At 48.7% G+C, this 132,387-nt stretch overlaps 2 protein-coding genes across 3 annotated transcripts; both read left to right on the top strand.

Annotated features, from left to right (window-relative positions):
• Positions 1 to 10,723: 10,723 nt before the first annotated feature.
• On the top strand, positions 10,724 to 61,652 carry SMARCAL1 (SWI/SNF related, matrix associated, actin dependent regulator of chromatin, subfamily a like 1). Of its 2 annotated transcripts, none has more exons than XM_028510505.2 (18): positions 10,724 to 11,046; positions 12,138 to 12,174; positions 12,802 to 13,685; positions 14,435 to 14,485; positions 17,745 to 17,951; positions 20,267 to 20,317; positions 24,838 to 25,024; positions 28,516 to 28,666; positions 30,284 to 30,442; positions 33,797 to 33,862; positions 41,624 to 41,764; positions 46,054 to 46,272; positions 51,652 to 51,722; positions 55,185 to 55,287; positions 56,602 to 56,784; positions 57,942 to 58,042; positions 58,994 to 59,090; positions 61,347 to 61,652. In XM_028510505.2, the coding sequence occupies exons 3-18, from the start codon at positions 12,860 to 12,862 to the stop codon at positions 61,584 to 61,586; spliced, it is 2,853 nt and encodes a 950-aa protein (XP_028366306.1). In that variant the 5' UTR covers positions 10,724 to 11,046; positions 12,138 to 12,174; positions 12,802 to 12,859; the 3' UTR covers positions 61,587 to 61,652. The 2 variants fall into 2 exon arrangements, with proteins under 2 accessions (XP_028366306.1, XP_028366307.1); XM_028510506.2 differs by having other exon boundaries at positions 10,725 to 11,046; positions 12,879 to 13,685.
• A 6,763-nt stretch (positions 61,653 to 68,415) lies between these two features.
• RPL37A (ribosomal protein L37a) lies at positions 68,416 to 71,046 on the top strand. Its single transcript, XM_028509808.2, has 4 exons — positions 68,416 to 68,524; positions 68,916 to 69,044; positions 69,591 to 69,673; positions 70,930 to 71,046. Exons 1-4 carry the CDS (start codon positions 68,522 to 68,524, stop codon positions 70,991 to 70,993), a joined length of 279 nt encoding a protein of 92 aa, XP_028365609.1. The 5' UTR covers positions 68,416 to 68,521; the 3' UTR covers positions 70,994 to 71,046.
• Positions 71,047 to 132,387: the final 61,341 nt, after the last annotated feature.

Genomic DNA, 132,387 nt, shown 5'->3' with positions numbered 1-132,387 from the left:
TGTCTTTCAAATTTTGTACATTTAATTTCATTTGATCCCCATTTTAATTTTTCGTCTAGCACAGGACCAGCCCCTTCAGGAGCACTTCGGAAAGTGTGGAGTGTTATGGGTGGTCCCAGTGGCAGATAGAGGTCCCATTCCTGACAAGTAGAGGCTGGGACCCGGGCACCTTGACCTTTTGCAACCTGTGTGACAATCCTGTGAATGCCTTCCCCTGTGCACCACACGACTTTAACATGCCCCACTAGACACTCATGGGGCCAGAAACTTGTGTATAATCTGAGCTTTAGAATGTAATTTGGTTTTGCATATAAACAGAAGTAACTTGTAAATGCTTTTTAATATACACAAAGAATGACAGTACCGTGCAATCTACAGGAAGATTATACTCCAGTTTGCTCAGTGTCCAACCTGTGTTCCACGGGCCTGGTGTGGTTCAGGGTGGCTATGAATGCAGCCCAATACAAAATCGTAAATTTACTTAAAACCTTATGACATTTGTTTGTGATCACGTGTCACGATGTATTTAATGCGTGGCCCAAGACAAGTCTTCTTCTTCCAGTGTGGCCCAGGGACACCCAAAGGTTGGACACCCCTGTTTTCCAGGAGTTGCTCACTATGGTGGAAACTCACATCACTGGCAGCAAAGCTGCTCGTGGTAGCCGAGTCTCCAATGTCCCTGGGTTCGTCTTCATTGACAGCTGTCACAGGGGTGGTGACTGTACTTCTAGGAACTATCATCCGTTTCATTGTCTCCCAGTGCAGCCCTCCCTGAGGGCAACAGCAATACACCCTCCATTCATTTCTTCGTGTCCTTCAACTCCAGGTGTCTCTCAGCCCCTCTTCTTACCATGCCCAAAGCCGACTCAGACATCTCCAGTGGCATTTCCCTTAGAACGGCACAGGACAGCCAGGCTGGGGGTGGGGATGGGCAGCACTGGAACTGGATTTCCTGTGCTCCCTGCACATCTGTGGGGAGAGAATGAGGGAGGGCCCTACGGGTCACAGCAGAAAGAGAACCGGGGGGGAGGGGAGGACTTGCAGGGAGGAAACTTGATCGTCTAACTCCTGCCCCCACTGCCACCCGTTGCTGCCACCATCATCACCACCCACCTTAGAACAAAGCTGCTAATTTACAGGCTTCGGGTTTAACTTGCACCTCCCCAGCGTCTCCCCTGTGCCAGCCATTGCACCCCACGTCTCACGAGCATCGAGGCAGGCAGTGTGGTCCCGTTTCACAGGCAAGAAAACTGAGACTCTGTTTGTGTTTCATGGAAAAGCTCCCAAGAAGTCCTCCTAGAACCAAGGGTGTCAAACTCATTTTCACGGGGTGGGGTGGGGGGGCACATCAGCCTCACAGGTGCCTTCAAAGGGCCGAATGTAATTTTAGGACTGTATAAATGTAAATACTCCTTAACAGTTAAGCAAGAGCTGGGCACTGCTGCTGGGTAGAAACAAGGTGCCAGGTGCATAAAACAAGGCGGAGGGCCTTGTGTTTGCCAACCGAGTCCTAGACCCTCACTCTGCTTCCAGGAAGGGGCGGAGCCTCCATCCCAAGGTCAAGCAAATTCAGGTCTCCTCTCTTTCCATTCTCTTTGTCCTTTTTTTGTGCCTGTGCAGCCTCAGAGGAGAAGGGGGGCTGGGAGGAGTTCCGGCCAGATGGCAGGGTAATAAATACATCTGATTTAATAATGTGTTGCTCTCCTCTTAATTAAAAGGCTTTTCCCTAAATGACTTGCTGATCACACAAGCAACACACACTGGCAGGGCATGGATGGGGGCACCGAGGGGAATCTAGACTGAGAGGAGGAGTTAGATACAGAGGTGCCAGAGAGACCGAAGCAGCCCACCGTATACTTGCCGGGTGGGCCATGTTCAGGGGTTCGGTCTTCAGGTCTGAAATGTGTTCAGTCTAATGCGCCTTAAGGTACTGGTTCTTTCCTAGGCCCTGTGTTTGTCTGGAAGCGAACACAAAACTTTTGAATTTCTGGGATCAAGATATAAGCTCCACTTAATTTAATATGTGGCTTGAAACTCAGTTATCCCAAAGCCCCATTTAGCCTTGGGAGCAGATGGATGGCCTGTGGGTCACCTTGCCCAGGTACTGTTACTAATATACTTGTTGTACAGGGGCGGTGGCAGAAGGGGAGTTGGGGTGCCTGTTGTTTGAAGCATTGCCAAGATCTGCAGTTGCAATCAAACGATACTCTTCAATAAGCTGTTTCTTCTGTGCAATTCAGTCCCTGGGACTGAAATCTGCTTTACAGAAATTACCATACAGAGGCATCTTTTCAAAGCCTCCCATGTAATTAGGACGTGTTATTGATGAAGTCTTAGCTGAAGATTTAGACTTTGAGTTTGTTCTCGAGGGATTGGTTTTGTTAGTATTGATATCCCCACCTTTCATTGCAACTGAGGGTTGGGCTGACACGTCAAATTCAACCCAGGTCCACATGACAACCCCACCTAGGGACCCCTGACTCCCTCTCCTGCATCAGACTTCTCAAGAGGACCCCGAAGAGCATGTTATTCAGAAAAACAGCCTGTCCATCTCTAACTCTCTCTCTCCCGAAGAGCATGTTATTCAGAAAAACAGCCTGTCCATCTCTAACTCTCTCTCTCTCTTAAACTTTATTTCTTTTAAGTAACTAAAGTTTCCTTAGCATTTGTGATTCCGTCAGATCATCCTTGTAACCACCATATCCCTTGTTATTTTTGGATGCCAAATTCCCACTTATCCTCAAGGCCAGTTCAGGAGCCCCCGCCTTCGGGTAACTCAGCCTTCCTCGTGCGGGGCTCCCTGTGTGCCACTGCCGCACCGGCCGGCCAGGAGCTCCGGCCCTCACAGCAATGCCTTCCTTCTGCACCCCGTTCCTGTCACACGTCTGCTTTCTTCCCCTGGACTTGGAGATCCCTGGGACAACCTTTTAGTTGTTAGTGTTTGTATTCCACCCATGGACGACGGCATCTTGTGCACGGATAATAAAGACTGAGCTGCAGAGGCTTCTTATTTTGTTTTGTTCCTCTCCTATTCCTTATTGGGACCACGTTGCTTTCATTGCTGCAGCTTTGTAGCTTATTTTAAATATTGACAATGGAATCACAACTTACAGCTATTGACAACTGAGACTATATTCCATGCAGTGGGCTCAGTGCTTTATGTGATTTTGTTTAAGTCTTCTTTTAAAAAAAATTTTACTTATTTATTTTTAGAGAGAGGGGAAGGGAGGGAGGGAAATATCAGTCGGTTGCCTCTCACTCACCCCCAGCTGCAGACCTGCCCCGGAATTTAGGCATGTGCCCTAAGGGGAATTGAACCTGTGACTTTCTGGTTCACAGGCCGGCACCCAGTCCACCGAGCCACACAAGCCAGGGCAAATTTAATTCTAACAGGAAGTCTCTGGGATAGGTACAATTATTTCCGTTTTATAGATGAGGAAACCAAACTGTGAAGAAATCAACTTACTTCCAGGCAAACGCAAACAACAAAGTGCAGGACAGTGTGTACAGCATGCCCCCACTTTTATAAAAGGATGGAGAGATAACTGTACTTTCACTTAAATGAGCATGAAATGTATCCAGAAAAATATGCCACAAAAACCCCAACCCCGATGGTATTGGTTGTCTGTTGGGAAGGGAGTGCGGTGGCTAAGTGACAGGGATGGGGCCTGGGGCAGATTCAGGTTTGGGAGACACCAAAGCTCATTCAGTTTGGGGATGGGGTGCTTTTAAGGAAAAAATAATACAGAATTAGACACAGGACCTTAAAACAGGCCTACACAAGCAAGGATTCCTAAAGTCAAAACTTACAAACTTCATATTAAATCTGCTTCCGTCTGGCATAAAACGTTTCAAGTGTTGTGCTCTTACGTGTATGGAGTTTGAATCCTGTGAATGCATTGCCTGTTCAAAAATACATAGTTTCTAAAATTAATATATTTATATGCCATCTCTCCAACTGACACGACCTAAAAGAGAATTCTAAACTTTTCCAAAAGGCAAATGACTTTTTGTTCCAGCAGAGACAGATGTCCCTGCAGCAAGCTGGAGGGGGTGCTGGGAAGGAGTGCTGGAGTTACCTGTTTCATGGACGCTGAGCGGTGGAAGGGGGTTTCCTTCCAGCATATGGAATTAGAGCCTCGGGCTGGAAGTCTGAAAGCCTTGAGTAGGTACCGCTTACTGGACTGCACATCACTTGCTGTACAAGCAGGGTTAAGGAGGAGTCCCTGCTCTTTCAGAAGCTTACAAGAGAAAAAGAAAACAAAAACTCAAGGAATATTGAACTGATTGCTAAGAAGGAGCTGATTTCCAGGAAACAAGTGCTGGAGGACCAAGGAGGTGAGCGGACCGGAGGCTAATGCTCTTTCCCAAATGGAGCTGACAGCCGTGGTTTTCCATTATTGCATGCAGGAGTAGGGGGCCCCTTACTGTAAACTACCTAGAAAGCATTCATTCCCCTAACCGCTCAATTAGGATAATTTACCCTCGTGATGAATGGGACTGGTTCTTCTGTCTGATTTAGTCAGAGCGTGCCTCCACCTAATTCAGATACAAATAGCTCTGTTGGAAGCAGATGGCCAGCCCTGTGTCCTCAGCGCACTGATGCCTGAACCTTCAGCTTGCAGCATGGCTCCGTGGAAGGAATTGATCACAAGACCCTCAGCTCAACAGCAACATAAAACACCTAGCAGCTCCCTCCATATATCTGTCTCCCCTGGACAGAACAAATCTGAGCTTGCAGACAATCTGGAGTGGACACTAAGGAGAACCTTCTGACAGCAAGAAATGTGAGATACTGGAGTCAGGGAAGGAAGGAGTGGCCTCTCCCCTGGACCCACAGGAACCCCACACTTTGGATGGTTATTTAGACAGGATGCAGCCATCAAGGCCTCTTAAATCTTCCCCTACTCTTTTTTTTTTAAGATTCTATTTGTTTATTTTTAGAGGGGAAGGGAGGGAGATAGAGATGGAAAGAGAGAGAAACATCAATGTGTGGTTGCTGGGGATTATGGCCTGCAACCCAGGCATGTACCCTGGCTGGGAATCGAACCTGGGACACTTTGGTTCCCAGTCCGAGCTCAATCCACTGAGCTATGCCAGCCAGGCCCCCAATCTTCCCCTACTCTTGAAATCCCTTAGCAACTGAATGGCCTTTTGTTTGTGCAATGTTTTTGGGGGCCAGGGGCAGGAGTAGATCCCCTTTCTTTTTCTGTTGAAGCAGGGAAGGCCACATAAGTAAAAACCAAACAAATGAGAGTGGGGAAAGGCTAGGGGAGAGAAATAGAAAGTGTTTCCCTTGTGCTTTTTCACAATGGAAAACCAGGAGCTGTTCAACACAGCCAAAAAGCTACTAAAAACAGCTTCAGTTCCATGATGTGCACAGGCTGGATATGGGGTTACAGGAGCAGAGAGGAAAAAAAAGAATAATAAAAAAGTAATAAATGTAACTTAAGTTAAAAAGAACGGCAAAAGAAGTGACAAAGCATACCTATAGGAAACCAAGAGGTAAAGAGGGGCCCAGACACAAGGATGGGAACGGAACTGTGACGCTGGCTGGCTTCCGTGGACTATTATTTGCCCCCTGGTGGCCTTCAGGGATATTGCACCAAGTCAATGACAATCCAACCTTCGGTTATCACATCTGTAGACACAAATGGGGTGTCACCACTTGGGCAATTTCCCGTGGGATGGATAAAACTATATGAAGAGTAGAATATTGAGCAAAGTCTGGTGGCTGTCCGCTTGCAACAGGACCTATGGAGCAGCACAGGACGGAGGAGCAGGAAGTAGGACATCTGGGATGGAGTGTGGGCTCCAGGGTTATCTGTGTTTTGCTGTACATAATGCACACCACATTGCACACGGGATTAGCCCATTATTAAACCCATGGTATGTAATCATTATATGAGTGTACAATGCGCATCCTTGCTTTTCCTTAAAAAATTTGGGCAAAAATTGAGCATTATACATGACAAAATACCTTATATCCTTTAATACTCTACTGAGCAACTCTTTCTCCCTATTTTCCATGAACAATTGTGAAAGAACATAATTGTTCCAACTCATACTCCTGTAAAGAAGCTGCCTAGTGTGCAGAAAAATGATTGGTAGTTCAAAAGAAAGATCAGTCTACTACCTCAACTTTCCAAGCGAACTTCAGGTCCATCGCAGTGGGGCTCTGAGTGTGAGTGTGCGCGTGCGCAGGCGCGCTGGGCTCAGACGTCGCGGCTCTCAGAGTAGGAGGCCTGGTGCTGGCGTCTCCCCTCCAGGCAGCTTTCCAAAGCAACCATCTAGACAGGCCACCATCCAATTCTTCAGACTCCTGCCACGGCTTCCCCCAAGGCTTTCCTGTTGATCCGCTTGCCTTCGTCCAGAGCAGGCTCCACTCAGCAGCAAGAGCAATCTTCTTAAGACACACGTGAGAGCACACTGTTCCAGCGTGAGCCTATTCATGGGTTTCTCGCCGCCCTCGGAACAAAACCCAAACTTCTGCTCATGGCCTGCAGGACCCTGAAATTATCTGTCCTCCTTGCTTCTCCAGTCTCACCTCATGTCCCCCTCCTCCTCTCAACCATCCTGCAGCCACGCTGGCTTGCTTTCAGTTCCTCAAACACACCCAGGTCTTTCTTGCCTGGGTGCAGTGTGCTGTCTTTACCTCTGGATGAGAACCCTCCTCCATCTGACGTTTCTGTGGCTGCCTCCTCTCCCAGTTCAGGTCTCAGCTTCAATGCTTCCCCTTCGGGAGGCCATTCCTGACCACTCCAAAATAGTCCCCTCTTTAGGCTCTATTGGGCCCTCTGTTTACGTTATTTAGTTTATCTGGCTCCAACCAGACTGTAAGCTTTATGAAGAAAGGGTAACATCTCTGGGTTCTTAGTTACTGTTGCAACCCCAGTGCCTTTGCACAGTACGTGGCCCCTAGTAGATCCTTGGATTGTTGTTAAATGAATATATGCATGAATGGATGGATCAAGTGGAATTGACATATTGGAGGAATAGAAAAAATGAAAATGTACAGGTCTAAGAAAACAGGAGCAAGGCATCAAAGGGAATGCTTTTGGCAAAGGACATACAAGCCACCTTAGCAGAAAATGTGCCAGATTTGAGAGAGGATTGTGAAGTAACCACAGCCAACAAGACCACACAGTTTGAGAAATTAAGACACTTGGAGAAAACTTACACCAAATTATGCAATGCACCATGTAGAAATGATACTGGAGTTTCTGCCTTGTAGGGGAGGAAGGCTAGGCCAGGCAGATGAGAGGAGGGAGAAAAACGGAACTGTCGGACTCAAAGCTATTAAGTCCATCAGAATGGAACAAGCGCTCAGGAAGGTGAATTTCTTGGCTTATAAACCTTCTCATTGCTCCTCTGTGCTTTGGATATGCAAATGCATTTGCCGACTGACAGTGCCAAGCAGGGAACAGCCTCCTTTTCCACCCAAAGTCTTGCAGCTGCTCCCCAATCAGCTCTAGGTGTAATTAACCTGAGTGATGGCATGCCCTTGAAGTGGCTGTCAAATCTCCCTCCTGAAAGGCCTGCCAAGCCCTCTCTAGGGGATCGAAAATGGAAGGAGGGAAACTTAGCATCTACATCACTGGAATGTGAGCTCCAAGGAGAAGGACATGAAATCCCAGATATACCATCGGGCAAAGCAAGCCTGCAATAACTATTTGTCTGTTTAATTAGTGTCCAGAAGAAGCTGCCATTGGGACTGAGGTTCCTTCTTTCAGCCTGGCCTCTGCCCGGTCTGTGACATCAGGCACTGCTAACTTCTCGGGGTTTTTATAACACAGAGTAGCGGCACACAGACTGGCAGCTGATTTGGCCTCTGTTGCCTCACCTGTGAAACCAGATAGGCCCTAAAGTCTCTTCTTAGCTTTAAAAGTCGATGTATCCGTATACCTGTGAATCATTTACCTAGCAACGTATATTTGTTTGCTGCTCAACTAAGTCCCGAGCCACTCATAGTAGGAGCAAACTATTTTTATAGTTGTCAGAAAAAATATAGAGGACACCTGGTTAAATTTGAATTTCAGGGAAAATAACAAATATTTTTTTAGGATAAACATGTGCCATGCAATATTTGGGACATTTGCTAAACCTGACAATGTTAGCTATTAGTCTTCTGTCCTCCAAATACTGTAACCTTTTGAAGGGATGGGAACTGGATCTTAGTCATCTCTGGAATCCCTTACAATGGTGTCTGCCAGATTTTTGGATTCATAGACTAAACATTATTGGATTTTTTGGAGGGAAAAACAACTTTTCATTTTGGTAAATGAAGGCATTTATAGCCCTCGTCACTTTACTAAAGAAAAGCCAGCTAAACATTAGCAACTATGAGATGAATTCTCAAGTCATTTTATATAATTGTATATAATGATATAATTTTAATTTGTATGAACTTTATAAATCATTTAAAAATTTACAAAATACTCATCACATTGTCCCTTTGTTTATGTGCCTCAGAGGCCAGCAGGCGAAGCTTTGAACTAGTTTGGCACCGCCCAGCTGACCTGTGTTTGAGAGCTTCAGCTGTGTGGTACTTGTTTGAAGGCCTTGCCCGAGGTTTTTCCTTTTTTGCTTTAGGTACCAGGAAGCTCGGAGTTAAACTGGAGCTCATTTGCACGAACTACCTTTTCCTCTCCCTGCACTTCTTGGCTTCTGTGCTTTCCTCCAGGCCTTTAAATATTTAAAAAATGTTTTATTTATTGACTTTGAGAGAGAGAGAGAGCATGGGGGAGAGAGAAAGACATCAATTTGTTGCTCCACTTATTTATGCATTCATTGGTTGTTTCCTGTAGGTGTCCTGACTAGTGATTGAACCCACAACCTTGGCATATCAGGAAGACGTTCTAACCAACTGATCTACCCAGCCAGGGCATAAACCTTTTAATAAATGAACTTTCACTGTAAGTTACCTCAAGAACTTCGGAAGTACAGGAATTATTAAAAAATGTTTATATGTGGTAATACGTCAATAAAGGATGCTATTGACAAAGCAGTGACGAATAGTGGTACCTAACTAGTTTACTCTCTGAAGATGATGTTAACTGAATTCTTACTTTAATTTCCCAGTCTTAGAATTTTAGAATGTTATTCCTGGAAGGATAATCACATCTCTGAGAAGTCCAATTTCAGACCTACCCAACTGGGATTTGAGGGATAAGATCCACAGGTCTATAGGAATTCTAAGATTCAAGGTCCACTCGCCCATATGCCCTCTTAGCATGTACCGAAGGATGGTGTATCATTTAATAGGTGAGACGACTGAGCAAAAGCGAGCGAAGTGACTGTCTTGAATTGGTGGCAGGCATGTGTGAAGTACACAGCACCCAGCTCTCTTTGCAAATTAACTGACTCTGTGGGAGACAGGAAGGGCAGGGGAAGGTGTTCATCCGTTTCTGTTCACATTATACAGCAGGAAGTGGGTGACGGATGGAGACAAATGAAAAGCCCTGCGATTCGCCTAAATAATAGCAACAGCCCTCTCCCATCTGTTCTGAGATTTCACAGTTCACTAAACACTTCTCCCATATTATTGGATCTTGCTTTGATCCTCACCACAACAAAGAGATTTAGCAAGATGGCATTGTTTTCCATTTTACTTTACAGATGAGAAAATGCAATAACAGTGACTGTGTTTATGTGGCCAATAAAACCACAGAGCTGGGATTTGAACGCTTTCTAATAGTAAACATCACTCAAGACTGGTAGAACTGGCTAACGTCTTTGTCATTTAAAAAAAAATGACCTACTGTTTCAAGATTCACACAAGATCTATATGATTATTTTAAGAAAATCCAAAGAACTCAGAAAAATATATTAAAAAGTAGACAAGTGTATCTCATCCTACTCCTGGTCCTGAAGAGTTTGGTGGGTTTTTGAATTTCCTTTTCCTATGATTTTACATGCATTTACAGGTACGAGAAAATTTTAATGGATCAAACTATTTACATCGCTGTGCTTTTGTTTTGGACATTTCCCAAAATTCTTAAGATCTTCCTCTTCAAGATGAGCGATGTTTGAAAACAGAACAGCAACATTCATGTGTATACTGATGAGAGGAGAATATTATATTCACCCCCAGGGTGTAAGGTGGAGTTGACTGTGTAAGGGAAAGGGTGCTGGTGCTCAGAAATGGAGTTAACTGACTCTGATAGCATCAGCTTATTAATTTTCTCTCAAGAGCAGAGGGCGGGGCTTCAGAATGCGAATCACAAATCCGAACAACTCTCAGTCTTCTCATCTGTAAAATGGAGACACGAGTATATGTTCCATAAGATTATGGTGAGGATTAAATGAGTTAATTCACATTAAAATCTCAGCACGATGCCCCACGACGACCGTGCTGCTGCTGCTGCTGCTGCTAATTCTCCTCCGGTCCGAGATGGGATAGTGGGTGGGGCTTAAGTTGCAAGGTTATCAATACCAGGAAGATTGCCCCAAGGGATTACTTTTTATTAAGAACTACCACACAATTCCATCTGGGATGCCCTCTGGAGACCGTTCTGACAGCGAGACTCCTGCTTTGAAAACCTCAACATTCCACGTTTTTACGATCCGGTGCTTGGCTTCACCTTTGGAGAAGCCGAGGACTACAACTCCCAGGGTGCACCACTCCAGCCCCGCCTCGCCCAGGACTTCACGTCTCCCCTAATCCTCACCAGGCTCTTGGCCCAAACTACAAATCCCGGAAAACCTTGCAGCAAAGCTCGGGTCACGAGACTCATCATTTGACTTTTTAAAGCGTAGCTGTACCCTTGTTGCCCGCTGGGAAATGTATTAAGCATCCTTCCCCTTTGGGGCCCAGGCGCTGCAAGACGGGCGAACTGGCAGCCCTCGAATGCTAGGTCTTAACCGCCTATTCGGAAGCGTTATCTGGCGCGGAAGGACTTTGGAGACCGTCTGGGCTCGGGGTCCGTGGTGAATGTAACTCGCGTACTAGGCCTTACTCGCTGAGCAGGTAGACTGGGGAAAAAAGCGGTGTCGGTGGACGAGACCAAGTGCCAGCTTCGAGCAGGGAGTGGTCCAAGGGGAAGGGTGAGTCCAAGTGGAGTTAATAGGGGTGGAAGTGGTGTGACTCTTCTTTACCAACGGACCGAAGTGAGGCACGCCCCCAAAATTAGAATTTTAGAAAGTCTCTGCATGGAGAAGAAGAGGGGCGTTCATACGATGTGATGGTTTTATGGTTTGGGGCTGATAGTAGGACTTAACGCCGTGGCCTTGCCAACCCTTGCTCACGGAGAAAGTTGGCGCCTGGGACCTTGGACGAGGAAAATGCGGTAGTGCAAGAGAGCCCTAGCTGGAAAGTTAGCCAGAAGTGTTAGCAAGTTACTCCGGGGTGCTGTGGGCTTCAGCTGTGTCCGCGAACGTAGCCTTGCCCAGCCCTTTCCTATTGGTGGCGGGGAGGGGGGGGGTCGGAGGGGTGATGTGGAAGGTCTCTGGGGATAGATGGGAAAGATGTTGTTTGGGGTTCTGGCCCAAGGGAACCCCAGCAAGAAGGAAACCTTTGAACCCTCACGGGCCTAAACAGGGCCACCAGGGTGCCCCCGTGTCATTATAAGCATTACATACCATTACACTAGGTGGGGGCTAGTTAGACGAAACCAAACCAGAGAAATTGGTGTCCAGCTGCCTGGTCCCAGAATATTGTGGAAGTGGCTCAGCTCATAGAAAAACGACCTGAGTAAATTCATTTAAAAAAATAATCAGGGCACAAAACGGACTGTATATAACGACCCTATTTTGTAATAAACACCTATCTCCCACATATGTGGCATGTGTCTATGGCTGTGGATAGAAAAATATCAGAATGACGCTGTACTCTTAACTGTGAACAGTAGTTATTGATGGATGGTGAAATTACAGATTAATTTTACTCTTTACATCCTCATGGACATCTGAATTTGTACCGTGAGCATGCGTTACTTTTTTTCCCTTTTTTTCCCCCGAAGAGTCGCTGGGTTGCTCTGAGGTGGTGCATTTTGGAAGGCAGGCACTGAGGCCATCTACTCTGTGGCTTGCATCTGGCCACCTGCAGATTGATTTGCCAAGAGTCCTAAAGGATTGGGTTGGAGTTGTGGATTTAGTGTGCAGCCTATGTGAGGCTAATGCTTTTTTCTTTCTTCCAGGTTGGAAAGCGTCTGTGTTAGCAAGTATCACACCATGGTATGTGGTCATTTTGGTCTATGTCAGTCTAATCCATTACCCTTTCTAGTCTGAATTGTTCATCTCATTCTCTGGTAGATTTATTTATTTATTTTAAGGATTTTATTTATTTATTTTTAGAGAGAGGGGAAGGGAGGAAGAAAGAGAGGGAGAGAAATATCAATGTGTGGTTGCCTCTCCTGCGCCCCCCACTGGGGACCCCACCCACAACCCAGGCATGTGTCTTGACTGCTGATCAAACCGGCAACCCTCTGGTCCTGCAGGCCGGCACTCAATCCACTGAGTCATACCAGCCAGTGCTATCTGGTAGATTTAGGTTGCCCTGCATAACTTCCTTGGGATCTGACAACTCACGCTGGCTGGGAGATGAGAGGGAGAAAAATATTGCAGCTGAAATACCTCTTCAGCTTTGGACTTGATCTTGCTTTTTGCTCATTTGTCAGAATCATTGTTCTAGCCTCTGCTATTCCTCTGTGTGTGTTTCTTTTTAATTATAAAAGGAACCTTCACATATCCTTTGTTGTGCTCCTTGTGCATTTCCTGGGATAAAAGCTTGTTAAAATCAAGGTGGACACATGACAAATAAATGTATTTCATGTTTATTTCCATTTTTTTTTAATTTCTCAGCTTTTGCCACGTTTCTAATTAAAGATTGACGTTCCTGCATAAGCATTTTCCTGTTAAAATGTCCTTGCCTCTTACAGAGGAGCAGAAGAAAAAGATTGAGGAGAATCGACAAAAGGCTCTGGCCCGTAGAGCTGAGAAATTAGCAGAACAGCACCAGAGTGTAGGCTTGGGCTCCTCCGTTGCTGCCCGTCCTTCTGAGTGCAAGCAGGGGCCTTCGTGCCATCTCCCCAGAGACTCCTCTAAGCCGGCAAGCCATGGTGTCATTTTCAAGCAACAGAAAACCAGTGATTTGTCTCATGGTGACCAAAGACCTCACAATACCCACAGTTTTCAGCTCAGCACTTTGGAGCAGGCAAAGGGGACATGGAAGAGGCAGGAAGAGATGCCTGTAGCCTGCCTGCATCACAGTCCACCAAGTCAAATGACTGTCACTGGGCTCTCCCCTCCTTTGGCACAAAGTCCTCCAGAGGTTTCCAACCAGCAGCTCTTGGGCTATGAGTCAGGTCAAGGTCATCCTCAGGTTTCACAAGGGACCAAATCAACACCCTTTGCTAACACAACTCATGAGCCTTTGGCCAAAGCAAAGAGTTCCCAGGATACTCCAGCTTCTTCCTCCAGACAGCTTCCCAGGGATCCTGAATTAGAGGCCAAGACAGCCAGACCATCCACCTCAGGGCAGAATGTTTCTGACGTCCTTTGTGGCCCAGGGAATGTGATGCCCAGGACAGAAGGAAGACTGCAGCAGAACTCGGGGGCCTCACCCCACAAAGCAGGGCACTCCCAGGAGGGAACGTGCGTAAGGGATGGAGACCGTTTCCAGGTGAAGATTGGGTACAATGCGGAGCTCGTTGCTGTGTTCAAGCGTCTGCCCAGCAGAAGATTCGGTAATGAGTCTTCATTTAGTCTAGCTCTTCAAATGTTTTTTTTCTCCCCCTATTTTAGGGTCTCTTTTCATCTGGCAGTTTCTCATAAATATAAAGAGGGTGCATTGGCACATTCTGTCCATCCAGTTGTTAAAATTGTTCTATTTTAGCTCATGTTTCTTTTTGTCATAGACATTCCTCCAAACAGCTGCCAAAGTTGGGGGCTGCCGAGTGGCCATATGGAGAACAGATGAATGTTTACTGAGAGGCCAGCTCCTCTGCCAGGTGCTTTGTATGCACTGTAGCACTGAAGCCTAACGACAGTTTTCTGAGATAACTAGATGTTATTTTATAGGCGATGGGACTGGCTCGGCAACCTGAGCATGCTCAGGTTGGTCTGTCTGCAGGGCAGAGCCAGAGTATGGCTAGCTCTGCCATGTCTCAGGGCACACACCTCAGTGCCTGAGCTTTGCAGGACCACACGGGGTCCCACCTCTGCCCTCAGCTCTCTGAGGTGAGGCCCGTAACATCCCAGAGGCTGGCTTGCATTTCTCACTATAGAATAAAAAGCATTATCCTGATTTATGTTTCCTCTTTGACTTCTACAAGAATTTTGTAAGTCAGCGGGGGCTTGTTCAGCCAACTGTTTTGAATTTAGCACGCATTCATTCATTCAACAAGCTTTTCATTGAATGTCCAAGAACAAATTATAACAACAGCCGTCAGCCTCACTGTGTATGGACAGACCAAGTATCTATGTTTCATTTCAGATCCTAACACCAAGATGTGGAACTTCAGCATGACCGACTACAGTGCCCTGAGTAAGTAGGAGTGTCGTCGCCCCTCAGGCTGTACACACTGGTGTTGGAAAGTTTCTCTGGAGCTATAGTTCTGGTCTGGCTCGTAGTTCAGATGGCTTTCAGGGCACCATCCCAATGCTCTTCTTTCTGCTCACCAGGGCCGACCTAGTGAGGCAGCTCCCTGGGTGATAGTCACTGGTATTTTAACAAAAGCTAGCATTAAATGGAGCCTGCTGTGTTCCAGGCTGTACTAAGCCCCTTACACATCCTAACTCTTACTCCTTATAACATCCATCTTACAGATGGGGCCACTGAGGCCCAGCCCAGCGAGGGTACGTAACTAACATAGAGTCACACACCCAAGACCTTGAGCGACTGGGATTCAAACCCAGACCGTCTGACTTCAGGCCGCAGGTTCCCACTGGACTGCTGGCTGCAGCCATGGCAGGCAGCTGTGCCGGCCCCTGCTCCCGGGAAGGTTACAGTTCAGCAAACAACCCAAATCCTCATAGTAACTCAAGAGTGCAGCGAGGGGCATTGCCCAAGTAGGCTCCTCCAGCCACGGCCCTGTCTGGGGAGGCCAGGCCAGGTTGTTGTTGGGGCCCTGGGGTGCATGCCCCACTTCTGAGATTCTGTTGACTGTCCCTACCCCAAGGTTTTTGTCACCTTCTCCCGGTGCCTGAAGTCTGCTCCTCTGCCCTGGGTGTCCTCGCATCTCCCAGCAGCCATTTCTATCCCCTCTGCCCTCTCCCTTCCCCCAGTTCAAAAAGGGAAGAGAGGAAGAGGCACGGTGAGGTCACTCCTCCACGGATGTGGGGCACGGGGCAGAATTCTCTGGTGCCTCCAGTGCAGGTTCTGGTGGGTGATGGGACTGCTGCCTGCAGAAGTTCCTATTTCTCTCCTTGGCCTCCCCGCTTTTCTTTGGTAGCTGCGGTGACCTTTTGGGGGGCTCGTTTTTTACTGTTACTTTAATCTGTTTGTTAGGTGTTAGGAGGGGGAGAACCAGTGCCCTAAGTTAAGATCGCAGGTCTTGACACTGGTGCGGTTCTCATGGTTGCTCAGATTAAACCAGTGGCTCCCACAGTCCTGATTTTGTTTGTTTTATTGTCTTTTTAACCCCGTTCTCCAACCACAGTGCATGAATGACTTCTGTGTTTGCAAATTCGCTTAGGTTTTCTGTGTGGTATGCTTGGTTTTGGTAATGCACCGCAGATTTTTAAAAACCATTTAATGGGTACAGAAGTTTGTACATAGCTTTTATTTTTGTTGTATTTAATTTTTTTTAAGATTTTATTTATTTATTTTTAGGGAGAGGGGAAGGGGGGGAGAAAGAGAGGGAGAGAAACATTGATTAGGTGCCTCTCGTATGTGCCCTGACCGAACCTGCAGCCCAGGCATGTGCCCTGACTGGGAACTGAACTGGCGACCCTTCGCTTTCCAGGATGACACCCAACCACCTGGGCCACACTGGTCAGGGCTGCACGTAGCTTTTAGATGAATTTTACTGATTATGAATTGTGTAGCTCCTCTGTGTCCTTACCAGTGTTTTGCACATTTGATCTGCTATCTGCCAAGATATACGTGCCTTGGACACTCTTGCAACGATTGTGGATTTGTGCAATCTTATTTTTACATTTTGAGATTGGTTCATGATTGTTGTATCTTCGTAGCAGGTTACACTTTTTGTTGATATAACATACAAAGGCTGTCTCTGTCAGTCCTTCCGTCACTTTGCTTTGGGTCTGCCTCTGGATTTTGCTTTTAAACTCGACCATACACTCATCATAGGGCGTATGGAAAGCACACCCGCGTGCACAGAAGAAACACTGTCCCCGGAAAGTTCGCACTCAGTGAACCACTGTGAACATTTTGAGTTTTTCCCTTCCAGCATTTTTACAGCATTAAAGCACACAAATGTTTATAGATGTAACGTAGTTTTTTTTGTTTTTTTTTTAAGATTTTATTTATTTATTTTTAGAGAGGGGAGGGAGGGAGAGAGAGAGAGAGAGAGAGAGAGGGAGAGAGAGGGAGAGAGAAAGAAACATCAATGTGTGGTTGCTGGGGGCCATGGCCTGCAACCCAGGCATGTACCCTGGCTGGGAATCGAACCTGGGACACTTTGGTTCCCAGCCCGCACTCAATCCACTGAGCTACGCTAGCCAGGGCTGTAATGTAGTTTTTATCTGGCTGTTTTCACTTAGTGGTCATGCACGTTAACCGTTAATTCTGAGTGATGGAAGCGTGGGTGTCCCTCGTTGGACCCCTTTGACTTCCCAAAAACGATACTATGCTGTTGAACTTAGTATTCCTTTGGTTTGTTTGTCTTTTCCACAATTTCTTCCAAAACACAATTGTTGGCTATATGATATTCCACTTTAGGAATGTGTCATAAATTGCTTAAATGATTTACTTTTTGTCTGTTTTAATTTGCTCCCCGTTTTTTTTCAGTATTAAAGCTGTAAGAAACACCTTTTCCATAAATTTTTGTAGTTGGGAGAGATTCCTAGAAGTTGAGTTATTTGTTTTTCAAAGGGTTTTATTTCCAACTGGCAATGCAGATACCTTTTTTTTAAATTTTGCAAGTTTTATAAGTAAAGAAATGGCTTTTTATTTCTCTGATTATTTGTGAAATTGAACATTTTTTCATACATTTTATTAGTCATCTGCCTCCACCAGACTCAATTGATTATGTCTCTGTCATTTGTGGTCTTGGTATTTTTTGAGTGTGAGCTCTGTTTATGTTTCTTGCAAGTATCTTTACTCAATAGTTTTGCCTTTCAACTTAGTTTGTGTTTTTTGACAGTTTAGTGTTACATAGTCAAATCTATTCATCTATAAAGTACATCAATAAGAAATAAATGAGGCTCAGAACTGCTGCTGGGCCTGGCAGGGCTTCCTCTCACTCCCTTGCTCTCCGAGCAGGGCAGGGTCCAGTGGGAGACTCCCGGTGTGTTGACTTCAGCAACAGAAACCATGGAACACACTTGCTACTCTGGCGAGACCCCTCATCCTCCTGTTAATGTCCGTCTTCCGAGTGTTTTAATTTGAAAATTTAAGGAGCAGAAGAGTTATGTTCAGTGAGCACTGAAATTTCCAGAGCCTCAGGGAAAGCGCCGTGCAGAGCCTCCCCGGCCAACAGCGCCTCCTCTCGCCTGCCCACCGCGCGTGCTGTTCCCGCAACCCTTCCCCCCGCCCCCCGCACCTCTGCCCACCCTACCATCCCAGGACCACGTGAGGTCATCCACCTCGTGACTTCTGTTCTCCTCTTCCTCTTCGGCAGTGAAAGCAGTCCAGCACCTCCCCAAGGTCACCCTGCAGCCTCTGGAGGGGGCCAGCAGCGTCGCTCCGGCTGGCCTGCCTCCGGCTCCCTCGCTCGCGTTTGTCACCGGGCGGTGCCTGCTCATCTCCCGGGCCCGCTTCGAGGTGGACATCGGCTATTCACAGGAGCTGATCGCAGTGTTTAAACAGATGGATTCCAGAAATTATGGCAAGTAATCAGCCTCTTTCTGAGTCCCAGGATGCATGTGGTTTGTGATCTCTGCGTAGGGCGTTTTTCTCTGTGTTTGAACCCTCAGAAGTGACTTTCTTATAGAGCCTTTCCGATCTGCTCTTATTACAGAAAGGTGACGCCTGAGCTGTTCAGATAGTAAACACATTGTGGGCCTACTTTGTCCTCAAAGGCCTCCCAGAGAGAAGACCCCACAATTTTCCCCAGTCATCTGGTCAGTGCTTTCTTGGTAGAAGCAGAAAAATTCCTGCTTCAGCCATTTAGACCTGCTTGTTTATATTTTGTCCATAGCAGAGCTTGGAAAACAAATGGTTGCCCTAGAAATAAATGCCTTTCTGCAGGCTGAGACAGTAGTTCTCAAACCTTAGCGAGCGTCAGCACCACCTGGAGGGCGTGGAGAAACAGGGTTCCGGGCCCTGCCCCCCGAGTTCAGGCCGGGCCCCACTTCCCACCCAGAGACCCTGAGTCCATTGGCTTGAGGTGGGTTGGGCATTGGTGCTTTTAAAAATCTACAGAAGAGTCTAAAAATCAGCCAGGATTGACAACCACTGGCCCAAACTGAGCAGCTTTGCTTTATTTTTGTGTGAGGTTTTTCTAAAGCTGCCCTGTGAGACGAAGAGGCAGAAGTTATCTTGAGAATTCTGAACTGCTGTCTTATCCTTAGCTTGGGCCATGTTGCTTTCCAAAGGGTGTGGTTTTCATGGATTAATATTCCCATTGAAATGGTTTTAGCCTTTCCCTAGGCAAGTAGGAAGCAAGCTCTTAAAACCTTTTGCCTTTGAGATGTCACGGTCAGGCAGCGTCAGGGAAGAAGCCCCTGTGGAATCACTTGCCCCGAGAGCTGTCATCGGACCCGGGACTCCTTGGGGAGGAGAGGGACACTGGCTGTCTTCACTGGTGAGAGCCAGTGGTGAGCAGAGTGCGGATGAGACAGTTGGGCGCAGCCGGAGGCATGGGACTCGCTGCTCACAAGAGGGCCAGGGCCCTTTGCCTCTCCTGCCCCCTTGAGATGTTCAGCTTCAGCTGGGGTCACCCTGAATAGTCAGATACAATTGACCTGTGTCTTCTTCTGAAAAGTGCAACCTTTGAAATTACACTGCTCACATAGCCTGCTGTTTTGGAGAAGTGAACAGCTAAAATACTGGCACCCAGTGCTACCTACCCCCAGCGCTCCCTGCACCCAGCCATCCAAAAACCACGGCTGGAGTGTTTGCCACCGCTCTTGTTTACATACTCTCCCCTTTGCTGTTTGGGATGGGTTCCTGGTTCCCGGCTGTCGGCTGGGTCAGATCGCCCCGAGGCTGCCTCAGCTTTCCCCTGCCTCTGACCCGCTTGTTCCCACAGCGCTTTTCCCCAGACCACCCTGCTTTCTCCCTGGCCACACGGAGGAGAAGTCAGTCACCTTTGCTGTGCTGACAGCATTTATCAAGTCGAAGCTTTCTTGGTTTTCTCAGAAGGCAGATCGGTAGGGAAACCTCTCTTAAGTAATCAGACAGTGTGGGGTAGTGAGATGCTCCCCCTTCTTAGTTCATGCTGTGTATATTTTATGCTACACGTTGCTAATCGGATGGCACGATAATAATAATAACAATAATCATAATTTATAATTGCTTTTTTTCTTTGAGTGCTCATGGTTTGCCAGGCATCCCTTCATAAGCATTTTACATTTAAATGGAAGGCAATCTTTACAAGAACCCAGTGAGGCAGGGGCTGCAGTGTCCTCATCTTTCCGATGGGAGAACTGAGGCATAGGGAAGCCGTGTGACTTGCCCGCCCAGCCAGGTCACAGCGCTGGGAAGTGGCAGGACTGGGCGTTGAACGCAGGCTAGGTGACCACTCTGACCACACACAGCTTGTCCCCTGTGTGTAAAGTGGAGCCACAACTAGTGCCCAACTCAGAGCTTAGCGAGGAGCAGAGGAGGCAGTGTGTGTGAGCCTCACGGCACCGTGCCAGCTCAGAATGAGCGCTGCACACGTGTAAGCTGCACTTACTCTCCCCTGTCTTGGAAATTCAGGGCATTTCAGACCTGCTGGGCCACCGCAGGCACACATCTCCAGAGCACGGTCTGTCAGCAGCCTTGCAACCCAGTGTTGGCACCGTGCCTGCTCGTCCTAACTTGCAAAAGCCCCACAGGCAGGTACCCTCGGTTTACTCTGTATCCCCCGTACCACGCACCTCGCCAGCCACCGCATCCGAGCTCACTGGAGGTTTATGAAACCAGGGAATGAGTAAGTGTGAGGATGTAGCAGAAGGCAGGGTGTCACATTTGCTTATATGTTTCTTCTCATTGCAGATGCCAAGACCAGGAAGTGGAACTTTCTCCTGGAAGAGCACAATAAACTCAGTGAGATGCCCACCTTGCTTGTTTCATATCATGCTACTGTTAGGCTTTAATTATCCGCTTTAAATTTAATGCATTTTAAAACATTCGCCTCCTCCCCCTCCCACCATGGTGACTTCACATGCTGCGCCCAGGACGAGTGAGGCTGGGGATGTTCTCGGCAGCCCCGCTCCCATCTGCTGAGACGGTGGCTTCACAGCAGCCCGGGCGAACATGGAGCCTCTCTTTCTGTCAGGGTGAGGCGCTGCTAGTCAGATTCCTGAGGCTGGGAAACCCTCCACCCATCAGAGAAGTATGGGGGTCAGAGGTGAGCTAGGATCGCTTAGCTTAGACAGAAGCTACTTTAGCTCCCTCTGAGAGCAGGCTCTCAGAGTACTTCTGGAAGCAGATGATCAGGGAAGGTTGGAGAGGCTCAGCAGGACTGGGCTTCAGAATGGGCGGAGTTCTGCCAGAGGTGGAGGCCTACGCCAGGGCACGTAAGTGTTTAACGAGCACTGTGGGGACAGACCAAGGGAAGGGAACTGTGTACAGATGTAACTGTAAGAAGGAGGAGCCAGTTTGGACTCGTCGTTTTTCTTGTGTCCAAGAAAGGGGGACATGGTCTTATCTCAGCCTACCCCGAATGTCAGTCTGTCATCCATCCCCCAAGCTGTCACAGTTCTGCAGTGGGCATGCAGCTGGCATAACTATTCTCCTGCTTGACTCCCTGATGGCTCGTTGGGCCTCCCAGCCAGTGTCTGTACTGGTCCGGCCAGGAGAGACATGACCCAGGTCAGGGAGCTCTGAGACATGAGCCATCTTGCCCACCAGGCTAGGGCTTTGCGGAGGCGGAAAAAGCTGGGTTTCTTCCCTTTGTCTCCTCCTTATGTGACTTACTATGGGACATCAGGTAGATAATTCAGCATTCTGGGTCCCATTTATTCTTTTAGTAAAAAACGGTGGGGGGGTCTTTAATCTGTATGTGTCCTACTGCCAGAAATTAAATATAAGGGAAGGGCTTTGGACTCCTTGAGGAAAGAAAGACTTGGTGCAAACTCAAGGTTAAGTTTGGATATGATGAGACATTTAATATCAGGGAACACTAGCTGAAGCAGAAAGGATCCAGGACCCATGGCTGCTGCTCTTTGGGACTTGTGATTCAGAGCAGACTCTGCACAAAGCTGAATTTTCGATAAGTAACCAGAGTGAGTTTTTTCCTCTCACCCCTTTGTCTTTCATCCACAGAAACATATACGAGTATGTGAGCTATAAAGGCTTGACTTCCATGCAATGACAAAAAGCAGGATATGTACCGCACTAGCACATGAATGTACCACTGAAAAGTGTGACTGGAAACTCACACAGCATAGTGGCTCCAGATCTTTAGTGGGCCGTAGACCCTTTGGAATATCTGATAAAAACTATTCTTCGTCCAGAGAAACGCACACTTAATGGCCACATGTAAAATTTGAACTTATTAGTAATCGCATGGATCTGGAGTTAAGAATTCTAGATTCAGAGCTCAGGTTGTTGTTGTTGTTTGTTTGTTTGTTTTTATTCTATCCTGTCATTACAGCGGCTTGTGGAAACTAAGACCAACTCTGCCAATTTCATAGACTGGGAAACGCTTAGACCCAGAGAAAGGAAACCATTGTTTTCCTTTTTGGGAGTAACACGAGTCATGACAAACTCCGACTCAGACTAAAGTTGCCATCTTGAGTTTGAAGCGTGACCCATTTGGAACTTAGAAGCCAGGCCCCTGAGCTAGGAGGCCGAGGAGATGGGGCACGGCAGAAGGTCGCAGGTCCCGGCTGAGCTCTGATTCCACCGTTAGCAGACAGTACGCTGGGGAATGTGCACCTCTTCTCATCCCTGGGGCTGGTTGCTTGTGCGTGAAATTAGATTATTGACCCTGAGCTGGAGAACACGTGCATGTAACACTAACTGAAAATGATAGTAAGACCTTCTGAGTGTAAACGTGCTTGTCGAGGACATGGTGGTATTTATCTTCTCCAGATTAGGTGAATGTAAGAGTTTTCCTTTCTCCTCTCTAAGTGACGTGAGGCCTTTTGCTGACAGCGAAATTGGCGAAATGCCTTTTGTTTCTCCTGATTGTCGCAGTCCAGAAGGATTCCTCTTCCCCCGCAATGGTCTCATCTTGTCAGCTGCTATTTGAAAACATTCCTGTCTCTACTGGGTGGCTCCATACTGGCCTGCCAAAGAGCTGTTTCTCAGCAATGACTTCTAGATGACTCACGAAGCCAGACAGCACATTTCTGTCATCTCCCAGCACAGGAAAAGGACGAGAGCCACAGCGGTTGACAGTGGGTGTGGGCTTACAACTCAACACACCCAGTTGGCTGCACTAGCAGCATAGGGCTTTGGAGACAGTAGTTAGTAGGAAACAGAGTGGAGGCTGATGTTTTCCTCTTGAGTGGCTGAAGGAACAGAATGCTTACAAAGCAGCACATTTCACACCAGCTGGATTATCAGCCGTGTCTTAGTTTCCATCAGGTATTTGAGTTCTGAAGATCCCGAGGATTAAAATGAGAACGGTTTCTGAGAGCACACAGAGTGCTCAGTCCCCTGAAGTGTGCGGAAATCAGCATGCTCGGATTTAATTTGGAGGCATAAAATGTATTACTGCATCAGTGTGGACAGTTTCTTTTATATTAAAGCAGTCGGCCTTACCTAATTTCTTATCCCGGTGATTCTGCTCTTGCAGACTCTCCAGAAATAACTGGCAACACGTATTTAATGAAGGACAGGAATGGATTTAAATGTGTTGAGAATACAAAGTAATTTAAGGTAGCAGTAGATGGCTCAATCTTCCAAGTTCCCATCAGCATTTGCAGGGTAGCTAATTGGTGGTTGTGGCAAAAAGCTTTTGTCATACCTTCTGAAGATATTAAGAAAAAACATGACCATGTGGGATAGAGGACTTACAACCTTGGAGTTTCAAATCACATTGGGCAGAAATGAAATGTACCCCGTTTCCCTTTACTGGATCCCTGAGGACAGTGAGCGCCTCTCCCAGGGCGCCCCTGAACCAGTGAAGGACAAAATGCCGCCGAGGGTCTGTGCCCCACGGCCACTCTTCTCGCGGGACTTTCCAAGGGCAGTTCTTCAAGGGAAGAGCATGTGGGTAGTTACAGCCGTGGGACAGCAGGCTGCGCTTGGTAGTTTCATGGTAGTTTTGCCACCAGCGAGTTCTAAATGTGTCCTCTTGAACTTTGTGATTTCTTAACCTGTCTTCCCCTGCCCCCCAAACTGCGTGTTTTATTTATATCTCTGGTTCATTCTTTTTCTGTTTCTCTGTTGAAGGAGTTCTGTTCCCTCTTCATTTTAAAATCAGATGAGGCCTAGATTCTTCCAAAGAGCAAGAGCAATGAAATTAATTTGCCTTCATTTCCATGTAGGTCTCAGGTAGTTTATTTTTCTCACTTGTGTTAATGGCTTTTCACTAGAAGAAGAGATTTCTCCATCCATTGTCTGGCGGTGTGGAAGCTCACACTTGGAAGAAAGGTAGAAACCCCTAAAGATAAGCTTCATTGGAAAGAGTCAGAGTCATGGTCACTTTTGGTAATAGTTGAGACTCTGAACTTGTCAGGGGCTGGTAAACTTCTTCTGTAAAGGGCCAGATGGTGAATATTTTAGGCTTCGTGGGCCACGTGGTATTTGTTCTCACTATGCAGCTCTACTGGCTGTAGCCTGAAAGCAGCCAGGACAATCCGTAGGCAAACTGGCATGACTGAGTCCAGTAAAACTTTGCACAAACAGGCTGATTTGGCCCACAGACCTTCACTTGCCAACATCTGCTCTAGAGGCTGGGTAGGGAGCTAGCCGGTCACCTACAGGCTAATGGGTTTTCTAGCTGCTTCACCACTAAGGTCACTGCTGTAAAAGTCACCTCTCTCAAAGGGATATCATCTTTCTCCTGTGGAAAGGGTCAAAAGTGTGCAGGGCCCCATGCATTGTTATCAGTAGGTAGCCTTTGCGTGGACTCTGCCCATTGTTGTCCTTTGTAAGTACTGCTACCACCCTGCTAGTCTTTCTCGGAAACACCTCCCAGCTCCTTGCACGGAGCACGGGGCTTCCTTGCCTGTTGACAGCAGGTGACTTGGGGTTCTCCGACTTCTCTCACACTGAAACTAAAATAAAACATACGAAGAATGGAAACAAGACAGGATGTTTTCATTCTAAGCCTTGCTTTTTCTCGGCTGATTTTTTTTTTTAAGAATATGAGTCCTTATTTATTTGAGTGGGAATACTAAGATAATTTTTTTAATTCAGGTTAAAACAAGATCTGTCACTGGTCACTTTATAGTTCTTTCCGGTATTTGTGTAGTGTGGAAAATCAATTTTGCATCATCAATTGCCCTCTCATTGGCAGAAATGCAGGAATAGAGAGGGAGAATTTGTTCTCTGGCATGCATCTGTCAGCCTCTGATTTTTTACCCAGTTACTGTTTTGAAGCCCCTTCTCTTTTCCTGGATCTCTTGGACAAAACACTCCAGTTCACATGCCTCTGTTCTTCTTTCTAGTTGAAAGGGTGCGCTGCCTTCCACAAGTTCAACTGAGTCCTCTGCCCAAGACGCTGACCCTGGCTTTCGCTTCTCAGATGGAGAAGACGTCTCTTGGCCTCACGGCAGACATCCCTGAGGCAGACCTCTCCGGAGTGGACCCCAAGCTCGTGTCTAATCTGCTGCCCTTTCAGAGAGCTGGAGTCAAGTAGGTCCTTGATCTTCCTGCTCTCCCTTGCGCACATGTCTTCACTCACCACCAGCCGGGCTCAGATGCTCCTTTTGGAATGCTCATCTTCCACAGAAATCCACAAGCATTTAGGCACTAAACAGCCAGGTGCGCTGTTACCAAAGCCTGATTGTAACCATTGATTTGAAATTCTGTGAGCCATCCGGACTCTGCATTGCAGGTGTGCAGAAACCCCATTCAAAGTAGTTGAAGGGAAGATGTCTAAGTGCATGTGATAGAAAACCCAGGGCCTCAAAAGATCTCATGAGGACTCTGTCCCTCTCTCAGCACTGTGTTCCTCTTAGTTTGCTTTATTTTTGCCTTGATGCTCACATGTGGCTGCTGGGGCTGCCTGGGGCTTCCGGCTCACATCCGTCAGCTCTGCAACCCAGCGGAAGCACCTCTTCCCTAGGGGTCCTGCCCTGAAATGCCTGGAATCTGGTGCTGATGCTGGAACCAGTCAGTCCTTGTGGCCAATGAGCTTGGAAATCTTGTTGGCGAGGCTGGGTGACAGGCCCACCCCTGGAATGACAGGGTAGGGCCTGCCCCACACGAATTACTTAGACTGAGACTGGGAGGTTGTAATTGCCCAAAAGAAAGCCAGGGTGCATTTATTATAGAAAGAATAAAGATAATCCTGTGGCCTGACCTGTCCTTTTTCCCAGAGTTTCTCAGGAGAAGCAAAGTGACAGTTAACAAAGTTGAACTTGACTTCTACAGAAAATATGGGAGGTCAAGGAGAGGGAGGAGGAGGCCTTGGTCGTCCATCCAGAAATGTGGGAGTCAGATCTGTTGGCTGGGGGAGGAGTCCTGTGCCAGGGGAGGAACTGGGGGGTCGGTGGGACTGACAAATGAAGGCAGCCTGTCTGCACACCGCCACTGGGGTGTTTCGGTGAAAGCTGGGCTACTGTCTCAGACAGGGCTTTGCTCTGGGTGTGGTTTTGGCACAGTCACGCCTTACTGCGGTCCCGAGGCCCCAGCTCTGCCCACCCCCTTGTTTTCCTTTCCCTCACCTCTGTGCCTCAGAGGTAGCACACTTGGCCATTTCATTCCCTCATATGCTGTTACGTCCTTTGGGCCTCATTTTACCTGGGCCAGGGGTGATTTTTTTCCTTTGCTCTTTTCTTTCTCTGGTTCCTTCATTAATGTTGCCCACTCTGTGCTCAGCACCACATTCTGCATGGCTCCAGCAGAGGCCCTTGAGCCCAGGTGGTGCATGCGGGCCTTGCCAGTTAACCTCCTCACCACTGGGGGCGCTGTGTGCATCAGGACAGAGCGTGGTTCATGGCTCTGTCTTGTTCTGTAGGGCTCTGAGAGTGCTAATGGTACTTACAGACTCTCTTCAACACTTTCTAATTAAGTCCAGATTTTAACTTTCATTCTTTGAAGAGGAGGGGTTTGGCGTTGAGGGAAGAAGACTGTGAATTTCATGTTTTTTTTTGTTGTTGTTATTTTGCTTTTGTATGTAAGAATTCAGTCGAAAACTCCCTTGAACTTTGGGAGTGAAATTTCTTAGATGCCTGTCAGCTTCCTCCAATGACTACGTGGTCTCCCGAGGTTGCCGCTTGAGTCGAGGCTCAGAAGGACGGCTAGCTGTCTGCCGAGTCCCTCGGCTCGCGCAAGCGGACCCGGGGCTTATGTGCGAGTTCCCTGATGATGAGTGCAGCGTTTTTTCTGCTATGCCAAACTGCTCTGCAGAGGATGGTGCCGGCCGTGTGGTTGTTTCTCTTTTAGCCCAGCTGTTCGCTTCGTTCTCAGTTTTGGCTGCTTGGTTCCATAGCTCAGCTACCTCAGTGCAGGGAGAAAGGAAAAACTGAAGTTCAGGGGTCCCATCTGCTTTGAGAATGACCATGTAGACATTGTAAATGGTTGCACCAAGGAGGCTACAACACAAGGCTCTGTGGGTTGGCTGCTTTGGTGCCCCCCCGTGTGCCCTGGCTGCCACTTTTGTAAATCAGAGAGTGGGGTAAAAATAAATCCCACATGTGCCCTCCCTCTGTCTGTCTGTGTGGTGGGTTGACCCTGGAAATGGTCCAGAAGATCGAACCGAGGCAGATGTGCCAGGAGGATGCGGGGCCTGGTCAGAGAGGTGACGCGGCAGGCCGCTGGGCCCCCTGCCTTTCCGCTGAAGGAACCTGGTGGCCACCATGTGGGGCGTGCAGGAAGGGAGACTCCCTGTCACTGGGTGGGCTTTGAGACTGCTGGGAGGGCAAGGAAGTGCCACAAGGGGATGCCCCTTGTCTCCCTACGCTGCTGAGCCCAGGACGTTGGCCTCCTGCCACCCGCAGATCTGCTGCTCTGTTCTCCACCCTCGCCCGCACCAAACGCTGGCCTTTGAAGGACAGAAACGCTATTTCCAGGCAATTCAGAAAGGCCACGTACAGCCTAGAATTCTTGTCAGCCATTCCAGCTGCTAATTACAAGAGGTTTCATTCTGTCTTTACTGTGTGAGAAGAAAGAAAAAGAGCTAGTTGTCTGGCATATTATCAGGTGTCCGAGCAAATGATCGGTGTTTCAGGAATCAGATGCAGGACGACTGGTGTTCAGAGCAGGAGACCAGACACGTGGCACTGGGGATCCTGTTAGCTTTTCACTGAGTCGTCGTCGTCGGGTGACTCGATGAAGTCATTCTTACCGCTGATGTCTTGATTCCTTTTCTCCTCTTTGCACATTCCCCTGGTCCTTACAGTGCTGTCAAGGACTGTTTTAAGTGCTTTACTTTCTAGCTTTATTAATCCTCAGAACAGTCTCGGAGTAGATCCTGTTGCTATTTCCATGTATGGCTGAGGCACACGGAGGTTAGATAACTTGCCTCCATGTGATAGAAGGGGGACTCCAACTGAGGCCGATTGGGCTCCGAAAGAGTGCGGTGCAGCCTTGCTCACAAATGTTAGTGAGTGCTGCTGCACTGGGGGCCGCTGCTCCCTCAGGGACAGACACCCGCCCCATCCTTTCCTCTGGCTGCCCCCTCCTCCTCTGCCGCACGTCCTGCGTTTGCTGGCTCCTTCCCTCTGCCCGCGCGCACATGGCGTCCCCTCTGATCTTCATCTCTAACTTCTCTCCTCTCTGCAAGGCAGACCTCTCGTGTGAATAAGTGCCCGCCTCCCAGCCCCTCATTGGAGACTGTTTCCCACTGTCCTTTCGCTTACATTGGGCCGAGGGTGACTCTTATTACAAACTCCCTCCCTGGGTTTCTAAGGTAGGCGGAGCCTCTCCCTACCTTTTGACCACCATTTCCCATTTTCCCAGTTTTGACTCCCTTTTAAATTATTATTCTGCACCCTAACTGACTCCTGCTCTTTTCCCTCTTTGGGGAGCGGGTCTCTTCTTAATGAACAGGGCCCATGCCGGCCGGTGCAGCAGCCCACGCCATGCCATGCGCATTACTTTCCATGGTGGCCCCGTGGCAGGTAAGCTCATGCCCCCTGGGAAATGTGTTGTGTCACTGTCCTTACCTTGTCTGCTTTCAGTTTTGCCATTGCTAAAGGAGGCCGCCTGCTCCTTGCGGATGACATGGGCCTGGGGAAGACCATCCAAGCCATCTGCATCGCGGCCTTCTACCAGAAGGAGTGGCCGCTCCTGGTGGTGGTGCCGTCGTCTGTGCGCTTCACCTGGGAGCAGGTCAGTGCTGCTCGTGCTGTGGCTTTGACAAAGACGGTTGTCCTCGGGGCTGGAGGACTCAGATGGTAACTTGGGTAAAGGGCCTGAGACCCTTAAAGGTCGTTTCGGCTGAGGGCAGGAGTGGAGAAGAGATGGCCTCCCGAGGTGGGCCCAGGGGTCTCCTCGGTAGCCTCTGGTCACACGTTCAAAGAAATCCAAGGAGTCACAGGGCCAGACTCCCCTCCTTCTGTCGGCAGGCACTTCCGGAGCACCCCTGCAGCCCCATTCATGGCACCTTCCATCTGTACTGCACTTCATTTTCAGAACATTTACCTCCTTTAGTTCCCATAGTCCCGTGATAGACAAGTGCAGTAGGCACGCTGGGTGTCGACCCCATGGACAGACGAGAAACCTGCATCTCAGAGAGGGTAAGCGCCACACTTCTTGCTCTCGAGGAGCAGTGCAGGGCCTTGAAGTCGCCTCTCCCGTCTTCCTGGCTCAGGGGTTTTGCACTCTGTAGAAGGTGGTGAGGGCAGGAGGCTCACTGCCTACCAGCTACCTTCATAGCTAAAGAATCTGACATGAACTCAGCTTTATTATCTTATCAGTCAGCCTTGAGCCCTGTCTGCCATAAATCCAGGATCAGCGTGGTTCTGCGAAATGAATGAAAATCCACATAAGCAAACTTGATGAAGAAGGAAGCCCCAGTTCATCGTCTGTAGCTTTCTCAGCCTTATTATGCTGCTGGGGCGGCCGGCGGCCCCCCTGCACCTCGGCGTCTTCCTAAGCCCCCGTGAGCCGTGGGTGGGGAAGAGGCAGCTGTGCCTGCAGCTGCTCAGCCGGGCGCCCAGACGCGCCCTTCCGACTGAAGAGAAAACAGAACTCTTAAATCGTTCATCTGAAACAGTACCATGTTCTTCTCCTGTCCTTGTGACCTGAATCCTGCCAGTACCTGTCGTAAGGAATAATTCAACACGTATTTATTTTGTGTGTGTTAGATGCCCACAGCACCCGCAGAAGTTCTCGGGAAGGGTCAGGTGGTCAGACGAGCCTGGAGGAAGAACCAGCACTCCCTGTGTTAGAGTAGCGTTGGCCCAGGCATGGCAGGGGAGCGCCCGACCCCACGGGGAGATGCCTGGTGGCCTTCTGCTGACCCTAGGCACTGGCTTTAGCTAGAGGCGGCAACACTTCTGGAGAGAGCAGGTGCTTGGTAGAAAATATCACCATTAGTGTCTTCAGCGTATCAAGCTCTGCTAAAAATTCCTTTATAAAATTCTTAAAAGTCATGTTCTTTCTCTGCAGAGACCTGCCGTCTAGTTAGTGGTCACAGAAATGAAACCCACAGACACCCAAAGGGCCTGCTGTGCCGCACTAGCCTGGGAAGGAGGGCAGTGCGCTCTGTTCGGGGGAGGCGACGGGGGCGGGTGGGGCCAGAGGAAGGTGGGGATGGTTGCTGTGTGTGGGGACGGGGCTGCGGCGGACTGGGAGGACGTGGGGACACAGACCAAGCTGCGTTCTCAGGAGGCGCTAACACGGCCCACACTGAGCGAGTGCAGCGGACGGGCTGGCGGGGGTCACAGCTGGTGGCTGCTGGGCCGGATCCTCATTTTGGGCTGGTTCCCTGCTGTCGTCCCCCAGGCCTTCCTCCGGTGGCTGCCGTCTCTGAACCCAGAGCACATCAATGTCGTGGTGACTGGCAAGGACCGCCTGACGGCTGGCTTGGTCAACATTGTCAGTTTTGACCTCCTGACCAAGTTGGAAAAACAGATCAAGACCCCTTTTAAAGTGGTCATCATCGTAAGTGACTTGGCACGGCCCTCAAGCACTCTATCTTGGTGGGAACTTCCTTCTTAAAACACCCCGAACTGTCGTGTCTGCACTCTCACGGAGCCCCACTCAGTCTCCAGGAGAACAGAAATCCTCGTCTTTGTCTGTGGGGACCTGACGTTTCATTTCTCTCAATTAGTGGTTCTCAGCCCTGGCTACATATTAGAATTTCCGGGGGAAGGCTTTGGAAAATGCAACTTACTAGGTCTGTGCTGGGGGTTTCTAGCCGGTCTCCCCGACGTGAGGGCCTGCGTGGAGGCCGCAGGTGGACCCCAGGCCGGCCCCGGGCTCCTGGAACTGCGGCCGTGAGCCTGCGTCTGGTGCCCTCTTACCGGACGTACTGTTCAGACAGTCAATGAGTTTTCTCCCGGCAGGTGCAAGGACACTCCCTCCCCTCTCAGGAAAGCACTTTTCACTCTAGTCATGTTTAAAGGACAGCTCTACTCGAGCCCTGCCCGCAGCCGTGAGGGCACGCCCTTCAGTCACCGGCTTTCCCTCCCCCGGCCTCTAGACCGCACCAGCCCCTCTGGCAGCGCTCACTGTATGTCATGGCTCGCAGGTGAAACCTCTGAGAGGGGTGCAGTTCCCTCCACCCCTGCCCCACCTGTGCAGTTCCCAGCCCCAGCTCAGGGAGCCACGGACAAGCACCCACGGGCAAAGCTCTGGTGGGTGATTGCCAATGGAGGTTACCCATATTTTTCTTTTCGGCAAAACAGTGAAACCCAATGCCTCCAGATGAGATGAAAGGTTCTTTTTCTTTTTTTAAGAGTTTATTTAGTTTTAGAAAGAGGAGAAGGGAAGGAGAGAGAGGGAGAGAAACGTCAATGTGTGGTTGCCTCTCCCGTGTCCCCCAAACTGGAGACTTGGCCTGCAACCCAGGCATGTGCCCTGACCGGGAATTGAACCTCAGCCCTTTGGTTCGCAGGCCCACGCTCAATCCACTGAGCTATACCAGCCAGGGTTGAGATGAAAGGTTCTTTATTCAAATGTGTGAATTTTAGAAGCCAGTGGTGTTTTCCTTCTCTGAAAAATATGATTCTCTCCTGACTGTGGAGAATTCCTTGCCCATAGTTGGAGTGCCAGTCTGATCTAGAAGCAGAGGAAGGGAAGGGCGTTCAGGGTGCCCAGAGCAGTGGAGCCTCGCAGTGGAGCAGGTCAGCAAGGGCGTGTGGTAGGGACTTTGGGCTGTGGGTTTCCCGTGCAGGGCTGCCTGCTGTGTGTGTGTGTGTGTGTGTGAGAGAGAGAGAGAGAGAGAGAGAGAGATGGGGGCGGGCGGGGGGTGCCTTCATCCATTGGTTCAACTAGCAGTTGAGTGCCAGCCCTGCGCCCTGCACAGCGCGGCGCACTAGGGAGGAAGGGAGGACGGTCAGTGGGACAGACAGACGCCCACACAGATCCTGGGAATACATTTTGGTGTTTTCATAGACTCATGAACTAAGGTTGTGGCAGCTCGGAGCAGGATCTATTTTTATGATTTGGACATGAGACTCATACTGTGTTCATAGCATAAGCAAACTTAAATGTTTATATTTTTTCAAAGCTGAAAGGTAACACATCTTTGGGGGAGCCATTTCTGGTTTGGCACAAATTCAAGTGTAGCTTTGAAAAACGTCAGCAGCACGCATGTGAAAATGAGTGCATTAAAAGAAGTGCCCCCGGATGATGGTAGTGGTGCTGCAACGTGTAGGAAGAGTAACGCCTTCATTTCTCCAGCGTGTTCCTGTGCCAGGTCCTCGACGTATAGTCGCTGATCTTCCCGGTGGCCCCTGGGCAGGTGCTGTCCCCATTTCACAGCCGAGGAGAACTGACGGTGAGGGGGTTACGTAAGCTGCCCGCAGGCGCAGCGCAGGCGAGGGGGAGAGCCCCTGATCAAAGCCGGACTGCCCGGGGCTTCAGGGCTCCTGTGTTTCTGTTTCCGAGCCGACACTTAACCTGCCGTAGGACTTGTAGCAAACCACCGACTCCGCCGCTGGCTTGTTCCTCGGTGACAGAAGGTCTCCATCCTCCTCCTGCTCCAGAGGAGTGCTGTAGGATGGCAGAAAGGGACGGTTCTAAGGTGTCACACTCCTCAGATGTCACAAGTTGGAATGTGGAGCTGGTCCTGCAGTTAGTTGTAATAGTGGTATGTTGTTGCCTTTTGGTTGAGGAGTCCACTCCCTTCCATATCCTCTGGACTTTGCTGTTTTCTCCATAAAACCCTTTTTCTTGGCTGTCATGCGGGCTCCTCATCAGACAGGGAGCGAATGTTAGTTACACACACCCCAGATTTCTGGGGACAGATGCAGTGACATTTGGGGGTGTCTCTCACATTCCCCTGCATTATGCTTTCGAGGTCCTTTTTTGGGGGGGTTGTCTTAGTTAAAATAGAACTGGGTGTGGGGTAGGGGTTGTTCTTATAGATCTTCTTCAGCAATAAGCTAGGATATTCCTGGTATCCCTGTCCCAGGGCGACTGATACTACTGAGTGGTTGGTTATTAAGTGGCAGGACTGTCCTAAGGGCTTTACATGTGTCAGCCCATTTAAGACTTAGGACAACCTGATGCGTTAGGTTCTGGTATTATACCCATTTTACAGATGGAGAAACTGGCACTGTAGAAAGGTCAAGTAGTTGCTTAGAATCACATAGCAAGTAATTTGAATGTGTACCAAAGTAAAAACTTTCCCCAAAACAATAAGAATGTATTAGGTACTCATTGAGCTTTAGAAAATGTGACATTTTCTAGTTTGCTTATGTACAGAATACAGAGCTGTAAATAATCAAACTCCATGTTCTAAGCATGGTTGTCGGTCCCCTGGGGACAGAAATCTTGCCTTCTTCCCTCCTCCAAGTTCCCGCAGTACTCTGTCACACCTGCTTCAGCGACAGCACTCACAGCGTCATCTGATCAGCTCTCAGTGTGACTCAATCCTTCCTGCCCTGCGAGTGCCTGGGGAAAGGGCTGGGCCCCAGGGCAGGGCACACAGTGGGTCTTCAGCACACTTTGCTTTAGTGCCGGGCAGGGGTCAGGTGTGTCTTACAAAGCAGAGGCCACGTCTCAGCAGTGTGTTCAGTGCCGCCTGTGAGGTGGGCAGGGCAGGGCAGTCACCAACTTCACTTTGTAGGTGGAAAACTGTGCTAAAGGAGGGAGTGGCTTGCCCGGAAGGTGGTGGAGAAACCCACCAGAGTCTGGGCCCTTACCCAGGCCCACAGCTGTCCCCTTGGATGAGAAGGTGCTAAGGGAGGATCCTTGACAGGATGCCATGCCAGGGTCGAGCTTACCGAGGGCTCTGTTCCATGCACTGGGGATTTGACCTCGTTCACCTGTGTGACTGTTTCTTTGCAGGACGAATCTCACTTCCTCAAAAACATTAAGACTGCCCGCTGTCGCGCAGCTATGCCCCTCCTCAAGGTGAGTCCTGCCGAGAGTGGACTTGGCACCTGAACCCACGTGGCGTTGAGATCCGCTATGGTTAGCTCTGCTGGTCGGTGGTCTGGGAAAGCAGGGGCTGCAAGTCGAAGACCATGGGCCATGGATGCAACTCAGTGTCAGCTTAGGGCATCTCTGCCGAGGGCCGTGGTGCCGGATTCTGTTTTCCTCCTGCCATCCTGCCTGGGAGCGCAGGGTCAGTGCAGTTGTCCCTTCTTCTCCAAGGTGAAGCCTGTGGACAGTCCCCAGGCCAGGCCAGGACTGCATTCCAGGTCATCTGGGGCTCCTCCTGGACAAGGCCGAGGGAGCGCCTCCAGTAGTGTGTCCTGAAGGCCCCCCAGAAACTGCCTGTCCTCTAGGTGGCTGCAGGGCACGGTCGTCATGGTGCTCTGGAACCGAGAGAGACAAGTGATGCTGAGATGCCCTCTCCTGGAGCCACCCTGAGCTGTGCTGCTAACAGGAGCGGCAGCCATCCACCTGGTCCTGGGGTGATCTGAGCCTGTGCCCCCAGCGAGCGCTTTGGCTGGCCGAGCTCTGGCTACAGAGTGGGGGTGTGTGTGAGGGGGCAGGAGGTGCGCTGCAGCATACCTTCTGCTAATCTGTGTGTGAAGGGACTCTATTCTGCCCGGCAGCATAAGCTCCTGTCTTGTCTGTGTGCACTTCCAGACCCATGTCTCGTTTCCCAACAGAGGGAACTGCCCCCCTGCCCATATTTCCTTCTGTTTGTAGTGACCTTTTCCTAATAGTGGGGGTGGGGTGGGTAGTGAAATTGGAAAAGTAGCTTTTTCTTCCATAACCAGGCAAGGATCTCGGAGGTGATGCTGGGGGAATCTTTGGGGACACTGAGCAAACAAAAGTACGTGTTTGCCTCGTGCTGTTTTTATTCATTTACGTATTATCTCATGTCTGTGTGTTGCACCAGCTTTTTAAAGCTGCAGCTTTTATTGTCTAGAAGAAGCTTTAAGTTCTGCCTCAGCTGGGGAAAACCACTGTGTTAGATGTTGGTGCAACTCATTAGCATTTGAAAATTAACTTAATTTTTCTACCTCCCTACAAGACATACACAAGTGCCTACTCATTTCGAGTTTTGTTTTAGGAATAACAAGTTGCATGATAATAACAAGTAATGTGATGCATCTTCCAAAGGAGGGTTATGTCATGTGCTCCTAACTTAAAAGTCCTTTACTTAAAAACCTTGGTCCTCTGCTCACATGGCCCGTAAACAGAGAGCCATTTATGGACACTTTTAAATGAAATGTTTTTCCCAGAGTGCTGACCCTTCTTTTGGGAGGCTTTAATATGTACTCTCTTGAAAAATGTTAATAGACCTTGGTACTGTGGTTCCAATATTACAGCTATAACTAAAATTAAATCCGTACCCCTGATGTTTAGACAAAAGAAACTGCACAATGGATAGATTGTATCATTAAAGGTATAATAGGAAAGCTGCTCAGCAACCGTCTCGTTAATGCGGCCCTTGCCGGCCGGGCCCGCAGGACCCCACGCCGGGCTCCGAGATGTGTGCCGCTGAGCCAGGCTGATGAAGGCGGCATTTACATCTTAAGAGTCGTGGGCGTATTTCAGGACAACATGTTTAAACAAATCTCCTTGACCGTCGCTATACTACCCTGCGTCTGCTGTAGAACTCGGGTGAGTCACCAATAAAGCAGGAGTCAGGAGTACAGCCTGCCGTGTGTGACGGTGCCTTCCCACCACACCACTCCCTCCCACGACGCTGACATCACGTGAGGCGGACGGACTGTGGTCAGGGTCGAGTGGGCATGGGGGTGAGGTGTCTTGTGTCCTCCTGTCAGCGGAACCTGTGGTCTCTCTGCCGTCCTTCCGTCCAGATGGGAGTTTCTCAGCCTCTGCACTGGCGACTTCCTGGGCTGGACAACCCCTTGCTGTGCAGAGCTGTCTGGCAGCTTCCCTGGCCTTGGCTGCCAGTGCCAGCTGTACTCCTACACGGTGACAACCAAAACTGCCCCCACCCAGGTGCTGCCGAACATCCCCTGAGGGGCAGATCCCTTGTTCTCATCTCTCCTGAGAGCTGCTGATCTAGATGCACAAAGGAGATGAATCTAAGTATTTCTGGGACGAGGAGAGTTAAGAAGTGAAATACGCCTTCAAAAATCCCTGTAGAAAGGGGCAGTGGGAGTCAGTTGAAGGGAGATGGGTAGCAACTAGACTTCTGGGGATTGTCACTTTGTCGTGTGCACAGAGGTCAAACAATAAAGTTGTATACCTAAAAGTTTTATAAATAGAAAAAAGAAAAGCCATATGAGGATGTAATTTAACACCACTTGATTGTTCCTCTAGCCCCTGCATCTCTTAGAACTACTATATTCTCATATTTCAAGATTTTTAATGTTTATCAAGATATATATTTATCAGTATATATCAAAATTTTTAATATGTCAAGACTTTTCAGCAAATGTGCATGAAGAGATAATTAATTTATATAATACAGTCTGTGAGATAGCTGGGCAAGGTCACGCCCAGAAAATGTGGGTTTCATAAGTGAAGTGTAGGGGACATGTTGCCTAGATTGTAAGAGGCTGGTGTCATTGTTCCCTGGGAAGTGTGGCAACTCTCTTTTCTCCATAGCCCTGTTTGCCTGGACTAAGCAAGGCTCTATTTTCATAGATAAATGTGTTAGGCAAGACAGAAAACTATAAAGAACATTTTTAGTCTTCTTTAATCCCTCCAGCAGTGAAAACCACTGTTAACAGTTGGTTATTTTTCTAGTGTGTCAGTCCAGGGCATGATCATCACTTTTAATGGTTGTTGCGTGTCTGTTACATGGACACATTTTGTAATGTAACCCAAGTTGGACATTATTTTGCTATTATAAGGCTTTCTGCAAATCAACATCATCTGTATGTTCGTAATGTTCTTACTTTGCTCTCATAAGACAAATTTCTCTACTCACAATTGCTGGGCCGTACTTTTACCTTCTGGCAGACGTCTGAGAATTTCAGGCTGGCCAGGCACACCCACCCACGCCTCTCCTGTTCAGCCCTGGTCACGGGCCGCACTCTCCGTTGCGCCCAGCACTGCAGGGGGCGCGGTGTTCCCTTGGGAGCAGTGAGGTGTGTGGGGGTTTTCTTTAGTGTGTTTTGCTTACAGTGCTTTTTGTTGCAACAGGATTATAACATTATTAACAATATCCAATCATTCCTTTAGAGGGAAAATGGCCCCCAGAATCCCACCATTCTTTCCTAATACATGTTTGTCTTTTTTTTCTGTGAGTAGAGTCCTTTTTACTATGTTTATCTGTTGATTGACTAGAGGAGATGAGAATACTGGTCTAACTAACATGTATGCACTTTTTCTTTTTCTTTTTTCATTAAAGCAGTTGAAACAGATGATATAAGCAAATAGTACAAAAAGGTATAAAGTGCGAATAACTCCTTCTCCCACCTCGGGATCCCCAGTGCCTTGATTGCTTTCCCCAGAGGCAGCCGTGCTTACCACACTTTCAGGGCTGCCTCTGAAATGTAGCCTGGGTCCACGTGAGCACACGGTGTCTCCTCTCTCCCTTCTCAGAGTGGTCTACAGCCACAGCCTTGCACTTGCTCTTCTTCTCATAACAGTGTATCTTGGGAATCATCCCACCTCATGCCAGGTGACTTGACCTCATCCTCACAAATAGAATCCTCCGGAATAAATCGGTCACGCTATGTTTGTCTGTTCCCTTTGATGGATTTGTAACCGGGCTTTGGTTGGTGTATACGGTGCAGCAGTGACCATCTTTCCATATGATTAGCAGGTGGGGAGAGGAGAACCCAGTTTCTCTGCGTCCGGAAGGCGTGGGCTCTGCCCCAGGGTGACCAGACTATAGGAGGAGTCCCTGCACTCCAGTCATTCTGGTAACTTTTCTCAATTTCATCACAGAATCAGCCTTAAAGTGGAATTATGGGGCTAATAGTAAGTTAAAATAGGCTATTTTTTCCCAAGACAACCCCCCACTTTATGTGTGCTATACTAATACAGTACACACGTGTTTCACGTGCCTTGAAGTTCAGAATGGCGTAACTTTGCTCAGCTGGAACGGCAGGGCGGGCACAAGCAGGTTTACAGTTGTAGTACATGCAACAGAGTTCACTCTCGTGTAACTGTTTCTCCAATTTTGTGGTGTTTTTCATACGAACAGCTGGAACCCTATCTTGGCCCAACCCTGTGTACCATTTCATGCATGCTCATAACATTTCCATGTTTTTAAAGCAATACACCTGTAGTTGCAGTCTTCATTCTGTCCGTTTTTACTCCAGAACTAGTTGCCTTGTATGCGGCATCAGGATTTCATTCACATCAAAGCAGCGACACTCACCCAGCATGAGAGCACGAGGGTTATCATTGTGCAGATCGGTTGGGGAGGACAGTGCCGTCTAGACTTGTGACTGGGACTTTGTCTCTTTTTGGAAAAAGGCTCGAACCCACAAGGAACCATTTTTATGTGAAATGTGCTGGCCTAATCAGAGACTCAGAAAGTCCCCTTACCAGGTGTCAGTGAGTGGTGGGTGGCGCGCTGCTGCTCCCGGGGCGACCTCTGGTCAACAGTGGTCATAATGACAGCGTTTGTCTAGGTGAGGTCTTGCCCGTCCTGGGCGCTGACATTGTCAGGAGCGGTGAAGAACAGGAGCTCATCTTCTGCCCAGCCCATCGCCCTTGGATTTCTCCTAAACATCAAGTCTTCCCTCTTGTGCCCAGGCTTTCAGTTTAACTACAGATGCTGACTCCTTTGTTACTCCTTGGAGAGTGACCACGGGCCTGCACTTATAAGGATAAGTGTGTGCTTGGGTCCCTTGCACCTAAACTATGCTTGCCACTCTCCTTCTTTCCAAAGATGCTGTGATGACTTCTGAACCAATGAAAACACAGCTCAGTGTCCCTGCCACCTCAGGACTAACGAGTGTCGGGGCACTCAGGTGGGATGGGCTTGGCCTCCGTGGCACCCCCTGTCTTCTCATGTTCTATTTCTAAGTCACAGGGGGCTTTGCCTGTAGCATAGCCTTTACTGGGAACACCACCGGGAAGGATGTTGGCCCTAAGAATGGGACTAAGCTGTGGGGAACACGACTCTTTTCCTAACCTGGGGTCTTGGTGAAATATGTTACGGCCAATCAGAAAAATTCAGTAAAGCAGGTTATCAGTTCAGTTGGGGGAAAAAAGAGGTATCTACGGAAAGTGATGGAGAATTCCCAGACTGCTTTTTGTATGGACTTAAAAACAACTTCAGCTCTTTCCCTACAGGAGAATGTTCTCTTGGCTCGTGTTTTAAAATCTGTGTGCAGGCTCTCTACTTGGAATTACTTCATTGGATTCTCCTTGGCAAATGACACGTTCCAGCGTGTCCTGCTCTCAGCCTGCAGGGCTGCCCCACCCCCTAGCCCTGGCCTTGAAGGTCGTCTGCCCCCAACAGTGTCTGCTCATGTGAATCACGTAATTTCTCTCAGACCAAGTAGAGATTATTTTTTACATTGTTCCATCGTGGATTTCTTGGGTGCTGCTTTCTTGCCTTACCGAGGAATTAACTGCAAAGTATTCCATGTAGTGTTGATTTATGTAGATTTATGCATTGATACTTTCCTAGAGTGGAAGTTCTCAGAGGTGCAGGGTGACATACAAAGGCCGTGCCGCTGGCACGATAAAGCCTTTATGGGTGACAGTGATGACAACACAAATGTGTTGGGCCAGGAGCAGGCTAAGTCGTTTTGTAACGTGCGAGACTCCATTCTGGTTCCCTTTCCAAGCTGGCCTTTTCCCACAGCGCGGTGTCTGCTTCCTGGCACCCACAAACATCCATTATCAACGGTTCTGTCACTCCGAGCCTGGGTGGTGTACGGTGTATGGGAGAGCCCAGTCGGCATGAAGTCTGTTCCGTGAGTGTCTGAGCGAGGACCCTGGAGTGAATTTCCATCCCCTGATCTCAGAGCCGCTGCCCCGGCTGCATCCCCAGGCAACAATAGCAGCAACCTGGGGAATAGGTTTGGGGTGAGGGGCTGATTTTCTCTTATTGATAAGACTTTTCATTTTCCCTGTTTCATTAAAATGGTGTTGAGCCAAGGCAAGCTGATGCTACAGGCGTCATTCAAGAAGCTCATTGTTATTTTAATGAGCCTGCATTAAACCGTGCAGGAAATTAGAGGGCCTGGGTAATTGAACTGGGGAAATTATAGCTGGAGAAATTCATAGCTCTGCTGTCATAATGGAAGTCGGTACTGGCGGCTGCGGAGAGGGCAGAAGTGCATCTTGAGAATTGTATATACTGTGTATTTATAAGCAGTCATTTCTCTTCCCTCTGTTGCACCTTTATTTATTTATTTTTATGAGGCAAGTGTATCCATTAGAAACCTAATTTCCTCCCCTAGGTGATTTACCGCATGTGGTTGCCTTATACTACTTTATACCACTGTCATTAACTCAAGGTTTCAGTGGTTAACAAGCTATTTCTCGACAACCGAGCTCCGCAGTGGGGTCCCTTCCCAGAGCCGAAATGAATCTCACCTCCAGTAATCTTGGACGATTACGTGCTCTAATACAGAGGTGGGATACTTGGGTCCGATCCCCTTAGGTCAGGTTGGTGTCGTGGTCGTGAGAAACCTGAAGTTTGTCACTGGCATCAACCAACTTGTATTTCCGCTCTGCCCAGCGCTGTGCTGCTGCAGACCCGGCCTGTGTAGGGTAAGCGGGTCCAGGCCCCACCTTTAAAGCCCTTATTAGCTCAGAGTGAGCTTCACTCAGGGCTCTCTGGGCTTGTGCAGCTGAGTTAGTGATGGCCTTTCCCCCCCCCCGCCCCCCCCGCCCCTCTAAAGACAATCAAACCACAGCTTATACGGTTTGTCCTGGGAGTGAGCTAGGGCTGGTCCTGGATGTCATCTGCTCCGAAGTTCAACTTGGATGCCAGAATCCATGGTGGAAGTTCAGGCCTGTTGCTGCCACCCCCTCTTCCGCTTCCTCTTCCTCTTCCAGTGCTGGATTCTTGGAGTCTATCCGTGGTCCCCAGGACACTAATTAGCTTCCTCATGAATGTTTTTCAGCATATGGTGAACATTATTAGTTACTTACTTTGTGCCAGGCACTGTGCTACAGAAAATGAAGTTGAGCATAGCCAAATCCTTGATGTCAGGAAGCCTGCCGTCTATTGAGGGGGCAGAAAAGAGAGTTCAGCGTCGTGTGCTAAGTGCCGACGTAGAGACGTGCCAGGGTGCCGCGGGGGCTGCCTAGGCAGTGACATGCAGCTGCTCACATGGGTCACGCCGTGAGGTTCTCAGAACACACGTGTTCTTTTTTTTTTTTTTTTTGGTCATAGTACCGCGGCCCGCAATCTTTTTGGCACCAGGGACCTGTTTCATGGAAGACAGTTTTTCCCCAGGAGGCGGTGGGGGGGTAGATAGGTGGCAGAGCTCAGGCAATAGTGCAGGCAAAGCCTCACTCACCTCCTGCTGTGCCGCCCGGCTCCTAACAGACCATTGTCAGCACCGACCCACAGCCCAGGGCATGGGGACCACTGCTCCAGAGTGTGGCTGGTTGTTCATGTCTCTGGGGTCTAGATCCACCCCGGTTCTGGGATGACTAAATGCGAGAGCTGCCAGCAATGAGAGTGCCCAGGAAGTGCAAGCTCTTCGTGCTGGTTTCCAGGGGATTTTGCCATCCCTAGGGCTCCTCTCATTGGGGCGTTTGGGGTGATCCCTGTGTGCAACTCTCTGTCCTTAGCACCTCTGGCTGTTTGCTTCCTAGGTTGCCAAACGTGTGATCCTGCTGTCGGGCACGCCAGCCATGTCGCGGCCCGCAGAGCTTTACACGCAGATCATCGCCGTCAAGCCCACGTTCTTCCCTCAGTTCCACGCCTTTGGACTTCGCTACTGTGACGCCAAGAAGGTATTTGTCATTGCTCTCCTCACCGGCCCACCCACCTGTCACCCTGATTTTGACACCCACCTTTCTGTCCCTGTCTCCTGGACAGTGGTGTGATCAGAGGAACACTGACCAGGGAGCTGAGCTGATTTTACCTCTGCTCTGACCTGGGAGTGTCCTCGGGGAAGATGAGAACAACCCCTCCTAGTTTTAATGCTTACTGGGATCCTAGGTTAGTGCTTCCCAGTAAAGGGACCAGTGGCTAATGTAGGTGCCTGGGACTCGCAGAACCAGCAGCCCCTGCCGGGGAGAGTGGCACTGGGCGAGCCGGAGGTGAGGCCAAGGCCCTAGGCAGAGGGAAGAGTATCGATGAGGTGGGTGAAGGTCCCTCGGCATGGGAGGAATGTGCAAAAATCCTCTGGAAAAGTGAAAACAGAGGCAGCGGAAGCCTCTGAGCAGGTGGAGTGGGGAGCGTGATCTCAAGCTGCCTCGGCGGGCGCTCTCCAGCGACCCTGACCCCTCGTAGTGAGCGGAGCCTCTGCCCTCCACGCCCTTCCCACGAGCACAGCGCCAGGGCAGCAGGTCCCTCAGGAGCTGCAGTCTATGCAGCTTCTGTTCTCCGGAAATGGCAGGGGAGCTTTGTAAACACAGTTAGGCCACGGCAATGAAAATCTCAACTTCTAAAACCCCACCTTTTTTTTAAGTGGAAAAAAAATGTGTACTTAGTGACGTGGAGAGATACAAGAGTGCAAAAAAATAGGATGCAAAACTTTTCCTCCCTCCCCCTGTTTCTTCCTTTCTTTCCCCTTCCTCCTTCTCTCCTCATCTCTCAAATATGCTGGAAGGTAATACACACCAAAATGATTCCTTGGATAAGCAGAGAAAATCAGCATTTTAAAACATGTTTACATCACATTGTTCACAAATCGTGAATTCCTCCAGTGACTCCATTAGTGTTCAGCAATCCGATGAAGCCTGCTGAGCGGAGGACACTGTTCTCCTCACAGTTCCTTTGTGTCTCTTCCGAGGCTGCCCGCTTCAAAAGGATGGCCTTGCCAGACAGAGGACGACTGTCAGAAGATAAATTGGTCGCTCGGTTTTCCTCTTGGTCCCTCAGTTCCTCACTTTTGAATATGGGGCATAAAAATTCTAGCTACTACAAACATCCTCTCTGGTGAGCCAGAGGGAAGGTGTGGAGGAGGTTTAGGGGAGGGAAGGTTGGCTGTTTTTCTCTTTCATCACTGGATCTGCTTGTCGTGCGTGATCTCCGTCTTTGCACAGGTGAATTTTGCAGAGATTCCCTGTGCTGGGAGTCTCCAGTCATGGCATAAGCCTTGGCTAGTCCCCTACTCAGCTCTGCAGTTTGAGACTTGGGTGAGCAGAGAAACACAGAGAATGGGCCTGCTGCACGTGCTGGGGTCTGGGCATGGTTCCTTCCCTGCTGCAGTTCTCTACTACGGGCCATAGCCGGTGAGGCTTGGGGTAGCCCCAAGCACTTGTGAGGTCTTTCTCTGAGACTTATCACCCACAAATGCCTCTCTTCTGTAATTCTCGGTGCACCCAGCATGTTTCATGGCCTGAGCTGGGAAACCTGCTAGTGTCAGGCAGCCGTAGAAGGGTTGGCCAAAGCCTGTGTAGCCTGTTTCCAGTGTCCGTCCCCAAACATAACCTAAGAAAGAACGACCCAGTGAATCAGCCCTGTGTTTGTGTGGGTGTTCATTTTTCCCCCTTAATCAGCTGAGACACATAGTCTAGGGCCCTCTCCTCCTGGTCAGTTTTGGTGCCTTCACTGTCTCAGATCCTCCAGTGGGATACAGCCCTTCTGTTTGCCGGTCTGCCGGGATCTCGTTTGCCTTGCTGGATGGAAGCACAAGTCCCAGTCAAGGCCATTGCTGACAGTGGGGTATGGGTGGGGTTGGCTTCCATCTTCTTCCCCAGTCGTTCTCTCTAATCCAGTCTCCAGGGTGTCCATAATCTGAAAACAGAGGGAGGATTCACTAACTTCTCTTTGTGATTGCTACTTTTCTACAGCCAAGGTGCTGAATTCATCCCTCATCCGTAGTGAGGTCAGGCTTCTCAAACGCCTAAACGCTGTTCCCCTGAGGTTCCACCTGGCCCTGCGTTCGAACACCAAACTTTGACGCCTCTCTCTTCTAGTGCAGATTGCGTCTCCTTTTCCCCGGTGGTTCTGCTGTGACTTTGTAAACTCTGAATCTGTCCTTTTTCTTGTGGGCAGCGTCCCTGCTGCAGAGGACTAGCTGCATTAAAACCTCATCAATTCAGGCCCTAAGGATTTCTGCTTTGTGGTCACGTCACAGATATGCTGAGCCACTGTTTGCATCGAAGACAGTGACTTTGGAGAAGTGACTGCAGCTGACTCACTGCCCATGCCATTTGTGACCGGAGAGCTTTGCTCTGCAGGATCATGATGGAAATAAGACTGTCTGCCTTATTTTCAAATACTTTTTTAAAAAAGAAAATGAAACTTGTCAAGTACTTCAAAAATATCCACTTACATTCAAACAAAGTATTTATAATGTAAATTGTAGTGTTTTGCATAGTTAATTGCAAACCATTTTTAGCTTGTTATTGAGACAGGAAATTTCTCAGTCATTAAATACACTTCTTTAACAAAACTGGTGAGCCACTTTCCCCGTGCGTCAGTCCAGACTGTGTAATGTGTACATGGTCCCTGAAAACCCTTCATGTCTGATTTGTACCTTTGTTCTATTTGCAAATAATCCACTTTCTGAAAAGGACCTACTCTGCCTGGACTCTTGGGACCTATGGGGTGATGGCCAGCCAGCGACGGAAGGGGCTGAAGATGGAATTCATTGCCTTCACTCCCAAACTGTCCCTTCCTGCACTCCTGGTCTCCCTCCGCCATCTCCCCAGCTTCTTGTGCTGTCCTCAGATTCACCCTCTCCCGCCTTCCTGGTGTCCCCCCCACCACCAGTAACACGGTCAGAGACGGTGCCTTCCTCGTCTTTGCGTTCTTTCCTCCACCTCGCCCAGTGCCTGGTGCGTGGTAGGTTTTCAGTAAAAGTGTGTGGGTTGTGATTACTCCAAAGTCCAATTTAAAATCTTTGGTATTGGGTTTTAACCTGCAAGGTTAAGAGCTGATAATATTAGAACTTAGGAGCACAATATCCAAATTAATTATGATACCATTTTGTTCCCGGCGTGATTGTTATTTAAAGAAGCCAGGAGGCCATGGCTGCTCTTGTGTGTGCGACCAGCTTCTTGCATGAGTAGAGGCCACCGGAGAGAGTGCGTCGTGCCGAGCTCATTTTTGACCCCATCGCTTAAAGGCATTTGATGAGAACTTCCTGTTGATTTCAGAGATTTTTTTTTAAAGATGTGGTTTTTGATTATTTTATCTCTCTACCTTTGACTTCCTCTTTTTATTTTCAGTTTAGCAAAGGTTTATAGGACACCTACCGTGTCTCCACAATTATACGAGGTCCGCTGGCCCTGGAAAATGAACGAGGCTCAGTAGTATATGGCCCAGGCGAGGGTGAGGCTGGAGAGGAGATGAGTGGCTAAAAATATAAGGAAGCAGACACCCTGGGTCCCTGATTTTTTATACGACTGTAGAAGTCAGTCCTGTTTGCAGGAAGATGGTTGGTGAAAGGTAGGATTTTTATTTGAACTGGAAACACCTTTAACTGTGAAGCAGGAAGTGGGCACTCTTGCTCACTGCCTCCCCGGGGCTACCAAATGAGGCGCCAGGTTTGTGAAGGGCTGCCCGGCCCTTTGAGACCCGCCGCGGGTGTCAGCCAGGCTGGCAAGAACTTGTGTTCCGGGCTCCTCCCCCAGCCCCCCCACCGCCCACACTGCAGCTGTGTTTACTTCGTTGCTCTTGGGTGTGTCGGTGTGACCATACTGAGGAACAACAGGTCTTTAAATTCCTATAAATCTCGTCAAATAAATGCATTACTGACATTAACTGGGATGTTGTATGGTGGACGCTTTAGGATAAGCCCTAGGGAATATCATTTCTGTATTTAGTTTGCAGGAGTAGTCCGACAAGCCGAGTGTCTTGTTGGCTTTTGAGTGTAGTGGACACCAAACCGTTGGCATCCTGTACTTGCCGCTAGAAAGCAAGTTAATGCCAGAGTGTAGAACACCCTGATACACGGTTTTTGTCTGCCTCGTCCTGACTGGCTTTGCCCTTTTCCTTCCCGTTTCTCATACGGAACAAAGCCGGGGGAGAGAAAGCAGCGAGAAGAGAAACCCACCTGGAGGTGACAGCCCGGTTCACTTGGCGCGGGGGGCATCTAAACGGGCTGTGTCTCGTTCTCCCTCCGCAGCACGCCTGGGGGTGGGACTACTCGGGCTCCTCCAGCCTGGGGGAGCTGAAGCTGCTGCTGGAGGAAGCGGTCATGCTGCGGCGCCTCAAAGCGGACGTCCTTTCCCAGCTCCCAGCCAAGCAGCGCAAGATGGTGGTGGTGGCCCCAGGCCGCATCAGCGCCAAGGCCAGAGCGTCCCTGAGTGCCGCGGCCAAGGAAATGACCACCAAGGACCAATCTGTGAGTCTGGGGCTGGAGATGGGGGGGTTGGAAGTTGTGTTCACGGGTGTTTCTTCCCAGAAGGGGTTCTGTGGACATTACCCAGAGTTCTCTGAACTTGCCTTCCAGTCATTGCTTCCCACCTCCCCGGGCAAGGACAGTGAGCCCGTTTCACTCCTCAGCCTACCTAATCCACTTCAAAAATCTCTTCATTTGTGGTTTTATGCTTGTGTGGATCACTGTTGGTGGGTGGCCATAAAATCAACTGCAGGGCAACTGCGGCCTGATGATGTATCTTCTGAATCCCTCCGAGAAAGCTAGAATTTATGCATAGTGTATTTTGAGAATGCCTCAGCATAGGAATGGTTCTTAGAGATTAGTTCTGGCTGTATTTGATATACATATGCACCCTGTAACCATCCCAAGTCATTTGCTTTAGTCAGGGTAACAAATCGACGGTTATTTAACAAAGTCGAGTTTTCAGCCCTTCTTAATCCTTTGCCTCCTTATTGCAGTCACTTATGGTTGACAAGTAGTTGGCAGGGTTCCCATTTTACAGGCAACAGGCAAGGAAACTGAGGCTCATAGAGACTGTGATCTGCATAAGCTCTCATGGCAGAGCTGAGGCTGTATCCAAGCCTGTCACCGCTGTATTTTTAGGCCTCTTTCCACTTTGGTGGTTTTATCTTTTCAAAACAACTTCATTTATATCTGTCATTAGTGTCTTACTATAGTAAGTACTACAAAGACCACCTACACCAGCTCCATTTCTGTCCTCTTGGGACAAAGCCTTGTAATTTTCACTGCCAAGAAAATAATAATCATTGACATTTTTGACATTATCATAAAGCATTATCTGGGCTTAATATTACCCTGTATAAAGAAACTTAGATCTAGATGAGGTCTCAGCCTTCTGGAAGCTTAGCAAATAAATAAGAATGGCAAGAGACAGAATGTGTGATTTTTTAAAAATGTTACTTTACCATGTGATCGAGCAGACTAACTGGTGACTTCTGAGAAACAGAGGGTAGGGGAGAGGGTGCATGGGTCAGTTGTCAAGCTATATTCCGTTTATGCTGCATTACAGATACAAATCTGGATAGCCTGGGGGGGATGACAGGCATAATCCCTCCGCCTTGGAGTTTTCAAGCCAAGTTCACAGTGCTGGTGTGGATGTGCGGACCAGTGGTTCTGAAATTGGACTTCAGTGGAACCACGAGTGGAACCAGTGTTCCATTGCTGAAATCAGTCTTGGCATTTTTTTTCTAATTTCTAGAGATAAAATTTAATGAATGGAATTTTTTTTCTCAATTTTAACTTTTTTCTTATAACTTTCTTAAACCTTTAAGGCCTGGGTATCAAACTCATTTTCACTGGGGGCCACATTAGCCTCCCGGTTGCCTTCAAAGGGCCGAATGTAATTTTAGGACTGTATAAATGTAACTACTCCTTAACAGTTAAGCAAGAGTTAGGTGCTGCTACTGGGTAGAAACAAGGTGCCGGGCCGGATAAAACAAGGTGGAGGGCCGGATTCAGCCCATGGGCCTTGTGTTTGCCACCTATGCTTTAAGGTGTACTAACTTTTGTCCATTCGTGAGCTCTGCCAGATAAGAAAGCCAGTGAATAAGTATGGCAACTATAATATTAATGGAAAAATTGAGATGTGTGATCATTTTAGATGTGAGGACCTGAATACATATTAAATGCTGTGCTTTAGTTCCTTGTGTGTGTGATGGAAGTCAGTCTGCACCTGGCCCACCTCCTGAACCAGCTTGAGAACAGCCACAGCAGACATCTGAAAAAGCAGTTAGTGGGCATTTGAAATGAGGATGAAAAGTCCCATTAACTGGCCAAGAGGCTACTGTAAGTTGTGCTGTGTGGCCAAAAAGAAAACGAAAGAGATGTGTGGGAATTCTGTACTTAGAGCAAGGTTTGAACGCATTGTTTTAAACTTCCTGCCAGCGCACAGTTCCTGAAGTTAGGTAAGGGGCTCTCTCAGTGATTTCAGATGTAACCTAGGAGTTTGGTTTTCTGAGTTTACACGCAGCATTGTGAAATTGACTGGACTGAGCTGTGGAAATCAGGGATGTTTGGTGTTTTATAACTCTGGTAGCTGTGCAAATCCCTTAAACTATTTGGGATATTTTGATGTCTTCTTACCTAAACAAGGAAGCCGTGGCCTCCTTCCTTTTGGAATGCAGGCTTCCAGTGGGCTTGTTGCTGGAGAAATATATCAGGAGAACACCAACTGCTCAGAATCCCACCTGTGGGGTGATTACCATCTCTGCTCCTTCAGAGTCCCAGACTCTTACTGTGTTTTGCAGATTATGATAATGAAGTCTCAATTGCAGTATAATTCTTCAAAACTCCTGCAGAGAAGGAGCCTAGAGCTCCTCCCCGCCCTGTGCTTGAGAGTTGCTGTCTACTTCTGTGGGGTCCTAGGAAAATGAAGAGTTTGTCCCCAAAAGAGAGAAATTGAGTTGATACAGACTACCTTCAGCATCTTGCTGAAGCCAGATACTGAAGTCTTTCTGATAATAAGCTAAATCCTTGAAAATATGGTTCTCCTTTGTGGTCTATAATGTAAATTCGTTTTTGTAATGGAAAATCCAAGTAGAAAACAAGTGTTGAGCTTTGTGGTGTGGACCATCTGAACCTTCCTCACTCTAACGCTACTGTTTGCACGTCTGTGAAGTGCATCCAGTGTGGAGCTCTGCCCCGACAGCTCGGGAAGGGCGGCCAGTGTCAGCCAGGAGCGCAGTGAGGTGGCTGCTGACACTCCTCCCAGACCTGGACCGGCTGTGCAATCCTGAGCCAGAAGAGTCGAAATGGGGAATCGTGGTTTTATGGTTTTTAGCCAAATAAGGAGGCTCTATGGATCTATAGAAAGTTGCCTCCCAACACCCCATTGTATAGTTACTCTCCCGGCCCAGGTGTCCCCACAGTTTTGTGCAGCATGACGGCTCCAGCAAAGCACTGCGGACCTGTCAAGAAGTGACTTTTGTCTCGGTTCCCTCACACCTTCCCATCCAGAGGAAGACAGTTTTTAAAAGCTTTAAGTCACAGAAGCCAAGGGGAAGCAGCCAATTTATAAAATATATATAACTATTAAAGCCTTTTCTCATTTTCAGCTGAAATAATAGATACCTCTTCACAGGCTGAGAAAAGCTGGCTCTAATCATCTTTTGTCTAAAGCTGCTTTTTGATCAGCGAGAGCAGGAGCAGAGAAGTGGAGCGAGTCCGTGCAGATTCCTGGCGACAAGACCGGCTCGCCCTTCTGCCGCTCGGCAGCCCGTTCCCGTGTCCAGCGCAGAAAAAGACATCGGGAACCCCAGTGGGTCCAATTGAACAAAAGTCTGGGGGACAGGAACAGAAAGTGCAGGTGATTTAGAATTTCCTTACCCGTGGCTGGCAAAAGAAATGAGATCATTAACGCACTAGTAGTCTGCCTGCACAGTCTGGGGGAGTTTTTTTTAAAAGGTGAAACTATCAATTTCTCCCACATTAAAAGTTCAGTAGGTGTCTATTGTATAAAACCTGAAAAATAAAGAAAAGTACTTATAATTAACATTTATTAAATAGGTTTTACCACTACGGTAAAAAGATTCGCTCATCTTTTATATCACCTAATTTCAGCATTTATTATTTAGATTTTTTAATAAAATGTACATATATTTGCTTTAAAAAATATATTTATATATATGAATATATAAATGTATAACATATAACATATAATGTAAATTATATATATAACTTATAAGCATATATTTTTTAAAGCAGAATTGAATCATATAAACATATATCAAGTGAAGAACAAAAGTCATAAAACTGTATCATGAAAGCTTTTCCGTGTTGTTAAATGTTCTTTTAAAATATGTTTAAACACAGTGTGGTGTTTTCTCAGATGGTTTTAGTTGGGTTTTTAAGTTAATTCAACCGTTCCCTAGCCTGAGTAACACTGCACTGAAGAAGTAGCTTACCTGCGCGTGTGCACATTGATGCTGACACATCGCGAGGATACATTCAAAGGAGCAAGTCGCTGGGCCCTGGGGTCGGGCCTGCTCTGAAGGCTTTGGGACATGCTGACAGCCGGTCCCCGAGGCCAGCCAGTGCGCCACCCCCCGGCCTGCACAGTGACAGTGTGTGTTTCCGCACGCCTGCCTTGGCTCCGCACGACAGACCTTAGGGAAAGGCTCTGGAAGCGCCTTTCTCCATCTCTCCTTCTGTTTGTTTCTCCCTCTCCCTTTCATGTTAGCAAGTGTGGGTGGCCCTGACAGGGTAATGACAGTCCCCGAAGGACGCAGGGGTACAACTGTAGACTGAGCACAGCCAGGGTGCCGTCTGAAGACAGAGAGCAGGTGAGGTCATCGCAAGGAGGCTGGCTCTGTCCCCCTGCTGGGGACCACATTGGGTCAGGGGGCCTAGCCTGTTGCGAGGGAGCCCCTGAGGGCATACGAATGGACTCACGAAGTTTTTGAGCCCACTGGCCACAGGCGAAAGGTTGAGTGTGGACGGAGCCTCATCAGAGGCAAAGGGGGCCTGCGGAAGGTCGCCCCGAGGAACAAGTTCAGATGCAGTGCCGTGGAGTGGTGTCTTCGACAGCAGGTCCCAGGAGACTGGGACCTGGGCTGCTGCCACAAAACTGGCCTCCGCTGCCCACTACCCTGTGGTGCCCCCGAAGCTGCCTGTGGTTCCCGGGTATCCCTCTCCTTTCCCGTCAGGCCCTAGAGGAGGGGCACTGTTCCCAGCAGGCCGCTCTTCCGAGCAGGCAGCGCCTTCGCAGGTGGAAGGAGACGGCGGCCCTGCCGGTGGTGGTCAGCCTCTCTTCGTCTCCGGGAGCCCCGAGTGAAACCCAGTGTTCCCTTCTGTTATGATGAGTGTCTCCTCTGTTCGCATTCTTTATTAGCATTTATTTAGATGCAAACTATAGGGAAAACATGGTTTCTTCTCTTTGGAAGTCACTTACCTTATGTCGGAGACAGGCCAAAAGCACACAAGCAACAGTTTTGAAATGGTATTAGAATAAATGAGTGGCGGTCTATTGGGATTGATTCAGCAAGGCTTGGATGGAGGTGAGCTTTGTCGGCTGGGTGTGGACACAGCCTGGCAGAAGAAAAGGGGGAGGCAAGAGACACGGCCATGACATGTCGTGTGTACGTTGTCCGCAGGCTGTAGTGCACGGGTATGCTTAGCGAGGCTGCATGTCAGCATGTCAGCACAGCTCAGGTTGTACCTATGGTTTGGCCAAAGCCAGTGGTAAGGTAAGTCAGGGTCACTTGGCTCCGGCGATTGGTGTTCAGGCTTTAGGATTCGTCAAGCTCGTGGTGGCGGTAATTCCGTCAGCTTAGCTCAGAGTCCTCCGAGTGGGAGACGTTAAACCCTCGACTTCTCTTTCCACAGAAGGGACAGCAGAGGGCAGCGCTCATCCTCTACTTCAACAGGACAGCCGAAGCCAAAGTCCCGTGTGTCATGTAAGTGGTGGCCAGGTGTCCGCTTCTCCCGCTCCCCTTTCAGAAGGAGCACCTCTTATCTCAGTCTGCCGGAAGGCTTGCCCTGCCCTGTGAGACGGGATCCGAGATGCTGGTTACAGCCACCTGCAGTGTGAGGTTTAGGGCCCCTGGCCTCGTCGGCCACACACAGGGCAGGAGGAGGCTTGCGTCTGGAGCGCTGCCAGGACGGGCTTGGGGGCCCTGCAAGGTCCTGCCTCGGCCCAAGTGAGCTGCAGCTGCTGCCACGTACGGGAGGGGCAGGGGGAAGCCAACACTGAAGGGAAGGTGTCCTCCCACTAGCAGAACTGTGCTCACTCGCCTGGAGGAAAGTAAGGGGGCTCTGTGACAGGTCGAGAAGCTGCCTCGTGACTCTGTGCTCTTCTCCAAAGACGTGCAGTCTCAGCCGTTGTTCACCTACGTGAAGAGGAGAGTCTCAGAGTTTGTTCAGAGGGCATGTGACCATTGTCACAGTCACACTGAGTTCTCCTTCCACCTTCGACACTAAATCTGAAGTAATCATTTCTCTTCTTTAATTTATTCACTGACTTTTTTAAAAACTCAGTTGTCTGCCTTTTTTAAAGAAAGAAAACCCACTCATGTTCAGACATCACCGTGGTAGAAACCTGAGGCAGTTCCAATGGTGTGCAGTTTGCCTCACTTTTTATTGTTCAATGTTCCCGTGAGGCTCTGGCGGGATGGTGGTCCAAGTGCCTACATTCCAATGAGGATGGACTGGCGTGGGCTGAGCAGCGGCAGATAGGCTGTGGGGACCGAGATCTGTGGGCACGTCAGACGCACAGCCTACCCCACCCTCTCCGCAGCCGCGAGCCCTCCGGCCCCACCAGCCTCTCCCTCCGCATCCTTCTGGTGGCGAGAGTTCGCCGCATTGTTCAAATCTCAGAGTCTCCCCAAAGGCCGCTGCATGCTGGCCAGCTCTCCAGCTCTGCTTCACCCTGCAGGCACAGCCCTTTTCCTCTGTGACTCTGTGATGAGGCTGATGAACCCGAGATGCATTTTCATGGCCTGGAAACTTCTCTCTCAGAAACAGACCTGAATCGCCCCCACTGCCCTGTTTCTCATCTGCAGCTGAGTAATAGATGGCAAGGGTGTGGGTCCTCTGCCTCGCTCGTTCAGCTTATGACCCCCAGACTTCAGTGCTTGTTGAGAGGGCTGGGCCTAGAGCCAAGCTTTTTCCTTCTAAATTGTGAATCTAGTCATCTTGGCACCTCATACGTAGACTTGGAGATACCTTGCCTTAGTCTGTGCAGACTGCCATAACAAGAATACCACAGACTGCTGGACTGTGGTGGCTTAAACAACAAATACTTCTCATAGCTCCAGAGGCTGGGAAGTCCAAGTTCAAGGCACCCGCAGATTCACAGTCTGCTGAGGGTTTCCCGCCTGACTTGCAGACAGCCCTGTCCGCCCTGTGTCCTCACGGGGTGGGAGGGACGAGGGCGCTGTCTGGGATCTCTTGTAACAGTCCTGACCCTTACTCCATCACCTCCCGTAGGCCCTGCCCTCCAGGACCAGCTCATTGACGAATTCTGGGAGGGCACACAAAACAAACCTTCAGTCCCTAGCATACCTTATACATACTTTTTCAAAATTCCATTGTAGTTTATAGAGTGCTTTATCATTTCCAACAGTTCTCATATCTGGTAACTCATTTCACATTTACAGCCTCTGTAAAATCACTAGAATAAGTCATACTGGCCTCATTTTTTAAATGTAGAAACTGAGTAAATTTCATGGAAGTCTCTGGACTTGAGAGTCACTTAGCTAATAAGTAGAAATTGGATTATAACTCTTAAAACTCAGCCGTGGCTGGGTAGCTCAGTTGTCCAGAGCATCATTCTGATACGCTAGGGTTGCAGGTTTGATTCCCAGTCAGGGCACATACAAGAAGCAACCAAATACAAGAAGAAACCACTCTTCTCTTGTCTCTCTCTCTCTCTCTAAAATCAATAGATAGTTGGAGGGGGGAAGGAAATGATTAATATGATAAATTTTTTTTAATCTTAAAACTCCAATTTTCTATGCTAGTTGTTTTTCTTTCTTTCTTTTTTTCTTTTTATTTTTTCCTGTTGTCTGTTTTCCTTGTAATGGGCATCTTTCAATACAAAAGCCAAGGTTATTGTGGTAGGCAAGTATTTCCAGCCTGGTAATTTAGGGATGTGGGGAAGGGCGGAGCAGTAAAGCAAGCCATGTCTGCGATGTAGGGGGAAGAGGGTGGGGCATCGGGACTGTTGGGGCCTCTGGTGGTGATTATGAGCCGGCCAGGTTGATTTTATGGCCTTGTGGCTTTTTAGTGCTGTAGCAATAAACATTTTTTGCTTACATCATGGCAAATTTTATATCTCTCCAACTAATAAAAGTAGATTATTTTTAGTACCAATGATTCACAAATTGAACTCAGACCCACACCCTGGCTCGCCATGCTGTTGTTTGAAAACGACTCTTAGATGTTCAGAGGACGGTCCACTTACCTTCCTACCACCTGCTTATAGCAGGAACCTTTGAGATTTATGTGTGAGGATGGCCTCGGGCACAGCAAAGGCTCCTTCTGTCCCCAGAAGCTCTCCTTCCTGCTGCTCTGCAGGAGCAGTGGCCTGTGCTGGGACTGTGAACCCTCACTTCTGCAGGGCACTAGTCCTGGGGACGCCTCCAGGGTATGTCAGCTGGGTGACTCTTCCCTACCGAACTCTCTTGGGGTAGCTGCCTTCCTGTAAGGCCACTGCTAAAGATAAGAGTGGGAAGTGGAGAAAAAAGATAGAGAAGTAAGTTAAAGGGAAACTAAAGACCAAGCAAATAACGTTCTTCACCTTGTATTCCTTTGCCTCAGGAGAGAATTCTCTGACCACTGACTTACATGCTGGCCCTGCAGGTGGCCGCATAATGCGGGAGGGATTTGGAGCGCTTTCCCTGACGTCCCTTCAGTGTTATCATTTAGGTCTTAATACTACACTTCCAGAAATTTGATTATTGTCAAGAGTCCCTTAATCCCCTGCCAAGGCATTTTCAGATCTACAGACACTTTAATTTGTATTGAAAGGATATTATAATGATGGTAGCAGCCCAAGTGCTAACTGTTAATTATCTTCATGATCCCAGGTAATAAAAATGTTTCAGCAGCATATCAGAGATCCATACAACATAAGGATACTTTAATTTATTTGTACCTGGGAGATGACTAAAAAGCATGGAAGCACTCTTTCTGCACGTGGCAGAAGGCGGCTTATTTCCACAGCTCCTGGTTTTGCTTCCATTCCAGCGACCTGGCATGAGGGAGGGGGGCGTGGTGCGCTCCCAGAGGAGGGAGAGAATGGGCTGGGCAGGCAGGTACCCCCGAGGTGTCTGCTGCAGGTGCAGTCACTTTTCTGTGATGAACCTCAGCTGGATGAGGTTCATGTGTGTGATTTGCTTTGTCATTGTCAAATGCAGTGAATACGTCCTGGACCTTCTGGAAAGCGGACGAGAGAAGTTCCTAGTGTTCGCACACCACAAGGTGGTTCTGGACGCAGTCACCGCGGCGCTCGAGAAAAAGGTCAGCGCCTTTGGCATTCCAAAAGTTTTCTGAAAATTCTAGAGGTGGACCATGAATCCACCCAGTTTAAATGTTGTCGACGTGATACAGGAATTCAGCCAGTAGAATTAAAAGCTGTAATCCCGGGAAAAATTAGAGCCCTTTCTATTTTCAAGAACTCCAAGACAGTTCATTGGAAAACTATTAGAATGCATGAGTTTAGTAGGGTGCCTGGGTTCCAAATAAATAGACTAAAATGAGTTTCTTTTTCACTGTACCAGCTATATCTAATTATTTAATGAAATGGGGAAAAGATAGGCAGTGACAAAAGCCATAAAGTGCCTAGTATCAGTCTCACCAAAAAAAAAATGTAGAAACTAAGGAAGCATTGCAGACACGTGTGCCACACTCCTTGTGCGAGGGTAGAAGTGTAAAGACGCCTGTCCTTCCCAAGGTAATTCGTAGATGTAATTCAATTTTTACAAAAATTCCAGCTAGATGTTTGAGGAAGCTTTATACGATTATCTCAAAGAATGTCTCAAAATCTAAGCCGCAGGGATACCGTCTAAGACGGTTTTTTAAAAGGGCAACAATGCTGACAGACTGGCCCCTCCACATATTGAAATCTGGTGTAAAGCTCAGTCATGCTGGCCGAGGGCTAGTGGCCAGATGTGTGGAACGGAGTAGATGGCCCGTTAGCGTAAATTAAAATCAAATATGTGATCAGGGAGTAGTTACAAACCAGTTCACTCAACACGTAAAGGTTGGGCAACTCGGGGTGGGGGAGACTTGAATGAAACTTCACTTCACCATTTACTATATGAAAATCCAGATGAATCGAAGTTCTTTGAAACCATGAAGTATTAGAAGAAAATACAGGCAAACATACAGCTGACCACTGGGTGGCAGAATGCCTTTCTAAGCATGAAAACAGAGAAATTACAAAGTAAAGAACTGATTCAGGTTGGAAGATGGGTCTATTCTGTCACATACATACACAGTGGTTAAATCATGGTTCTTTTACACATTTCTTCCTTGCAGGGCATTTTGGCAGTTTCTTAACGTAATTTTGCCGAACTCCTTTTGTAGGAATTTATTCTAAGGAAATGACCAGACCAGTTAGAAAGGTTTATGTACAAGAATGCTAGTCCTGTTGTTATTTATAACGCTGAATAATTGGAAACCTAAATGTTCATCAGTAGGTGTACTGATAGATAATAGTCCATTCAGCCATACAAAATAGTGATGTAGATCAGTGGCTCTTAACTTTGTGGCGATCGCTGGACCCTTGAAGAGCTGGGAAGCGGCCTGCTCACCCCCTCCCTGTCCCCCCAGCGGGTGCAGCACATCCGCATCGACGGCTCCACCTCCTCGGCAGACCGAGACACCCTGTGCCAGCAGTTCCAGCTGGCCACGGGGCACGCCGTGGCCGTGCTGTCCATCACCGCTGCCAACATGGGCCTCACCTTCTCCTCGGCCGACCTGGTGGTGTTCGCCGAGCTGTTCTGGAACCCAGGGGTAAGGGGTGCGGAAGACTTGGGGTCCCTGGGCATGCCCACGGCTGCGGGGAGGGAGGAGCTGGGGTCGGGTGGGAAGACAGGGCTTCTGTGAGGTGCCCTGAGGGTCAGTCGCCTCTTCCTCCTTTCCGCTCATCCTCAGAAGCACGTTTACTTTCCGCTTGTCAGTCTTCGCCTAGAAGAAGTAAGAACTCACACATCTATCGGCTAGCAGTTAGATTGTCACGGCAGCCTCCTATATAGTAGTATCGACTCCGTCTTACCAATGGGAAAGCTGAAGTGTTAGAAGGCTAGAAGGAATCTTAGAAGTCATCTGTCTGTGAGGAAACTGGGGCACCGATAAGTGCATAGCTGTCACCACAGAGGAGCCCTGGCAGCCCCAGGCCACCGCCGAGGCCTCTGGCTTTCCACCCTGCCCCTCTGACTCACCATCACTGTGAGCTGCTTTAGCCGCTGGGGCCGCAGCAGGGCAACCGCTTGGAGTGTTCCCTGGCCATGGCCATGGTACCCACGGGCCTTATCCGCTGAGCTGAGGGCTGTGGCAGCAGAGAGAAGACACTTGTCCGCACTCATGAACTTTTCTCCTGGGCTCCAGAAAGAGCTTCTTTCCCCTGGCTTGTTCTCCCGTAGCGTGGCTCTCACTGGCCACACGTAGGCGATGGGCCTCAAGGTGGGATGCATTTTACAGTGCAAACAGCGCCCTCCGTTTCCATTATTCCTTGTAGGGCTTCCACCAGAAAAAAAAAAGCCACACCGCCCCCGTCACATGTGGCCTCTCCCGTTGGAGCAAGTGTTGATTTAAGTAGGAGGTGACCGGGGTTGCTTCATGGAGAGAAGAAGGGAGTGTGCCAGGTTTCCTTCATTTTCCCTTCCTCACAGCCTGATGGCAGAGCCGCAGCTCGCTCCCCGTTCACAGCACCGAGAGGCCATCCACAGCTAGGCAGCTGCAGAGTCAGTTCCCCAACCAGTGTTTCGTCTGAGTCTGCCTTTTGTTGCACGATGCGTCATTTGTAGGCCGAGGTGCATAGGCCCTCCACCGCGAGACACAGCAGTGAAGTCCTTTGAGAAAGGAGAGTTGGGGGTCAGGGGCTGCCGGCCTGGTGGGCGGAGCCGAATCAGGCGTTGCCCTGTGTACACCCTGACCCCCGGGCCTTGCAGGTGCTGATGCAGGCCGAGGACCGGGTGCACCGCATTGGACAGGCGAGCTCCGTGGACATCCACTACCTGGTGGCGAGAGGCACAGCTGACGACTATCTTTGGTACGCTGGTCCTGGCCCGGCAGTTGGGGTTGAGCAAGGGTGGACACCGGTGATGTATTTCCTTTGCTGCCTAAGGGCTTCTGCTCTTGCTCAGGGCTTCCTCCCACTTTCATCAGGATCATGTTCAGCTCTTTCCCAGCATTCAGTGGGGCCTCTGGGGTGCACAAGGGAAATCAAGCAGGAATAAGGGGGTTCTTCACCACTCACCTGAGACAAAGGAAGGGAACTGATTATGATGAAATGTAGATTGAATTTGTAAAAAAAAAATCAGTTTCCAGCCGTAGAAGCACTTGCCAAGACAGGGTGCAGTCCCCTTTGTACCCTTCTACAAAGTGTAGAAGGCCCCCAAGCTTCTGCCCTTTGTGATGTGCTTTGGGACAGTAAGGCCCCAGCTTACAGCTGCTGGACCACCGGGGCAGAGCGGCTCCCCCTGGGCCACGTGGTGCTTCATCAACCCAGCTGGGGGTTCATGTCTGTTGCCTAAGCCAAAAATCCCCCAGTGCTCGTTCCCAGTCCCATTTCCCCTTCCTGATGCTAAGTTTCTTGAGAGCTCGGTGTCCACTACTCCTCTGTGTCCAGCCTTGTGACTGAGGGGTCTTACCTCTGCAGTGTGTGCGGGTCATCCCCACCTCCTTCTCTTGGTTTAGCGGGTTAACTGAGCAGCTCAGAACAATACCACGTCCAAAACTTTGTTGCAGTGAGGCAGCACTTACTTCCTACACGTCTGTCAGTAGAAAGAATTTTGAGCCTCATGATAATGACCCCAGAATTGGTGGTTTCACAACTGAGAGAAGGCAGATATTTCAGGGGGGCGTTTGTGCCTTGAGAGATGCAAAGATGTGAAACAGCAAGCATGTCCCTGCCCCCTAAGAACCAGAAGGGCGGTCTCATTTTAATCTGCCTGCAGTTCTGTGCAGGACGGATCCACTGAAGCTCATTTCTCCCCAACAGGCCCCTGATCCAAGAGAAGATCAAAGTTCTGGGTGAAGCTGGGGTTTCTGAGGCCAGTTTTTCAGAAATGACAGAAGCCACTGATTACATCTACAAGGTAACACCAGCACAGGGCTCCTTGCCACTGGGGCCCAAGGAGGCGTCAAGCTGCCAGCCAGCCGTGGGGTCCCGAGTGGGAGGGAATGAATCACTCCTGGGACCTCCCACGGCCCGGGAGCTGAGCTCGATGGCCTGCAGCCCTTCTCAGTTCAGTCCACTCGTGCATCCTTTACGCACAAGTGATGGCCCCGACTCCTCCTGCTTCCGACCTTCTCTCGAGATTCTCATAAAAGCAGAGCTTGCAAATGCTGCCCCTTCCCCCAGGTCATTAGAAACTCACAGAATTCTCCCCGTGGCAACTGTTGCAAAAAGTGCGTAGCAACACCACGTAGCAGGGCTACCACCTGAACGTCCCCAGTGTGGAATGAGGAGTATTCAAAATCAAGTATTGCTTTATACAACTTAGTTACCCTCAGTTGTTGCCTTTTATTCTCAGTGTCTCCCATTTTGTAGGGGGTGAACTGAGGCACGCAGGACAGTGAGTCTCGCCCAGAGTCACTGGCCTCGTGCAGATAGCCGAAGGCAGCTGGCCTCCCAGCATGGCCCAGCATTCCTTCTGTTCCAGCCCCCTTGTCATCTGGGAGAGTAAGAGGCCAGGGAGCGTCCTCCCGTGCCCAGGTGGGCCTGGCCACAGGTGCTGCAAGGGCACTGTTGGCCCCCGGAGAGGATGGCCGGGCCCAGCCAGCCTGCCCTGGCCTAGCACTCTCGGTGGAAGGCTGCCACGGCCACCGCCTGCTCCGTTTCAGTGCAGCTCCACGGAGGGGAGCAGCAGGCGCAGGGACTAGCGCACCACTCGCTCAAGTGACACAGAAGGTGAGAACTCGGGAGGTGCTGCCTGCTGGACAGCGAGCGACTCCTGAGAGAATTGTTCTAACGAGAGAACCTAGACAGAGGTCTGAGCCTGACGCAGGCAGGTGGCCTTACAGTCCTCGTCAGGAGACTGAGGTGCCACCCTTTCCCTATGGAACCGCTGAGCGTCAGAAGCTGAGTTGTAGCAATAGATTCTTGTAGGTGACCCTGAGACTTACGAGTCTGAGGACCTGATCTTTACTTTGTTTCCTTAGCAACTACCATAAGTCCTTTCTCCAAGTGTACTTATGGGATGTGTAAGCTCAGAGATCATATTTTTAAGTAGAGTATAAATTACCCTTTTAGATATAAGCAGTTAATAAACCAGTTTTAAAACCACCTAATCTTTAAGCTTTTTAAACAACTCTGTAATTCAGTTGAATGGTAAGTATTATAACAGAGCCTTTGCTATTCTATGCCCTGTGAAAGAAAACCTTATTTTTCAAGGATTCTCAACCATTGATAATAAGTTTATTTATAAATAAGCCCATTTATTCATCAGGCCTTGCCTTCATTTACTCTGAATTAGTTAAGAATCTCTGCCTAAAGTACAGGCGTCATCCATATCAATATTTCTTTTCATTAATAATTATCAATTAAATTTTTAAATAGGGCTGAAAATTTCACCCACTACTAAGCAAACAAAATGTTGCCTCCTGTGCAGGAGACAAAAGCAAAGAGGTATGTCTCACTAATAAGGGAAGGGAAGCACCAATCTGATCTGGACCCTGCCTGTTCTGAGTAGCACAGAGCGTTACCATCATAATTGAATGCACACTGACAGGTATTTCTACCTGGAATAGGCTGCCTTGCGTGTGGCTTTTCCTCGGCCTTGCAATTGTTCAGATGTAGGGGATGGGATCCCAGAAGGGACATGTGCACAGCGTGGGGCTGACCTTAATGGTCTTTAATATCCTGTCCCATATTTTTAAGGACATGTTTAAAAATATATTTTATTATTTTAAGAGAGAGGGAAAGGGAGGGAGAAAGCAAGGGAGAGAAACATCCATGTGTGGTTGCCTCTCGCATGCCCCCGACTGGGGACCTTGGCCCAGGCATGTGCCCTGACTGGGAATCGATCCGGCATCCCCTTGGTTTGCAGGCCAGCACTCAATCCACTGAACCACACCAGGAAGGGCAGTATCATGTCCCATTTGAAAGGACAGCCATGTCTCCTTTTTTTTTCTCTTTACACAACGAGCAGAAGAGGAGATGTCAGACACTGAGGCAGAGAGGCTGCTTTGGTGATGAGCAACTTACTGGCGGGTCTGCTCTCCCCGTCACGCAGCACCTGCCAGCAGGAAACACGTGGCCCCCACCTGCGTGTTCTCTCACCAGCCACAGGGGCCGGAGTGGGCTTTGCAGCCTGGGTTCTTTTATCTTTCCTTTCCTTCCTCTGGTGCAGGACCCAACACAGCAGAAGATCTACGACCTTTTCCAGAAGTCCTTTGAGGAGGACAGAAGTGATAAGGAGCTCCTGGAGGCAGCAGAGGCCTTCGACCCAGCAAGTGCTTCGGGAGCGTCCGGAAGTGGTCCCCAGGACCTCGGAGACTCGCTGGACGAAAGCACATTGGCAGACAGCCCAGTGAAGAAAAGGAGATTTGAATTTTTTGATGACTGGGACAGCTTTACCTCTCCCCTATAGAGGGGCAAAAAAAGTATTTAAAAATCATGGCATTCATTAAAATAAAGCTGACGTTTTATTTTTAAAGCCTGTGCTCTTCTTGCCATGACAGGGGAGGCGGCCTCTCCGTAACCGTAGCAAGTTCCCTGGGCCAGGGGTCAGCATTTCCTCCCCAACCTTACAACGCCTGGGTTCGTTTGGGTCCTAATCAACCTTAGCTTTCCTGGCTGAGACATAGAGGCAGTAGGTTGTAGTAATGGTCATTTATATTCTTTAAATAATGAGATGCTTCTTACAGAACCCCCAAATGTGAATTTTTAACATTGACTGAGTCAGCAAATACAGAGCACCGAATATGTGTCAGGCACCGTTCCGGGTACTGGCAGTAATTGGCCGAACAGGAGAGAGAAAGCGTGTGCCTCTGCGTAGATTGTCATATCGTGGGAGAGGCGATAGTTATGCATCCTAGGAAGAAAAAGTAAGGAGGGAAGGGCTCAGAGCAGGGGTTGATGAGCTTTTTCTGGACGTAGCCCAGTACTGAATATTTTTGGCGTCATGGCCAGGACCTCTCCATCGGGACAACTCCGCTCTGCCTCTGTGGTGCAGAATGACCAGAGACGCCCCAGAAACAAATGCTTACAGCTCTTTGCCGATAAAACTCGGGGCCCTGACATTTGAATTTCCTATAATTTTCATGTGTCACAAAGTATTACTCTTTTATTTCTTTTTTTTTATCATTTTTTATTGTTCAAATACAATTGTCCCCGTTTTCCCATCACCGCTTTCCCCCGCCCTGGTTTATTTTCAATCCCTTAAAAATGTAAAAACTGCACAGAGCTCACAGGCTCTGCAGGGCAGGCAGTGGGCAGGGTTTGGCCTGCAGACACAGCTTGCCCACCCCTGGTGCAGAGCAGCACCGTCCAGTAGAACATAAGCCTCAAATGTGATTTTCATTTTCTAAGAGTATTTCAGAAAGTAAAGAGGGGTCAAATCAATATTTTATTTAACCCAATATTGTCATTTCGACATAAAACCACTAAAATTTTCTTCCTCTGCCTACCTGTTGTTCTCTTGTCCCTGAGGGTCCTCCAAAGCAAATTTTATTTATACCATGTAGCCCTACATAGTTTCAGAGTCCCCGCCAGAAATGTACCTCTGAAATTTCCTGAGAGCCATCCATCCATTTCTCTGTGATTTTGTAAAAGACACTGGCATTTATTTATAGAGAGACTGAACACCTTTGGGTTTAAGAAAGGATTTCTACACTAACTCCTTTTCCTTTTGGGCTTCACAGCTCAACCCAGACACACCCACCCCAACAGGCACTGTGTTTTCTAGAAATGTCAGCTGGAATGAAGAAATGGTGGGCCCATCTCATCCCCCTTCTGTCATGGCAATCAACTGTCCCCTTAAAGGGTCTACTAAAGGTGCCCCCCAGGTCTTGTTCCCTGAGTGACCCTGGTTAACAACTGCCTCCAGGGCCCGGCGGCAGGAAGATCCTGTTAGCCTTGATCCGCTGGTGCCTGAAGAGATCATGTCTTTCCCTTCTGGGCTCTGCACAAGCCTTGTTCTAGGTCACTCATTGAGCTGGGAGTCAGAGCTGCAGGTGCCATGCCCTCACCTCTGGCTCTGGATTTTGCCTTGTCTTTGCATTCTTGCCTATTGGAACCTTGATGCTTTAATAAGCTCTTTTTGGGTTAAACTTAAACTGAAATGAGGGCAAGAAGTCTAATTGTATTTTCTACCCCATCCTCTCACTTCTTACCGAGTTCAGGATTACAAGGTAAAACAAATGGCTGGGAAGCTTCCAGGGGTTTCACCGGAGCAGTCTCACACATGTGTTTCCTCTGTGCTTGCGTTTCCTGGGGGGGCTCGGTGAAGGGAGTGGACTCCTGATCATAGAGAAAAGCACTGAGAAGCCTGTGAGTCACGGTCTTTTGGGTATCACGACGGCCGACAGTTATGTGATTTTGCAACACCTGCTCACACTCACCACCCCAGCTCCAGTCCATTAAATAGATTTTATTGAGTACCACATACTCCTCCTCTGTTTTTAATCCCCCTTTTGGGGGATAAAATACTGAGTTGGCCAAAAAAATTATTGTTTTCTTTTCTGTGAGAAGGCTCTAGCAGTGCTTAGATGTTTTTAACATCATTCAAAACAATTTTGTTAGATTGTCTTGTGACAGCTATCATGTCGGCATGCACTTAAAAAAGACAACTAACCAAACTGGTGAATTTTTGTGTAGCCATTTTATTATTGAAGATGGAAGAAAATATGCAACATTTTCCACATATTATGCTTTATCATTTTAAGAAAGGTAAAAATGCAACTGAAACACAAAAAAATAGATTTGTGCAGTGTATAGAGAAGGTGCTGCCACTGATCGAACATGTCAAAAGTGGTTTGCAAAGTTTCGTGCTAGAGACTTCTTGCTGGATGATGCCCCATGGTCAGGTAGACCAGTTAAAGTTGACAGTGATCAAATCGAGACATTAATTGAGAACAATCAATGTTCTACCACACGGGAGATAGCTGACATACTCGAAGTATACATATCAATAAAGTTATTGGTGAAAATGAAAAATGTGTATTTTATTTTATGGGAAAAAACATAGGGGCTTTTTGACCAACCCAAAATAATACACAAGAGAGTTTACAAAGCAAACTTACAGCTTAACAAAATACTATAAACTCCTGTACAATCTGCATCCCAATGTTTCAGAACACAGGCAAAGTGGGATGAAGGGCCAAGGTGGGGTACGATATACTATTACCCTATTACTGAAAGGACCCCCTACTAGGTTTGCTTTGTCTGCTGCCAGAGGAAAGAGTCTCTCAATGCCAGAGATTTGTGAAAAGGAAAGGGAAGGTTTATTTAAAGCTATACAGACTTAAATTAGTGACCTAATGTCTTCATTAAAATATGGGAGTCCTTTTGGATACCCACAGATGTCCACAGTGCTTCCTTCTTCCCCTGCCCTAGGTTTGGGGTACCATATCTCAAGAAAAGAAGTAGATTCAGGCTCCCCACACCATCAGCTGTGTTGTCAGCCAGGATCAAGCTGTGTGGTTCTCCTTGGCAAAGCTGGGAGGGTCTCCACTCTGCCAAAGCCACGTGGTTCTCTCCCCACTAAAGCTGCGAGGTGGTCTGCACTCTGGCTCAAGCCGAGTGATTCTCCTTTCTATTGCCACAGCTGCACGGTTCTCTCCTTTCACATGGTTGCTGAGTCTGGGTTTGAATCCCCACACCAGTCTTCCTCTGCAGCCCCATTTCCGACTCCTCCCACAATCGGCTACACTTGCCAGCACTCCCATCTCCTTCCAGCTTTACTGGGTTGCCATAGTGTGTCTGGGCAGGCATGGCCCCATGGTGTGGAGCCAATCACCTCCAAGCTCTCACGCAGGTGCTGTAATCAGGGGGACCTGCACCCCAGTTACATCTTGGAGGGAAGTCACTCCCTTCTCCCTGGCTCAAAGCATGGCTACAGGTATTTAACATATCTATGAAACCAGTTAAATGTTATAGACATGTTAAATGACCATGCTAGAGGTTAGCTGCAAAGTTGTTGCTGAACAAAACAGACCTGCATGTTCCTGCTCCATGTGTCCCTTTCCCCAACTCACACCTGTGCGGGGAAAGGGGTGAGGACATCCTAATATTTCCTGGACACTTTGAGTTCTGGACCCCATTCCAAATGCCTGTTTGGGGCCCCCCTCTTGGCTGCACCCTGTTACACCAAGGCTATGAATACAATACCTTCTGGAAGCTTTATTGTTTTGTCTTTTAATGTTTAGGTGTACAATCCACCTGCAGTTTAGTTTGGTATGCGGGGTAAGGTCAAGGGTAGTTTTTTTCCATATGAATATGCAGTTACGTCAGCACCACTTATTGAAAAGACTCCTTTTACACACTGCTTCGCAGTGACTTCTTTTCACTGTAACAAATTTGTTATAAAAATTAACCCAAATGTGTACGTAAAAATATCACACCCTACATTCTCATTCCTTTGACTCTTAGCCCTACTTCGTAGAGGTAATAACTAATTTAAGCAATTTGGGGTGGAGGCATTGGTAGTATATTCCCAATGCATATAATTATGTAGAAATATACAACAGGTCCTCGAATACCACTGTTTCATTCAATATTCTTTTGTTATAACATTGATGAGATGCTGTAGGAACTCAGCTCTTGTTTATGTCAGTTAGCCTATGGTAAAATTGGTTTCCTTATATGTCATTCCACTTAAAGTCACAGACTCTAACAATGGCATGAAGGGCCACAGAGTAGCTCCATTACTGATGGGGGTGGTACCTGTAACAATGCCCTGTGAAAACTCCATTGAAACAGCAACTAGAATGCATTTGAAGTAAATCTGTGGAGAGAAGGGAGGGAGGAAAGAACCCACGTGCTGAATGCATTTCACACACTGGATTCTTTCTGGGCATCAGGGCTCAGCCTTGGCCCCCTCTTGCTGAGTTAGCCCTTCCCTGCAGATCTTGGACCACAAGGTTCTTAGCGACCTCTCTGCAAACTTTGCTGTTGTCTATAGTGACCAGGCACTTCAGTGAAGGGCAAAGCAAGAGAAGTTCTTCCAGCAGGAAGCGAAGGAACAACATGGAGTCTGGGTCTCCAGAATAAGCCCCATCTCCAGCATGAGATGGATCAGGGATGATGGTTGCCCCTCAGATTTCTCTGAAAGATAAAATGTTCCATACACCCCCAGGAGAACTGGTTGACTCAACAGCTAAAAGATCTCTTCTCTGGAAGCAACTTTTAACTGACTTTTCTAAAAGCAAAAGTGAATTTTGAGTGCTCCTGAGGACCAGAGGTGACTCACCAGTGATTTTTACTGAGACTTTTATGGATACGCATTACAGTCAACAATCTGTACAGCTGATGGTCCTCGGATGGGGATGGAGATCATGGGACCACAGATAAGACAAATGGAGATTTTTATGGGAGGCACAATTCTCTGAAGCCACTGGGAAATAATTTCATGAGCATGCTATTTGTACACCCTCAAAGTTGCTATTTAAAGAAAATTGTTTAGTTTTGACAAAATCGCTCTGATCGTAAACAGTTTCCTCCCATTATGAACTAGTACATTTTCAGCCCCTCTATTGCATTCTTACTCTTGCAGAGGATGGGTGTGGGGAGGTGGTAAATGTTCTAAATGCTGATCTGAACGAAACTCGAGAGCCAGCCCAAGAGAGCGCCCCTCCACTTAGGCTGCCCTAGCGTGAGGCTGGCTAGGATCCCCTACTGACCAGGGCAAGTGAACTCCACTGCTTGGCTTGGGGGTGCAGGCTGGAGCATTGGAGTGCTTGTATTTTAACACAGCTTCTACTAGCCCATTTTTGCACCCATGTGTATACATTTTTGTTTTGATGAATAGTTTTCTGGGAGCAGGGCATAATTTTGGTGGAAAGGTTTCCAAATATCATTCCCCAAGTGCAGTGTGTTCCTCTGTTGGGGAAGACTTGCTCCTTGAGCCCTTTGCTATTCTTCACCCTAAAGTGGAAAAGGGTCCATGGAGCCTGTGATGCAACTGAGAGAACTTGAGCACATCCCACTCCCTTGGGGGACCCTCAGGTAGCAGCAGCTGTGCCTGTAATAGGTTCATTTTTTTCAAGGTAAAGAGACTAAGGAGAAAAGTGATGGGCACATTTTTAAGGGAAACCAGCAGGCAGATCTGTTTAGTCCCCTGGGTGTGGCAGAAGAAATAGCAGTAAAAAGGCACCAGGAGACAATGAAATCAGGTCTTCTCATGATCCTTAACAATAACAACCATCACTTAGAAATGCCCACTAGGCACTTCATCAAAGTTATTTCATCCTCCCGAGAACCTGACAAAGGGTATGGAATGCAATCCTCACTTTGCAGCTGAGAAAACAGCTTGCATCGTGTGATATGGCAGAAAGAGCACTCATCTGGAAGTTATTTATTAGCTGCACGATCTTGAGCAAGTCATCTGACCTCCCTGGGCGTCTCAGTTTCAAGTATGGGTTAATCATCTCACACAGGTGTCCATCCTGGGGTCCTCACGGCTGCATGCCGCCCATGATGGCTATGAATGCAGCCCAACACAAAATTGTAAATTTACTTAAAACCTTTTTTTCTCATCAATTTTTAGAAGTGTTTGTGTATTTAATGTGTGGCCCAAGACAACTCTTCTTTCAGTGTGGCGCAGAGATGCCAAAAGGCTGGACATCTCTGGTAGAGCCTTTTTTTAGTTCTAACAGAACTATAGTGACACAGACAAACTAAACATTTTACAAACCCATCTCATCATCATACAACGCAAGATACCATTTCCACTTTCAACAAGTATCCATCATTACAGATTCGTGCCAGGCTCTCTGCACAGTCCTGGGATGCAGAGGCAGACACACAGGCCTTGCCTCATGGAACTGACTTGCAGTGACCTTGGGTTTTGTGCTTTTTAAATAGACTCTTAACATCTTATAGCAATATGGCGCATTGGAGTGGAGCCTTGGTTTTTAGTCACCACTGTGTTGGTTCTCCTGCACAAGGCCTGCTGCTTTTAAAAGATACGATGTAGGGGGAAAAAAAAATACTAGCTGGAGTCACAAGATTTTAGCACTTCTCGAAGCCAAGAGCCAGTGAACAAGTCCCTTAAAATTTGAATTCTTCCTTGTCCAAAAAAGGGAGGAAACGGTATCCACACTGCAGGATTTGTGAGATGTAAGAAAACGTGGACGCTTAAGGGGCTTCCACTATACTCTGTTGCTATGATCTGTCAATCACAGTAAACCTGATGGAGAAACTCCCCGCCACACAACCCAGCAGGCCTTGCGATGGAAGAAACCGCCCGGCCATAGAGCTCAGAGCCTAGCTGGGCCTCACACGCCCCACTTCCGTTCGTCTTCCTAAAGCCGCGCTTGCGCAGTGCGCCGCTTCCTCTTGCGGTCCGACCTCTTTTGCGGCAAAATGGTAATCGTCTGTCTCGTTGGGGCCTAGGTTGTTTATCCACCTGCATCTGTTCTTCTCTTGGTTTCTTCGCCCTAATTCGCCTCTGCTGGCTAGCCCTGCCCTGTGTCCTCGGCCTCCGTGCCTTTGTGGCTCCTCTTGGACGCACACTGCAGCGGAGGAGCGGAGTGGAGCGGCTGGTCGGGGCCTGGGCCATTGGGGCCGGGTTAGGAGGAAATTCTTGGAGCACCGGGGTCGCTTTGGCCCCTGGTTGCTCCGGGGTGGAGTCGGGGCAGCCAGGGCACAGGCAGGGGCTGGGTGAGTGGAGAAGTGGTTACGGAGGCTCTGGGTCTTGGGGCAGTGGGGCAAGCTCTGTCTTTTCGGGGTCCTGATAACGCTGGTTCGTTCTTACCAGGCCAAACGCACCAAGAAAGTCGGAATCGTCGGTAAATACGGCACCCGTTATGGCGCCTCCCTCAGGAAGATGGTGAAGAAAATTGAGATCAGCCAGCACGCCAAGTATACTTGCTCCTTCTGTGGCAAAGTGAGAACGGGCTTGGCTCGGGTCGGGGGAGAGGGAGCGCAGGGGTCCTTCCGGGCGTCTCGAAGTTTGTAAACAGTGCTGGTGCCCACCTGTTCAGCAGTTCGAGCCGTGCGCACCACGGACGATCAGTTAGTTATAAGGAGACGGAATATTGTTGCACACTTTGGGTTTGGTGAAACGTTTTTCACTCGCAGAAAACCACTTGGGAACTAAAGGGTTAACAGTGATGACGGAGCCCCAGCCTAAGCCAACCCTGCACTGCAGAAATGGTTCTGGCGGTTCTGTGTGCTGGAGCTGCTAGAGGTTTTCATGTAATGTCCGTATTACAAGGACTTGGTTACAGCAGTCCTTGTTTTTGTTGTTTGGGGTAGGAGGGGGTCTTTCATATCTTTGGCACTATCATCACTATGACTTCGAATTGTGCGTGAAGAAACTTAGGGGTGTTATAAACAATCTCCCTAAAGAGGACGCCAATTTTCATTTTCTGGTGTAAGTCAGACTCCTGGGTGCATTTGACCCACAGGAAAAACGGGTTGTCTCTTGCAGACCAAGATGAAGAGGCGAGCGGTGGGGATCTGGCACTGCGGCTCCTGCATGAAGACGGTCGCTGGCGGTGCCTGGACCTACAAGTGAGTCCATTTCCTCGTGGTGTTTGGAAGTGTGTGGCCCAGTGGTAGTCCCGGCTTGACACTGGGGGCTGGTTTTATCTCTTCACAGGACTGAGAAAGTAAGGCTGCTTTTGTTGTCCCCGCCCCCCCCCCCCCCCCCCGGACTTTTGAGTTATGGTTCGAGTTATTCAAAGAGAGAAAACTACTGAAGTAACAAATTAAGTCTTGATTCACGTTGAAGTCCTTAGGGTCGTCATCATGAGCGTAGTCATAGCACTGTACAGGTGTGATAGTGGGGGACTTTGACTTGCACCTGCAGGCTGCTGCTCTAGAAACTGAGGGTTGCTTAGCTTATTAACCGTGTGGAGACTTGAGGCCATCTGGACCACTACACATTTGCCACCCACAGTATTGCTTGGGCCTCTGTGAGCCTGACAAGGGCCAGGTGATGCTGCTGAGATTAACTCTGGGCTGGTTTTGGATTGCGTGGCCTCTTTAAGGTGGCTCAGCTCTGGAAGTTGGGGTACTTCTGTGGCTCTGAAGGGGCCTAATCTTGGAATTCATCGCTGACCCTGAAGGCTGAGGTGTTCTTCCTCAGGCCAGTGTCTTGACTTGTGCTGTCCAGTCTACTAGCCATCTCTATGTAAGATGGTTTGGCTAGTGTGGTTGAAGAATTGAATTTTAATTTAATTTTAAAACTGAGGCACTGTAAAATTGGAAAATGTTGACATGACTACAATGGGTATGTGTATAAGTGCCTGTGGGGTTTTCGGAGGGCAGAAGGCAGGGTGGGAGTAGGGAGTTCTCTTGGTTGTGATAGTAAAACGAGTTAGCATTCAGATACCCCCAGGGTAGGGTGGGGTGGGGATGTGTTTTTCAGGTACTGTTCCTAAATCTTGTAGTAATAGATAGCTGTCTTTCCAAAATGTGCTTTAGTCCGTTCTACCGCCTTGGACATGGTTTTCTTGGTACCTCCTATTTATTGTACCATTTTATAATTTATTAGTTTCTTCTAGCATTTTGTTCATTACCTCTTTTATGAGTTTACATCAGTCTCTTGCAACCATTCTTCCATGTTAATGTGTTTATGCTCTGTTTGAGAAGTCAGATGCAAGAGGTTGCCTGTCTCATTCTGCAAGAGCCCAGAGATATGACACATAGAGGATGCTATCTGTCATCGTTTAGATTGGACTGTAAAAATGAGGCAGATCTGCTCGTTAGCCATTTCACGTGTTGACAGTTAATTATGTTGGACCCAAATTTGTTTTTCTTTCCAGCACCACTTCTGCTGTCACAGTAAAGTCGGCCATCAGAAGACTGAAGGAATTGAAAGACCAGTAGACCAGCTCCACAATTTGAAGCATTGCTAGCATACAATAAAGGGGTTAATTTATCTAACAAAATTACTTTGGTTTGTTGACTTTATTAAGTAGATGTTCTGGTTTACATTATATTAATATTGCTTTCTGGAAAAAAAAAGACTTGCAAATTAAAATCCTTCTAATTTTTCAGTAGTCAAGTGATACAGGAGTATAAGCCTTACAGGTTAGGTATGTCTTAGTTTTCTATGTTTTTGCCCATTCAGTCTCAAGATACATTGGTTCAAATTGCAAACTTGTTTTTAGATCACAGTTAATATATTTTTAATGTTTCTAAAGATAGAGTGGACATATCCTTCCTCTTGATATTTTGTCTGTTGTTACCATCATCTTCAGAAAACTAAAACAGTTAGAATTTCAGAACAAATTTAGCCAATACCTGTATCAGTCTCCATTTTTCAGTCTACACACAAGGATTCAGTTATTCAATTTGCTGTAGATGGTCACACTAGTAGGTATTTGAGAGTTGTGAATAGTTGAGATTATGAGTAACATTTATTCAGTCCATCTCTTAAATGCTCTGTAAGGCCACTGCTCTGATATGTCCCTTCAATTCTGCACTGGCTCTCCTCAGACTCTCAGAGTAACACCCTGTGCCAAGCTCTTAGGAAACTGATACCAGCAGTAACTACAGGTATTTTAATTTGGGTTATTGTTGCCCCTGACAGTTGGGTTCCCTGCCTTACACCAGTACCTGGCATAAGTCCCTGCTTGCTGTGGGCTTAAATGATGAGTAAGTATGTGTGGGTCTGTTTTGTGACAAAATAACACTAACTGACTTGGTACTGTCAGGCATCATTAAGTACTGCTAGGAGTAGGACCAGAATTTACAAGTCAGAGTTGTAGAAGAGTTTGACACAGGTCTTCAGGGATCCCGGGTGAAAGGCTAGGCTTCCACATCAGCATAGGGAGTTGAATATACCAGGTGGCTGGGTAGTTGTGTGGTCTGGGTTCTGTTACTTGACCTCTAAGTAAACTTCCTGAACAGTTCCTGGTAGAGTAGGAAGGGGTATACAATGGCAGCTGGGGTTACTAATTAGGAGCCTTATTTGAAAGCTTTCGTGTAACTGCTTAGGAATTTGGATGTGATTTTGTAATAAGCAGTCATTTTATATTTAACCTTTGTTGAGCCTGTGTACTCTTAAGTGCTGAATGTCATCTAATTCCACAAGTTAATGAAGTGTAGATAATATTCCATACATACATGAGAAGGATGCACAACTTGTCAATGATGCGGCTGGGGTTTGAACCCCTGTATTCCTGGCTCCAGAGCTAATAATCCTGGACACTGTTTATTGATTTTAACATTTTTTATGATAGTTGAAGAGTGGATGAAGGACAGAGACCAGTTAGAAGACCATTGAACCATAGAAGTAATAAACTTCTGTGGTTAAGGAAGTAAGGACTTCCTCGAGGTTTCACAAGGCAGCTGGTGAGTCTGAAAATGGGGTTTTTGGCTCCTAGTCCGCATATGTTCTTTATCTGTTTCATAGACTAAAGATCCCCACCTTCATGTTGCTCTTTTAAATGCAGCCTCGCCCACTCCACAGTGGTTTTCTGAGCCTTTGGTTTTCAGTCATTTAATTGACTGCATCAGGACATAAAGCTGAATGGAGTGGGTGCTCCTCCCTAGACTGTTAAATTACATCGCACGGTATCCTAGATACCAGTTTGGGTGCTCTGATGAACGTGTAGGTGTCCAGAAAGCCAGAGCAGGAGCACATTTAAGTGCAGGTTTGGTTCTGGTGTGGAGATGCAGGGTGGGGATACTTGAGCCTTGTTTTTGAGGATTATCAGTGAGAGATGAGAATTAGAGACCAGGTTCTGGGGCTGGTCAAGAATTTTGGGAGGACCCAACTAAGATGGAAAGTAATACATCCGTAGCAGCAGTTTCAAGATGAAGAGAATCTAGAGGTCTACAAAGTTGGAAGTTGCTTTTACTGTCTTCTGGAAAGCCAAGAGCCAATTTGTTGTGAATAGCACTGGGCTGACATTCAACGGTAAAGAAAGGGAATTTTGATTCTGTTTGGGATTTATTAGTCAAACTGAGTTGGTCACATTGGCATTGTGCCACAGTCACCCCTGTAGGCCAGGGCCCTTGAGAAGGGTGTCATTAGAATGGGTGGTATGGAGGACCCCAAAGACCCACATGTATTTTTGTGGGTTCAGCTAGTGAAAGGGTGAGGGTAGAGACCGTTCATTGGACCAGTATCTGCTGACCGCCCTGAAATACAGGTGTGGTGACCACTCACCCTGAAATACAGGTGTGGTGACCACTCAGCTCACGAGTGGAGTTGAAGCAGCATACCTCATTAAACTCAGTGTAGAAAACCATGGCAAAAGTGTTCAAAAGTAATTAATGCCAATTTCGATGAAAATGCTAGTTTCCCTTTCCCCAGAACTTGGAAAAATGTTTCTAAAATTTATTTGGAAGCGGCAAAGTTATGTCTATATAGAATAGTTAAGAACATTGATTCTAGAGTCAGAAGTAGGAGTTTAAGTCTCTTGTTAGCTAGAAACTTGGGGCAGGTTTACTACCTTTCTGAGTTTTAGTTTCCTCATCTGTATAAAATGGGTATAACAGTTTTTCCTTTAAGCAACACATCAGGTAAATTTGGTTTGAAAACACTCTCACCAGTGGGACCCAGGAACCCAGGAACGTATACTAACCTGACAGTCACTGGTGCTGGTCTTCAGTTGGTGTGTTACGCCAGAAGCGGGGGTCAGGAGGGAAACTGCCTGTGCAAAGGATGGTTGATGACTGTGGGGAAGGAAGGTGAGCTGTGAGGTTTTGGTTGTAAAAGCTTTTGTAAGATGGGTTTTTGGCCTAAGGGTAAAGAAGCTAAAGCAAGATTTTTGGTAGTAGGAAACCCCTACATACCCTGTATGCGTGCATGTGCACACGTGTGACCACATGACTGGCCCTTCATGTAGAGTGCTGTTTTTGTGGTTTAAATTTCTCAGGCTGTTGGGATATTCCTTGAGAAACAAGGTTGGTTTGCTCTTACGCATCTGATCTTCCTGTGCTATTTGTGTTGTCTATGTGAAGACATGGCCGCTCTGTCATGGGTAAAATTCTAGCTAGGGCTCAGGCAATAACTTTTCCAGGTGTTTTATATAGGCATTTTAGTCTGATTGTAGATTACTTTGCCAGTGTTAGTTTACCTGTGGAGAAAATAAGTGTGGGTTGGCTTCATTTACACAGAAACCATAAAAGGATTACCCCAAGTACTATGGGAAAAAGTACCAACAGCTGATAGAGTAAATGGAACCAATCAGTTATCTTCAGAGAATTCGAGTCAAATGCCATAGGAGCTGAGTTTTACACTCAGGCAGAGCACTAAGAGAGTTGTGGACTCCTGCTGTCCATCACAGCGCTGCCCCAGTCCCTACCTGTTGCAGCTAGTTTTTGGTTGCATGCAGTGGAGACTGACTCAAGCTCATTAAAGCAGAAGTATGTATTGCAGGGTCATGGAGGGCTTCACGGTATAGAAGAAAAAGACTAGGTTTGTAAGGGAAAGAAACCCAGGCATCTTCACGGTTATCAGTGGTAAAAGCTGAAAGTCTCCTTAAGGGTGAATCACATCTGTGTTATATTCTTACACTGTTCAGGAGTCAAAAACTTGGAGAGAACGTCCAGTTGGCCTAATTGAGGTCACATTTCCGTCTCTTAGCACCTCAGTCTCACCAAGGCTATGTACGAAAGGAAAAATCTCAAAGGAAATCACAGATTGGCTGTAATTTTAGGAGGGCAAGTATCCTAACATCAGAATTGAATTAGACTCTTACTACTTTTTAAATAAACCATCTAGTACAAAAGGAACACTTCCTGTATTTTGTTCCTCAAACTGACCTTGCAAATTGCAACTCAGGTAAGAACACAACATGGCCAGAAGTGTACACTGAAGTGTTTCCCAGCTTCGTCCTGGAAACCAGAGGGCGTCGACCATGGCCGGAGTAGGAGCTCCTGGAGTTCAGCCAATAGGTGATGTTGTGGATTGAGCTATCAGTGGGTAATGTGGAGTAATGGCTCCCATCCTCCTACCCATCCCCACCATGTAGGATGAGATTAGACATACTTAGTAACTGGTGAAGTAACTTTGTCTTCTGGTCAGTGGAGGGAGGGCTACTAGATTGGGAAAGGTCAAGTACAATCTTCTAGAACTGAACTCTCCCCAATCCCGAACTCACACCAAGATAGAAGAACAAAAGCAATCTCCGGGGAATCAGATGAACGGCACCACCAAACAACTGAAGTTGTCATGAGCAATGGTCTCGTGATCACAGCCAGCTTCAGCCGTGATTCTGAATGTAGTTGTCTGTGGAGTACAGTGTTCTTTTCCTCTTATCCCTGTCTACAAAGTAATGAAAATTAATTAGAGGAACAGCAGTATACTTGAACTGTTTTACTTGAGGGCTGTCATCACATTCTCTTGTCATAATCCTGAAGGATCTTGGTCATGTTGGTATCTCATGTATTTATGTGTTACACCAATGACATAACCGGATTGAGTATCTATAGGCATATGGTCCTACTGCCTTGGTTTCTTCCTTTAATTCAGTTGGCCTCATTGGGGCGTTCCCTATGTCAGCTAATGGGAGAGGAAAAAGTACTTTACGGATGGGTCTGCATGCTGTACAGGCATTAGCTGAAAGTGGACAGAGGTAACCCTGAAAGACAATAGTGAAGGGAAATCCCAGTGGGCAGAACCTAGGGTGTTACCACTTTGCATACACAAAGAGAGATGGCTTGAAGTATCAATATTTTTTTTTAACTGATTCGTGGACAGTGGTTAATGGGTTAGCCAGCTGGTCCAAGTTGGAAAGAATAAGAATCTAAGGTTGTGACAAGGATGTTGTAGGAATGGGTGGATAGAATTCTTAGAATGAGTTCAGAGTTGATATTTCTATACCATGTACGTGTCCACCAGAAAACATGCACTACAGATACTCCTCTCCCTGACCAGATAAATAAGCTGTTTTCCTCGTCCACTGAACAAAACAGTCCCACGAACAGCCCCAAAACAGGCCCATGAACGAAACAGTCACGATAGCGGAGGTGGAGCTGTGCGTGAGGTAATAAAGATGGGTCTCTCCTTGCCACGGGCCACCTGGCTGTTGCCTCTGCGGAGTGGCAGCTGCAATGAGAGGCCAGTGCTGAGCCCTAAAAGAACGCCATTTCCTGGAAGTACCATTGAGCCAAGAGATTACATTAAATGCCTCCCATCATGCAAAAGACAGCAGTTTGTCCTCTTAAGGGGCTGTTAGGGCTCTTGGACACGTGTTGTATTATGGCTGTGGATTTGTCTTCCTTGCCTATAGTATCTCTGCCACACTATATCCTGCCTATAATATCTTTACCACGTGCCCCATCATCTACAGATAGCTTGCTTGGTAGACTTAGTGATTTGCTGAAGCCTGGACGAGCTGGGAGTTGTTAAACCACTATGAGGTGAGGTACTGTCCTACGTGATGGGTATGTACCTTAAACCTATCAGTGCTTGGTGCTCCCTCCCCCGTGGCGTCTTCTCCCTCAGAGCCAGGATGCACGCATGGGTCAAGAAATCAAGAAGTGGAAGTGGGACTCGCACCACTGAGAGTTACGCCACTTAACTCGTTGAAGGCATTTTTGCTTCCCTTGTTTGAGACCTTGAGTTTGGTGAGTTTGGAGGTCTTACTGCTTGGGGAAGCAATGTTTCTTCCAGGGAATACCACCTTGGTTCTATTTAAATTGAACCTTGAGACAGTTCTCTGATCATTTCAGGCTCTTCATGTCACTGAACCAACACTCCAGACACGTAACCTTCATCACCCAGCTCTGTTCCAGGAGGTTTCCCGCCCTCTGTGGCCTGTAGCTTGTTCTCTGGCTTCTGGTTAGGTTCAGTGTTGGAAGGCACCAGCAGAAGACTTGGCAGATGAGGAGAAAGTGGAGTTATGCTATTTATTTCCCCTGCTGTTGCTTGCAGAGTTGCTTCAGGTAGACTATTCGGTCAAGGCTACACCTCTGTTAGGAGGCTCTTTCCTGTTCTGGAGCTACTCTGTGATTCCGTCACTACTGCCTCCTATAGGCTGAGGGCAGTAATGGCTTCCCGCTGTTACTAGTCCTGGAGGACAAAGGCCACTGTTGCTTTTCCTTAGCCTGACCACACTGTCGATGGTAGTCCCTTTATTCAACTTCCCTTAGTTACCCCAATTGGGTATCCATCTGTTTTCTGCCAGGACCAGAACAAACCAGATGTTTCATAGTAACTTGCTTTCAAATTTCTAGAGCGAAAATCATTCTGCAATTTTTTTCGTAGTGTATGTCATGTTATTTCTTCCTCTTCTGTTCTGCAATAAGACATTTTTGTCTCCCTAAATCTCCCTTCGGGCAACATATCTCCTTTGTTCCATTTGGTTACAGTGAGGTTACCAGTAACGTGCTCCTTTCCTTTGGCCACAGAAGGATGGTCACATGGCACAAGTTGCTGGTTAAATGTTATTTCTTCAAGGAATTTATAATTTGGGCAGAGTTACACACAGAGGCAATTAGTTGGACTTGAGTCTTAGTGGAAGTACCTGAGAGACCATAATTTCTGCCTCCAGGATGACCTCAAGTTGCCCTGGTTCTTGCTTAGATGCAGCTTAAGAGGGAATTATTGACTAGAAAGATAAATGAGAGAAGTCCAGAAGCACAAAGACCAATGGAAAGGAATGAGCAGGTGTAAGAGACACAGGACATACAATGAAGAGTTTTCCCAGAGGGGGCAGAGAGGAGGGATGATGATGACTCAAAATTTTCCAAATCCAATAAAAAATTACCAAGCCGCAGATTCACTGTGAGCCTTAGGTACAATTTGAACATTTCACCTAAAAAGTCATATGGTGAGCTTGAGTGTGATGCTGTTACGTTATGGAATTATATGCTTATGATTTTGTAATAAAAAAGGAATTATTTGTGCCGGACCCTGTATATTGTAATATCTGGTAATCATTGAAAGAATAGAAAATAATATTTTAACAAAGTAATAGAATGGAAATAGAAATGAAAGCACTTGATTAGAGGGTAAAGAACTAGTAAGACAAATACTGCACAGTAACACGATAGATGAAGCACATATGTGTGTGTATGTATATATAAAATAAATATATATCTTATGCATGGATGCTTCAGTTGTAAAGGTAGTCCAGTTAGATTACATATACAGCATATAAAGATTAAAGAAAGATATACTTGAAGATAAGGAATCAGATATAAATAAAATACAAGGATACAGACACATTAAAAATAAAAACAAAGGTTTCAAGTAAGAGGTTGAGAAAAGATACAACCTGCAAACACTAATCCATGAAACGAGCTGTAGTACCATTTGACCAAGTGAACTTTGAGGCAGAAAAGCACGACTGGAGACATTTATATTGTAAAACAAAAAAGTGTGTGCATGAATTTTCAGCATTTCTGAGGCATTGGTGAAGATCTGAAACACTAGGTAAGTAGGTAGTGCTGGCCGTGCAGATGCTCTTGAGGAGCAGATTGGAGAACTCGGAGAAACACTGGTTAGAGGAAATCCGGGAGAACCGCTGTCCGTGCGGCCTCTGCAGGCGTCCAAGGCGACCCAGCGGGCCGGGACGGCGAGCTGGGGAACAGGGGAATTCATTAAGTTCTAATAATAGATGTTTCTATGAAGCAAAAACTCAAAATACCAAGAAATGTTTTAATAGCTCAAGATACAGTAATGCTAATCATTTTTTTAAATTAACGGTTCAAGCTGAAGTACAGCCACATTCTTTGCTGTGGTCTGTTCTCTTACTGAAGCCTGCCAAACTGTTTTGTTTCCTGGGTTGACATTAAGCACGGATGCATCCCTGAAATGTCAACGGGAAAACAGAATAATAATCTTTGTGTGTGTCACTATAGTCACTTGATTTTCTGTGCTGACTTTGGAAAACAACCTTCGTGAGATGTCAGATTATAGTTGCTAGTTCTCTTGATATTTTTGAAGGTTTAAATAGTGCACTTTGGCCTTGGAACCCAGTGGATTTACATATATTCTTTGGGAGTCAAATTTGTAAATCAGGAAAGTACTTACCATTCATTCCTTCAACAAAGCAGAGAAATTTGCAGCATGTGTTGTCTGTAAGGATCAAATATAACACTAGGGGGCGATGCAGCATAACTAGAAGAAAGGAACATAGCCTGACAATTAAGGATTAGGTTTGGAAGGTGCATCTTGAGGCCAGGATATGGTCAAGAGCTTGTGTAAAGTTACAGCATAGTGAGTACCAAGTTACTCTTATATTTCCATAGTGTCATAAAGTGACCAAGCAGACTAAGGAAAAAAGGAAGCCATGAGGAGTTAATTACAGGTCTTTGAGACAAATAACCTACTGAATTGCAATTAAGATGAACTTGGGTGTATTTTCTACGGTCAGCTAGTTTGAAGAGAAAATTTGATTCTGTATTAGTATTTTCATTTTGTTAATATAATTATTTTTACTAGTAAAAATTAAACAACTCTACAGTGATAATGCATCGTTAAAATGCATTTCATTGAATAAGATTTCACTTATCAAGCACTTCTCAAATTGGGTTTACAGGTTTCTGACCATATTTTCAGAGTCTTCAGGAACCTTTTTCTCTTTAAAAAGGTCAGTACAGGAGGGAAGTATTGAATACACCATTGAAACACTGGGCTTTGTAATTGGGTAACTAGAGCAATGAAAACATGAACCGATGAGGGAAGCTAAGTGAGAGCTGGCCCCCAAAAGTGGGTCAAAAGGTTACACTAGTGCAGGGAGATGCCCTAGTGGTGCTACCACTGGGCAGAGCCAGTGGGTGCCCAGTGGAAGTAAGACTTGCAAGGGAGCCAGTAGGAGAGGGCTTCTCTGGAGGGAGCTGTGTGTGTGTATGCATGCACGTACACACGCACACACGCGGAATGGTGCAGTTGTTAAGATCAAAGGCCAATATCACAGGGGTGACAAATGGGTCTTCTCTTTCCTAATGTTCTTTTTCTCTAATCTTTTTCCCTCCCAAGCACCTATTCTTTAACTCATCAGCTTAAGGCTGTTCTGCTCATAAATTTCCCTGCTGTAGGAAACCTAACACAGGCACCCTGCCGTGAGCCCAGCTGCATTCCAGGGGCTTGGCCTGTGTGAATTCATTTAACCCTTGTGCCAGCCCTGCACTGGGTAACTGGGACCCTATTTTACAAGACTCCTCATAACTGTTCCTGCTTACCTTTCCAGCCTCACCTATTGACATGTCCGGTTTCTTCTAAGGAACCCACCGGGCTGAACTTTCTGTTATTCGAATGCACCATTCTTTTAAGACCATAGCTAGTATTGGTTGTGCTCTTTATTGCCAATTCTCTGTTCCTCTGGCAGTTTCTCCTCTTCTCCTCACACCAAACTCATGGCATCAGTATGATTTCCACCCCCTCCCATTTTACAGAAGTTAAATGTTATGGCTGTGGTCATACACCTCAGAGAGGGATAATACTGTGGGGAAAGGATGAGCTTTGGAGGCAGAAATTACGTTATCCAGCTTCAGCTCTGGCGTTTACTGACTTGAACTTCAGAGAATGTTATTCTCTTTTTACAGATAAAGAGACTAAGGTTTTCTGGAGTGGCATATAGTGAAGGATTTTGGTGATGGGAGTGTCTACCTAGGCAAGAAACAAAGGCAAAACATTAGAGGAGAAGCAACAGAATGGAAAGGAAACAATGTTTTCAAGGGATAATGTTAACAAGTACAGGCAGGACCCAGCTAATTAAGTTGGGGCACGTGCACATTCAGACTGAGGAATCTGGCATGTCACACTTTAGAGACGAGTGCAGGGGATGGCCAGCAGAGGGAGCCCTTGACAAGTTTTGCTCCCCAGGTCTGGACTCAGAAGACTAAGAAAGTGGCATTTTCCCTGGTGCTCCCCAACCATGAGCTAATTTAATTTCCCTTCCCATTCTCATCTTTACCCATCTTATTAATGATATCATTTCCCTAAAGAAGTGCCTAGGACGTGCTAGCAGCTGTGCCTCTTACAAGGCCCTGTGAGGTTGCTGCGTGACTCCTTTTCACTGGATGAGAAATCCACGCCTCAGAGGAATTGAAGAACAGCCCGTTTAGCTACCCAGCTGACAAGTAGTTGATTCAGGATCCCAGTTCTTAGGGCTTTGGGATTCTCAGGGCAGCCTCCTCAACCCAAAGTCACTTCTCTGTGTCTCCGAATCTTTCATGGGCCTGTACTTATCCCTCCCCTGCAAATGCAAACCAGGGTGCAAATGGGGCTAAAAAGAACGCTAAGAGTAGCATAGTCGGTTCTTTTCATCAGGGGCATTTCAAAAACGACGCTTTAACTCAAAGGCCGTGCCCACTGCAGCTGGCCAGTAGGAAAGAAGAGTGGGGGCTGGTGGCGACGGCAGCACCGAGGGTGTGGATTGGAGCTTTAAAATCCCCTCGTGGTTTCGGTTTGCCTCCTCTCTCTGCTTCTTATAAGCAGCTGACATTATCTTAATTTTACACCCTAAGTTTGCAAATACAGCTTCAGGATTCTGTTCTGGCTGCTCCCTTCCCACCTTCCCTAAACTCCACCATGGCAGCCGTTAGTGGCAGTACTCAAACTCCCTCCTGTCAGTGATGCTGGGTCAGCACGTTTGGGGGACCCCCAAACCAAAGAGCTCTGACTTCACATCTTTCCCTGCTACAAGATAAAGACTGCCATCTTCTCCCGCCCTGGGACCCCACCGTGCGGCTCGGTGTGGGGCCAAGTCCTCGGGGGGTGCTCAGCAAAGACTTGGTGACAGGCTGATGGATGGGTCCCCGCCTGTGCCTGCCCTCCGGTCCACGCCTGCAGGCTCTGGCCTGGGTCCACCATTTGGCTGCCTGAGGGTCTGCTTTGCTTTGTTGAGTCAGCACCAGTGAGTCAGGGCCGAGATTGGCTGGGGTTAGGGGTTGGTGCTGCAGGACACTGGGAAGGGAGTAAGAGTTCACTAGCCCAAAGCATGACAAGGTGAAGAACATCTGAATGGAGGGCACTGGGAGTTGTAGTCAGAGGAGCCAGAGCTGACCTGTTGATTCACTGACCATTGGCCATTGGGGGAACACTGTACTGTGGACGAACACAAGGGGCTGCCCACATCGTATTGCTTAGGACCCTAGAAACATCCCCATCTTGTCCCCCTGCCCCCCGCCCCATGCTTCAGCTTCAACTCTACTCCTTTAAGAGATGCCAAAGTGGAACCAAATCTCCATGAACTCTACTAAGGGAAGATGAGAAGACAGGTGAGTGAAATTCTCAGACGCACCCCAGCAGCAATTCAGCCATCCTTTTGCCAGAATTTCTGAGAATCAAAACGGAGTGGCTGGTGACATTTGGTGGCCGGTGGGTAGAGTGACAGAAGTTTAGAGAAGTCAGCCTTCCAATAACGGAGGAGGGAGTGGATGGGACGAGGTAAACCAATGATGCTGTTCTGGCTAAGTGTCAAGCAAGACAATGACGCCAGTGTTGTCCCCAGAACCACAGGCCTCACGGCACCCTGGAATCACACTGCGGGGGGTATACATACAGGCTGTCTCATCCAGCTCCGTCGTTTTACAGAGAAGGAGGTGCAGAGCCAGCGAAGTGGCGTCACTAACTCACAGTCCTACAACTGCATGGTTATGGGGCCAGAGCCAAATGCAGGGCTTTTTCTACGACAACTGAGGATCAAATACACGACCAGCCTCGGAGGAGTTCAGGGTTGCTTTTGGGGCAGGTTTGGGGATGTGAGATTCCTTACTGCCCAGGAGATGAGAAACTCCAGAGGCCCTTGATTTGACATTTCTGTTCCTCTGAAAGATCCAGTGTCTTTTCAGGTCAGTTGGTCTCCTGAGCTTTTTTCATTCTCAGGAGTAAGGTTATTAAGAGTTAGGGCCAAACAGAGTGAAAATGTCCTATCAAAAAAGCCTTGGGTTTCTGACTAACAGGAGGAAGACGGATGCAGATGGGGTTGTTCATTGCAGGGTCCTTCTAACTGGCCATAGGGGAGTCTGTGTGTGTGTGTTGTGCCACTGCTGTTCTGTGAAAACTGCACGGCTTGCTTTCTCGGGAAAATTCCTACGTCTTGCTCCTTTCTTAGGGGCTGAGGAGCGCCTGTTGTGAGGATTAGTAGAATAAAATGATCAAAATTCCCTAGGACCCAGGGCTGCAAACCTGAGTCCAGAGCCACAGAAGAGGCCACGCCCCCTCTGCCTGGCCTCCCCCAAGAGAGGTTCCCCTCCCAGGGCTCCACTTCTGTAAGTGACTTTCACCCAGATATAAAAATCTGGCAAGAGCAGGAAGACTTTCTGCTTTGGTGGCATGTTTCTCACACAGCACAACAGCGACTTTGCAGAGGGAAGTAGCTAGAGGGACCTGAACCCAGGGAAGGCCTGTCCTCCTCTGTGGGCTGGGGCGTTCATTCCGTTTCTCTAGGGCCTTCCCCCAGGGTGTTCAGGAGCCAGTGCACATGATTTCCTTGGCCCTGTAACAGCAGGGCAGTGGGGAAAAGAGGTCTTGGTTCTGGAATCGAAGAGCTAGGGCAGTTGTTACCACATAGCAACGTCACCAAGTCTTAGCGGGTCAGCAGGACGGGATCTCAGAGACGACCCCACAGATGCAGCACCGAGGTCGGGAGACTAGTCCCATTTGCATCCCGTCTTTGATTATCCTTAGTGTCTTGATTCCCTCGGGCAGCGTGCCTACCTTGTCCAGGCCTCTGTTCCCTCGTTTCTAAAGTGAGGACAGAAATACTCTCACCCGATAGGGTCATCATAAAGATAAAATGAGATACTTTTTGTAAAGTGTTCAGCCTGACACATAATAAGCATTCAATTAACATTTGATATTGGTATTATGTTAACATTCTTTCCATCACTTTAAGAGCATGGAAACAAAGGCTCACAGAGGTATTTTTAAGAAATATATTTTCTTAAAATCACAAAAGCAGTCTGGTTGTGTGTGAACATTTTCACTGATTTAAAAAATGGGACATGCAGGCACCTGGACATGAGCCAGGAAAGGACAGGCTACGTTGCCGTAACAACTCCCAAATGCCAGAGCGCACAGCAGAAATGCTCACTTCCTGTCCACACTCTCGCTCTCTGCAGGCCAGCCTGGGGCTCTGCTGCTGTCGTTATCGTCCTTCTCCCGGGACACGGGCATTCAAAGCAAGTCCGTCCCACAGCATCCATCTGGAAGCTTCTCTCATCACTTCTGCCCACGTTTCTTGACCAAAGCAAGCCACACGGCCATGTGGGAGTTCAACAGTGTGGGCGAGCAGTCCCTTTACAAGGGGTAACCGGATATTGGTGAAAGTGATGCAATTTATGATGACCTGCTATGTAAGCAAAGATAATCGCGGTGTGACTAATCCTCTGGCATGAGCCCACTGAAACCTGCTCTAAGATATCAGAATTGGTATGAAAAACAAAGAGGCCCTTCCACAGCATTAATAGGAACATCTATGGATGCCACTCCTTGAAATAACTTCTTCAAACCCCCAAACCATGGACAGATCAAAGTCTCTGTTCCTTGAGAAACAACCACACAGTCACACCCTAGACGAGAGGGTCCTTGTAGAACCTCACGGAGAGTTCACTGCCCTCCCTTACCCTAAAGTGTTCACCACGGATCCCTTTGGAGTTCTCCCCACTAACCACTGCTAATTTAGAGCTGGTCGCTGGCCACAATGGCGGAAGGAAAAGGGAGCACACACCTTCTCCAGGAATGTGGCAGGCCTCCGACTAGTGAGAAAGCTAGTAGTAAAGTCGGCAAACAGAACAGTATAAAGCAAGTACTGGGTTGGTCTGGGAGCTGTGCAGCCACAAAGGAGGGTCCCGTGACCTAGCCTGGCAGTATCCGAAAAGTTCATATGGGAAAGCTGGTGTTGCTGGCGTTTCATTCCTAAGGAGGGGTGAGAATTATGCAATTGGTTGAAGTTGTGAAATGATATTGAGGACAAAATGTACGTCCTTTAAGAAGGAAATGTTCTGACTTCATGTTATTTCTCATTAGCAAGCATCTTTTGTGAGTCCTGAGCATTGGCTATGTATCAGGCAGTTAAATGACACATCTGTGTCCTTTGGGACTTAACTAACCTGCAGGAGTTCTGATAGAATGGGTCTGGGGTCACCCACAGGTGCAGGCTTGTGGGGCTCACCCCCGAGTCTCTAGGTGTGGAACCCAGAAACTAGCATTTTAAACAAATGCCTATGATAATCTTGATACACTCAAAATTAGGGGGTTATTACTTAAAAAGCAGCGGTAATACTGATAAGTGTGGAAAGGACCCCGGGAACATGAGATGAGTGTGCTGAACAAAGAAGTACACTGAAGTAAAAAATATTTGTGTTACCTGTGAGTCAGCGGCCAGTGCCCTTTGAAGTGCGGGGCAAAGGTTAGAGAACTTGGCATTTCTTTGTCCAGGCTGCTGTTGACTTCTGTTCAGGACCATCTCTCCAAGCATACTCTCTTATGCTAACAAGTATTTTTTTTTTAATTTGTGATGCCTTTTATCTCTTCCAATAAAACAATTTAATGGTAGAATCTGGTACCCACTTTGTGTGCAACAGCCAATTAGGGGCACAGTGATTAGTGAATGAGGAATAATGACATCTCTCTATAGGCACAGAACTTACAAAGAACTTAGTGCCTCATTTGATCTTCAGCCAATACTGTGAAGGTAGGTCTCCTAATGGCCCGATTTCATTGTTGAGGACACTGAGTTTGGAGAGGATAAACAGTCTGCCCAAGGTCACGTAAGGTAGTCGATAAGCTAGCTGTGCTGAAAAATCAGGAATTTCTTTGAGAACTTAGTCTTCGGGATTATTCCTTTAAAGTAAGCACTGGTTTGGTCTGGGACCGGTAGAACCACAGAGGAGGGTCACTTAACCTAGCCCGGCTGTGTCTGGAAGATTCATATGGGAAAGCTGGTGTTGCTGGAATTCCATTCTTATGGAGAGGTGGGAATTATGCAATTGGTTGAAGTTGTGAAATGGTATTGAGGACAAAATGTACATCCTCTGAGAAGCAAGTATTCAGTCTTTCTGATATTTCTCATTTATTAGCAAGCATCTAAGGATCCTGGGTGGTTAGTGTGTCTCATGAGTAGCCAGACCGCCTCTGACAGAGAACTCATTCCTTCAGGAAAGCCCCATGCACCCCACCCTGATCACTGGAGCCCCCTTCTGAACCTAGCATCCTTTAACGCGGCTGGACCAACAAGGATGAGGAGCTCCAGGTGAGCGTGAGGGAGAGGAAGCAGAGCGGACCAAAGGAAAGCAGAAGGCCTCCTTCTGTGCCCTGAACTCAGCAGGCTGTATACAGCACGCTGGGCTACCTTTAGCAAAACTGAAATTTGCTTTGGCCTACAGTCCTCCTCCCCGCCCCGCCCCTCAGTGTCTCCCTCATCCCTGTCCCCTTGCCTATCGTTTAGCTCAGTGGTCTCCTTTTTGTCCCAAAGGGACTGTGAGCTCTCTCCAGGTGAAAGGACATAGTTGCACTTTAAGCATGAGGGCAGCTCTGAGAACTGCACAACCCAAAGGGACAGATGATTAAGGGAGAGTGTTGGCTGGGAAGGAGTCGCCATTGTCAGTCACTGTGGGAAATCCCAGAGAGCTATTTTCTGACTCCAGGTGGGAGGAGGACAAGCACAGAACCAAGATGTCTGGTGAGTCTCCTTGCCTTCCTTGTCATGACCTTGAGAAGTAACACCAACAACAGGAGGTGGCTTTGGCTTTAGAAAACTGGGCTACAAGCCCAACTCTACCAAATGCTTGCAGTGTGACCTTTGAGAAGACTCTTCACTCTGTACCCCATGTGCTGAGTGCGGGTAGAAGACCTGCCCGGCCCACCTCACAGCGTGGCTACGACGCTCAAAGGAGAGGAAGCTAAGCTAGTGCTAGTTGCGTGGTACGAACATGCCACGGGGCAGTGGTGCAGAGTTAGAACGGAGATGTGGAGTCCCTGAGGGACCGGCCACCAGCGGAAGATTCTTGTCTCCTCCTGTGCTGGGCGTGCGCACAGATCACCAGCTCACCTGTCAGAGCAGCCCAGAGTCATTCAATAAGGCAGCAGAGGGGAATGGTTCAGAGCGTGGGCTTGAGCCCTACCACCTGGGTTTTTCTGACTCTGGCTCTCCCTAGCTGTCTGACTCTGGGAAGATATTTAAGCTCTCCAAAACTCTGTTTCCCCATCTATAAAATAGAGATAATAACAATCTGTATCTCAGTGAGTTCCTCTCAAATGAGACAAGATTGGAGTACTTGGCACAATACCTGGCACCAGAAAGAAGCCTGAGTGTTAGCTGTTGTCGTTTTTGTTGTTATATTTGAAAGGTCAGTGCTTTCTGGTCGATCATGGGGCCTGTACTGAACACCCTGAGAGATGGGCTAACCACTGAGAAGTACAGGAGTTAATTAAGTGGATAATGGATGCAATTAATGAAGAATGCATTGACGCTTGTACATGCCAAGGACAGGTAAGGGCATATCCGACTGGGTGGCGCTGTCTCCTGTGCGTGCTCTCCGAGGTGCAGGAGCAGAGGCAGTCACACAGCAGTGCCTTTGCTTCCACATCTGCTGTATCACAGACTGTTGGTCTTGCCTAGCAGTTCCCCCTGGGCCCCCAAAAGGAAAGAGAAGTCAAAACTGTGACTCTGTTATGACTGGGAAGCTTTTCATCCTGGCCATCTGGCTGCTTCCAGACTTGACTCCCCTTCATCAGTGTGTGTATTCACTGCACCGACCTGCCTGCACCCCCTGCCCCAGGCCCCCTGCAAAGTATTCTCCCTTTCCCACCCCACCCCCAACTCAAGTGGAAATGAAAATGAGGTAGCAGGAGAGCAGCTGGTATCTCTTGCAGTCCCTAGCTGACTCTGGGGTTCTTTCCACTTCTGCCTGGCTCAGCCTTCAAGAAGCGCCACCACTCCCGTTTGTTTTACTTAGTAGTAATTCTTTCTGGGAAACCTTGGAAGGGGTTTGGTGCGGAGCTTTGGTCATGTATGGAGTCGCTGGAAAGTTGGATGGGAGGCATGAAAAGAAGGAGGGGCAGCCCCTTGTGCAGCAGGTGATTTTAGGAATGGTGTTGGGGGAGGGGAGATAGACCCCTGGCTTCCATCATCTCCGTGCATTAGCAGCATCAGTGGAGGTGAGAATGGGCAGGAGACCTGCTCTGTTTGACAGTGCAATGGAGGGTGGGGCGGGGGGCCACATCTCTCTTCCCTTCTAGGACTGGTGTTCCGGGGAGGGAACTGGTTTGAGAAACTGTGGGAGTGAATTCCTACCTCTGTTGTCACTAGCTCACAGTGCTTAGTATTTCTGGGCTCTGCAGGCATTAAGAAACTTACAAGTCCCCCCAAAAAACAGGATACCAAAAAGTAAGTGCGAGATTAAAATTAATATAGAGAAAGAGAGCAAAGGTACGTGCCTTCAGAAATGGGGACGGAAAGACCTGGGTGTGTGGAGGGGGGGGGACAGAGAGAATAAGAGAGAGAGAGAGAGAGGGCCTGGCTGGGTCCTTCTGCTTAAAGGCTTTATCGGCAGGTCTTGGGGGAGCATCTCAATAGAATATTCATCAGCTTTGCAGGTGTGTCTCCTCAGGGTCCTGGTTTCCACTGATTGGTCAGCACTAAGACAGGGGATCACTGGTCCTGTGGCCAGTCCTGATGTCACCTGTGGCATCTTTTTGTCTGGTTTTGCAGTTTTTCTTGGGCTGGAGGTGAAACACAACCGAGGCCTAGATGCTATCTCTAGTTTGACCAAAACTGTGTCTTCGTGGTCAACAGACCTGAGGCTTTGTTCCTAAGATTATTTGCTGCAGGTTAGAACCTCATTGTCTTGAGGGCTTACTGCTTAAGGAAGTGGTTGCACAAAGGCTTGTATGGGAGTCCTTTGAGACTTTTCCCTGGCCCCCTTGCTTCTTAGGAGCTCTACCGCATGACTACTGACAAGAAGGGGGGAGGTCAGGGAAGGTCTAAACTGCAGGAGCAGAGGTATGCTAGGGGAGGAAAGGCCACCCTGGGGGTGAGGCCCCACCCTACAATGCTTTGCTTTCCCAGTTTTGCTTGTTGCTAGGCACCCAGGCCCCCCTGCCCTGGTAACCTTTTGTACCTGGCCTGTCGTTCCTACTCGGCTCACGCCTAACTAACTGCCCACTCGACCTGTTCTGTGCTTTGAACCCACATGGCTTGACACAGAGTTTTATTAGTGCTTCTCTGTCTTTTAAGGTTCTGATACAGGCACCTCAGTTAAACTTTGCAATTCAGGGCCAGAGCTGGACAATGAATCCTGTGCCCAAACGCAGTATCCTTGAAGCAAGAACAGAGAGAAACAGCGAGTGGGGTGGCGCTTTGCAGTCACTCTGTCCAGCTCCTTCACCGTAGTTTTACTGATGGGGAAGCTGGGACCCAGGGAGGAAAAATCTCACCCAGGGCTGTAGGACTTAATAAAAGGCAGGGCTGGATCTAGAAGAATTTTTGATTGCCGGTCCAGTGCTCTTTCTGCTGCTGTGCAAGGGCTTAATTAAAACTTTCCTCTCTAAGAAGTTAACACCCCCATCCTGCACCTACTCAGGCAGCCAACTGCACCCTAATTGGGGAGGGCGGTCATTTTTTCAAGATGCACGGATATTAGAGACAGTAAGACCTGCAGTGAAAGCCTAGCTTCATCTCTGAAGAGCCTTCTGATCTCAAGCAGCCTCTCGGAGTCTCAGTGTCCCCTTCTATGAATACGTCTGAGTGTGCCCGGGCCACAGGAACGTGTTGCGGCTTCCGTAAGCATGGATGTGAGCGCACCTGGAGCAGGCCAGGTGGACAGCCGGCACCCGGCATTGTCCTAGGGACCTGGATTTGCTTGGATCGTTCTGTAACTTCCCATCTGGTACAACTTGTATCCTGAAGCAAACCGAAAGCTCCCACTGTTGCTTTACTTCCTGTGTATCTCTACAGAGCTCCACATGTGGCTGGTGCTCAATTTTTTTTTCTAAATGAAGGAATGCCACAAAGAGCAAAATCTGCTCTTTGGAACTCACCCCATGGTCAGGGCAAAGGCTGCTGTAGAACGTGGAGCATGTGTGCAATCTGCAGGGGAAGGCCTGCCTTCTGCAGGAGGGTGGGGCAGGTGGGGACTGGAACAGCCAGGCCAGCCTCTCATTTTCCCACCTCTGAAGAGACGGAGGCCTGGACAGGGAGGGAATTGCCTGAAGCAGCCCCTGAGAGAGGGCTCTGTGGAGCCAGGCCTCTGCAGGCCAGCCGGGGTGGGGGCTGGATAAAGGGTTTGAGGCCCCTGTGCTCTCATCAGTTCCAGCCTGTCTGTCCCTGCTAGGGGCCCAGGCACGTCCTTGGCTGAACAAGATGTGGCAGGAAACCATGAATCAAGGGGTGAAGCTGTTCAAGCAGTTGGGCTGACTTCTGGGTCTAAATCCCTTTCCCTCTCCTTGCAGGCTTGCTCTGGCCTGTCCCCCTTCCTGGCAGAGTCTGGAGACTGCCCACAGCTCTGCCTTTCAAATCTCTCTGGGGGCCCGGTGACAGCCGGGATTGCCCAGGGCTGGCTCAGCATGCAAAGGGAAAGTCGGAGTCTGAGACCAGGATTGATCATTGCAGGGGTGGATGCCCTTTTATAGCATAGCTCTTCTGAAGGGAAGTTTACCTGTAAGAGGCAGCATGGCACTGAGCAGTGGTCGGCAAACCTTTTCTGTAACGAGCCAGAGAGTAAATATCTTAGGTCTTTCGGGCTATGCAGCCTCTCCTGCAAATATTCCCACTCTTTTCTTACAGCACAAAACAGTCAGACAATACATTAACGAACAGACATAGCTGTGTTCGAATAAAGCTTTGTTTATGGACACTGCAATTTGACTGTCATACAATTTATGCATGTCACAAAACAATTAGTCTCCTTTTGATTTTTTCCTTCTAACTATTTAAAACCCTTCTTAACTTGATAGCCTCATAGGAACGGGGATAGAGGGTGGGAGGGAGTTTTCAGATCCCTGGACTTGGCATCATGGACTTGGGAGTCAGGCAGCCTTGGGTTCAAACCCCAGCTCAGCTGTGCGTTTGGCTTCTGACCTTTGTCAGGTGACATAACCCCTCTGAGCCTCAATCCCCCATCTGTAAATAGGGGCAATCATGTCTACCTCATAGGGTTGTAGTAAACATCAGATGAGGTCAGGCAAAGAGCCTGACAGGGACTGTGTGAAGTCCTCAGCAGGTGGAGGTTTTTATTGTTGCTTCTGTCATCCATAAGGAAACCAGCAATGAGGGCTGAGAGTGGTGTCCCACTCTCTGTGTCTACCCAGAACCTCTGCCTGTTTAGAAGAGGCAGTCGCCGTAGGCTTTTTACAAAAGTCAGGACCCCTTGCTCTCAGCTCCAGCGAACTCATCCCGTCTGTGTCCGGGTCAGCTGGACGCTTGCCTGGAGCCCGGACTCTGTGCAGAGCTCGGGATGCGGAAGGAGTGGGAGATGGAGCACGTGGCCTGGTTCCTGACGAGACAGGTGTCTCCTTGGGAGGAGAGGGAAGACACGAATCCAACAACCACAAGTCAGAACAGCACGTGGAATAAGACTCCCTAGGGAGGCAATCATGTCTGCCGTTTGTGGAGCGCCAGGCCCCGTGCTACGTGTTCATATGTTAATCTCATACACGTAAACCCACAAAGCGAGGCTTATTATTATCCCCGCTTAATAAGTGGGAAGTGGAGACAGAGAGACTGGTCACACCCGGGTGAACGGAGAACGGAGAGTCACAGCCCCATCTGGCCCATGTGGGAGCCAAAGCTGTCCCTGCTGACCTGAGGTGTCTCTGGAGCCCAGAAAGTCCCTTTCAGCTGTGGTGGTGGGGGACACGTCACAGGGAGGGTGGCTTTTGAGCTGCCCCCTTGAAGCTGGAGAGGGTTTCTCCAGCCATCGATGGGGGAGCAGGAGTAGAAGTTGGGAGGATTCTGGCCGAGGGAGAGACGTGAGCAAATGTCCCTGGGTGGGATGTGGGATGTTCTGGGCATGTTTGGGGAACAGCAACTGGCCCCTTCGGCCCAGGGAGGGTGCGTTCTGTACAAATGTCCTGTCCCCTCCAGGATCTGCCTGTGCCTTCAGGCAGGGGCGGGGAGAGGCATGGCCTGATTACCTCACTGCCCTGAAATAAATAGGAACTTCCTTGCAACAAAGAAAGTAAAACAATCTGCCATGCAGTGTGTTCAGTTCTTAGAGCTTGCTTTTTTGTCTGTCCATAATTTTTCTCCCGACCGGCAGGTGTGACTTCCCTGGTGTGAAGAAGAGGCCACGGGGCACACCGAAAACAGGGCTGGGAGCGGGTGCAGGGTGTCTCAGCAGGCTGGCCGCTTCCCCTCTCCAGTTTCAGTTCCCTCGCACGTGAAATTAGGGGTTAGGTGAACTCCGGGTCCTTTCCAGTTCAAACCTCCGAAGGATGGCATGCCATTCCTGTTCCCATAAGGAGGCAGCCTTGGCCTCTAGCTCAGAGCAGGGGAGGCCACTGCGGAGATCGTTAGATCACTGAGGGGCGGAGGTGGGAGGGTGGGTGAGGGTGAAGCCTGGAGGCTGGATCAGACTGGGAGGCCGCCTTCCAGTTGTCAACATGCTGCTTAGATAACCCGCCCCTTCCTGAAACGCGTGGGGGTCCACATCCTTTGTCCATTTACCCACCAAACATGTCAGTGTGTCAGTCAGCTCATTATTTATTCTCACCTGTCCTCTGGGGCCAGACCGCCTGAGTTTAAATCCCAGATCTACCAGCTCTGGGACCGTGGCAAGTGTCAGAACCTCCCTGTGCCTTAGTGGTTTCCTCTGGAAAGTGCAGATAATAATGGAATTTGCCCAACGGGGTTTGGAAGGATGAAACTGGTCATGTATAGTAAGTGCTTAAAACCACCTGCAGCACAGAGCAAAGCGCGACGAAAGTTTTCACTCAAGCATTTCTTGAGGGGATGCTGCGTGCCAGGCGTGGTGTTAGGAGCTTCCCCCGTGTAAGAGCTCCTCCTGCCCCACAGCCCTGCAAGGGGGGCTTTACTAAGCCCGCTTTTCACAGGACAAAACTAAGGTCTGAAGAGTTTACCTGACCTGCCTGATGAGGGCCACTGACCCCACAGGCAGTGGAGGGCAGGCCAGCAGGCCCAAGAAGGGAGACCGCTGGGAATAGCAGGCAGGTCACCTCCTGCCCCTGTCACTTAACATCCATCTCGCATCATGTCCCTGCTGCACTGTTTTGTTCTTGTTCAAACCCGGGGCCCTGCTGGCGTCTTGTCTTGACCCGCATAACCTGTCAGCACACGAGAAACAGTTGCAGGGGATGGGAGCCACGTGGCTGAGGTGTGGTGAGAGAAGCTCGGTGGGAACGGAAGTCTGCCCCTCCGTGGTTCGCATGGGGCTGCCTCTCAGCCAGACCAGAGGGGGAACAGCCTGCTTTGGGACAGTCAGGACGTTTCGACTTGGATAAGTGAGGACACACGTGTCTCAGCTAGTACCCCAGGTGTATCGGACTGATTGTATTGCTCCATGGTGCAATTTCTTCTCAGCTTTTATTTCGTTGGCCCAACATTGCAGATGGTGTGCTATGCTCACTGGAAGTAAGTGTGGAAACGATAAAATAGAAACACGAGACATGTGGACGACACTGGAACTGCATCCTGACGCTGTAGGAGTGACTGAAAATCCCGCAGGTCTCTTTCAAGACCCTTTGTCCCTGCTCCTCTTCCACCGCTGAAGCGGCCGGCTACACTCCCCAGCCCCCTCCAAGTCTCGCTGTCGTTAGTCTGCTCTGTTAGCCTGACTTCTCCCAGGGGCGTCTGACCAGGCCTTTTTCCCCGGCACAGCCCCTCGGCCTGTGCGCATGCGCACGCACAGACACCCTCTCCCCCCCCCCCCCCCCCCCCCCCTATTTCTCGGGTGCTGCCCGAGGCTCCGGTTCCCGCTGTAAACTCTTCATTGGTGACTTCCTGCCTGCTGTCCACCGAACCTTCTTGAGTTCCTCGCTCACACTTTCCGTGGAGAAAAGCACCTCCCTCTGTCCTGAGAGCTCCATCTCCTTCCTCTTTTGGAGCCCGTCCGGCAGAGCACCCCCTGCAGAACGTGCTCCTTGTTTCAGATCCCCACCTTTGACTCACCTTCTCCTTGTCCCAGTAGCCTGTGCCTGTTTTAAAGTCTGCTCTCAAACAGAAATCCTGCTTTCTCAAAGTTTCAGGAGGCCCCACCGTCCTGTAAACCTGAAACCCTTCTTCCTTCTGCACTTCCGGGGATTTCCACATTGATTGCAGATTCCAGGGCTTCTTGGGTCTTCACAGCTCCCCCACTGGGGGCTGACTGGGGTCTCTGAAACCCTCTTCCCCACCCCACTCCAACTAGACCAATTTTAGTTTCACCAAACCTAAGACTATTGTTTTGCTTCTAGCCTTTAATAATGAACTTGCTTCCAGGAATCCAAGAGCCCAGACAGAGTGGCTACTGACCTAGTTAGTGACCCATCATAATGATGTCTCTCACGAGGGCCACCCTCAGGGTCCACTCTGGTCCCTGCATGTGTGAATGTGGACTCACACATTCTCACGCTTCTCCAGCCAGGTGGGTCCACTGGCCTGCCCCTTGGACCCCAGCTCTCATGGAGGTCTGCTGTATAAAGGTCTGCAGAGTAGAAGGAGTGTGATGGCTTTGCTTTGTTTTAGGTCTTGGGTTTTAATCTCCTTAAACCCCAGTTTTTCTCTCCCATTGATTTCAAGCCCTGGTCTAATCAAGGGTGAACCCATCAACTGCACCGTTGCTGCACTGCATTAAGGTGTGTGTGTGGGGGGGGTGGGGACTTGTCATCCTCAGAGCTCAGCTGGGAATGCTATGGTGCCCTCAGAGTCCCTGTAGCCAAGGACAAGGCAAAGGCACATGGTGATCTGTTCCCCCTGCACCAGCACCCCGTGCTCCCTGCAGACTTGATTCTCCCAGTTCCTCCAAGGCACTCCTGGGCCCCTGGGCCCTGTCTGAGTCAGCGTGAGCTGCCTTAACAGACCATAGACTGGGCGGCTCGAACAACAGAAATTGATCGTCTCACAGTTTTGGAGCCCAGAAGTCCAAGATCAAAGTGTTGACAGGGTTGGTTCCTTCTGAGGTCTCCCTCCTGGGCTGCTTCCTGCGTCCTCACATGGACCTCCCTTTGTACCTGTCCGTGTCCAGATTTTCTTCTTATCAGGACATTAGTCATACTGGATTGGGGCCACCCTAATGACCTTGTTTTAACTGAATCACTTCTTCAAAGACTAACTCCAGTACTCACACTCTGAGAAACTAGGGGTTAGGACTTCAACATACTAATCTTGGGAGGACACAGTTCAGCTCCTGACGCTTTCCACTTTTTACAATGCTCCGTTTTAGGGTATCCTGGACCTCCATTTGGAAGAGATTTCCTTCTCTGGAAAGTGGGATCAGTAAGGATACGGATCTCTTGAGGTTGTCGTGAAGATTAAGTGCCTAGGAGGCTTAGTAGAGCCTTGCTCGCAGTAGATATGCTTAGTAAATGTTAAAGCCATGTAAATAGATAAAGATGATGGTGATAACACCACAGTTATTAGAAGATGTCTTGATCATAACAGAGTTCCTTTTTTGTAGCACCCGATGATCATTATTGCTCATGTCACTTTCGTTTTGCTCATTTCTTTCTAAAAGAGGCTTCCCTGTGGCTGCCCAGCACCCAAGATTTGGGCCAAAGCTAGTCTGCATGCCTCCTGTGGGGAACTGGAAGTGCTCTGGCAGGAGGAGGTGCTGAGCCCGCCCTACCTCTTCTATCTCCTCCTGGTAACCAGGAGGCCCTAAGGGCTCCTTAACCACAGCTCACTCACTCAGGAACTGCTCTTGACCTCAGCACCTTCCCCTGCCCCGTGCCAGGTGCCTGGGGGGACTGCCAGCTCTCCCAGCCTGCCAAGATGATTCTCTTCCATCGTGCAAGTGATACGGGAAACCCCATCTCCCCTCCCTGGGTTGACCACAGAAAGGTGCTGCCGTGTGGACCCACAGCCGCACCACCCTCCCCTGCACACACACTATGTGGCTCACACTCACAGTCCCCTTCTGATAAAGGCTTTCTGCTCAAGCCTTTCTGTCTACATGCATCCAAGTGTCCATCTCTGTCAGCACGTTTTTTTAAACGTTAAATTGTAAGCCTGGGTCTAATTCCATTCTCTGTCCTGTGCGTTACTTCTGCATAAACATGCCCAGAGGAGAGGCTGGGCCTTTACCCTGTACAAAGCAGTTACGCATGGGCACTTTCCCGCCCCCCCCACCCTGTCTGATGCTCCTATGCTTTTGTGTCTGCCGTTTCCTCCCCGCCTGGAAGCGCGTCCTCTGCCTTACCCCCTGCTGGGCGCCTGTCCTAAGTCCGGGCTGGGCACGGACCCTGCGCGGTGCACTGCTGACCTCCCCAGGTTGAGCTGATGACCCCTCCCTGGTGGCTCCCTTGCACCTTCTCCATACTCACCACACGGCACTGTGTTTCTTTGTGTGGCTTTCCTGGCTAGACTGGGAGCCCCTCGAGGGCAGGCACCCACGATGAGCCATCTGACTGCGCACCCCGGCACCCGGCCCTGGGCCTGGCTCCAAATGAATGAAGCCCTGAGGAGGGCTCTGGGCCGCCGTGCCGGGCAGCGCCTTTCATGGCATTTTTCGTCCAGCCTCACCTCTTCCTTTGCCCTGCTTTTAGCCTAATTCCTTTCAAGGCTCTGGCATGAGACTCTGAGCTCATTTTCATGATTGCTTTAAATATTTGGGGCTGTTGGCATGCCAACACGGAGACCCACGCTAAGGAGGGAGAGGAATTCTCTAGCTCTCTGGGTCTTGCCCAAACACAAAAATGTGCCAGAGGCAGGGGAGGTTCGGAAAAAGTGCCAGATTGGGTCGAAATAAACCATTTTTCTACCTGGCTCAGGGAGCCAGGAATTTTGGCAGGAGACAGGAAAGTGAGAGGCCACAGAGGCCTGGGGACCATGGGCTGGGGTGGGGGAAGGGGGCATTGTGGGGGAAACCTCGGAGGAGCCGGGATGGACGTGAAAGGAAGTGACAGGAAGGGAAAGGAAGTGGCCCCACAGACCCGGAGGTGCTGTGACTGTGCTGACACGGTGCCCATGCTGGTGACAAGCCCCCTGGATGTGCACAGCCCGGGAGCCGGTGTGGCAATCGGGCAGACAGCAGGACAGGAGGGGACTCTGAAAGTCTTGTTTGGAGGAACTTGGAGGCCGCAGAAAAAAAGCTCATGAGCATCTCCTCCCTGCGCAGAGGCCACGGGCTTTGAGGTTCCAAGGAAAAGGGACCAATAGTGCTCGATGTGGCCACTGCAGAGGAAGCCGGGTCGGGGAAAGCAAGCATCTCGGGTGTGCTAAGGAAGAGACCAGGGAGACTGTGGGCACCCCATCCTCTTTGCAAACTGCTCGTGGGACCCTGCGTGGGCAGGAGCCTTCAGAAGGTCAGCTGGGCAATGTGTTCCAAAGGCTTTAAAAATGTATAAATTACTAATCCAGAAATTTCTCTTCAAGGAATATAGTCCCACCAAAGACAATAACTAAAGTTTGCCGAGCACTTTCTCAGCCAAGGACGGAGTCAAGGACTGCGTCAAGGATGGCATTTTTTAAAGCACTTTATACTTAATAATTTATTTAACACTCAGGAAAGCCCTGTAAGGACAGCACTGTTAATACTGTTTACAAGTACATTTTTATTTTACACATAAATAAAATAAGGCCTGAAGAGGCTGTAGCACTTGGGCAAGATCTAACGACTAAAACGTCATGACGCTGGGACTGAGATTTCGTGAGAACAGCTGCAAGGTGCTCCTAACCTCGTTCTTGACTGTGGGGCCGCCCTGCCTGCTGAAGTGATTAGAAGTGAGCACAGGGCTGCACCCAGAGGGTGTGCGTTTTAGCGTGATAACAACAGGAAGCGATCCAAATGCTTAACAGCTGGAGGCTGGATAAATAAAGTCTGCCTTCTAAAGGAGAACATGCTATAGAGACGTTAAAAATCACATTGTAGGAGAATACTCAATGACATGAGAGAATGCTGATAATACCTTTTTAAGTGAGAAAAGCTGTTCTCAGAACAATACGATCCCAAGTACGAAAAAAGAAAGATCTTTGTTACAATGCACACGTGTGTGCGTTGGCAGGCAGGCCTGGCTCCCGTGGCGGACCGGCTCTGCCACCCCCGGGTGCCCCGGTCGCCCTCCCCTGCCTGGCACGAGAGCCCGTCCGTCCGCACACCCCAGTCAGTTCATCGACTGCCTCCAGGCTGAACGAAGTGCTGTGTGTTTTAACAAAGATAAGCGGGATGGCTGGCAGAGTTCCATGCCCAAAATGTCATTGTTTCCCCTCAGGTCGTTCCAGGAACACTTTCTCCATGAGGCAGGACTCTTGGGGAGTGTGGACCAGTGGAAATGTTTGGGTGAAGCTCACGGGAAGAACATTCCAGATACACGGTGGTCCTTACGACTAGGTGTGGACGGGTCCCTCCAATGTAGTGGGTTCTGGAAAGTGCCTAAAAGGAGGGCGTCCTGCACTCTGGGCCATGGAAGGTAGGCCAGGCCCCTGGCCCTGGCGTCACCAGCTCGATGTCGCAAGCAGCCGAGCCCCAAGACGCGTCAGAAAGCCCACTCAGAGTCGTCGCGGCTCTCTGTCCTGTGCCTCACCTGGCACTGTATCCGAGTTCAGGCAGAGCCCAGAACTGGCTGCTTAGAAAAATATTTCATTGAGATTCCTCCTACTGTGCTTATTTCTGTCTCAATAAGGCCTTGGCATGCCATAGGCAGCTAAATATATTGGCTGTTTCCTCTCCAATGCCAACCGAGTTTTCAAATGTTCCCAAGTACATCTGCCCAGCTTCCCCCTTTGGGAGAATCTGCAGCACTCGCCCTCTGTAGCCCAGGAGAAGGAAGAAACTGTGGAGGAGGTTGACTTGCGTGGAGAAGGGAAGTTGGGAGGTTGTGCTTGTACAGACGAAGGGGTCTGGTCGCACCTTGCAGGCGGCTCTGGCTCATTCACGCCTTTGGTAGGTGGTTCTGGAGGATGACCTAGGGGAGGAAGGTCCTTCTTACATGTCGAGGTCTTCAGCGTCTTATATGGACTTCACTCTCTGCAATCCCCACAAGGCAAGGCAGAGAATAGCCTCCCCATTTTATAGACGAGGAACCTGAGGCCCAGTGTGGCCATCCTTTGCACACAAGGACACCGAGTCTCACTTTCGAGAGTACAGTCCGTATCCCGCATCCTCTCAGGTTCCGGAGCTCTTTCTGTTCTCTAACTTTTATCCATTTCTCTGATGTAAATCATTGCCTCTGCATTCATCTTTTTCTTTCTAGATGCCTAGAAAAATCTGCAGTTGGATTTCCTATCATTCTCAACATTGCATGAAGGCAATAGAGGTGTTAGGGGGTCTTGAATAAATGACCCGTAAGAGCCGCGACAGACTTCCCTCTCTGTTCAAGAAACACTGCTTTAGCCCTGACTGGCATAGCTCAGTGGATTGAGCTTGGGCTGCGAACCAAAGTGTCACAGGTTCGATTCCCAGTCAGGGCACGTGCCTGGGTTGCAGGCCATAACCCCCAGCAACCGCACATTGATGTCTGTCTGTCTGTCTGTCTGTCTCTCTTCCCCGCTCCCTCCCTCCCTTCTCTAAAAATAAATAAATAAAATCTTTAAAAAAAAAAAAGAAACACTGCTTTGCTCATCTTGGCAGGAAGCGGAAGGGTGGACATGGGAAATTTAGGGTGAGGGAATTTCAATCCTGGGGAGTCTGTAATTCCCCACCTCTTATTCACACAGGTGCTGATAGTATCAGCTGTCCCTTTGGGTCTGTGTGCGGATGCCCTTAGCCTTTCCAGCAGCCTTTTCCACTGGTCTGGAACTTTTCAGGGCATTCCAAGCCCCCGCCCCTCTCCCCCCTCCCCAGGGCTGGCCTGCAGTCAAGCATCTTCACACTCTGCTGCTTCCATCTGGAACTCCCTTCCTCAGTTCCTGATGCTGGCTGCCTCCAGGCCTGCTGGCTGTTCTGGTGCCCGGAATCCCACGGGCCCTGCCAGCTGAAGCCGTGGTAGACTGCCCCAGATAAGGAGGGGTGGGCTCCCCGGAGGCAGAGTGCACAGGCAGGAGGATCCATCCCAGGTGCCTTGGAGCATTCATCAGGTGGTGCCTTAAAGAAAAAGACAAGGCAAATTACCAACTGGGAGGAGATATTCAGCACATGCATAATCAAGGAAGGGTATTTTCAAGAGACACAGAAAGAACATCCCCAAGTGACCTTGGGATTCTAAGATTCTCTACGGCATTGACCGTCCCTATGGCATGAGTCTTTGCCTGATATGGAATCGTATTCTTTCCAGAAACTCTTCTTTTTCTTTTGCAAAAAGGTGAGGGAGTCTGAGCATAATATTTGGGGGACCACGAGCTATTTCAGGGACCCAACTAAGACTCAGGAAACACAGGTGTGAAGCCTGCCTCTGGTGGCCGCTGCACAACCTGCATGGCTTCCTGCCTACAGGCAGACCCGGTTGCGAATTCAGGGAACAAGATGCTGGAATACTGTGAGGGGAGGAGAAGAATGAAACAAGCAGAACCAGGCCCTGCCCTCCAGAGGCGTGCACTCCCTGCAGACATCTACGCAGGGGGCTCTTGCTCACCATCTCATATCAGAATCGACCAGACGGCCTTCTTCTTCGGGCAACGCCCCCTCCGACTTGTCAGTCTCCGGTGCTGACATTACACTTCCCTCCCCCACCGACGCACGCCAGGGGTCACCCCTGATTTCTCCTCCCTTCCATCCCACACATCCCAGTCATTGGTGAACCTCCTCATTCCCTTCTTCACTGACTCTCCGCCCACTCCTCCTGCATTTCTTTCCACAGAACTCTGATCGCACGATATCAGAACCTACAATTAGCCTCATTTCCCATGAACTCATGCCCACTGGCTTCTCCCTAGCTTCCCTTTGTCTCTGCACCAAGCCCCTGCGGCCTCCTGCCCCCCGCCCCCAACCATGCCATTCTGGGGAGCTGCCTTCACAGCTTCTCTCGTCAGTCCCACCCTGTCGTCTGACTGTCCCACAGACGTGTCAGTTGGACCCCTCTTTCCACACCTGCACCTGAAACTCCAGCCTCCGCTCTGTCCAAGCCACCAGCCCTGCAAAGCCCGTCTCCTCTGGGAAGCGAACCCAGCTAGGCCATCCCGCTTAAGTCCTTACTATTTGTGTGTTGACTCTTTCCACCTTGGCCCTCATTTGGCAGTGTATTATGTATTCCTGAGTGGTGTCTTTTCAGCATGGTTGTAGTCTTCCGGATGGGGGTGGTAATAATACCTGTTGAATCATCCCTCTACTGCACCCAAGGCAACGATGTGGAAGTAGGAAAACTAACATTGCTCAGGGGATTTAAGGCATGATCTCAAGTCCTTTCAACCCTAAGAGCTGGATATTTTTGTCTCTATTTTGTAGACGAGGAAACTGAATCTCAGAGAAATGTTTTTACATCCACAGCTGGTAAGTGGCTGAGTCAGGATTCCAAACCAGGGTTGCTTGATAGTAAAGCCCCTCTTACTGCTCAATGCCACTGCAAGGGAGGGCGTGGGTGCTCAGAAATGCACTGAATCAGAAGAGCAAGTGGACACATGAAGCTGATGGGCATTGAGCCATTGCTAGCATCGGACTCCTGTGTTTCTTTTAGTCCCACCCTAAAAGCTCCAATCCCTTTCATACTCATATTTTTTTTCAAAGAAGCTATGAGCAAGTTTTATGACTGAGGTCCATTTAAAAAGTCCTATTGATTTTCTCTGGAAGCACGGTTGTTCTAAATTTTTTGCCTGGGCCTGAGGATGGTAGAAGTCACCACTGAATGACCGGGAAGAGGCTGTGGTAGCCGGTAGCATCTCTCCCACGGCTGGTGCCACAGCAGAAGGTGCTTCTGCCCTCACAGGTGATTGGACTGTAATCACAGGAACAGGGCGGTAAGCAACGTCCTGGGATGGAGCTCAGATATTACAGATACATGTACCTCAGCCAGGCTCCCGCACCCAGAAATTCCCTCACGAGCCCCAAAGCATACTACTCATTTGCACTGGGTTGTGAAGAAAAGAGGGGGGGCAGGGAGAATGTGAGAGCGTGAGAGCTCAAACACAGATTGGGGAGAAAATGAGACAGAAAAAGAAGAATTGGGAAAAATGAAGAGGAAGCTTATAGAATGTTCTCCCTGTGAAGTAGAAGCTTATAGAATGTTTTCCCTGTTAAATGGATGGAAAAATACATCTTGAATCTTCAAAGCTGGAAAGGAAGCCGTTTTGTCTGAAATGACAACCCTTCCCAAATCGCTCATCATGTCCCAACAGCACGAATACAAGGCCTGGTGGCTTGAGGTTCGGGCTGAGTTAAAGCAGCTTGGCTTCCACCTGTCCTTGCTGACCCCCGCTCTGGAACATTCTGACTGGACGAGTCATGGCCTGGCTCTACCTGGCAGGCCCCGTGCTGTCTGACCCGTCCCTTGGTCCTTCCACAGTGGGGAGAAGAGAGGATACGGGTGACGATGGCATCTCAATCACTGGGTGGTTTCGTGACCTTGACTCTCAAGGACTCTCACTCCAGAAAAACACACACTCCGCCCGGTGTGGCTCACCTGGTTGGAGCATCGTCCCATAGACCAAAAGGCTGGAGATTTGATTCTTCCTCCATCCGGGCACAGATTTAGGTTGTGGGGTCCATCCCTGGTTGGGGTGCATATGTCAGGCAACCAAGCGATGTTTCTCTTTCTCTCTCTAAGATCAATAAACGTATTTTTAAAAATTTAAGAAACAAAAAACAAAACAAAGTTTTCTGGGGCATCACCACAGAATTAACTCAGAGCTCTCTGCACTTGTAAAAGCGACACCTGTTCCTGCTCCTCTGGCTCTGCCGCTGTGCTGCGTATCTGTCTCTCCATTTGCCCTCTCAGCATTCCTTCGGTTCTGAGCCAGAGGGCTCAGAGAGGCCCAGGGACCTGGCGGGGGTGAGGCTGTAGACCAGGGCAGCCCCGCTCCCCTCTGCCCTGGCCTCTGGGGATCGCGCAGGCACACAGACCACGGCCCTTCGGGAGCCTTGGGAAGCAGGCGAAGGCGAGCAGGGATCAGTCACGGGGAGAGCGGTGCTGCTGCTGAACTTGTCAGGGTTGAAGCCCCGCAGGGCAGACACTCGCCAGGGTTCTCAGGGTGCTCAGACCACGGTGCAGTGCGTCCCACACAGTGACTGCTGACGTAACAGTGCCTCGTTCTCTATGGGGGGTGGGGGGTTGGGGGGGGAGTCTATTTTGCAGAGGGTGACACGCCGTAGTGGAGACAAAACGGGCTGTGAAAGCACATGTTCCTGGGTTCCAGCCCCAGTTTCGCTGCTGACCAGTGGAGTCGGGAGCTTCTCTGAGTCCACCGTGTAAACCTTGGCTGGTCTGGAGAATTGATGCCACAGACACCTGACACAGATGCGTGGTTGTCCCGAATCAAGTGCCGGACACGCCTTTCAGGCTCCGCCCCCGTGCAGAGAGAGCAGGAGCCCCGGGTCACATCTCCAGATCCATTTCCTGCTTCTGCCCTTTCACTGAGACACCAAGACCCTCCCCGCTCCAGGGACTGACGCTTGGTGCCTCTTTGGCTTGTCTTGCTGCAGCCAGGCCTCCTCGTGGCTCCTTGCTCCATTCAGGTCCCTGCTCCAGAGAGGACCTCACCTCCTCTGAGAGCGTTCGGGGCCAGGCTGACTAAAGCACTGACCAGAGCACTCCGCCCCTCCTCCACTTACGGCCTTGACACTGTAGCACTCGCCACCCCGGACATGACACTGTCTCCTCTGGGGGTCATCAGCTCCACGGACAGGGGTTTCGTTTGCCTGATTTCCCGCTTTATTTCCAGTGTCTGGGACAGTTCCAGGCACTTACTGTACAGTTACCCCTCGGTGTCTGCGGAAGATCGGTCCCAGGACCCCCTGTGGATACCAAAGTCTGCAAATGCTCAAATCCTTTCTGTAAAACCGCGCTGTGTCTGCATATAACCTATGCATGTCCTCCTGCATTCTTTACTCATGTCAGATTACCTGATACAGTGTAAATGCTATGTAAATAGTTGTTACAATGTGTTGTTTGTGGAATAACGACAAGAAAAGAAGTCTGTACACCTTCAGTCCAGATGTCACCATCACAGGCCTGACCACGTGGTACATGCTAGCAATCATGTAATGTTCTTTCCTTGAATATTTTCAATCTGAGTTTGGTTGAATCCATGGTGCAGAACCCACGGATACAGAGGGCTGGCTGCAGTCTGTATTCAAGAAATAGGTTTTGTTAGATGACTGTAAACCAGAAATACAGGGAGAGTGGGTTCTGCTTGACACTGCAGAAGGATGGTGCGCACAGGGTCCCTGCTGCCTGCAGGGATATGTCTGGGCACAGGGTGGAGGAGAGAGCCCAGAGACAGGATGACCCGTTCTCTGGAGACTGGGGAAGTGGACCAGGGAGAGAGAGTGGACTGTCCTGTCCCAGACCGGAGCTGGACAGAGGGGGTTTTTGATGCTCGCTGACAGCATTCTCGCCCCATCCAGCCTCATGAGTGCCTCGGTGCCGTGCCAGCTTGGCCTGGAGGAGCCCCAGGGGAGTGGTCTTGTCTGTAGCCCTCTGTGGCAGTTTTAAGTCATGGCCCACAAGTTCTCTGGCCCTCACCCCCTGACAGGTGGCATCTGTCTCCCCGCCGCTTGTGACTGGCTGCCTTGCGACTGTTTAACAAATGAACACAGTAGAAGTGTCGTCGTGCCAATGCCTGGGCCCGGGCCCTCGCAAACTGGCACTTCCTCTTCTTGTCTCTGGGAATGCTCGCTGTTGGAACCCAGCCAGGATCCGAGAAGAAGCCCGCGTGGAGAGGAATGGACGTGCTGGCCCCGGGGCCCTGGCTGAGCACCCAGCGCCAGCATGCCTGCCCTGTGAGCAAGCCACCATCTGCCCTCGGTCCAGCCTCCCTGGCGGATGGATGCATGTGGAGTGGAGACGGCCTGCCCCACCGTGCCCCACCCAAAGTGCAGGAACACAAGTAAATTCATGCTCGTTGCTGTTCTAAGTGACGGAACTCTGAGGCTGTTTGTTATCGGGCAATAGTAAACTGGCAACCCCCCTCCCCGCCCCCCCCCACCCCCGCTGCTGGGACCAAGGCCCTCAAGTCCTGTTGGACAAGCCTAGCCTTTTCTGAAAACAGCAGCTCCAACCACCCTGAAGACTTTCCGTCCTCTGAAAAGACTCCCAGCTCATCTCTCTGAGTGAAGATGACAATTAGTAGGAATTTTATTCCTAGAGGGCCAGTCATTCTCCTTCCTCACTTCACATCTCCCTCACGATGCCCCTCCCCCACTCCTTCTTCTCATCTCAGCCTCCTGCAACTCCCCCAGGGACCTGACCACATGTATGGCCTGGTGAAATCTGGTGGTGTGCTCTGTGTGCACGTGTGTGTGCATGTATGTTCATGTGCATGCACATGTGAGTGTGTGTATGGGTGTGTGCAGAGGATGGTGCTGCAAATATTGGACATGGGCAGCGGGCAGTAAGGAGAAGAGCTGATGGTTTTGACTGCTGATGTTTTTGGTGGATTGATTGGAAACCAGCCGTTCTTTTAAGAGATTTTAAAATTAAAATCAGCCTTTTCTGGTTACACCATTCTGCATTTTTCACATTTTTTACAGTGAACATGGATTACTTTTGTAATGAAGAAAATAAAACTCACTTCCAAATCCAACACTCAGAACGGACCAGACTTCACATTCTAGTGGATACTTGAGATCATGCCACAGACATGGTCTGTCTTAACTTTTCACTGTATTTTATATTTTAAGAGTCTCTGTCAATATTGCCCCAAACCTAATTTTAATGGCTTCATAGCGTTCTAGAATAAATAATTTGCTTAGTTATTTGTATAATTCATCATAATTTATTTGACACATTATATATATCACAAGCTAATTGTCAAATAAGTGTGTCAGACACGTATGTGTGTGTGAATATCTCATATCCGTGCACATAAGTCTTTAAATATTTGAGTGTTTTCACTTTGATCCCTAGAAGCGAAAGTGCCGGGTTAAACACCAGACATTCGGGGGCTCCTGATGGAGCAGAAAGCCGAGGAAGCCTCCGCTTCCGAACTGTCCGCTTGGCTTCAGGAACATCCCTGACTGGGAGTCGCTCACTCGTCCACTCTCAGGGGAGGACCTGGGAGGAGGAAAGGAAAGTGAGGGAGGAAAAGACCAGGCGAAGCTGTGGCAGAAGAAATGGAGCAGCTTACTCCTCCCTGGGTATTTGAATGGCTGGGGAGACAGTCTTTGTTTTCTGGCCTAACTTAATGTGATGAAGGAGAGAGGGAACTGGCAACAGGTAGAAACCTTCCATCGGTGACCTCGCTTAATCCGTACAAGGACCGGAGCTATTGTTATTCTTACTTTGTAGATGGGGAAACTGGGCTGGCGAGGTCAGCCACCTCTCCGGAGTGAGGCAGCTGGTAAGGAACAGAGCCCGGAGGGGACCCTGGACAGCCCGGCTTCAGAGCCCGTGAAATGAGCAGCCCTCTGGGCCAGCGTCTGCACGGCGATACAGGGAAAGGGAGCGGGCCGCCCCCGCCCCCCCACATACACACACTGCCTCCCTGCCCCAGTTTGCTTCCTCTCCCTTTGAACAGGAGGGACTGAGATGGAGACTAAGGAACCCTTTCCCGACTGTCATAAGAGACGGGACATTATCCCCCAGAAGTTACTGAACCGAGTTCCCTGCAAATGCCCGGATCCTGGTGAAAGCTGCCTCCCCTCAGCCCTGCCTGGATGACCTTCGGAGGACCCCGGCGGGCAGAGGGTTTCGTGGGTTGCTGGGGAGCCTCCTGTGGCTCCTCTGACCTGCATTCTTCCAGCACATGTTGTCTAGGAGCATAAGCCCCGAGTGTGTACAATGAGGGGAGGGAGGGCCCGCTGGCAGAGAAGCCGCAGGGAGTCGAGCCCGTGAAGGGGTATTAATAATGAGGCCTCTGGCTGCGAGGCCTGCCCTCGGAGTCTGTCTGGGGAGGGACCCAGAGGGCAGCCAAGGGCAGGAGGATGCACGGGGCTCCGAGCCCTGTGTTTAAAACCCAGCATGCTTCAAGGAGATTACCCCTTAATCAGAGCTTAGGTCCAAACCCTCACTCTCCTGGCCACTAAATTGCATCTGTTATCCCTTCAGATTTCCTTTGCGAGATATCTCCAGGGTGGGGGGCATCCCAGATGGACCCCATGTGGTTCTGTTTAGATGCCTCATTCCATTTGCATAGCTTCATCTGAGGGTGACATTCAAACTATTTAAAAACAGTAAGAATGACTTTAGTCCTAGACCAGTCTTAACAGATAGCCAACTCAGAAGGCAAGAGCAGGCTTGCAAAGGCCCTCTGCTGGGGAGTGTGTTAACTCCTTAGTTGCTGGACTGGAGGAGGCCTGAAGGCGCCAGGGGCAGGACTGAGGCTCAGGGTAGTGGCTATTTACCAAGCGGTGCAGGTGTTTTTTAATATTCTAAGAATTGGTATGGCTATACCGGTATGTACAAGTATGGCTGGGCCCTGTGTGGATGGGAGAACATGAAGCCCTGGGCATGGGTCCTCAGGGTCCTCAGGGTCCTTGCAAATGAGTCTTCCCTGGCTCCTCAAGAGACACGCCATGGGTCCCTCTTCCTTGCATCTCCGTGCGGCACCTTGCAATGGTTTCTGGAGTCAAGGCTCTGCAGTTGCCACACTCCAGCCCATCAGAGATGAGCTTAACATGACCAAAAGCCTGTCCCCACTTCCGCAAATTAGGGGTACTCCGCCTTCAGTACCCCCCATGGCATATGCCCCCTTGGATGCCTCCCTCATGGCCAATACCCAATCAAAGGTGGTTACAATACAATTTTGATCTGGGGGTGGGGGGTTGGTTTAAATTTCCATTTGTGAATTTAAATCAAGTCCTGTGGTTCTCAAGGGCAGTATGGTTGACCAGCAAGCTCTTTCCCCAGCAGATCTGAGCATTCCTCTCTTTTCTGGTGACCAGATGCTGACCTGAAGTTCCTGGAGCCTGGCTTGTCGTCCTGGCTGCACCAGGACCAGCTACATGGTCTTGAGTGAGAATTCCCCCTCTCTGGGCTTCCTTTGCCTCTTTTGCAGACTGAAGCCTGGGAAAGCTGAGCTCTCAAGCCCATTCAGTTTCTAAAATATGGCTGTGTTTCCCTTTCACTGCCACAGCAATGGAACATGTATCATGGTTGAGAAAGTGCCCTGGGAAACCAGATGGTTGAGTTCAAATGCTGGTTCAACCCCTCTATGACTATTAGCCTTGGAATAATAGTAGGATGGTTGTGTGGGTTGAATGACAGCAGTAAAGTGTATACGACACTTGGTCCGTAGTAAACTCTCCATAAGAGAGTTCCTGCTGTCTCTGGTTAAGTGAAGGTTTCATGAAGGCTGGGTCTTCTCTCTCCTCTATCCGCCGATACCCAAAGCCGCCACACTGAGCCTTGATTCAGTAGCCTTGTGAGCAGGTCACCACCAGGCTCCCCATCCTGTGTCAGCAGGAGCAGAGCGGACACTCACTGAGGTTTTACTCTGGGCCAGACTTCGTACTAGACACTTAACATATAATTTTTTTTTATTTCACCCAACAACAATGGTGAGAGATAGGTACTGTTCCCACCTCACGTTACTCCTAAGGAAACAGAGGCTCCAAAGGATGAAAGTCCTACAGTAATAATGGATTTATTACTGTATGTATGACCCAGGGCTGTGGGGGCTCCAGGCCCATGCCAGGGCTAACGGAAGGAATTCTCCGGGAAAGACAGCTGCACATCAGTCCAGGCTTCTTCCCGGGACAGAAAGCTGACACCTGCGTGTGGACAGGAAGCCGCCCTGTGGGCGGAGGGCCGAGCGCTTCCCCTAAAGCCCTCTCCCTCTCCTGTCGAGCCAGGCCCGAAGATCCAAACCACAGAGGAAGATGAAAGGAGCCTGACGAAGTCCTCCACCCTGGGAAAAGGAAGACGAAAAAAAAAGAAAGAGAGAGAATGAGAAGAAAGACAAGGAAGAAAAGCACACAAGGGAGGGGGGGGAGGCAACAGTCCCTGACAAATATTTTCTCTTAATAAATTCCATTTTGCCTCCCACAGATTTGCCAGCTCTCCAAGCAGGAGACATGTTTCGCATACCAGGGCGAACTGTGGCCATAGCGCCTCTCCAGCCGGCCGGCCTGTGGCCCCTGTGTCCACAGCTTCCTGGGAGGCAGCGCCTCCTGGGCTCTCATGGGCTTCCCCTGGGACGACCTGCCTTTTCCATGAAAACACTGAGGCGGGGGGTACTTTCCTCCTTCCCAGTTTGGAGAGAAGATGCCCCAGGAGCCTTGTAGGTCTTCAGGTGTCCCCAGTTCCCCTCCCCTCTCCCCTGCCTGCCCCCTTCTCCTCCCCCCTTCTCCCCACCCCTCCCCTCCCATCTCTCTGTGTGTCTTTGGCCCAGAGTGTAGAAGACTTCTGCCTCGGCCCAGGGTTATCCGCCTCTTTCCAGTCAGGAGCAGTGCTCTCCTACCTTTCTCCCCTTAGTTCTTCTCCTTCCTCCACCCACACTTGGTTTTATTGAGTTGGGAGGGAAGAAGTTCTCAAGCCCTTAGTATGATCTCCCTATACCTCCAGCACTCGGTCTTCATGCATGTGTGGATCCAACCAATTTTCCTGGGGGCCTGCAGGGAGCTTCCATCATTGAAAAGTGCACCAGGCCTCTGTGTTAGATTTGGAGAAAAACAGCTGTTTTATTGAATCTGCTTAAGGGTAAGACCTCTTGAAGTTCCTGTGGGTAAATTTGTGCCAAAACATACTGTTGAGGGACTCCTGAAGCCATCCGAGGATGTCTGGTGGAAAAGGAGATGCATTTGTCGACACCATGCTGCCAAGCTAGAGAGCAAATGTGGATCTAGTTAAAGCTACAGCGAGGCCGGAGGGTTGATGATCTCTTCCCCTGACGGATCACCTTCCTATGTCCAGCTCAACTTCTCCTTCCGGAATAGAGAGAGGCTGGTGTCCACAGTTGTGTTCTCACGCAGACCAGCTAGGAGAGTAGCATCTAACACAGCTGTCTGTCTTAGAACGAAGCACACTCGCTCTCCTATGGCCTGACCTTGGTGTTGAGGTCTCTTCTTTGTTCCTCTGGTGTACTTCGGAGACTTTTTAAAGGACCTAATGATTTCTTATTCTCTTAGGTTGTAGAATCAGGGCCTCTGGGTGAGCAGGACCTCTCTGGGGTCAGGGTACCCGAGCACTGACCTCTGTTTAAACTAACTCTTCCTTCCTTTAGCAACTAATTATCGACACTGTGTTCTAGGCATGGTACTAGATGCCAAGGGTGCAGTGATGAATAAGACACATTCTTGCCTTGCTGGAACTTATTTCCTGGTGGAGGAAATATAGATTCAAGACATCAGTATGGGTCAGTCGGGGTAGTGTAACAAGAGTCCTTTTTAATCTTGCTGCTACTGCATTTTTCCTTTGTAATTAAAAGCTTTATTTTAGTGTCTACTCTTTGACCTTGTAATTCTACATCCAGAATTTTCTCTTATTTATGTGTGAAATAGCACCTGTATACATTCATTTGTTATAGTGATATTCATAACAGTAAATGATTAGAACTATGGTACCGTAGTCTGTATTTCCAGAAATAAACACCACGCATGTTCACTTGCATGCCATTCTGCATAGTGGGTTGAGCTCTTGTGTGGGGATGTGGACCGCCCCCTTGTCCAGTGGCTCCACGCTGTGCACGCTCCCAGCCCATCAGTCCTTTGGGTGCCGGCTCGGTCATCAGATTGACTGTCACGGCATCACGGTGCTTATGTCCAGGTAACCCTTATTTCACTTAGTAATGCCACACTCACCTGATGTTTATCACAGTGTATTGTTGTAATTGTCCTCCTTTACTGTTAGTTGCTGCTGTTAATCTCTTACTACTTCTAGTTTATAAATTAAACGTTCATAGGTATGTATGCATAGGGGAAAACATAGCATTGTATGTATAGGATTTGATACTACTTAAGGTGCCAGGCCTCCCCTGGGAGTCTCTGATAGGGGGGACTACTGTGTCCCAGAAGTCCATCACGAGGGTGTTGATTAAATGCGCCGTGGTAGAGCCATACAATGGAATGCTATCCAGCTGTTAAAGAACAAAACAAAACAAGGAAGCCCTTTTTGTACAGATGGGAGCCAATGTCCAAGACACATAGTTAAGAGAAAACAGCAAGGCAAACAGCAGGGAGGTTTTTCCCTTGTGTGTTACCATTTTCATGAAAAAAGAAAAAGAAAGAGTGTGAGCGTGTATGTTCTGGTAGTCCCTGTACAAACACCTGGGAAGACTATGAGAGAGGCACTGGTTGGCTGTGGGACAGCATTGACCGGAGACTGTTCCTTGTACCCCCTTTTGTAGCTTCTGACTTTCTTTCCAACATGGGGACACAGAACTTCCTCCAATATTTCCACTTCACTTTAAGAAAAGACAGCCGGGGGAGGCGGGAGCAGGGGCCGCTGAAGCGCGGTGCCCTTCCCGAGGCCAGCAGCAGCCGTGCAGCTGTACCCACCATCAGCGTGGGGGCGTGCCGGTTTAACATCGTCAGGTCTTCCCATGTTAGAGGAGAAGCTGGGAATAATGACATGTTGGAGGAATCTAACAATGTTAAAATGTTGGCTCCCACCCCCGCCCCCCACCATGTGAAATGAAGCCGATCTGTGAGCTGTGCCTGGTCGGGGGCCCTCCTTGCGGGGTCCCGAGGAAAGGACCCCAGGATCCCTCAGACAGCTGCTGACTGTGTTTAGGAGAGAAGAATGGAGGCCACCTAGGACGGGGCAGCGGGGTGGCAGGGCAAGGACAGAAGGAGCCGAGGGTGTATGTGGGCGAGGGTGGGGCAGAAGGACGGGACCTGGTGACGACAGGATGCAGGGCCTGGGAGGCAAAGAGAGGTGGAAGAAGGCTGTTTTTACGGCTGAGCTGTTTGCGGGGTGGAGCGGTTCATAGGTCAAATGGGATGGGAATGGCTCTGAAATCAGGGAGACCTGGGTTCTCACCCCTTCTTCACCGTCTGGGGGAAGAGTGGGTATTCTTATCATTAAATATAGACATAAATAGAATAATGCACATAGACTGTTTACAGTTCACAAAATGTTAGTTGTCACAGACATGTGCTATTTTTGGTTATCAGCGTTCATTCTCTCTGCTCCTCTTTTCCTCCCCGTCGGTAGGGTCCTGGTGGAGGGGACTCCACCCCCAAGAGGGACTAACAGGAAGCTCGGGCCTGGCCAGTGGGTCAGTCACATCTTCCTGGTAGCACTAGCAGGTTCAGGGTCCTCATGTGACCCAGTGCAGACCAGGCTGAGCTGATGAGACGGGTCCTGGCACTTCCGCTGGAAACGGAATGCGGGTGGGGTGGGAGCCTGGACTGCTGCGGGCAGCTTGCCGGCTCAGGGGAGACAGGTCCCAGACGGAGCCAGTGGAGCTAGCACAGCCGAGCGATGAAGAGAGCGAGCTCAGGGCCCGGGGGCGATAATGAGTGTCCCTGAATCATGTCAGCTCCATGCCCGGGTTGTCAGCTTACCCCTGAGGCAGCGTGTATTCCCTTTTGTCTTCAGGGGATGCATTTCAGCAAACAAACAAATAAACAAACACAAGCATCCGAGGACTGAGGACAGAACGCTGCTAAGTAGGCCACAGGGTGTTTGGTGTCCCGGCATCCTGGGATTCACCAGTTCCCTCGATCCCCGGAGATTTCGGGGGGGGGGGGGGGGGGGGCGGGTGAGAGGTAGTAGCGTTCTTACCTGCAACACCCCTGCCCTGGCATCACAGAGGCTCCCAGATGAGCGAGAACTGGGGCATACAGTCAAGTGCAAGTCAGAGGCAGAATAAGGGAGCTGGAGAGACTGCAGAGTCAGGGCAGGAGAGCGAGGTGGGAACGGCAATGCTGTTTCTAGATTCCTGGGCAGGGGGCCTCTGTGGGGAGACCGGGATTCCGCGGCACTGGAGCAGGCAGGCCACCACCGGAGCTCAGGTGCTGTTTGTCACGTAGGCCCCTCTGAGCACTAACACAGCACCACCCACGAAGCGGCATCTGCGGAGAGACATCAAAGTGTTGACATTGTTCGGGCAAGAGAAGGTGAGACCTGAACCTGTCCCCTGAGTGAGGGCCTGGCAAGGGGTGTGGAACGTGTGTGTGGGTGTCTGTCTTCCCATCTCGATGGTCAGGGTGGGGTCCAGGTCCTCTTCAACTCAGTGACTCACAGAGGAACCCAGACAGTGCCTGGCACATAGAAAGGGCTAGAATAAAACGTGTCCCACATGAACAGAGTGAAAGACTTCAGCAGACTGCTTCTTTTCTTCCTGAAGGAGCAGCCCTAAGCAAGCTGGCTGCACCTGGGACGGAGAGGCGGGGGCAAACCCGCGAGAGGAGTGTGGTGTGAGATCACGTAGAGAGACATCGGCTGGCTGGGAGTGTTGACGGGAAACTGGGGTCAGTTGCCCTGACACAGCGTCTCCTTGCCAGACTTCCCCCGAGCTGCGGAGGCAGGGGACAAGCCCATGAGTTCAAGGGCCATGTTTGGAGAAGGAAGACAAGTGGGAGCCTGCTGGCATCTGGGCGCAGCTGCCCTGCCTTCAAACACCGACAGTGTTTCTGTCTGGGGGCCGCTGGGCCCTCTCCATCGCCACCCAGCTGCGACGCTTCTGCGTGGTCCCCACCTCACGGCTTCCTGGTGGTCTGCCCTCTTTCCTGCCTGCACCCCCTCCCAGTTGTTAGGGACCTGGCTAGCAGTCACCGTGTCACACTGGGATTCTTTGGGGTGAGAAGGAGTGAGTTTCCATCCCACACTTCAGACCTCCTTTTGGCAAAAAAGGAAATTCCATCCACCTCCAAAAGAATGGGAGAAAAATGATTGCTGCTGGAACAGCAGGACTGGAGGATTTAAAGGCCTCTTGGGGCTATCTAACCCTGGGCTGTAGCCCTCACAGCATCATTGATTAGCATGTGGCTCCTGAGCAATTTGATTCAGTTCATCCATTCATTCAACAGACACTGAGCGATCACCACGTGTCAGGTCCCAGGTTACACATCAGGGATAGGAAGCTCACTAAAGGATATTTTCTGTCTTCACAGACTAAATGGGTAGAGAGACAAGCAGTCAAGACAACTAAGTGTACCCCCGGGTGGTGCCTGGTGCATGGGGAGGGACCCAGGGGCTGTGGGGCCCCGGCAGAGGGCTCTGCGGTGGGCTTGCTTGCTCCTCTGCGCTTGGAGTGTGTGGTACCTGATCATGAAGGAAAGGTAAGGGGGCTTCGATGTGCCGTCATGGCCACATCTTGAGGGGAAACTTGGACCTAGATTAGGCTCGAAAGCCACGCTGACCTGCAGTTCTCAGCCGACCATGTGCAATAGCATCAGAACCTGATGGGCAGCTTGTTGGGAAAAGGCAGATCCCTGGGCCCAGCCTCGGGAGTTCTGGTTCAGTGGGTTTTGTGGTAGGACCTCAGCATCTGCATTTTAAAGCAGTACCTGGGGTTAATTCTGATGCAGATGGTGCGTAGACCATGCTTGGGGAAAGACTGCCTCTCAAGTCCCTGATGATTCTGAAGCACTGAAACTACCCCCGTGTAAGGCCTGCCCTCTGACCAAGCGGAAGTGCCCAGGAGAGGGCCTGGATTCGGCCTTCTCTCCTAAGACACAGGCTTCTGCTTTATGAGACCAGGCAGTAAACATTGCCAGGCTCTCTGTGCGTTTGACAGAAAGCACAGGCTAGTCACGCAGTTATTTATGATTCAGTTGTTTGGGGAGAAACACTGTGAAACTGTAATAGGGAGTCTAAATCATTTTCCGCTGCAAAAACACCTAAATACCCTAAGTAAAAAATACCATAGGGTATGAATTAAGAGCACAGGCCGTGAAGCTAGCTTGCCTAGCTTTCTATCTGAGCCTTTTTCACTTACTAGCTGTGAGATCTTGGGCAAGTTACTCTACCTCTCTGTGCCTCGATTTCCTAATTGAAAAAAACAAAGCTGGAAATAATGGCAACTACCTCAAGGTGTGTCACTGGAGTTAAACAGCTTAATGTGTATACACATTTAGCATGGTGCTTAGACAAGAAGTGCTACCTGTTATGAACAAACCTGAGTACACAAAAACGTCCAGGAGCTAGAAACCAAGAGGGAACCAAAACCTGGAAAAATAAGTGTATGGCTGTCCTTTGCGGTTACCTTGGGGGTGGAGGAGAGGGGTAGGTGTCCGAGCTGGTCTTATTGACACGGGGGTTTGGGTTTTAGTGCTCTCTGGGGACAGAAACACGATCTGGAGCCTCCAGGAGGTGGAGTGTTGGCCCCAAGACTTCCACACCAAGCCAAGGCCGTGGAAGGACAACATCCCTTAAACACTCGCAGACCAGAAATAGTCCATCTCTAACAGAGAAAAGTGGAAAGAGAGCTTGTTTTTCTTGAATTGAACCCTAGGTCAGAAGGGGAAAATGTGTCCCTTAAGAATTCGAAACCACTGGCATGAGTCCTTAGTGGGTTTGGGTTTTTAATAAATAGTTCCTGTACAACCTAGAAACCCCTAGGCTAAGAAATAACATAGAACTTGGTCTGGGTCAGTGATACTCTGTCAAAAGGAGACACTTTGATGATGCTGGTTTCTCCAGATGAAAACCTTTCTGAGGGTGAGTTCACAATCTCAAATCGCACAGGATACAGGGAGAAACTAGGAGCAAAGCCCCGCAGATCCATCGAACAACAGGACTGGACCTCCCAGAACCTTAGAGGGCAGGACATCAGAGAAGACCATCAGGCAGGTATGTTCAAACGACTACTAGCATCAAATAAGACGTCAAAAGCATAATACGTGGCAAGGGAACAAAATAAGGCAGATTTTAAAAATAAAACAAATAGCTAGAAATTTTTTTTAAAAACATTAAAATTTAAAACTCCATGAATAGACTTAGCAGATTAGATGTAACTGAAGAGAGAATTGTTGAACTTGGAGGTAAATCTAGGAAATTATCCAGATGGAGCCCAGAGATGGAAATTATGAAAGAGATCTTAGGAGACAGGAGGATAGAGTGAAAAAGTCTACCATGCATCTAATAAGAGTTCCAGAAAATAAACTAGAGGGAATGGGGTAAGGCGATGTTAGAAGAGAAGATGCCTAAGAATTGACGAAAGATGAGAATGTTTTTTTCTTTTTAAGATTTTTAATTTATTTATTTTTAGAGAGAGGGGAAGGGAGGAAGAAAGAGAGGGAGAGAAACATCAGTGTGTGGTTGTCTCTCGCACGCCCCCTACTGGGGACCTGGCCTGCAACCCAGGCATGTGCCCTGACTGGGAATCTAACTGGCGACCCCTTGGTTCGCAGGCTGATGCTCAATCCACTGAGCCACACCAGCCAGGGTGAGAATGTTTAGACTGATCTCCATTGCAGTTGGAAACACCTTGGGAGAAGTCACGAAGACCACCTGGTATCCTGGGAGTGGGGCCTGCTCCCTGAGGGACCACCAAGGTGAGACAAGTGGGGACAGAGGCAGGGGCTGAGACCAAGGGTCACTGCAACAACAGGCAGGAGATCTGGCCTTGGTAGGGAAGGCTCCAAGGAACTTTTACAACACCTAACAAGGCTTGTTAACTAAAAAGCATTTTCTGAAGGATTGTTTGCAGCAACTGTGTTGTGGAAATAAAACTATTCTGGGACTCTTTGTTCCCAACTCCAAACTACTGGGGCTTTTGTTTTGTTTTGTTTTGTTTTGTTTTTCCCTTCTCTTCCTTTTAAAATAGCACAGAGAGGTTTTGCAACAATCCGAGGTGTTTGGAGAAAAGTGTTAAATCACTTTTGAGCAAATGGTTGCTCTTTCCTTCTGGATTAACCATCCTGTGAGCAGGGTTGATATTTTGTTGATGGGAATAACGAAGACTACCCTGCTTCCTTTCCCTTCCCTGCTGCTTCATGAGATTAGGCAGACCGTGCCTGGAAACACTCTGCTTTGGGCCAGACAAGGGTACGTTCTAGGCAGAGGGGATGTTCCTGAAAAATCTCGATTTCATGTACAGGTTGGCTATTCTCTGTGGCCTCCAGCTTCCAGGGCTGTTGCTGAAAAATGGCAAGTTGCTAAACATTTGCTCAGGAAATGAAGGATAGAGAATCAGGCACATAAAGAATCTGGTACAGCCTGCCAAGGAATGCAGTTAAATTAGCAAAGGCTGGCCCCAGGGACATGAGGAGATGGGATGGGGACCACTCAACTCACCGCATCACCCTCTCGAGAGCTTTTATTTCACCAGCCTGTGATGCAAGGGTACAGTTGGCCCGAGGAGAGCTTATTCTTCTTCCTTTTTTACAAGACTTTATTTATTCATTTTTTAGAGAGAGGGGAAGGGAGGGAGAAAGAAGGAGAGAGACATTGCTATGCAAGAGTAACATCAACCAGCTGCCTCCCACACGCCCCAAACCAGGGACATGGGGATCTGGCCCACAACCCATCCACGTGCCCTGACCGAGAATCCAACCAGAGACCCTTCGGTCCGCAGAGCAGCGTTCAATCCACTGGGCCACACCAGCCAGGAGAGCTCATTCTTCTGACACATTCGTGTAGAGGGATAACTGTGTGACAGTCATGGTACTAGGGCCACTGCAGCAATCCAGACAAGATCCCTGCCCTCTCAGAGTTTAGAACCCAGTGAGAGATACGGGTGAGTAACTATGATGTAGCTTTGAAAGTGTGGGGAGACACATAACTGAGGCTCGAAGGAATCAGTAAGAGTGGCTGGGGGCGGGGGGAGTAACAAAGAAGGGTACACTGTTTAACTTCCCTAGAGCACCAGACATCAGAGGTGAAGAGTGAGAAGTAGTGCTGGAAAGGAAAGCAGGCAACAGACCAGAAGGAGTGCGTTAGCCAAGGTCAGATCATAAGCCTTATTCTTAAGCCTTGATCTTGAGGAGTCGGGGGCCAGTGAAGGCTTTTTCCATGAAGGAACTTGATCAGACCGTATTTTTGGAAAGCTCACTCTGGCTGCTGTCTGGGGAGTCCCTCGGAAGGGAGCAGTGGGAGCAGGGAAACCCGCAGGGCAGCTGCTGCACGGCCGCAGGGTGACCCAGATGGCAGCAGTGGAGATGGGAAGGACGAGGATTCGAGAGCTGCTTGGGCAGGAGAGTGGTGGGGGTTGGTGCTGGAATGTGGACTTTGAGGGAGAGAGGAGATGCAGAACGGTGTTCGGGGTCCTGGTGTGAGCATTAGGCAAATGGTAGGAGGGAGAACTCTGTGCCTACAGCTTCCTGAAGCAAAGGAGGGCAGGGGGTGATACAACAGAGGCTGGACAGAGCTATAACAAGGATGGGGCAGGAGAAATAAGGCTCAAGGAAACTCAGGGCCAGCTCGGGTGTCTTCAACCTATGTGTCTCACTGGGCCCCACTCTCAGAAGGGCCCCGTGCTTGGCTTAATGCTCTGCCAGCCATATTGAACTCTAGGATGGTTTTGTCTTTGAACTTGTGTTTGGTAAGCAAAAACAGTGGAGCCTGCCCATGAGCACTGCAGAGATGTGCAAACTGCGTGTCCTCTCTTCTTTGCTGCTCTGTCCCACAGAGCATTGTGGATGGCCCAGGAGCTCTCTATTCTGGTGGGCACACCATGCATGGCGGTTCAGTGAGATGCAAAATGACTGCAACATAAGCATGTTGCGGAAGCTAGCTGCTTTCAGCCTCACTAGCCCCAGAATTCCCTATGCCTGTTCCATATCAATATGGCTCCCACTGAGTAATTGGGGCACTGACTGCCCTGGGAAACCACACTTTCCATTCAAATCAACTTGCTTAAATGCAAAAAGAAGGTAGTGATGTTCTAGTAGAACCAGCAAGGAACCCTTTTTACCCCTGATGCTTCCCTCTATGAGCCAACCATTTACGCTGAAAAGGACAACGGGGCAAAGGGACAGGGCAACGCAGAGTTCCTTTTCTTCTGAGTCTTTTCTTCCTTACTGAACTGAAGGTGGAGCGTGTTGGTTGGATGCACACACGTTAAATACACTAGAGTTAGTTTTGTCCAATGTTTCTGTGCTTTTGGTAGGAATGAAATATGTGTACATGTACGAGCTACAAAATACAAATGGTGTAGTATTAGTGATTCTGCATGTGAATAGATGTTCTTAAAGTTACATTTAATACTGGCATTGCACAATATAAGATGAACAATAACATTCAGGCTAATAAACTTAAAAATTTTCTTTAATTGGAGCAGCATTTTTTTAAATTTCTTTTAAAGATTTTACCTATTTATTTGTAGACAGGAGGGAAAGGGGGGAGATAGGGAGAGAAAGATCGATGGGCGGTTGCCCTCCACACAGCCCCACAGGGGACCCGGCCCGCAACCTAGGCATGTGCCCCGACTGAGAATGGAACCAGTAACCCCCTGGTTCGCAGGCCGGCACTCAATCCACTGCTGGAACAGCATTTAATAGCAAATTAAAATACAGTGGAAATATAAAATGGTGCAGCCACTTTGGAAGACAGTTTGGCAGTTTTTTACAAAACTGAACATAATCTTAGCATATGATCCAGCAGTCACACTCTAGGTTTTCACCCAAATGAGCAGAAAACCTATGTCCACACAAAACCCACACAAAACACATGAGTATTTATAGCCACTTTATTCATATTGCCAAAATTTAGGAGTGACGAAGATATCCTTCAATAGGGAAATAGATTAATAAACTGTGGCACATCCTACACCCACACAATGGAATATAATTCAGTGATAAAAAGAAATGAGGTCCCAAGCCATGAGAAGACATGGAGAAAGCCTAAGTGCGCATTGCTAAGTGAAAGGAGCCAGTCTGAAAAGCCTACATGCTGTGTGAGTCCCACTGCACGACATTCTGGAAGAGACAAAGCTACAGAGTCAGTAAGAAGACCGGTGGTTGGCAGGAGCTGGGGAGCAGCAAGAGAGGGGAGGGATGAATAAGTGGAGCATTTACGGCAGTGAAAACATTTTGTATGATGCTGCAATGGTGTCTATATGGCATTATGTGTTTGTCAAAACTCATAAAATGTACACCACGAAGAGCGAACCCTAATGGAAACTTTGGGTTTTAGTCAATAATAATGTGTCAGCATTGGCTCATCAATTATAACAAATGCACCGCACCAACGCAAGGGCAGAGAGAGGGTATATGGGAGCTCTCTGTACTTTCTGCCCAATTTTCCTTTTAAAAATTAAGTCTGTTACTGAGAAAAATCAAAGAAGGATGAAGAAACCCTGGTCCCACGCCATCCTGACTTGTGGGCTAAGAAGCTACAGGGCTGAGAAAATGATGTCCTCTCTAGAAAAACCTCCGAATGACCAAGGGGCCTCTTTGCTTTGGCTTGGGTCCCTTTCTTTGTCAACATCAGGGACCCAGTCCTGGGTCAACTTCTCCACTGGGCGCTGCCTGGACTTCAGGTGGACTTGCTGAGAGCTGGCGCTCAGCTGTGCTTTGTGGATGGATGCCCAGCCCCTACTCTGCCCTACCTTCTGCTTGCCCCTTTTCAGAATTTAGGAGCCATGTACGCTCTAAATTAATGGAAGGTAGTGAGTGACATTTCTTCCTGGATAGCCCAATAATTGTCAGCATTATCAGAAAAGAGAGTTAGCATCACCTCTGCCGCTCACTGGGTAACCTTGACCAAGTTGCTTCACCCCTCTGGGACTCCGCTGATCTATGTACCAAAGGGACATGGTGGAGGGAGACACGTTAGGCCACTTTCCAATAAATAAGTGGGGCTTCTCTGATTGAAGACAGGGAGAGACAAGAGAGGGATAACCTAAGCCCCAAACCACCACTCACCTGTCCTCTGGACCCACTGGCGAGCTTGGAGCTCCAGAATGTCTAGAAACCTCAGGACACAGAACACAGAACACAATTCAAAAATCCCTGTCTGGTCTCTCTCTCTCGTGTGAGAAACAGAAGAGCAAGGGGCTTGTTCAAGGTCACACAAGGAGTAAGTGGTCATAATGGAATTTGGACCCAGGTCCCCGACCTCTAGTTCAATGCTCTTTCCTCTCACTGTTTTGCCCCAATCCTGCCGTGGCCACGTTTTTGTTTATCGAGTGGAAAACACCCTACGAGCCCAAACATGAGCTCTGCCCTCTGGAAATGGAAACAGCGGCCCACGCACAAATCATTGCCACCTCCTGTGCAGTGGCACCCACACACAGTGCCCGCAAGATGATCCCAACTCTCGCAGCTTGTTTATGTTTATAACAAAGTATGAGATTCCTGAGGCACCTAGAGCCTCTGATAACAGTGTGTCAGGGATTTGAATGAGCCATTAGCTGAGTCTTCAGCAACATTAGCATTTGTCCTCTGTGTCAGCAGAGCGCTGAGTTGTGCAGTCCTGCATTCTTATGGCCTGGTTCTTTCATGAGTATTGGTCACAATTCTTCAACGAGGTGCTCCACTCCATAATTAGACATTTCCCTCATACCTATCTTGGTGTTCTGTTCTTAGTGTTTAGTTAACAGTGCTTCATCAATCATGCTTCTTCTCAAGGCCGATGTGTCTTTTTTTCTGCTCACAAAATGGAAGGAGGAGCAATGTCAGAAGACAGTTTCTGAGGCAGAAAGTTTTTGAACCTATCAGGAAGGACATGGCTGCACTGCACTTGGTGTGGTCTAGGTGCGAAGGAGCTAAGCTGCCCCCAGTCAGAGCTACTACAAAAACACAGCTCCCTGTGGGGAGTTGACTGTGTGGCAGGCCCGGTGCTGAGCTCTGCAGTCACGTGGTCTCCAGGAGTGCGGAAAGCAACCTTGGATGAACTTCTTCCTGTCTCCTCGTACAGATGAGGGCTCTGAGGCTCGGAGAGGGGAAATAACTCAGACAAGGCTTCAGGACTACAACTAAACCCGGGTCTAGTGGACTCCAAAGTTCAAGTTCATAATCTCCACGTCAAGGTGACCAAGGGCAATATAATTGGGTTTTGGAAGATCCCGTGGGTTGAAAAAAGAGCTCGTGTATCACATATGCCTGGTCTTTGCCCTTCTACGCACCTTGCTGTCTACCCCTGACACAGTCTCTCTTTATTATTGATTTGAGAGAGAGAGAGACTGATTTGTTGTTCCAGTTACTTATACATTCATTGGTAGATTCCTGCACGTGCCTCTGACTGGTGATTGAACCCACAGCCCTGGTGTATTGGGATGGCACTCTAACCAACTGAACTATCTGGCCAGGGCAGCCTCTTAAAGAATTTAGACAGGACACCAACTGAGACAGCTAGAGAATGTGGAGCCAACAAGCGTGTAAGCCAGATGTATTAACACGGCTCAGAGACCTTTGGGAACAAGGGGAGGGGGTGCTAACTGATACATTAACACAACCAGAGTTGGGGGTCATGAATACATAAAACTGCAAAGTTTATCCCAAAGGTCTTTAAACTGGGAACATTGTGATCCTGCTTAACAGTCCCTCAGAAGCAAACAAGATGAACTCAAGCTTTCCCAGAGTCCCCTGGGGCTCTGAGATTGTGGCGGATGGTTACTCAGGAATCTCTTGGAGTCAGACAGACATGGCATTCCATCCAAGACCCATATCCTTCACTTAATAGCTGAGGGGTTTGGGGCAAGTTACTTAAGCCTTTAAACTTCAGTTTGCCCTCTGTGTCTTGGGAATAATAATGATGCCTACTTCAGAGGGTTATAAAATTAAACGAGATTCTTGCCGAGTGCTTAGCACAGTATCTGGCATATTGTAAGCATTCAATAAATAGTTGCAATTATTGTGATTATATATTTAATATTCCCCAGGCTCTCATCAAGTTTAATAAAATTCTTTAGATAGCTGAAGTGACTAAACTCATCCCTTTAGGGACCAAACCAGTCCTTGGTCCAACGCACAACTTTGTTGTTGCTTTCTTTCACACTGACTTTGTAGCGTTCGTGTATCTGGAGGCCTTCCAGATGCCCCTGGTGGAAAGATAATGTGTTGGCTCTTTCTAAGGGTAGATTGGGTGGTAGCTCAGAAGGAGAATTATCCAGCCCTGACTGGAGTTGCTCAGTTGGGAGTTGCCCCACAAAGCAAAAGGTCACCGGTTCAATTCCTGGACAGGGCATATGCCTGCGTTGTGGGTTTGGTCCCCAGCTTTGATGTTTCTCTCCCTCCTCCTCTCTGTTAAAAAAAATTAACAAAGTCTTTTAAAAAATGAAAGAAACTTATTCAGACCCCAGAATCTCTCTTTTTTTTTTAATTGTCACCTGAGGATATGTGGATAAGTTCATTGATTTTAGAGAGAGAAGGGACGGGGTAGAAATACTGACGTGAAGGAAAAACATTGGTCACGGTTGCCTCCTGTGTGCACCCTGACTGGGGATCAAACCCACAACCTAGGTATGTACCCTGACCAGTGAGTGAACCTTCAACCTTCTAGCACATGGGATGATGCTCCAACCAACTGAGCCACCCAGTCAGGGCAGACCCCAGAATCTTTAACTCTCCTGAAAACTATTGAAGCTGCCAGAATATCCAAAACCATAAAATCACCTCTAAAGTCCTCATTCACCTTCCCACAACTATAGACTCAGATTGTTTGAGATAGATTACTTTATGGGAACTTGGAAGTCATCCGGTCCAACCTCTGCATGTTACAGATCCAAACACTGAGTCCTAGACAGAAGGTGGAACTTTGACCAGAATCACAGATGATCAGGACTGTAAGGCAATCAGCAGCACCATGAAAAGCTGAGAGTGAAACCAGGTCAAGAGATCCTCTGGATCTAGTGACCTCTAGACATCCCGCACATCCCCCACCTGTGGCATTCCATTCAGAAAGGCTCTGGGCTGTCACTTTTTTCCATCTCCGTCTCTTTTGGTGGAGCCTTCTCCCTGTCTCTCTGTCTGTCTCTCTTTTATCCTCACCCAAGGACATGCTTATTGATTTTAGAGAGAGGGGAAGGGAGAAGGGGAGAGAAACATCACTCAGTTACCTGTCCTATGCACCTCGATGACCTCAGGTGGGGGCTGGAATGGCACCCTAGATATATGCCCTGACCAGAAATCAAACATGAAACCTTTCAGTTTACAGGATGAATCTCTGACAAACGGAGCCACATTAGGCAGGGTGAGCCTTCTCTGTTGCATGTGTGGCTCTGGAGCTCATTCTGGCATGCGCTCATGGTCAGAATAAAGTCAACTACTTTTCCACCCTCTTGTGCTCATTGGGCCCAGTGTCCCTGGAAAAGTTAAGTAGTAGCTTCCCCGGGTGAAAACAAGGGAGCTTTATTCCTTGGGCAGTTCTCATAGTTCTGTCAGAGGTGGTTGTTAGGGAAATGTTGGACAAATAAATCAGAATCAGGATAGAGAAAACAGGGATCCAAGTCAGCGAGAGGGGGCAGGTCTGTGGGGGAGGGAGGAAGAGGGCAAGGACCATATCTGCATTGTCCACTGTGCTGTCTCTAGTGATCACACCTCATGCTCAGTAACTACACATTGAATGAAGCAATGAAGGGAGGGAGTGAGGGAGAGATACGCAGCCTAGTAGATCTCTTGGAGAACTAGACTAGGCGAGGTGATCTGGTCGAAGGGCCATGTAGGCACATCCAGGAAAGAGGAAAGTAACTAACACACATGGTACCTCCAAGGTGGACCAGGTCCTGTGCTTGGCCCTTCTATGTGGCGCATCACAGAACCCTCAGTTCCACCCTGCACCACAGGCACTGACCATTTCACAACCAGGGATACTGACGCTCAGAATAACTTTAATGTTTAGACAGAGGGAAAGCCTTCTTGGAAAGAGGTTATACTGATGAACTCTCCTCTAGATTTCTGGTGTGCTGATTCTCTTCCATTTGCCTCCACTCCCTGCCAGATTCATCGTATGCCCCTCTCATCTGCCCCATCACTTGGGATGCTGACTTCTAGGGAGTATACCATCAAGACTCCCTGGCTCTGGCCTTCTGCTGGGAAGCACTGGTTAGAGATTTGAAGGCAAGCGTGAGAGAGAAGTTGGAGCATTTATTCTCCTGCTTTCTCTCTGTTTTGCAATCCTCTATGGCTATGGCTCTTGTCAGGTAGCCCCTCTCTCACCACTTTGGTTCTTCCTGGGCTCTGGTAACAACACTCCCTCCGCTGCCCCCAGTAGCCTACCATTGCTTCCTCACTGGTGCAAAGTCCCAGATACTTCACTGTCTCTTTGCAGCTCCCTGAACTTTGCCTGTATCTCTGTAAACAGTACTTTCATTTAACTCTCTTCAGTTAAACCCTTTTGAATGACATGCCTTCCCCTTCTCTGTGCCTTCATTCACTCAGTTTCCAAAATATGTCATAGAGCCTCCTCCCTCCTTTCCAATCCAGAACTTCCCAAACTCCCACACCACTCCCTCCCTGCCCACCACCCCAGTCCTTCAAGAAGTCTTCTCTGACTGTTCCCATACATCATAATCCCTCTTTTCCCACCTCTAGGCTGACTGCAGCTCAGAAAGCTCTTGCTCTATTGTCCTCGTGGTTCTAGGACCCAGTAACTTGTCAACCTGGTCATCTCTGCAGGTTAGTAAGCTTTTCAGCAATCAGAATCACAAAATCACAAACATGTTTTGTTGGCAGGAACCTTAGAGATCATCTCATTCCACTTCTTTATTCTACAGATGAAGAGATGGGAACTCAGACAGGGAAAAGGTCATGTTCATGGTCACCAGTCACATAGAGCCAGCTCCAAAGCCTAGCCATCCAACTACTTCCCCATGTTCTGTTTTTGCATTTAGTAGGACCTCAATATGCTGATGACTCATCACTTGATTTTCATTTCTAGCCTAGTTCTTTTCCCAGAACTCCTAATTTGTAAATCTTACTTCCTACTCAACGTCTCCACTTAGGGCAAATAACAGACATCTCTGTGTGTCCAAAGTTGAGCTTGCAGAAGGTTGGGGTGTGTGAGTGTGTATGGCTGCTGTCAGGGGCTGGGGAGCAAGTGCTCATCGCACGTTAGCTCTTTATTCACTAGAAACGCTGTTCTAGCTAATACTTGTGCTACCCATAGAAGAGGGCATGTGTGCCCTACAGTGTTCTCTTCTCCTTGTGAGGTGTAAAAGGACTTTATCCTACTGACATTGTCCATGTGAAAAGACCGAGAAGTGCATCCCTAAATGGGAGCATTACCTATGATTGGCCAGAGATCAAGTGTGCACCTACGAAATGCAAATGACCTTCAGTAATGTAAAATCCTCTCTCCAGCAAAGATAAGCAAGTTCAGCTGCTTTGAAATATGAATATGCGTGCACCAAGTCAGAAAAAACAAAACCAGGTCAATGGCAACAGGACTGTGGGAGCCCTTCAATTTGCTATGGCAGGAAATTACACATCCAGTGTCCTCAATAGCTATTCCAGCTTGTTCAGATGCCGACTCACCAGGGAGGTCCCCGTGATATGCAGTCTTTTCAAGTAATATCTTTGGAATTGGAGATTGTGTTTCTCATGAGACAATTCCTCCCTCTCTGATTTCTGCAACTGAGTTCTCTCGTGCACTATGAAGGAAAAGTGGTGCAATCGGGAACTATGCTGTTGTTGTATGTGTCAGCCCCCTAAGCTTCTGTCTGTTGCACTGAAGACGGACCATCAGTTGATGAACAACTCAGAAAGTCTTCATGGCCTTTATCTGTTTTCCTTTATTGATCCTCAGGAAACAGGGTGTGTTAGAACAATTATATTCTAAACTTCTTTGAATGGAAATCAGAGATGAAGCAGAGAAGAAAAGAAGGAAAGCAGAATAAATAGTCAATTTCTTACTGACCAGCTGTCACGACCCCCTTTGCTGTCCTGCGTTTCACACTGTTGATCATGCTATCGGGGCAAGGCGTCTTCCTTCCTGGAGACATTTTCCAGAGCAGCCTATACAAATGTTAACTTTTTCTGAGATGAAAACTCTGTTTTTCACATTAGATGTGCTTCCCCTAGACCAGAGGCTAAATGGGATTTTTGCCTCATATCTACATTGTATCCCCACAGAACCTGGGCCAGTGGTGAGAATGGACATAGACAAGAAGACATTGTCCCTTGAACAGAGATCAAGGGAAAAGCCTGAAAGTCTCTTCCAGTTTGAGAGAGAAGCTCAAACAATAGAACGTGTAACCAACCATTCTAAAACATGGTGGCTTATACTCTGGTTTCTGTTCAGATCATATAAATCTTTCACTTTTTAAAAAATGTAGTGGCTTGCCCTGGCTGGCGTAGCTCAGTGGATTGAGCTTGGGCTGCAAAACAAAATGTCTCAGGTTCGAACCCAGTCAGGGCACATGCCTGGGTTGCAGGCCACAACCCCCAGCAACCGCACATTGATGTTTCTCTCTCTCTCTTTCTCCCTCCCTTCCCTCTCTAAAATAAATAAATAAAATCTTTAAAAAAATGTAGTGGCTTAAACCCCAATAAATTCAATTAAAAATAAAATAAATATAATAAAATAAAAATGTAGTGGCTTAAAACTAGCAGCACTTATTGGTTCTCCCAGCTCTGTAGGTTTACTGGCTGGGTCTTCTGTGGTCTTGCAGCACTGTCCCAGGCAGCTGCATTCAGCGGGCAGATCTGCAAAGCCCTGGACTTGATCACAACAGCAGAAAAGCCTGGGTCCCTCTCTTGATGTCGTCTTCAGTCCTCAAGGAGACTGGTCTATGCTTCTTCACATGCCAATGGCATTACTTTGCAGTAAAGGTAATACCTGCGAGGTTTCTTAAGAACTAACTAACCAAGAAGTTTTCACAGTATTACTTCTTGCACATTGTATTGGTCAATGCAAGTCATAATGGCAGCCCAAGTTCAAGGGGTGGGAAAATAAACTAACTCCTGATGGAAATACCGTAAAGTGACACAGCAAAGAGAAATGAACCCAGGGGAGGCGTGATTCATCAGGGGCCATTGTTGTAACCATCTACCCCATGTAGCACTTGTCAGGTCCTAGAACGTTGGAGCCAAAAGGGACCAGACTAGGGACCCAGGGCTCTTGACTTCTAATCCAAGCCTCCTGCCACTGAACCAGTTACTTCAAGTAGTCGCTCTCAATGGTCAGGAGATTCAAGTACATCAGGATGCTGAATGTGGCTTCCAGCACCGGCCTATCAGATGCGGAGGTCTGCCTTCTCCCCTCAGCGAGTCTGGCTTCCTCCAGCCTTTCCCCAAGCTTTGCACACTATTTTTATACGTGTTGTAGCCTCAACACATCCTCCATAAATATTAACAAGTTGACGAAAGAAGTTTTTTTTCTGCAAAGACACTGAATAAGAGCAAAGACTTCAGCAGAGGGGGGCGTGTCTGGGAAAGCAGCCATTTTCAAAGAGCACCTGAAGTCACAAACAGTCACAGCTAGTTACTTAGCATGGTCATTCACGCCTAACGAATTATGAGAACCCCAGGGAAAAAATCCACTCTGCATCATGCTCCCGAAACTCACTTTGTAAGTGGTCCCCTAAGAGGTGCACATTTTGCATAGTTGATGTAAATAATATATATTTCCTTCCCTGCTCACCCAACCCTTAGCCCTACATTTAAGCTCCTAGGGGAGAATCTGTTTCCTGGTTCTTCTAGCCTCTGGTGGCTGCCAGCACTCCTCGACTTGTGCTCATATCACTCCAGTCTTTGCTTTTACGGTCACATTCCCCTCCTCTTCTGTTTGTGCAATTTTCTTCCACCTCCTTCCCATAAGAACATTTGTGGGGGCATTTAGGGCCCACTTGAATTATCCAGGATAATCTCATTGTAAGACCTTCAATTACATCTGCATAAATGCTTTTTAAAAAAAATAAAGTAACATCTGCGAGTTCCAGGGACTAAGATGTGAATGACTTTTGAGGGGCCACTTTTCCACCTGTTGTACCACCTCATTATGCACAGGGGAAACCTGAGGCTCTGCAAGGTGAGGCACCCCACCCAGCACTATGGAGAGAACAGAGGCAGAAGCAGGCTTCCCGCTACAGGGTCTGAACTCAATCCATGGCTCCTTCCGGTCCAGCAAGCTTCACCCCAGACAAAAGCAGGTTGAGGGAAGGACCCTGCTAAGCAGGATGCCCTCACCAAGAGGTTCCTCTTCAGGGAGACGGAGCACATCGTGTCAGCAAGGACTATGCGGTGAGAGAGCCCTGTTATCGCCTGTTGGGGGTGGCATCAGAGACTCATACCTGGAAGAGAGAAATGTGACATGAGTCCCAGGCCTAGAGAATCCAAATTTATTTTGGAAAATGTCTCAGGTGCAAAGTCCAGGGCTGCTGGGATAACTCTGTGGGGGTTCCACTCAACACGGAAATGGCCGGTTCCAGCGTTCACTTGAGTATAATGAGAGCCTCTAAATGTATTTCGGACGACGAGACCACAGCCGCCCCTCTGTGTCCTTGGGGAAGGGAAAGGGCTATCTCTCTAAGCTGCCCCCAGATATCAGAAGAGAAGCCCTTGCTGCTTGTGAGTTTGGCTGCCCTAACAGAAACACCACGCACCAGTGGCTTTGGCATAATAGAAGGTTATTTTTCTTCCACTTAACAGCCTGGGCTCCCCTGGGCTCCACATGGAGTGGTGGGCCCATGTTCTTTCTCTCTTACTGCTCCACCATCCTCAGATGTCACCCTTGTTCACGTGAGCCATCGTGTTCACATCCCTCGTTGTGTCCTGTCGGGTTTCTCAGCTCTCCCAATCAATCCCCCGTGCACATAGTTCCCTACATGAAATTCCCTCTCACTAAGTGTCTAGGAGGTTTCTGCTCTTTTGATTGGAGGCCGACTGGCACAGTCTGAGACCTGAAAATGGTGAGAACTGCGGAGAGAGGAGTGGGTAAGGGAGTGCCACAAACACAGCCACTGAGACACACCTCAAGAAGGGAGAGAGGACACAGGGCCCTGGGCAGTCAAGGCCTAGATCCAGGAGTGGGGAATGTCTTGCCTGTGTTGCTCATGAGTAGGTCTTTTGAGCTGGGAAACGCTGCAGAGTTTCAGTCTCGATGGAGGCTGCAGCAATGGGCTCTGAGCGGAGGCTCCCAGCTAGAAGTGGACTCAAGGGTGGTGGGCAGGGCTGAGCTGGGGTGAGGAGGAGGGGGAAGGAGGGTGTGGCGTACTCAGCTGGCTGGCTGGAGGCCAGGAAGGATCAAGAAGGGGCAGGCAGTGGGGCATGTAAGAAACTTGCCTGGATATCCAGGACATTGGAAAGAATGTAGAAGAGCAGCAGAGTCTGTACATTTCGGGGAGTGACAGACGCCTGGGTGCTGAGATAGGTCAGCAAGGGGCATTGGTTAAGGTCCCTATTACGTTCTGAACCTCCAGATGCATCTGTGAGAGTCTTAACCACCAGCATCTCAGAATGTTACTGCATTCGGAGACAGGACCTTCAAAGAGATGATTAAGGTAAAATGAGGTCAGTAGGGACCGTCCTAACCCAATCGGCCTATTCCCATTATAAGAAGAGGAGATTGGAACATAGACACACTCAGAGGGAAGACCAGGTTAAGACACAGTGGGAAGACAACCATCCACAAGCCAAGGGGAGAGGCCTCAGAGGAAACCAAACCTGCCAGCATCTTGATCTCTGACTTCCAACTTCCAGAACTGTGAGAGAATAAATTTCTGTTGTTGAAACTTGCTAGCATAGTATTTTATTATGGCAGCGCTGGCAAACCAATATAGTCCCTTATTTACCAAAGCATTTTCTCTTCTTTAAAAAAATTTTTTTAAAAGGTTTTATTTATTTATTTTTGGAGAGAGGGGAAGGGAGAAAGAGAAGGAGAGAAACGTCATTGTGTGGTTGCCTCTCACGTGCCCCCAACTGGGGACCTGGCCCGCAACCCAGGCATGCGCCCTGACTGGGAATCGAACTGGAATCTCCCAGTTCACGGGGCCGGCACTCAATCCACTGAGCCACACCAGCTAGGGCTTCACCAAGCATTTAAAATCCTTCCCAATAGCTTTATCTGGGAGGACTTTACCTGATCAAACCTTTCTTTTTCTTTTAAATTTTAAAAAAATTAAGAACTACATAAGTCTGAAGAATATTAGGCCTGGCTGGTGTGGCTCAGTGGATTGACTGCCAGCCTGTGAACCAAAGGGTAGCTGGTTCCACTCCCAGTCAGGGCACATGCCTGGGTTGTGGGCCAGGTCTCCAGCATGGGGAGTGTAAGAGGCAACCACACACTGATGTTCCTCTCTTTCTCCCCCACATCCCCTCTCTCTAAAAATATAAATAAATAAATAAGTTTTAAGAAAGTCTCAAGAATATTAAATACCCAGGCTCTCATTATGCAGAATTAGCAACTTTAAAATATTTTTGTTTCAAGCTTTTTTGATAACATAGTCAAAATGTTACAAATATGGTGAAAGTCCCTTTTACCACAAGCCTTTCCTCTTCTCCCCTCTTCAGAGCCAATCACCATGAGGAAACTGATGGGCATCCCTTCAATCCATGCGCCCATGAGAAACATTTGGAACTGGTTTGCGTGGCTTCTTCATTTTTTGCAGTCACACTACGTGTCTTGTGAACCTTGGCTCTACCGTTTCCTAACCTCATGTTTAGCATGTCCAGAGTGTAACAGGCAAACCAAGGCACAAAAAGTCATGAAAACTGGCACAGGGGCCAGCAGGACACACAATGCTCTAGAATAAAACAGTGACAAAAATCATTCCCTGTAGACCAAGTCAAAGAGAAGTCTCATGTTGGGGCTAAATCTTTAATATTTGCTCCTTTCCCTCTTTAACACAGAGGAAAATATAGGCTCTAAATTGTCAGCATGCAAAGATATCAGGCTAGATTTTCACACCATTGTCATTTCCCATGAGTTTGTTTTTATGATTACCTTCTCTTTAAGGTGTGTGATACTGGTCTTTCCTTTATGGCACTAGAATAAAGTTATCCTATAAAAGAAATTTAAGTGTAAAATGTGGATTTGAAATAAAACATATTAAGCCAGTCATGGTACACACGGCATGTGAATATAGAACATTAGTGAAGGGTGTTCATGAATAGGGTTTTGGGAAAAGCCAGAGACACCAATAGGCACGCCTCTGTCTCCCGTTTATGGAGCACTCGCGATGTGTCAGGGGCCACGGGATGAGTTCTGTGCATCATTTGTTGTAACCCCACAGCGACCCTCAAGAAGAGGTGATTAGCTGCCCTTTGCAAATTAGGAAACGGAGGCCCAGCCCGTATTTGAACTGACTCCAGAACTCATGTGCTTAAACTATGCTTACTGCCTTGGAGTTTTGTCTTGGCCTGTGCAATGGGGCCTAAAGGCACCTAGTCTGATGGATTCAAGAGGCTTTTGGGGGTCAGGATGAAGGAGGGATGAGAACATGCTTTGAAGCCTGTGAAATGCTGTCTGGGTGCTTCAGGGGCTT

This window comes from Phyllostomus discolor, chromosome 4, assembly GCF_004126475.2.
Source record: "Phyllostomus discolor isolate MPI-MPIP mPhyDis1 chromosome 4, mPhyDis1.pri.v3, whole genome shotgun sequence".
Taxonomy (NCBI): Eukaryota; Metazoa; Chordata; class Mammalia; order Chiroptera; family Phyllostomidae; genus Phyllostomus; species Phyllostomus discolor.
Note: the sequence above shows the minus strand (reverse complement) of the source record. Positions and strands in the feature narration are given on the sequence as shown.

Coding starts and splice junctions, on each gene's coding strand:
- SMARCAL1 (XM_028510505.2), top strand. CDS start 12,860: ATGTCCTTGCCTCTTACAGAGGAGCAGAAGAAAAAGATTGAGGAGAAT. Junction 13,686..14,434: donor TCTGCCCAGCAGAAGATTCG/GTAATGAGTCTT, acceptor GTTTCATTTCAG/ATCCTAACACCAAGATGTGG. Junction 51,723..55,184: donor GCCAAAGTCCCGTGTGTCAT/GTAAGTGGTGGC, acceptor TGTCAAATGCAG/TGAATACGTCCTGGACCTTC.
- RPL37A (XM_028509808.2), top strand. Junction 69,045..69,590: donor CTTGCTCCTTCTGTGGCAAA/GTGAGAACGGGC, acceptor TGTCTCTTGCAG/ACCAAGATGAAGAGGCGAGC. Junction 69,674..70,929: donor GGCGGTGCCTGGACCTACAA/GTGAGTCCATTT, acceptor TTTTCTTTCCAG/CACCACTTCTGCTGTCACAG.